Source organism: Rattus rattus, chromosome 12 (genome assembly GCF_011064425.1).
Source record: "Rattus rattus isolate New Zealand chromosome 12, Rrattus_CSIRO_v1, whole genome shotgun sequence".
NCBI classification, from domain to species: domain Eukaryota; kingdom Metazoa; phylum Chordata; class Mammalia; order Rodentia; family Muridae; genus Rattus; species Rattus rattus.
The window spans coordinates 69,993,742-70,130,276 of record NC_046165.1 but is presented as its reverse complement, the minus strand read 5'-3'; the positions used below and the strand labels follow the sequence as shown (position 1 = coordinate 70,130,276).

Below are 136,535 nucleotides of genomic sequence, written 5' to 3'. Positions count from 1 at the left end.
ATAACAACCGTCTCAGCTCTTCTTGTACTCACGACCAGGGGCTCATGTTATCCTCAAAGGCTCCCATCTTTGGTGAGATTTTTTTTCCTTGGGCTTGCAAGATGTCTCAGCAGCAAAGACGCCCGCTGCCAGGCCTGAGTGCTTGAGTTGAATGCCATCAGTTTGGTTCCCGGGTCGCACATGATGGAGAGAACTGACTCCAGAAAGTTGTCCTCTGACCACCACACTGTCCATAGCATGAGCCCATTCATACGCATACTTATGCACCCAGGCGCACACTCAAAAAAGGTCATTTAAAAAAAAAATGTCGGGGCTGGAGAGATGGCTCAGTGGTTAAGAGCACTGACTGCTCTTCCAGAGGTCCTGAGTTCAAATCCTAGCAACCACATGGTGGTTCACAACCATCTGTAATGAGATCTGGTGTGTCTGAAGACAGCTACAGTGTACACATATACATTAAATAAATAAATCTTTAAAAACAAAATGTCCTAGCAGAGTGTAGTGACACACACCTTTCATCCCAGTGTGTATTGTTGTCTATATGCTGGTGAGGGCAGGCACAAGATAAGGCAAGGTCTGTGATTGGGCAGGGAAAAGGTAAGGCAGGCACAGAGTTTTGGAGAGGGGAGAGAGAGGAGAAGGTGGAAGAAGAACCAAAATGGAGGCAGAGAAGAACAGCCCAGATCTGTGTGGCCTTAAAGGGCCACAGGTAGTTATGAATATTTCATAAGGAATAGATTTTTATAGGACAATTTGTCTTATCTAGGTGGGCAGTTTATATCAATATTAATTGGTTCAGAGTTATTGTATGGATGTTTTATGGGGTGAGAATTTACTGATATAAATCTGATTGATAAATTATAAGCTTTTAGAGTTTTGATTTTACCAGGATACTGGGGGTTTTGACTATAACCACAGGGGGCGGATGCTGGGAATGAGTCTGCAGCAAGAGAGGCGGTCTTTGTATGGGGCTGGGGTGGCCGCGACCATGGCAGTCTTGGAAACTGGATGGTCACTGATGGGGCTAGTCACTGAGGCGGAGAGACGGAGAGTAGCCAGCGGCAGCATGGGATGGAAATTGGAAACATAGCGAGTCGGGTTGAGATGATTTGCTGATTAAGATGAAAATACCCCCGCAGATGCTGCGTGGCCCACCAGAGCTGGCACTATGGTGTATCTTTTTTTTTTTAATATTTACTACAACATCCCAGCACTCAGGAGGTGGAAGCAGGCAGATCTCTGTGATTTTGAGGCCAGGCTGGTCTACAGAGTACATTTCATGACAGCCAGGGCTGAAACACAAAGAAACCCTATCTTGAAAGAACAAACAAAACGAAATTAAAGTTAAAAAAAAAAAAAGTCCTCCTTTTGAATGGCTGAGGTACTGGCTGACCAGGGGGACAATTAGCCTATGGAGTTCCAGAGTCTCTCCCTTAACAGATCTCTTGCAAAGCATTGAGAAGCCCAGCAATGTGTTAACATGGTGGTAAGTCGTTGTAACATTTGGAAATATACCTAGTGGAAAGGCAAACTTGCTAAGATTGATGTGCCCTTCCTTTCTTAATTCTCCCTCCATCAAACTTCCCCCTTTGTCCATTGGCAATGACTGCCATGGACATCTTGAGATTGGCTGAGCTAGGAAAACATTAGTTGGGGCTTAGTAGGGTACTTATGTGATTTTTCAGTTATGCCTATTAAAAACTTATTATCCCATGGCAGACACCGTTTCTGGACTGAATGTCCTTCCTATTCCATGGTAAAACAGCAGTGGGCAACTTCAGTGCCTCACAGTGCAGGATCTGGAGATCTTGGAGGCGGTGATTAATATCTTAAACTCTAACACGATCTAACCTGACTGTAGTCCTTACAGGGAGATTCTGACATGGCTGTGACTGTATAGGGAAACCATGTGAAGGTCCAGTGACACGGTGGCACACAGCTGTAATCCCAGCACTCTGAGTGGCAGAGGCAGAGTGATCACATTCAAGGCCAAGTCCAGGGGCAGCGAGCGTGGGGGTGGAGGAGACTAAGATAAGGAAATAGCTCAGAATGAAATTATTATCTTCATCTTGGGCTTCTGGTCTCCGCTCAGTAATAGCGTACTTGCCTAGCAATTGCAAGGCTCTAGGTGGGAGCCCCAGCACTGAAAACAGAACCCGGACAAAAACTAATTACATGAAAAGAAAAAAAAAAAGGTAGGGGTTGGGGATTTAGCTCAGTGGTAGAGCACTTGGCCGGAGAGATGGCTCAGAGGTTAAGAGCACTGTCTGCTCTTCCAGAGGTCCTGAGTTCAATTCCCAGCAACCACATGGTGGCTCACAACCACCTATAATCAGGTCTGGTGCCTTCTTCTGGCCTGTAGTTGCATACATGCAGGCAGAAAGCTGTATGATGTATACATAATAAATGTTTAAAAAAAAAAAAAGGTACAAGATGCTTCCTTTCCGCCATTTTGTTCTGCCATCCCTAGTCTAATACCTTACACCAAATATGAAAGAAATGGTCCATTTTCCCGAGTTTGGGGAAAACGCTGTCTGTCTTTTAAGACACATTCTCAGTAGTAGCCAAGGTTCACCTGCCAGGCTAACCTTGCCTCCGGGCAATTCTTCTCCATTGGCCTCCTGAGGGCTAGAATTACCGGTGTGAGCCATTATGCTTGGTCTGAAATTTTTTTATAACATAATCACTGTAACAGGCCCCAGATCTTGGCACAACTGACTCCATGATGGAAATACCATTTAGGCTGTAAGACTCAGCATGGAGATAGCCTCCTGCTAAACAAAAGCAAAACCCAATCCATCGAAGCTGATGAGAGTTCTGGGAAAGTCTCAAGATATACTAACCTTGCTTGTTAGCTTGCTAGTTCCACTTCTGTTCTTGTTAACTGAAGACATGGTTTTTGTGCTTAAAAGCTCACTCTGAGAAAGGATCAGAGCTCTATTGGGACCCTGAGTACCCAGTATTGTCACCAGCTGACTCATAGACTTCCTATTGGCTAAACCCATGTCCGGGCAGTCTTCTCTGGTGGATACTCCACAAGTCACAATGTGTAATTTTTTTAAAATTACCATAACCTGAAAATTAACAGTATGCTAGAAAACTGAAATCCTTTCTTGTTTGTTTTTTCATACAGGGTTTTTCTGTTGCCTTAGCTGTGCTGGAACTCACAGAAGAGCAGGCTGGCCTCGAACTGAAAGATCCAACCACCTCTGCCTCCCCCGTGCTGGATTAGAGACGTGTGCCACCGTGGTTCAGAACCTTATTCTTTGCAGTAAGTATTAGTTACCTGTTCTATGAAAAGGCTGTCAGTGCAGCAGGGTGGGTACAGCGCGATGGGTGCAGGCGCCTGCTGCCTGGCCTGCTGACCTAGGTTTCATTCTAGGGGAACCACACCCTGGAAGAGGGACGCCATTCCAAAAAGTTGCCCTCTGTCTCTATGTGTGGGTCTTGAACACACATAAATAAGCCAGGTATGGTGGTGCGTACCCTTAATCCCATCGTTCAGGAGGCAGAGGTAAGTGGATCTCTGTGAGTTTGAGGACAGCCTGGTCTACATCGTGAGTTCCAGGACAGCTAGGGCTATATAGTAAGACCTCCCATCAAACAAACAACAAAAACGAAAAAGTTCAATCTGATTTTTTTTGTATCCAAACACATAGAAAAAAATTGTTTGCCAGGTAGGTAATTTTTCATCAGCTTTTTAAAAACTGTAACTGATTTGCATTTCCCCAGTCCTTAAACATTCACTTTATGCCCAATCTTGTATTTAAAATTTGTATTTCCGGGCTGCAGAGATGGCTCAGTGGTTAGGAGCACTGATTGCTCTACCAAAGGTCTTGAGTTCAAATCCCAGCAACCACATGGTGGCTCATAACCATCTGTAATGAGATCTGATGCCCTCTTCTGGTGTGTCTGAACTTACAGAACAGTGTACTTACAGATAATAAGTAAATAAGTAAACAAATAAATAAATATTAAAAAAATAAAATTTGTATTTTCTTCTTAAAAGTTGTATACTTTAGGATACAGAAGTCTCACTCGACTGTGTAACCAAATGACCATGTTCGGTTTTGTCCAGTGTTTGGTGTCTCCTCTCCTAAGAAATGCCAGAGGTCAGGGGAGCTCTAAGGCTGAATGGTCACCAGTGCAGGTGTTGGGAATCTGGGATGGATTTGAAACAGGAAAAGCTACCCTAAAGCTCTCTGTGAAAGAAAGAGTTCAGATCAACCCACCATCAAACTAAGATGTCCAAGTTGGGAAAGAGGCTAGGACCACGGAAGCCCTGCACAGCCTCCACCTACCTCTCTCTGGGTGTCTAGTCCTCATGCTGACTCTTCCTTCACATACGTACTTCGCTTTCAAAACGTACTGAGTGGGTGCTGTGCAATGACATCACAGCTCGACTATTATGACGTAATGAGGAGGCCAGTGACTGTGCTCCAACTAGTGTCGGTGTTCTGAGTCTCAGGATCGAAGAAAGCAGGCCACTCAAGGATGTGGTAAGGCCTTGCTGGCCCCAGGGAGATCCAGCCACTGCAGACTGAATCTTGAACAACTGTACAAAGGCGTATTTACTGATTGTTATAGAGAAGTTAGTGTTTGGGTGAAACTGGTTCCTCATACCAAAGCCCCTGACCTGACCTATGTTTAGGGAAGGAAACATCACACCTCTGTGACTTCATGTTTATTGTACGCTGTGTCCAGTACCCAATAAAGTACAGCACTCCAGGTGTGCCTGGAGCTGTGACCAAAGTCATGGAAATGCCATGAAGCTCCTTCAGTCATACAACTCTATCAATCACAGGAAACAACCGCCATTTTCCACAGTAATTCCTTCCAGGTCTACGTCCTTCTAGAAAACAACTATTCATTCTATTATTTACCAGAGATACAATGAAAACCATTCCATGCTAATGTTTACCCTAGACACGATGGTTTTACTTAGAATTACACTACAAACTAGGGCTTCCCTATCAGGTCTGCTGTTCTCATTACCCTGTGGCTGATTCCATTAGTAGATGAAGCATCCCGACCTAAGAGGAAATTAGCTTCTCCCAAGCTGGTCCCTTTAACCACACAGCTCGTGCTGGGTGCCGGGCAGCTAGAGCTTGGCCCTCCAGACTTTCCCACTGTCCAAAATGGTAAAAGGATCTGACTGGAGTGTCTTGGGTCAGGGTTGCCAACCCCTCTGTACCTCTTTCTCACCCAACGTTTACATGGTCCAAGACTCCATTAGGGTTGGGAGGACAGCTCAGCGGGTAAAGGTACTATGTTACATATCGTCATAAAGCCATCACCTTGACACTGGCTAAAGTCATCTGAGAGGACACAACCTCGATTAAGAAAATGCCTCCATGTCAGGTGTACACCTTTGATCCTGGCACTTGGGAGGCGGAGGCAGGTGGATCTCTAAGTTGGAAGCTAGCCTGGTCTACAGAGTGAGTTCCAGGATAGCCAGGATTACACAGAGAAACCCCTTCTCAAAAAACAAAACAAATAGAAAGAAGGAAATAAATAAATAGAATGAAGGAAAGAAAGAGGGAGGAAAAGAGGAAAGAAAATGCTTCCAAAAGTACAAGCCTATAAGGCATTTTCTTAATTAGTGATTGATGGAGGGGACCCAGCCCATGCAGATGGTGCCATCCCTGGGCTGGTGGTCCTGGCGTTGCAGGATTTTTGATCACACTGTGAATCCCAACATTGTGTTGTTTACTGGGAAAAAAAAAATCTGTTTCTAGTTGCAGTGTGGCTCAGCCTTAGTCCATGCCTTTAACCCAAGGGCTTTCTGCTTGAATATGTAAACAGGATTAAATAAAGTCCACCTTAGGTCAAGGGACAGAGCAGGCAATGAGCTGGCAGGAAGTGAACAAAAAAAAAAATCTGAGACTAAAAGAGAGTCAGGAGGACAGAGACACACAGGAAGTAGAAGGGAGGGACATTCTGTTTGAAGAGTTCTTGAGACAGCATATAGAAAGGCCTTTTGAGTTCTTGGCTATGGAGAAAGGTCAGCTGGGTGCTTTCTCTGCCTCATTCCTGAGTCTTCATTGGTAACATCAAACGATTGAAATTTTGTTAAAAAAAAAATAACACCTGGGTTCTATAAAGAAAGCAGGCTGAGCAAGCCAGGAAGCAGCAGCACCTTCTATGGCCTCTGCATCAGCTCCTGCCTCCAGGTCCCTGTCCTGTGTGAGTTCCTGCCCTGACTTCCTTTGATGATGAACAGCAATGTGGAAGTGTAAGCCGAATAAACCCTTTCCTCCCCAACTTACCTTTTAGTCAGTGTTTCACTGCAGCAGTAGAAACCCTAGGAAAGACAGGTACCTGTGGCAAAGCCTAAAGATCTGAGTCCCATGGAGAGATGGCTCAGTGGTTAAGAGCACCGACTGCTCTTCCAGAGGCCCTGAGTTCAATTCCCAGCAACCACATGGTGGCTCACAACTCTCATGCCAGAGGGATCTGATGCCCTCTTCTGGTGTGTGTGAAGACAGTTACAGTGCAGTCCTATACATAAGATAGATAAATAAATCTTTAGGAAAAAAAAAAAAGATCTGAGTCCCATCTGCAGGAAAGGAAAAAAAAAAAAAAAAAGCCAGCTCTTCCAAATCATGCTCTAACTTCTGCCCTCCCAATAAAGAAAAATTATTAAATAGTAACTAGGTATGGTGGCTCAAGCTTGTCATCCAAGATGAAGCAGGATTATGAGTTCAAGGTCAGCCTGGATTACATAGGACCTGGCCAGCCAGAGCTGTAGAACAAAGACTTACAAAAAATAGATAAACAAAAGCAGGAAACGAGGTGGCAAAGGGAATCTTACTCTCGGCTCCCCCTGTTCTTCACCCCAAGAATACTTCTAAATAGCTTCTCCCTGATTCCCTTATTTATTTGAACTTGCTCTGTAGACCAGGCTAGACTTGAACTCACAGAGATGTGCCTGCCTCTGCCTCTGGAGTGCTGGAATTATGGGGTTAAAGACATGCACCACCACCGCCCAGTTCTCCCTGATTAATTTTATTTCCAATATGGTTTTGTACCTGCAGGAGGGCAGATGCATGAGGAAGCTGAAGTGAGGTTCAATACCAACGGGCTTCCAGCTGGCATAGTGCACGGGGCTGCACTGAGGGGCTGGAGAGCAGTCTGGGAAGTTCACAGAACAAACTCATTCTCTTTCCACATTAGCTACCCAGTACTATGTAGTACACATTCTATGGATTTACGAAGATCAGTACTCTTTAACTTTACCCAAGGAAGCTCAAGGCAGACAATAGAAACCTTACCAGTCCCTGGAGAAGAAAGAGAGACAGCAGAGGGAAGGAGGAGGGTAGGAAGAGGATGGAGATAGTACAAGGAAAGGAATTTGTGAGACAGGGTCTATGTAGCTCTGGCTGTCCTAAAACCATGCACATAAGGATGGTCTCAAAACTAGCAGAGATCCACCTGGCTCTGCTTCCTGAATGTTGGGATTAACGCTCTGCCAGCTCAGAAGGAATTTTTTATTAACCTTTGCCCTTGCCATAACACTCACAGGTAGTGAGATTTGGCGGTCGGGAGGCCCAAGTGTTAAGCCCAATCTTTGAGGTACGCTGACACGTTATCATGCTGCTGAGACGGTCACTTCCTATTTCTGGTCTTGTGTTCTCTGAAAGGGAACCTGAACCCTGGGATCTCTAGAGACAAGGCTTTCGTGTTTCTGATTGTGTGTGCGTGGCAAGCGTCCAGAGGAGCTCCAGCACAAGCCAGAAACAAGAATGTGGGAATGAAGCCGGAGGTTCAAGAGCTAGGGCTCCTTATGAAGGAAATGGACGACATTCTTAAAGAAGAAAGTCTGGCATGGTAGAAATCCTAGCTCTTGGAAGAATGAGGCAGGAGTGTTACAAGTCTGAGACCAGGCTGGGCTATGCAGCTGGACCGTGTCTCAAGAGTCAAAATATCGAAAAGGAGAAGATGGGAGAATCAAAGAGCTGGGTGGAGGGTTTCAAGACAGGCAGCTGTAGGATACTTTCTTTCTTTTTTTTTTTTTAAACATTTACTTATTTATTATGTATACATCATACAGCTTTCTGCCTGCATGTATGCAACTACAGGCCAGAAGAGGGCACCAGACCTGATTATAGGGGGTTGTGAGCCACCATGTGGTTGCTGGGAGTTGAACTCAGGACCTCTGGAAGAGCAGTCAGTGCTCTTAACCTCTGAGCCATCTCTCCAGCCCCGTAGGATACTTTCTAAGGACTAGAGAAAGGGTATTCCTGTTGGAGTTCAAGGATAGTAGTATTCTCTCGGGACACTTTCCAACACATGGGAACCATAGAAAAAGCCTCCACCACAGTGCCTTATGCAGGACTACTACAGTTAATTAGAGCAAGCAAATACTATATCCCATGTGTGGTTGGACTAAGGCAGCAAGGGGTTGGAGCGAGAGTCGGTGGCTACAGCTCTCTGTGGGCATACTCTCTTTGCTTACTGGCACTGTTGAAAGAAAGAAAGAAAAGAAAGAAAGAAAGAAAGAAAGAAGAAAGAAAGAAAGAAAGAAAGAAAGAAAGAAAGAAAGAAAGAAAGAAAGAAAGAAAGAAAGAAAGAAAGAAAGAAAGAAAGAAAGAAAGAAAGAAAGAAAGAAAGGAAGAAAGAAAGAAAGGAAGAAAGAAAGAGAGGGGAGGGAGGGAGGGAGGGAGGAGGGAGGGAGGGGAGGAGGGTACCAGAAGAAAGGGAGTCTTACTTGATTTGTGGGTGGTAGGGTTTACAATTCTGCTACTCTAGGCTAGATCAAGATAAGAAAAGGGAGGTTTGTTTTTTTGTTTTGTTTTGTTTTTTTGTTTTAAGAGACAGGGTCTCACTATGTAGCGCTGGAACTTGCTCTGTAGACCAGGCTGCTCTCAAACTTAAGAGATCTGTTGCCTTTGCCCCTCTCCCCCTTTTTTGTCTGGTGATTAAAGGTGTGATCATCACAGCTGGTGAAAGAGGGAGAATCTTGGGGTTGGGGATTTAGCTCAGTGGTAGAGTGCTTGCCTAGGAAGCACAAGGCCCTGGGTTCGGTCCTCAGCTCCGAAAAAAAGAACAAAAAAAAAAAAAAGAAAAGGAGAATCTTAAATTCATGTGCCAGGAAAGTGATATCCCTGTAGGAAATATCTTTTGGGAATCTCAAAAGGACTAGGTACACAAACACCGCTCAAGATGGGACACACAGCAGCCCTTCCCTATTTGACAAGGCTCTCGGTTCACTGGTATTGTTAGTTCAGGCCCAACCCTGGGGACTAGAGAAACATCACCTTGTCCTCAAGTGCTTCATTAAACAGTGAATTGGGCAGTGGTGGTGCACCTTTAATCCCAGCACTCGGGAGGCAGAGGCAGGCAGATCTCTGAGTTTGAGGCCAGCCTGTCTATAGAGTGAGTTCCAGGAGAGCCAGGGCTATACCAAAAAACCCTGTCTGGAAAAAAACAAAAAACAAAACAACAAACAAAAAACCCCAAACAAACTCTAAGACTCCTGACAGCTGAGGATAGGGGTATGAACGAGCCATGGTGCCTCTTACAGAGGAAGCTCAGGATGACCTATGGTTCCCTAGCCCAAGCTCACACTCACCAACCTGGGGCTACCAGGGGCCCCAGGGAGGAAGCCCAGCAAAGACCACCTAGCAGTCACCCTACGTTTGGAATTGTTCTCAAGGAGACATCAAATAATCTACCTGGGCAAGAGTAATGGAGAGGGTGGGAGGGAGGGAAGGAGGTACACCCAAAGGCATGGGGTTGGCCAGAGCCAGGACAGAAGCCCCTGGATGGAAACCTGGCATTTGAGTAGGTTCCCACATCTCTAGCAGGCAGGTGGGATACTGCCTTGCTGACCCTGCAGAGCTGGAACGCTGGCACAAGTCTGGGGCCCTTGGAGGACAGGAAGGAACAGCATAATGAGGAAGTGTGGTCTTTCCCCACCGTACATGATAGATATATAGCAAAGTTTTTAATTTTGTTCTTCAAGGAAAAAATACAAATCACCACGGTTACACACAGACTGTGGGACTTCCTGGGCTCACAATCCTACAACCCTGAAACCCTGAACAAATTACTGGGCTTAGACTTATTTCTATAACAGGGATAATGCTCACGTCACGGTGCCACTTTAGACATGCACGTAAAACATTTAGCACGCAGAAGTTAAATGGGAGCTGTTACTATTGTTAATATGACGTAACAATAACACACACATATTAAGGATGATGTCAGAACACCTGAACCTCAACCCGGTCTTCCCTGGGCTCCGGGTCGAAGACTAGAGAGTGAATTGTTTTGGGAGTTTCCAAGACAATTCTTCCCTTTACTTTGCTGAACCTGAAGGTGGTCCAACCGTCTTCTTCACAAGGGAAGATGATGCTTAAATGGGCATTTATCTGAGGCATGACCAGAGGGGCGAAGGAACAAGCCTCGAACTGAATTGTGAATGTGTGTGTAGGCACCTGGCAGAGAAGAGGGGAAGTGAGAAACTGTTCGAGATGCTGGTAATGGGAAGGGGTGTGGGAAGCCAGTTGCCTGGGAGGTCCTCGTTCAACTGTATGCAGCATTAGGAGTCCTTCTCCCTTTAGAGAGGTGTCTGAGCAAAGTGGGTCAGCAATGGCCTTAGGAGAGAAGCTACAGGTCCTGTCCACCTCAGGGGAAAGGGGGTGTCCAGCAGAGACCAACATGGCTAAAGAGAGGAAATAAAGGGAAGTGTCTACATGGTCAAAGAATCAAGTGGTGAGAAGTGAGAAAGGCAAGAGAAGGAAGAAAGCAGCAAACCCGACTGCCCCCTCAGGAAGGACATGAGGTGATGAGGTGACAATGGCTAATCACAGAAGACTCCAGGTTTCCCATTTCATTGGCTCAGGGTACGGCTCAGTCCGACACTTCCTGGTGCCACTTCCTTCTCAGATGGGTTCTCACTCTTGTTTTCTATTTCTTATAAGCACAATCCTTTATCCTCCAGAGGTCCAACACTGTTTCACTCTGGGGCTTCCAAGCCACACTTTCCCTACCAGCTGCACTCTTCTCCGATCTCTCTGGAGACCCAGACGGGAAGTCTGTGGAGGCAAGAGTAGAATCCAAAGGGCACAGGGTGAGCTAGCCTGGGAGCTTTGCTGCTTGCTTCGTGGGTCCTGGATCATTTGAACTCTCCTCGTCTGGTCCTGGATCATTTGAACTCTCCTCGTCTGCAGGCACAGGCTCAGAGTGCTGGGTAAGTCTTGTTTCTTCTCCTTCTTTCAATGTTCTGAGAGTCAAATGTAGCCCAGGATAGCTTGGTAGATACGTAGCCCTGGCTGGCCTCAAACTCAAAACAGTCTTCCTATGTGTGCCACCACACCCGGCTTGCTGTGTGGTCTTTAATTGTAGCAATAGGTTGAAAGATGTCGTTTCTAACCTGTACCATGCCATGAATAAACCATAAAATACCAAAAAAGTAACCCTAAGGGCATAGTGGGTCACACCAATGACCACAGCACAGCAGAGGCTAAGGCAGGAGGGTTGCATACTGGGGGCCAGCCTGGCTAGAGACCATGTTGAAAGAGAAAGAGAGGAGGAGGAGGGAGGGAGGGAAGGAGGGGGAGGAGGGGGAGGAGGAAGAGGAGGAAGAGAAGGAAGAGGAGGAAGAGGAGGAGAAGAAAGAGGTAGGCTTAAGAAAGAAAGAAACAAAAGTAGCTTTAAGGAAGAAAGGAGGGGTTGGGGATTTAGCTCAGTGGTAGAGCGCTTGCCTAGCAAGCGCAAGGCCCTGGGTTCGGTCCCCAGCTCCGAAAAAAAGAAAAAAAAGAAAAAAAAAAAAAAAAAAGGAAGAAAGGAAAGAAAGGTAGCTTTGGGGGGGGAGGCCTTAGGGAACCACCTAACTCCACTTTCTCACAGAGGAAACTGGAGCCCAAGACACCTGTTCAATCATACAGATACTCAGTGGTGTCCTCTTTTTAAGAGGCAAAAAGACTAACTCAGTAGAATAAATAAATAAATAAATAAATAAATAGTATGTCCCTTGATATAAAGTGCTTAGAGGTTTTAAGAAGGCACCCAGAAAAGTAAGGCTGGCATTCACTTTCCTGGAAGCCTATGTAAACCCCTTAGATACCTCACTATTTGGCTACAAGGGCTAGGGTGGGAGTTACTTTTGCCACCGTCTTTATTCCTAATGCTTGCCTGGTAGCTGAAGGAACTCAAAGGGTAATCTACCATTGGCCCCGTCAACCCCTGTCCTCGAAGACTGAAGCCATGAACTGTTGAGAGACAAGGGAATCCTATCATACTGCCAGAGGGCAATGGTCAAATTCCTGGGGTTTAAGCAAGGCAATCTCGGCTCAGGTGAAGCTAGGATGGGCAGGACAGAGGGACGTGAGGTGGTAAGGCCAGTAAGAGGGAAGCGATCCGAATGACTTCACTGGGCTGGACTTTATACACCAAGGCTCCTCCTCAGTTCATAAAGCTTTCCAGCCCAAGGAGGCTTCTTGACCTTTCCAGAGATCTTGTGGACCTATCTCGCATTCCTTGAGTTCCTTCCACTTACACCCACCTGGTGCTTTCCACCCCAATCTCTGAGTTTCGCAGGCGGTTTCCAGCCACCTCCGCTTGACTCTGGGACGGCTCTCCACCCATCTGCCAATTGTGGTTCCCTGGTTCCTGGCGCCACAGCCTTCCCCCTTCCCCCACCCCCTCCACGCCTGGATGCCTCCGCTTTTTCCCTGCCGTGGCCTAGTCTCAAATAAAATGGATCCAGCCCTGGGGCTCCGCAGCTCCGGCACCGCCAGGGTGCTCGGGCCCAAGGAGCGCGTAGTCACGGCCGCCGTTGTTGTCCCAGAACTCGCGGCCAGTAACACGGTAGCGAAGGGCGAAGAGCAGGGTGCCGCCGACCGGAGGCGCAGGCAGGCGGAAGGCGAAGCGGTCAGCCCGCGGCGGGGCCGGGGCAGGACCGCGTAGGAGGCGGGCGATTCCCGCAGGCTGCGCCAGCCGTCCGCGCTCCAGCGCACGCTCACGCGCTTCTCGTAGGCCAGGTCCAGCACGCGCGCGCTCCCGGCCACGCCCAGAGGGCCCGCGTCTGCGCGTTCCAGGCAGATGCGCTGCGCCTGCAGCCGGGCGGCGAAGCCTGGCTCTAGGGCTGGCTCCAGGGCGATTCGCGCGTCCTAAGGAGAGAGGGCGGGAAGGCAGGTCAGGGCGGGACTCCCGAGAGAGAAGGCTGAGGCCCGGGGGCGGGGCACGGCGGCGCGCCTACCTGGAGGCCGCGGGTGCGCGGCGGGCACGGCGCGAAGTGGCGCAGGGCGTCCCTCTGCAGTTGCACCTGCACGTGGCGGGGCACCCGGGGCGGTTCCCCCGGGCGGAAGCGGCGGACCACAGCCAGCTCTAACCCCAGCGCGTCGGCGAAACGCACTCTCTTGCGAGTGTCAGGGCTGCGGCTGCGGGCTGTCCGCGCCCCACCGCCACCCGCGGGCGCAGAGCGGGCCCTGCGCCCCCGACCCGGAACGTGAGCCCGCGAACGGGCGCCCGGCCGGGTCCCGCCCTCCCCCGGCTCCTCCTCCGACTCCTCCTCGAGGCTGGGCCGCTGGCTGCGGTAGTACGCGCGCTCGGTCAATGCTGCTATAAAGCTCAGGTTGCGGGGGATGTCATTGCGCGGTGGCCGCTCGTGGGACATGTCACCCCTGCGCCCCAGCGGGGCCAGCACACAGTGCCCGGCGCGTCCTCGCTCTCCCGCCGGCTCTATGTCCGATCATAAGGTGCAGGGCTGCTCGGCAGCTGCTGGCTGTGGACTCTCCTTGCTGTCACCCCGCGTACCCGGCCTGCTTGGTTTCCTTGACCATTTTTCCCTTCCTTTGGCGGCCAGTCCCCGGTGTCAGAATATCCGTCCTGCTTGCTTCCAGCTCTCTGCTCTGAGCGTGCGCTCAGCGGCGCTCACCCTTCGGTTCTGCGGGCCTCGCTGACCCGGCCCCCGCCCACAGCCCTCTGACAGGTGGCTGGTATCTATCTTCACTGCTGCACCAGGGGGCGGGGCTGCCTCCATCCTTGGGGTCCCAGATGAGTTACTCCAGTAAAAGAAGGGTTAAAGCAGGAAGGGAAAAAGTAATCTTTCTCTTTTTTTGCACGAGAAAATTAAAAATGCGGAGGGTTTAACTCTCCTTAGAGCTCAGTGTTTTCTTAAACCCAGGCTACAGGTTTGAGACCCAGGCAGGTGGCGATGGATGTAGTGACAGAAAGGGCAGGATTCCCAGATAGTGTCCTAAGTAGAAGACTCAAAAGGATGAGCGGTGGCACACTGGCTGCTGAGAAAAGTAATGAGAACACTTAGCTTCTTGTCCTATGTCCCCCGTTGTTTAGTTGTGTGACCTTGAGAAAGGAATAATTTCTCTTGACCTTGGTTTTCTCGATCATTAAAAAAAAGTATTTCAGATCTCTAACTAATCTTTTTAAGCATGAAGACTTTCCGATTCATGGCAGTTTTTAAACATGGTAGGTGTTCCAGTTACTGAGTCGAGTGCCCAAGAAGGACACAGGACAGGCAATTTTTCATTTTATTTTTGAAAAACACACTAGTGACAATGGCATGTACAAAGTTTGTTAACTTCTCTACTGACTTTTTTTTTTTTTTTTTTACAAAGATCTGTTTCATTTTTTTTTTTTTCCGGAGCTGGGGACCAAACCCAGGGCCTTGCGCTAGGCAAGCGCTTTACCACTGAGCTAAATCCCCAACCCCTCATTTTTAATCATCTGTATGGTGTCAGAGGGTTTATATGCAGGAATGCAGGTACCCACAGAGGTCAAAAGGGGACATCGGATGGCTGCTGCAACTGGCTTTCCAGGTAGATGTGAGCTGGTATAAGTGGGTGCTGAAAATGCATTAGGGCCATCTAGAAGAGTGGTATGTGATCTTAACTGCTGAGCCATCGCTCCTGCTTTCTATGAGTTTTATAATACAGAACACTAGGCATTGTTGTAGTATTTATAATTGCTTCAAATATTACAGATGGGAGAGGGGAAAAAAAATCCTTGCCCAGCGAGTGTCACGTAGTTACCAGCTGTGGAACTCGACCTTGTTGTGGTTTGCCCTGAAGTTATCTGTACTTTGATGCTAATTCCACTGCCCCAAGGACAGCTGCCTAGTCACCTACTCAGGAATCAGGTGACTTCACCAGAACCTCCCCACTGAATTTGTAAAGTACAGGTGAGGGGCAGGTACAGGATAGAAGAAGGCCTGTCATTGGAGGAGAAAGAAGGATGGGCGGGAGGGAAGTTTGAAGGAAGAGGAGGAGATTAGAACAGAAAGGAAGAGACCGGACAGAGGAGAGGGTGAGGAGCCTTGGCATGTGATGTTAAGATTCTGCTCTGTGTATTTACAGGTTGTTATTAATGTTCCTAAGGGATGGATGGTACTGGGCTTTGTATGTTTAAGAGGGCAATTATATCTTACCAATTGGATCTAAGATTATTATGTTGTGTGTTCTTTTATGTGAGGGTTTGAGTGTAGGAAAGTGTGTGGCTGGGATGTGTTTCTGCCAAGATATCTAGCAGATATCTTGGGGCACTGAGGTGCCGGACCAAGCGGGGTAAAAGACAAACTATATGTTTTTTATTCTTATATTTTTACGACAGGACCTCAGCAGCCAAACTCTAGAGCTCACTCTTCTCATCATTTAGTTTTATACAACATTAAAACATAATTGATAATAATGATAATACTGGTATTTTCGTTAAATGATGGCATCTGATATAGAAGTGGACAATGTAGGCTGTAAGTGTATGCACTGCTCCAGGGGACCTGATGCCACTCTCTGGCCTCCAGGGACACCTGGATGCACATGACCATAGCTTCCACTTGGACACACACAAGCACATAATTAAAATTAAAGAAAAATATTTAATGGGCTGGGCATGGAGGTTTGCTTCTTTAATCCCAGGACTTGGGAAGCAGGAACAAGCAGATCTCTAAGACGGAGACCAGCGTGGTTTACAGAGTGAATCCCAGGATAGCTGGGGCTACACTGAGAAATTCCGTCTTGAAAACCCAAAAGAAATAAACAATTAATTAAGTAACTAAATAAATAATAAAACGGGGCCAGGCATAATAGTCGCAGGTGTACACCCTTGATCCCAGCATTCAAGAGGCAGAGGCAAGTGGATCTTTGTGAGTTCAAGTCCAGCCCTGGTCCACATGAGTTCCAGTACAGTCATGGCTATGTAGAGAGACCTTGTCTTAGGAAGAATAAGGAGGAAGGAAGAGGAGGAGGAAGAGAAAGAGGAGAAGAAAGAACTGAAAATATTAGAGTACAAATAAAATCTCCAAGTTGATTTATTTGCCATGTTGGGGTTTGAACCCAGGCCCTTATACACGCTGGGCAAACTCTCTTATCACTGAGCTCATCAAGTCTCTACATTTTTAGCTGGATGGCTTAACAAAAGAAGACAACAATGGAAGGGACTCAACTGGGCACGAAGTGTGAGACGTAATGCTGTGTTATTGTTGTACAGTTCATTCCCGTGTGTGTTTTCACAGCAGCGTTAAACACGGTGTTACCTAGGACTCACTTTAAAAACAATGTTGAGTTGCGTTTCATACTTCACACGTTTGTAAAATGCACAGACATGCTGTGTGTCTTAAGCTGTAAAATAATTTGTGAGTATTGGTGGTCGCTTAGGACAGCCAGTGGAAGAAAACCACTACAGGGGGGACCACCTCTGTGGCACTGAACCCCAACAACCTCCTAGAAGCTCTTTGTTGTTGTTCTTGGTTTTGGTTTTGGTTTGGTTTTCTGAGATAGGGTTTTTGTGTATAGCCTTGGCTGTCCTGACACTCATTCTGTAGACTAGGCCTCGAACTCAGAGATCCACCTCCTTCTGCCTCCCAAGTGTTGAGACTAAATACATGTTCACACCACTACACTCAGTTTAAAAGCCTCTTTTTATTGTTATACAAAGGGACCTTTAACAAGTCAATTTCCTCATACCAGAACTTCTTATCTGATCTTCTCGAAAGACCCATTACCTAAGCAATTCTTAGCCGTGCAAACCAGGAGAGCTCTGGGAAACATTTAAAGGAATGACCCCATAAAATCTCAGATAACCATCACTGACAAAAGGCTACTTCAAAACTCAGGTGCCATCACTCCAGATTCCTGCAGTTTGGCTAAAATTCTGGAACAATGATTGTACTCTGATTAATATTACAGCCAGGCAGCCTAAGGGATTCTCCTTGCTCTGGTAAAAGAACAAGGCATTGAAGTAAAATCAAGGAGGTTCCCCACTAGTTTATGGCCTGGAGGTTTTGGCAAAGACTTTACTGCCTTGTCTACAGCTAGAACTACCATGTTTGGCTTTGCATGGTGGGGCTGGGAAGATCTTTGAGGTGTATAGTTTTGGACTAAATATAAGATTCTGACATTGACCTTCTAGCTGCTTACATTAACACCGAATCTTTCTTCCAACTCACTTTTTAAAATAGTTTTTTGTTGTTGTTGGTTTTTTTTTTTTTTTTTTTTGAGACAAGTTTTCTCTGGGTAAAAGCCCTGGCTGTCCTGGACTCACTTTGTAGACAAGGTTGTCTTCAAACTCAGAAATCCATCAGCCTCTGCCTCCTGAGTGCTGGGGTTGAAGGAGTATGCCGCCATGCCTGGCATAAGTCTTTATTTCTTCAACAGCAATTGCAGTCTTCTCTAAACCTCTGACTGGAACTGCTCAGAGATTGGCAGGAGGTGTCAAATGATTCATTTAGTTGACATGTGCTGTTGACTTATTTGGCCAAGAAAACACAAATGTGAATAAACCCCAGCCCTGGCTGCCAAAGAGCTTAAAACTAATAGGTCAGATGGAAATATATTAGTGTCTCTTAAGACCAGTAATAAAAACAAGTTCAGTGTGGGCTTCACTCCTTTAATCCCTGCAGTAATCAGGAGGTGCACAAGCGTCATCAGAGTCATCTTCATCTAGGGCAGCCTGGACCCCACTGCAAAATAAGGTTCCCACCCCCACAAGAGTATTTATTTCTGGTAAATGTCTTAGACTAAACCATATTGCAAATGAAAACCTTTAACTAGATTTTTTTAAAACATCAATTATTAGATACTAATTTATTGTTTTATTTAATGATTTACTTTTTTTTTTTTCCCAGAGCTGGGTACTGAACCCAGGGCCTTGCGCTTGCTAGGCAAGCGCTCTACCACTGAGCTAAATCCCCAACCTTAACTAGATTGTTAAGGCCTATTCTGATATTACCGAAGCCATTTTGAATAAAACTTCCATTTTGTTAGCTGCCAAATGGTTTAGGTCCCCAAGACCTCCCTGGGTAACTGACATCTTGTTTGGCAAGTTGAGACATAAATGCTGGGCAAGTCACCCGTCACAGTTGACTAAGCCCACCAATGGGAGCAGGATAAGTGTACCACAAAGCCGTGTTCCTAAGGAAGTCCCCTATCCCTAAATCCCGAGTGCTGGGATAATTTGGCACACATGTTTGTGCATTTCAGGCTTAAAAGCTCAGTAGGTTAGGACGACAGTCTCAGCTCCCAAGCCTGATCAATCAGTCCAGAGGTGTGTTTTCAATAAACTATCCCTGCTTGATTGAAATCTCTGTGCATGTGGTTTGTGGGCGATTCCTGTACCCCAACAATCTGTCTCTAAAAACAAATGGGGGCGTCTTGCTGGTGGCATCTAGAATGATCAGTCTAAGAACAACGGAGAAATGAGGGTAGGTGGAATGATAGAACCGTACAGGAGTGGAACAGGCTGTCTGCTCAGAGTGGAGAATTGAGCGGGAACTCAGAATTGCTGTGGATTCCATAAGAACAGTGCTGACTGCCAACGTGAAGAGATCGTTTTTTGAGGCAATACATTGTCAAAGTTTGAAGTTACAGGTCAGACTGATTTAGATCTAAGTCCTAGCTTCTCCTTGATATGTGGATTTGGGTAAATGGCTTAATCTCCCCAAATCTCAGCTTCTCTTTTTTCATGGAATAAGGATTAAGCAGCCTAAGGAATGAGGTAAGAATGAAAATTAAAAATTATACATGTAAGAAAAGTTCTGTGACTCACACCCACAATACCACCAGTCTGGACAGCTGGCATAGACAGATTGTGAGTTCAAGGTCGGACTGACCTACAAGGGACACACACACACACACACACACACACACACACACACACACACACACGAGAGAGAGAGAGAGAGAGAGAGAGAGAGAGAGAGAGAGAGAATGAGCACAGCCAATTCCCACAATGTATTGCTACTATGATCATTGTGGCTTCTCTGGTGACCACAGAAATGGGAACAACAAGGTTTAGTGAGAGAAGCAAGGGGAAGCAACGAGAAAGAACTGAAGGAAAGAAGTGTAATTGGGTTGCCTCTTTCTGGCCTTAGCTGGAGTTCCAGAGCCAGGGTCAGGGGAGAGGTGGGAGGATCAGCATGCTGCTGAGTGCCCTCCGGTGGATCTGCTGCTCAGAAAGCTTCTTGCCCTGGAAACTTGCTCTACAGAAAGATATTAGATATTATCATGTGCTGGGCAGTGGTGTCTTATGCCTTTAATCCCATAATATCTGAGGCAGAGGTGGGCAGATCTCTGTGAGTTCCAGGACAGCCAGAGCTACACAGAAAGAAACCATGTCTCAAAATACACACACACACACACACACACACACACACATTTTATACATACATATTATGCACATATAAATAGATATGTGTATATATCTTTTATAGTATATATACACATATGTATATGGAATATATAAAATATTTACATAAACTACTGATAAATATTCTTTATACTTATATTGATACATTTATTATACATATTTTATATTTATACTTATAAATATTATATTTTTACATGTATATATAGAAAGCATATACTTATATAGACATGTGTATGAATATATATAATCTATGTATTTTTTAATATATTCATATGTAAGTTAAAGATATATTTAATCTGTAAAACAATTATTAACTTTAACATTGGTAACCTGTATTTAGGAAGAGTGTGTATGATTAGTAAACTTGTATCAATTTGTGCCTTTTATTGTTTGATTTTATTTTTAAATAATAAGAATGAACTCACGTGGTGGGTAAAAAATGAAAAGAAAATAAATCTGATTACAAAAGATGAAGATTGCCTGTGGACACTGTAAATGAAGGCCTGTCACCTGATACCTAGTCGAAACTCCAGCCCAGGAAGAGCCCACTGCATTAAAGGTGCTGAGGGGAAGTATTTTTGTGTTTGGTGTCCCACAAGGGCAAGGCATTGTTCCCAGTTTTATGGGAACTGCTCTTCTTTTCCTAGGCACGCAGTCCAAAGCTGGAAAGTTCAACAAGTGCATGAACAGAAGAGACCTTCTGGAAATGCTGAATTTGCACTGAGCTGCTGAGGCCCGGTGTGTTTCTCTGGGTAAGCTGCGAGCTTAGCCGGCAGCCGGCACAGGTCACTGTGGCCTCTGAACAGCTCTTCAATGGCCCTCTCTTCCTGGAGTTGTGGCTCTTCCCAGCCCAGCCTCCCAGCCCCGCCCCTCTCTCTGGACGCATCTCTGTGTCCCATCATCACCCGGCGCCGGGCCCTCCCTCCTTGCCCTCCCCTCCTCCCTCCTTCCTTCCCTTCCTCCCTCTCTCCCTCCCTCCCTCCCTCCCTCCCAGCTCCTCCACCAGGAAACAACCGGATTCCCGATCCCGACCGAGGCCTCCTTCCTGACTCGTGAGATTTCCTAACCTGGCTGTTGGGCGGGGTTGAAAAACCAGCTAAGCTTGGGGAGGAGCTGGGCCTTTAGGCTGCTCTTGGGGGAGCCGGGAGTAGAGATGGTGTCGGCAGGAAGCCCGTGGTCCCGGGTTTCCCGAGAGGGCAGTCATTAAACATGGAATCGGCCCCACAGCTGGCTAAGCGTTGGAGGTAGGGGCTCAGTCCCAGGCGCTGCAGTTCCAGTTCTTTCCGGGCCAGATCCCCGGCCTTTTCCACCTAGTTCTCTCTCCCTCCCCTTTTCAGGGCTCCACTCTCGCCGGGAGGATGAAAGGCCTCAGCTGGGGGCTCCCTGCCACCAGCACTGGGTCGTAAGAGCTGCCATCCAGGCTGGGTAAGTGTCCTCTTCCTTTCTGCCCCATTACAGCCCTTGGCTTTTCCCATCTTCCTATTCAGCCCCTGTCTCCTCCCTATCTTGTGCCTCTGCCAACATCTTCACATCATGCTCCTGGGGAGGTCTTTAGCCTCTTCCTGTAGTCAAAAAGGTGTGTGCGCGTGTGTGTGTGTGTGTGTGTGTGTGTGTGTGTGTGTGTGCGCGCGCGTGTGTGCGTGTGTGCGCGTGTGTGTGCGCGCAGAGGTGTCATACAGCTGGTGGTGTCGTATGAAAGGAATCTGAAGTAGTCTAAAAATAAGATTTCCTGTTGCACACTTAATTTGACATGTTATACGTGGCCAGCTGCTTATGCTCTGAAACCTCCCCAAGACTTAAATCCTTTGCTCTTGCTTGTCCCTGCCCAGTGGCCTCTGAGCATTTCACCTATCTCAGGAGCTTGATCAAATAGGAAATGTCCCTTCTTGGTCTCTGTCAATATTTTTCATATATTTATGTCAGTCTGTCATCCTTGCCCCTTTCAGCCGCCCGGATGGCGACCCCAGCCTCAACCCCAGACACACGGGCTCTAGTGGCTGACTTTGTAGGCTATAAGCTGAGGCAGAAGGGTTATGTGTGTGGAGCTGGCCCTGGGGAAGGCCCAGCAGCCGACCCGCTGCACCAAGCCATGCGGGCAGCTGGAGACGAGTTTGAGACCCGCTTCCGGCGCACCTTCTCTGACCTGGCCGCTCAGCTACACGTGACCCCAGGCTCAGCCCAGCAACGCTTCACCCAGGTTTCCGACGAACTTTTCCAAGGGGGCCCCAACTGGGGCCGTCTTGTGGCATTCTTTGTCTTTGGGGCTGCCCTGTGTGCTGAGAGTGTCAACAAAGAAATGGAACCATTGGTGGGACAAGTGCAGGATTGGATGGTGACCTACCTGGAGACACGCTTGGCTGACTGGATCCACAGCAGTGGGGGCTGGGTAAGAAGCTTCTCGATTGCTGCTCTCCCATACCTCTGCGAAGTTGGTCTTCATGGGAAAATGGGGCCTCTGGTGGGGGAGTGGGGGTTGTGCTGGGAAGGGCAGAGTTCCCCTATTTAAGTGGAATCAGACGAGAGCATCAAGCTAACTGTACTCCAGGGATGTCATGCAGTAGTCGCTGGATGGGCTTCAGGGTCCCGAGAAGACCGAATGTAGAGTTTTATAAACGGAGAGCCTTCAGGGAAAAGTTGTGTTACCCCCCGACAAGTACATAGCATGGGTGGTGGGGTTGGTCAGACACGGGTCATGGCTAGGCAAGCCTTTGCAAAGGATGCCAGTTCTGAACGGAACTTAAGGGATGCCATGGAAGGGATGCGGCGCACTTCATACAGACAGTGCAGAGGAGCCCAGGAGGGGCTTCCGTGGGGCTCGTGGGCAGTAGAGCTTTGGTGGAGCAGCTGGGTGTGGGGGCAGTGCTCACAGAGGATGGAACTGGAACTCTTCCTTCCTTCTTCTCTCCACTATCCTCTCCTGATATCCCTCTCTCCTTCTTTCTCTACTTCCCTTCTCTCCCACAGGCGGAGTTCACAGCTCTATACGGGGACGGGGCCCTGGAGGAGGCACGGCGTCTGCGGGAGGGGAACTGGGCATCAGTGAGGACAGTGCTGACGGGGGCTGTGGCACTGGGGGCCCTGGTAACTGTAGGGGCCTTTTTTGCTAGCAAGTGAGAAAGTCTAGGGTCAGGTGGGGCTAGGTGTGGCTAGGGGCCAGGAGAGCTGGAACAATAGAGAATGCCCTTGGAAGAAACTGGATGGTCACGGAACAGAGGAAGGCAGAGGAAGGTAGTGTTTGTGGGAGCCAAGCACGCCAGGCAGGTGGCAGGAAGGAGGAGCTGGAAACACTAAGGAATGTTTCAAGGCCAGGAACCCAGAGGGTGGAGTCATCCCACGGCTTGCAGGGAGGTGGGAGGAATCCTGCCTATATCGTGGGCACACAAACTACCTGGATCAGGGCTTGTGGTTCCAAGGAAGGTGAGCTCACTTAAAAGATCGGTGTCTCCACTAGATGAATGGGATTTAGGGAACCTAGAACTCACCTCCCTTTGGAATGGAAGCTTGGTGGTCGGGTGACTGGATGAAATGGCTGTGGCTGTGGGCTGCATGGGCACACCTGTGCATGGGCACACCTGTGCATGGGCACATGCAGGCATGCTCATGTGCATGCTGGGCTGTTTGTTGACTCTGGTGATGGGGTACTTAGAGAAAACATTCCTTCTTGCTGTGGCAAGAACAAGGGCCAGTTCACTGCCCTTCTCCCCTCTGCCCCTTCCCTAGACCTTAGGCCTCCAGGCTGGAGGAGGAACACTGTATCTAGACTAGGGCTCTGGCACTGCTGAAAGTTGACAGGGCTTTGGAGAGAAGAGTTCTGCAGCTGGCCTTGTTCTTCACCATCCCCCTTCTGTGCATCTGTGCACCCCGGCTGACAAAGGGCAAGGCTGTGGAGCCTGGGTGGATAGGAGCTCTGGTACTTGGGCTTGCCTGTCGCCTTTCCCTCAAGGGAGGCACCTGGGTACCTAGAGTGTTGCCTGTTTCTAGGACCTCTTTATCCAGCTGAGACTCTAAATTGGGGCACTAATTTTCCTTTAGAAGATACGGATATGAATGCCGATCTAGAATTCAGTTTAGCTCCTGAGCTGTCTCAGCGAGACTGCCGATGCCTAGAGAGGACCATTCCCACTCTGAGTCCCTTGGGAGTGATGGGGACAGGTACTCCTTGCCTGGCCTATTCTGTGTGGTGGGTTTTGGTGCTGCTGTATCAGGGGCCAGGTGTATGGGTTCTAGAGTACCTGCCACGACTTCAACACGTTTTCTTTTGAAGCCATCCATGCTCTTTGCATAGGTTGTGTTGTCAGTACTTGAGTCTCTGAAGATGTCGGTCACGTTAGAACTCACAGTCCAGTCCTCTAGAACAAACCCAGACCATAGCTTTTTCTTTCGAGGGAGGAATCATTCACTCCAAACGCATGCCCTGAGCCAGACCTCACTGCTGCACTTTCCAAGGTGCTAACATTGCTGCTCTTTGACGCCAACTTCGTTCGCAGTGCTCTAGAACCCTACCTGCCTATCCTGAGCACTGACCAGCTTGGCTAGGCCACAGCTGACTCGCCTCTTCACTTGGTCCTAGAATGTGGCATCGTATCGTGCTTGCTAGAATGTGGGACCAAATTGGCCTCAGGTGTTTAGTCCAGACTTTTGCTTCTGAGAGAAGGTTGCACTTTTTGATAGTGTCTGTGGGGGATGCGGGAGGCTGCATGTGCCAGTTGGTGTATTTTGAGGGTGATGATCTAAGAAACTCAGAGCTGTCTCTGGCAAGCAGTTGGAGTGGGAGGCTCTGACTTGCTCAGGACAAACTAGGCCAGTGGTTTTCAAACTGCTTGGCAGAGCCCCGAAGTGTCCTAGGGGTTGCCTCAGGAGTCCTTAGGGAGATGAGGGAGTGGAGGGCTGGGCAGTTTGCCCTCAAACAGAACAGCTCCCCTTGTAGCTGTCTTATGTATCGGGGTTCAGGGTAAGATTTTATTTGTGGTAAGGGCTTTGCTGCTGAAAAAAGTTAGAAAACCACTGACTAGACCATCAGCTCCATTTGGAGTCTGTGCTCCTCCGAGTTCCGGGAAGACTCTCTGCTCTACCCTTCCCACGGGACACCTACCCGAGTTAGCATTCCTGGGGGCCTTTAGCAAACAGGAGCAGTGGGAACCAGGGTCGGGTTACCAACACCCTCTGCTGCTGAGCCTCCAGACAGGTGGAAGGAGAGGCCGTTATGGGAAGCTAAAGGGTTGGTCTTGGTCTGGATTCCCAGAAGCTTAGCTTAGATGGGACCACAGTGGGGAGTTGTGACCTGTTCTGCCCTTCGTTTTGAGGGCCAGTGGAAACCCAGAGACTCTTCTGTCAGGGAAAACCAGGGACTGTCTTTCAGAGCCATATAGTTCCTTGGGATCAGCTCTTGGCTAAGAGGGCTGAGTATGGCTCCCAACTTTTAAATCCATTTCATTTTTTTAAATGAGGGAAATGGATCTAATTTTTCAGATATTAAGTAGGTGGAGAGGATGTTCTTGCTCTCCAAAACCCAAAGGGATAAATAGGGACTTTGCTTAGGCCAAGGCAAGAGCGGAAGTGGGGCGAGTCAGTCCTGCAGTTGTCAATCCTACTCCCCACTTCACTAGGGCATACATATACTATTTTACTTTTTTAAAATCATAAACGGCAGGAGAACAGATTTGGTTAGTTTAGAAGAAGAGAAAAAGCTCTATAAATATAAATATATATTCCTGTATTTTTATTTAATAATTTATAAATGCCAAGTTCATTTGACTTTTATTTTTGTGTAATATGTAATGGTCGTATTAAAAATAAACAAATAAAGCCCAGAAATTTAATGAGAAGTACCGAACAGGGTTTTGTGACTTCTGTACTGTACAGCCTGGGTTTTAGAACTCTCCTTAAGCCAGTCATTTCTTAGGACCATGACCTTACTAAGGGAAATAATTTCAATTTAGGCATTTGGGAAAGAAAGTATTGAGGTTAAAAAAAAAAAAATCCACACCCACCCCACCCCTGGCCAAATACCCAAAGCTAAGAACTCTATACCAACTCCAGCCTCAAGAAGGGATAGGCACATGTGCTATATTTGGGGCCCTCTACACACAACAACCCCTCCTCAAATATCCTGGCTCGGTTTGGTGGCAAACAATTGCCATCCCAGTCATCAGGTAGAGATAGGAAGGTGGGCCATGGGCCACCCGGGTGTACAGTAAGGTCAAGGCCAGCTAAGGCTCGGCGAGACCTTGTCTCTAAGCAGATTAATAGAAAGCAAAAGGATAATTAATGCATGGAGGCTGTTCTTAAGCAATATTCTCAAATACAAAAGCTAGGCTGTGAACTCAGCTATGAGTTTTTGGCGGTCAAAGCAGTCTGGAAACATTAAGATTCACAGCTGAATTGTTACTCAGAAGGCAGACTTTTCTGGAAAGATACTTAGTGACAGAATTGGTGGCAAATAGAGTAATTTATATCTCTGTCCTTTTAGAGATACCAAGTGGGGATCCAGAAGGTCTTAGGTTTGCTTATCAGACTCATCATAATTTAGGCCAATATGTTCCTTTATAATGGTCTGATTACTGAGTTTTAGACTGTCCAAAGGGAAGACGACTGCTTTCTTTATATAGTTCTGTGTAGATGCAGCTCACCCAGATGGCACTTTTAATAAAAGTTGGGCAACCCTTAGTTACGTTTCTGACCCTGTGGGGGTAGAGAGGCTGGGGTAGTTCTGGAAAATCTCTTGCACTTCAGGAGCAAGGACGTTAAGTGTAGATCTGGCTGGGGCTACCTATAGGCAGCTAGCTCCACGCCAGCCTGGCTGCAAGCTAAGACTCACCGTCAGGAGAAAGAACAAACCCGAAACCCTGCCGTTTCTTGCATATGGTGGATTATAGATACTCTTCATCAGGTTTTTGTTTGCTTTTTCTTTCATTTTTTGAAATAGGATCAGGCTCAGTGTCGACATTCCAGGTATGTGCCACCAGATCTGGCTGAATTCTTTGAAAATTTAAAAAACACCCTTAAATGTGGTTATGGGGAATAACCCTAAAATAATAATAAATAACTAATCAATAACCAATAGATAATAAAAACACAGCCCAAAGCTGGATGCGGTGTGGCCCATTTATAATCCCAGCCTTTGGGAGTCAGAGGCAGGAGTAGTAGTTCAGTATCCAGTGTGGCTGATAGGAGACCCTGCTCAACACACACACAGACACACAGGGACACACACACACACACACACGGACACACACATGGACACACGGACACACGGACACACGGACACATGGACACAACAGGAATTTTGACCAGAAAGCATAATCTAATGGACGATGTGGCTGCTTCACTCATCACTCATCTCTAGAGAACATTAAATATTCTCGGCGTATTTCACATAGTTCTAGGCTCCCAGGCAAAGAGTGGGAGGACACATCTCCGCTCGCATGTTGCCCTTCCACTCCAGTAGGGAATCAAACAATAAGTAAATCTCATAAATATGTTAGAAGGTAGTAAATACTATGGGGACAGATGCATGGTGACCCATACCTTTCACCCTAGTGTTAGGGAGGCAGCTGCCAGGCAGCTCTGCAAGTTCAAGGCCAACCTGGGCTACATGTGAGATACTCCCCCACACACACCTGAAGGTATTATTTTTAAATAAAAGGAACAAGGATAGGAATATGTAGATGCTCTGATTTTAAATCAAATGGGCAGGGAAACCCTCATGTCTAAGATGACAGGTAAAACGGTGAATTATGGTATAGCTGAAGATACCTATTAGCACTGTTTTCCTATAAAACTTCTATACGTTAGAAACTAGTGTGTGACGGTGTGAAGAATCACACTTTACATGTGTGAGCCTCCCTACTTAAACGAAGACTTCAGCGAGAGCAGATGAAGATACCACTTGTGGTTTTGTCTGGTAAGGTGGGTTTTGTTCTTTCTGCTGTCAGCATTTTCTGATTTCTGTGGGGTAATGAATATGAGCATCTGATGGAGCAACTGAGAGCAAGTTTTTCAGATAAAAAGTTATTAAAAAGGCAGCCAACCAAGTTCAGGGATGGGCATTTATACTTGCAGTCTCAACATGAGAGGGATGGGAGGAGACACTGAAAGTTGGGGGTTGATCTTTCTACGCAGTGAGTTCTAGGCCAGCCAGGGCTACCTAGGCAGACCTTTTATTAAAGATTAGCCACTCAGTGGGCTAGAGAGATGATTGATTCAGTCATGGATGGTGGAAAGGGTATACTGAGTCTGGTAAGTTGTCCTCTTACCTCACACAAGTGCCCTGACTCATGTTCCCTTCAAATAAGTGTAAAAAGAAAAAAAAAAATTAAGGTTAGAAAATCAGTTGAGCTAGAGAAATGGCTATTGGTCAAGAGCACTTGCTTCTCTAATTAGAGGAGTAGGGTTCAGATCCTAGGATCTGTGTCAGGTAGTTCAACCCCACCTGAAACTCCAGCTCCAGGAGATTATAAACACCTTCTGGTTTCTGTGGGCACCAGAACATAGACCCATACATACATAAAACGTTTTAAAAGTTAGCCAGTCAAAACTGAAATTAAGCAGCCCGGTAGAAGCCCCTTCCACCTTTCAATGCTATCTCACTTCTGTACCAGGTCTGATCTGGTTAATGCAAGCTAGGTCAGACCACATCAGAAGATACCAGGATCTTTCTAAAATACACCAAAGGCTGGACAGATAGCATTAATGAGTGCTTGCTGCTCTCACAGAGGACCTGGTTCACATCTTAGCACACATAGAATACCTTGCAACTACCTGTACTCCAGTTCCAGGGGATCTGACACCCTCTGGCTTTTGTGGGCTCCTGCATGTAAGTGCTACACATAAACTCACACAAGCATACATACACATACAAATAAAAGTAGTAAGTCTTTAAAAATAGCATAAGGCTTCAAGTCTTTGCCATCACTGTCCAGTAGAATATGATGCAAGTCACAAAAAGAGTTTTACATTTTTCTAGGAGCCTCATTAAAAATGTAAGAGAGTGCCTTTAATCCTGCATTAGGAAGACAGGAGTGGGATATCCCTGTGTAACTATGCAGCTCACTGTCCTTATATACACTATATAGACCAGGCTGGCCTTGAACCCAAAGAGGTTCACCTGCTTCTGGGCCCAGCCCTTTTTTTTTTTTGAGACAGGGTCTTATGCAGCCCAGGCTAGCCTCAACTTTCCTATATAAATGAGGTTGGCCTTGAACTCCTGATGCTTCTGCTCCCCCCCCCCCAAGTGCTAGGAATTCAGGAGTATCTTGTTATTACATCTAGCTCTGTAGGGTATTTTGTTTTTAAAGATTTTAAAAATGTATATGTGTGTGGGAGAGAATATGCGTGTGTTTGTTAGTGCCCATGGAGGCCAGAAGGTGTTGAATTCAGTAGAGCTGAAGTTACAGGTGGAGTGAGCTTGTGGGTGCTGAGAACTGAACTCAGTTCTCAGTAAGAGTACCAAGAACTGTGGTTTTTGAGACAAGGTTTCTCTGTGGCCTGGCTGTCCTCAAACTCACAGAGATCTACCTGCCTCTCTCTCTCCTGGGGCTGGGATTAAAGGTGTATAGCTCTGGCTACTCACTGTGCAGACTGGCCTGGAATTCCTGGCTATTGTTTTCCTGCTTCAGCTTCTCAAGTGCTAAGATTACACATGTGTATAACAATGCTGAAAAAATATAACCTCAGGAAGGTGAGGCAGGGGGATCTCAGGTTTGAGGCCAGACTACATAATAATACAGCTCAGTCTCCGGAAGGGAAAAAAAAAAGCCCAGCAATGGTGGTGCACAAGCCTTTTTGTTTTGTTTTGTTTAATAATTTTTAATGTTTTTTAAGATTTATTATATATACAATGTGGCTGTCTTCAGACACACCAGAAGAGGGCATCAGATCTCATTACAGATGGTTATGAGCCGCTATGTAGTTGTTGGGAATTGAACTCAGAACCTCTGAAAGGGCAGTCAGTGCTCTTAACCACTGAACCATCTCTCCAGCCCAAACAAGCCTTTAATCCGAGCACTTGGGAGACAGAGGCAGGCAGATCTTTGAGTTTGAGGCCAGGCTGGTCTACAGAGGGAGTTCAGGGAAAGCCAGGACTACACAGAGATCCTGTTTCAAACAACAAAATTAAAACAAAAAGATTTAGGGGAATGTGGTTTTTTTTTGTTTGTTTGTTTTTGTTTTCTTTTTTGGTTCTTTTTTTTCGGAGCTGGGGACCGAACCCAGGACCTTGTGCTTCCTAGGCAAGCGCTCTACCACTGAGCTAAATCCCCAACCCTGGGAATGTGGTTTTATATAGGGTATTCATTTAGTAGATGGACGTGCCAGCACACACCTTTAATCCCAGAGTTTAGGAGGTAGAGGTAGGCGGGTCTCTGTGAGATTAGTCAGCCTCGACTATATAAATTGAGCTTCAGGCCAGCCAGAGTCAGTTAGTGAGGTCCTGCCTCAACAACACTGTTGTTGCACAAAGGCATTTGGTTCTTACATTTCCCTTCATTACCTTGCTTAAGTTGGGTGCCAGCAAACCCTTCAAAATTTGAATTGGTTAGAATCAGTGTGAGAGACCTTTCTTTGGAACTCATTTAGTGCCTGACTTCGGTGATCAACTTTAATTGGGATGAATCCCCAGCAACAGTTTGACTCTGCTTCCAGCTCCCAAACTCCTGAGGTAAGGAATGCGGCAGTGGGGTAATGAGCCATGCTTCATTCTGACTGTTTTGCTTAAACGTATTCCTTTTTGCCCCACTCCCCTTTTGCAACCAAGTTAACCTTTTTGGTTGTGCTTGTATGAATCTACTCCCCAGACTTGTAGTTTGGTCTGTCTACAAAAAGTCCTCTTGCAGATTTAGCACTACTGTTCTTTATTTCTATAAATGTGTGAAATTTCTACTGGGGTGTGGCTATCGTACGCTCTTCTCCAGAGCCAGCTCTCATGGTTACTTGAAGGTGCAGAGCTGTCTTGAGCACCTACATGGAGAATTCCTCTGGGGTCTTCAAAGGGGTTTGGAAGCTAGGAAACTGGACCTAAAAGTTGTAGTCCTCCAATAATCACACATGTGTACTCTGCTAAGTGTATAACCATGTATGTATCCAAATATAAACAGGACTTGAGCCCTGGTCTGCAGGCACTCCACCTAGTTAGGAAGCAGCACAGAATCGCAAAGTGTGCAGTGGAAATAGGCCCACTTGTCTCAAGATAGAATGGGAATGCTGGTGGAAGGCATTCTCACTGAGGTCTGGTTTAGGAGAAACTCCACAGATAGAGAGACTAAATCTTTGAACCTCAGGTAAAACCGGGGAATGAGAGAAGTATGGAGACACTTGCAAACTAGCCCCAAGGCTACAGTAAGAAATTTTGACACTTCAGCTGGCCAGGAAAAAGAGGGTGCTGTACAAGTTAGGCAAGAAAACAGGCTAAGTCTAAGCAAGGGTTAGAGTCTAAAACAATCACCTCTGCAGAACAATGGGACAACTCCAAGTCTGAGTGAAGATTAGTGAGGTTTGTTGATTTTTTTTTTTAAATACTATTCTTTAGGCTACTTCTCTATGTAGTGCTGGATGTCCTTGAACTCACTCTGTAGAGTAGTCTGGTTTTGAACTCACAGAAATACGATTGCCTCCGCTTTCGGGGCGCTGGTATTAAAGGCATACGCCACCACACTCAGTCCAGGAATTCCCTATCGTTAAGTCAGGCAACCCTTTCGGGAGCAAGGTTCACCTGTCGCACAGCGGGTGTCAGCCCGTCGAATCCCATAAGCCAATCGGCATCCAAGAATGGGCCACTTCGGTGAGGCGTTTGGAAGATTGGTCCTTTCCACTTCACCAGTCAGGGGCCAATTGCCAAGCATCCTCCATGTTGTGGACCCGCCCATGGGCGGAGGATGAGCGGGAAGTCGTCACAGTGCAGGCTTATTGTTACCTAAGGACTCGACAGGAGGTGGGGTGTGTTGATTGACAGGCATATTTCACCTACCGGGTTCAGAGATTTTGGCACGGTGGCCCGCCTTAGAGGTGGGGTCGTGTGTGATTGCCAAGTAGAATTCCCCAATAGTATTCGAGCTCGAGGTAACGGGCAGGCTGACTGACTAATGAATCCTCGACGTGGCCAGCTCAGTTCTCCAATCGCCGAGCGGCGGGCCCCAGTCTGAGCGGCGATGGCGGCGGCGGCGGCGGCGGCAGCAGCAGCGGGGGCTGCGGGCGGTCGGGGCTCCGGGCCGGGCGGCGGCGCCATCTTGTGCCCAGGGCCGGTGGGGAGGCCGGGGAGGGGGACCCGGGGGGCGCAGGGGACTACGGGAACGGCCTGGAGTCTGAGGAGCTGGAGCCTGGGGAGCTGCTGCCAGAGCCCGAGCCCGAAGAGGAGCCGCCCCGGCCCCGCGCCCCTCCGGGAGCTCCGGGTCCTGGGCCCGGCTCGGGAGCCCCCGGCAGTCAGGAGGAAGAGGAAGAGCCGGGACTGGTTGAGACCGACCCCGGGGACGGCGCCATTGAGGACCCGGTGAGGGGAGGAGGCCGAGCGTGCGGGCCGGGTCATGGGAGGCCCAGAGCACGGGCAGGAGGCAGGCAGGCGGGGGGTGGGGTTGGGCGGGGAATAACGTGGCTGGTGGCGGGCCGAGGCCGTTCGTGAGCGGTCTGATGGGGCATCATGGGCGCCTAGGATGGCTCTAGAGAAGGTAAATTAATGGGCTCTTTTTATTTTTCGGCGTGTTTTTTAAAAAATTGATTTTCTATTTCAATCACGACCCTCGCACGAGGCGAGGGAAATGGCCGAGCATGGCTGTGGCCAGGCCCAGACAAAATGAACGGCACAGCCCCTGCGTCTGTGGTTAACTGCATGCCCTGCTCATTCATTGTAGGAGCTAGAAGCGATCAAAGCTCGAGTCAGGGAGATGGAGGAAGAGGCTGAGAAGCTAAAGGAGCTACAAAACGAGGTAGAGAAACAGATGAATATGAGTCCACCCCCAGGCAATGGTGAGTAAATGGCCTCTTGCACATACAGTCGGGGTCTTTGGTTGATAGGGTGGTGGGGGAAGACTGCAGCGGGGCATTAGAGGCTCGGGATCTTGAAGCCGCTCATCTGAGCAGATTTTCTGGGCAGGTGCTGTGGTCATAGTCCATTATGTGTTCTACTGACCTTTGTTAGACGCAGGCTGTTTTGGTGGTGATAGTGTTGTGCCTTCCTTTGTCTCATTTATAAGTGTGTTTCTCTTTGTTCTTAGTTTGTCTGTACTCTTGTGGCGATTACCGGCTAGCATTTGACCTTCAAGTCTTAACACTTTTCAGTGAGAGACCCTTTATTGGGATTTATAAGGTGACTGATGGCTGTGAGGAGTTCTTTTAAAATGTCAGGTTTCGGTACATTCAGTTTTGTTCACTCCGAGAGGCATTTCAGCCAAAGCTGGATAGAGAGTCGACTGGAGAAACAAAATCTTAATACCCTTTTCTTTGGTTTTTAAGAGGTAGTTTCTCTAATGTCTAGTAAGACCTACTATGTGCCGGGCACTGTTGTAGGCAGTAGTTGGTATAGCAGAACAGGCCCACATCTTAACCTGATGGTGGAGTGTCTATGAATTGACCCAAGCAGGAAATGTGCTTGCTTAAAGTAATTTTTTTTCCCCTCTAAAAGCTGGCCCAGTGATCATGTCTCTTGAGGAGAAGATGGAGGCTGATGCCCGTTCCATCTACGTTGGCAATGTATGTATTAAGGAAAGTTCTGATTTGGGTTTGGGGGTATTGTTTCTATTGCTTTGTTAGTACTTCCCCATACCTGTGATGTGTCCCTTTCCTCAGGTGGACTATGGTGCGACAGCAGAAGAGCTGGAGGCCCATTTTCACGGCTGCGGTTCAGTCAACCGGGTGACTATCCTCTGTGACAAATTTAGTGGCCATCCCAAAGGGTAAGGAGGGGGATAGCTTGATCACTTTAAAAAATACATACCACTTTAGTACCACTACCACCATTCTCTGAGCTGGGACTCGAACCCAGGACTTTGAACATGCTGAGTGTGTGATGTTGATCTACTCCAGAAGTGTTAACTGTTTTTAAATGTTCTATTTATGTGGTTGGTTGGTTTTTGTTTTGTTTTCGAGTCAGGGTTTTTCTGTTTAACCCTGGCTATACTGGAATTAGCTCTATAGACCAGGCTAGCCTCAAACTCTTATCTGCCTCTGCCTCTCCAGTGCTGAGATTAGGCTTTAGGCTTATATCACCATAACTGGCCTAACTTATATTTCCCAAAGAATAGTAATTGCTTGTTAAAACAAGTAGGTTTTGCCTGTTAAGTGTCTCTAACATATCAGCAGTTGTATAGTAAGTGTTTTCAGAGAACAGGTAGTAAACTAAAGACTGGGCAGGGGTGAGATTGTAAACTGGGGGGGGGCAGCATTTAGTCAGCACCAGCGATTTGTGTATGACTGTATGGAAATCTGGGTCTTGTTTTTTCTTTTTAATTTTGGTGGTGCTGGAGACTGAACCTTTGGACTCAGGATGTTTGCTATGCAAGCCCTCCTACTGAGGCGTATCACACTCACACCAGGCTGGTCTTAGCAACTCTGTAGCGAAGGCCGTATGGACAGACCATAAAACTAGATTCTCCTGCCTCAGCCTATTTAGTAGCTGGGATTATAAACTGTTCCATACTACTAATACTCGGAAGTTTTTATAAATACCATTTAAATAATTATTTTAAAGTGTTAACATTATATTCCAGTTAACTGTATTTACAAGTTGGGTTTAACCTGTAAGCTATTTGAAAAGTCTGATAAAATGGCGAAATTATTCTTTCCAGGTTTGCATATATAGAGTTCTCAGACAAAGAGTCAGTGAGGACGTCCCTGGCCTTAGATGAGTCCCTGTTTAGAGGAAGACAAATCAAGGTAAGCCTAGGGCCCTGGCTACTATCCATTCTGTACAGATTCTCCGGCTTGACTCCAAGGCTTTCTGTTCTCTGTCCTTTTCAGGTGATTCCCAAGCGAACCAACAGACCAGGCATCAGCACAACAGACCGGGGCTTCCCGCGTGCCCGATACCGCGCCCGGACTACCAATTACAACAGCTCCCGATCTCGATTCTACAGTGGTTTTAACAGCAGGCCCCGGGGTCGAATCTACAGGTCAGGATAGATGGGCTGCTCCTCTTCCCCGCCTCCCATGAGCCCTTAGGCTTACGTTCTTTCCTGATCTGAGGACCCTTACTCCCATGTCCTCCCTTTGGTTCCAGGGACTTGGTCCTGCTTGTGCAGAGTAAGGAAGTAGTTGCAGGCCAGTTGTGCATTTTCTTGAGTAGGAGTTGATGAGGGTCAATTTGTTGTGAGGTGTTTGTTCCCTTGGCCTTTTGGGGAATTGGTGGCAGTGAAAGTGTTTACACTGAGAGTTGTAAGGCCTCAGGGTAGGAAAAGTAGCTTGGAGTTTGTTACTTTTCCCATGCTTGGAAGGATCCAGCTCCGGGCGGGTCCTCCCACAGCCATATTCCCAAGGTTAGCTGTCTGATGGGGCTTGGTGGCTCCCGCAGTGTGACTGCTCTATTCCTTCTGTCCTTGCATTTGAATTGCACAGTAAGATAAAGCCTGCTTTCCTACCAGATAGGGCCTGGGTGCTGTGGAACACTGGGCAAACAATGGATCCTTTTTCTTGTCCTCAGTATCTTAGATGTATTTCCTTGCCCCTTTCCCACCTCAAGGCCCCCCAGTTTGCCAGTTGTGTTATTCCTGGATTGAGGCCTCGATTTTGAGGTGCTCCCTTCAGTCACTGGGGCAGTTGCGGGCCCAAGGGGAGGGTCTTGCACTGAACTCTCTAGTAACCCTGTTAACACCTAACTCTCCTTCTTTCTTCCAGGGGCCGGGCTAGAGCGACATCATGGTATTCCCCTTACTAAAAAAAGTGTGTATTAGGAGGAGAGAGAGGAAAAAAAGAGGAAAGAAGGAAAAAAAAGAATTAAAAAAAAAAAAAGAAAAACAGAAGATGACCTTGATGGAAAAAAAATATTTAAAAAAAAAAAAAAAGATATACTGTGGAAGGGGGGAGAATCCCATAACTAACTGTGAGGAGGGACCTGCTTTGGGGAGTAGGGGAAGGCCCAGGGAGTGGGGCAGGGGCTACATATTCCCTCTGGGGATTCGCCATGGACACATCTCAACTGTGCAAGCTGCTCCCTGTTTCCCTGCTCCCCTTCATCCTCTTTGGGCCTGCTCCAGGGTAGGTGGGCACGGGTGGTAGGAGGGCTTTTTTTTACCCAGGGCTCTGGAAGGACACCAAACTGTTCGGCTTGTTTCCTTCCCTCGTCTCTCCCTGCCTTTTGCAGCCCCTGCCTTCCTGCTCCTGTCCTACCAGGTCTCCGCCCACCCTACCCTCCTTCCTCCGGCTCCCTGCCCCTCCAGTTTGCCTGGTGATCTATTTTGTTTCCTTTTGTGTTTCTTTTTCTGTTTGAGTGTCTTTCTTTGCAGGTTTCTGTAGCCGGAAGATCTCGCTCCCAGCGGCTCCAGTGTAAATTCCCCTCTCCCTGGGGAATGCACTACTTTGTTTTGGGGAGTTTGGGGGTGTTTTTGTTTTTCAGGTGTTTTTGTTTTGTTTTTTTTTTTTTCCTTTACCTTTTTTTTTCCCTTTTATTTGGAGGGAATGGGAGGAAGTGGGAACAGGGTGGTGGGGGTGGCTTTTGTTTTTATTTTTTTAACTCATTTCCAGGGGATGGGAATTTTTTTTTTAAATAATGTGTCATGAATAAAGTTGTTTATGAAAAAAGTGTTTGGCCCTTTGGATGTGTATTCATTACATGCCAGTTCTCTTAGGATGGTTTTAGTTTAGGGGGTGGTGCTGGTGTTTTAGAGGGGGTTACATTTGTAAATTAAGGTAGAAGTTACGACTAGCTGTAATGTATTCAGTTGAGGATGATTGGTCCTTTTTCATGAGTAAAGAACACCTTCAAGAGTGGCCCTTGCAGTACACAGGCAGGCGGATCTGAGTCTGAGGCCAGTCCGGTCTGCATGGTTACAGAGCAGCCAGGGCTACTGAAAGGCAACTGAAACCGTTGGGATGAGTGCAAATGCACCATGTCACCGTGTCATACTTCTAGATTGGGGTCTTACTAACTCTTGTGTCTCAAGATGGACTCAAGAAATGCAAAACAAGGACAACTAAAGCTCCCTCTCTGAGCCAGACTTTCTGTCACACAGCTTTAATCTTAGCATTCCTGAGGTGAAAGTAGATCTCGAGTTAGAAATCAGACCTTGTCTACAAAATTGCAGGCCAGAGTGGGTTACAGTTTTATATTGTAAGGTCAGACTGAAATCTTGGGTACTATATTCTCTAATGTAGGACTTGTGTTGTTAAGAAGAGGTTTTGTTGATTTTATTAGTGAGTTCTGCCTATGTGTGTAGCATAACATATTTGCACTACCTGTGGAGGCCAAAAAGGGATGAGAGAACTCCTAGAACTGGTAAGGCCTGGAAAACAAACCTGGGTACTCTGGAAGAGCAGTCACTGCTTAACCACTGAACCATCACTCTTAACCCAAGATGTACTCTAGCCTCAGGTTATCCACTCTGCTATTGTTAGTTCTGATGAGTTGGTCTACATGCTTTTCAGAACTTGAGCTGTAGCCTGCATTCATGAAGCCCTAATGCCTCTCATGTTTTTTGCAAGAGTGTTAACCACCAGTGTATTTAGCATTTAGTCATTGTATACCTCTTGTTTAAATCCCCCTTTTTTTTTTCCGGAGCTGAGGACCGAACCCAGGGCCTTGCTCTTGCACAGGCAAGTGCTCTACCACTGAGCTAAATCCCCAACCCCTTAAGTCCCTTTCTTGAAATAAAGTTGAAATATATGACCTCTGGATACTTCTGCAGAGTCTGGTAAAGGACGCAGTCTACAGTTCAGTATTAGAATAGGAGCTTGAGTGTGATGGTAGACATGGGACTAACCCCATGCAATTGCTCATAGATTGCTATGGATTGCTCATAGATCTGGGCTAGAGTATGACTTTCAGTCTTTTGGTTTTTGTTTTAAGTTGTTAGAAGACAGGAGGCATATGTCAGGAGGACTAGGCTCTGGAAATCAAATCCTTGTCATGCCGTGGTGTAGGCCTTTACCCACTGGCTATTTGGTTTGGTCGTCAAAAGTCACAAAGTGAAGCCAGACATGGTGATGCTGCATTTGGGAGGCAGAGATTTCTCTAAATTGGAAGGCAGCCTGGTCTACATAGTTTCAGGACAGTCAGAGCTACCTGAGACCCATGAGACCCTGTCTAAAAAAAAAAAAAAACCAACCCAAAACAACAACAACAAACCAAACCAAAACCCAAGGCTGTGAATTGCTCAACTTGTTACAAATAAATACTGGTCTAGTCTCACTTATCCACTAGGGGGCACAAAAGGGTTAGTTCTGAAAGATTCCCTAGCCATTGTTTTGAGACAAAGTCTGGAGGGCCAGGACCTGATCAGTATGGAGAACAGACTGGCCTGGGACTCTAAGAGATGTGCCTACTTCTACCTCTGATTGCTGCATTTTAAGGTATGTCCCGCCACTCCCAGGACAAATTAGTTTTTTTGAACTGCTTTGGATGTTTCATTTTGAAATAGTTTAACTATGTAGCCCAGGCTGGTCTGGAGCTCAGATTCTCCTGTCTCTACCTTCCAAGTGCTGGGATTTAACATGTGCACCACCATACCTGGCAGATGAGTGGTTTTTGACCCTCTATGATCTTAATTCTTTTACATCTATCCTATTCTACCATGTTCTTTTCTCCGTTCTTTTCATGTTCGATTTACACGGATTCTCTAGCCTGCTATGGCTAGCCTAACGTATCTGTGGAAATCGTGAACATAGTGTAACTAAGGAGGGGTAAAAATAGTGATGAAAAAGCCACAATATAGGGGTTGGGCATTTAGCTCAGTGGTAGAGCGCTTGCCTAGCAAGCGCAAGGCCCTGGGTTCGGTCCCCAGCTCCGAAAAAAAGAAAAAAGAAAAGCCACACTTTTGAGAGCTGGGGTCTGAGTGAGAGAGATTGGAAAGAGGAAAGGGAAGGGAAATGATGGAAGTGTATTTAATTTTAAAAAAAAAAACCCATTGGCCTTTCTTGAAAGTGTAACCAGGTACCACAGCCACAAAGCTTGAGTTTTTGGTCAGGAACAGCAAAGGTCCTCTCTGAAACAGTTGTACTCACCTGCACAGTTGCCGTGTTTCCCACTACACTGCAAGCTCCCCGAGTGCACACAGTGTGCCTGCCATTTTAATATGTGCCTAAACGCCAGTTCATGTTATGGGTGCCTCTTGTCCTGGGCAAGGCTGTCAAAACAGTAATGTTCCCTTCCCCTGAACCCCCTGAATCTCCTGGTTTCTATTTCCTTTCCTGCACTTTAGAGGCAGAAGCACAGAAAGAAAATTGTCATCCTTGGACAAACCTGGTTTTGGAAACTTATTCCTGTTCATCAATCCTGGTTAACTGAAGAACAGGAGGAGGCGTTCTGTTGTAGAGAAAATGTACATGAAGAAAAAAGGTTGTTTTGTTTTGGTTTTTTTTTTTTGCGAATATTTTTCCTTTTTTTGTTTATGTATTCGTCTGTTTTGTTATGTTTTTTTTTTGTTTGTTTTTCAAGACATAGTTTCTCCATGTAACCCTGGAGTTACAGGCTGTCCTGGAGTTCACTCTGTAGGCCAGGCTGGCCTACAACTCAGGTAGACCTGCCTGGCTCGCCTCCTGAGTGTTGGGACTAAAGGTATGCCCTAGCCCAGCTGGATTTGGAGAGTTGCTTTGTTTTTGAGACAGTGTCACAGCATGTATCTGTGACTGTCCTGGGACTCACTAAACAGACCAGGCTGGCGTCAAACTCCCAGAGATCCACCTGCCTCTTCTTCCTGAGTGCCCTACCATGCCCAGGTACGCTTTTTTCTAATACCTATCAGGGTGGAGAAGTCCTGTCTTCTAGAACTGCTGGGTTGTCCTGGCTTATCTTCCGTCAATCACTGCCTCACCATAAACACTAAGTCAAGTCACCAAATCTGCTGGGCATGGTGATATACGACTTGGATTCCAGCTCTCAGAAGGCAAAGACAGGAGGATCTCTGTGAGTTTAAGGCTAGCCTGGTCTACATAATAAATTCCAGGATAGCTGGAGCTACATCAGAAAGAAAAAAAAAAGAGAGAGAGAGAATCAGCTCATGACATTCTCATGCCGTTTCCCTTTCTAAGCTTATCGACAAGCACTTACTCAAGCAAGGACTTACCGAGCATTTCCCAAATGTGGGTTCTGTCAAAGATGTGATGATTGAAATAGAAAAATAGAGTCATCCTGTAAGGAGACCTTACTGAGGATGGTGTCAGTGTGTCATACCTCTGTTTTGTATGCCACCAAAAACTTCAAAAAAAAAAAATCCCTAAGCTTAATTTGCTCTCATGTTTAGTCCGGGGATGGGGTCGCTCATGCAGTAGTCAGGATGACTTGCAGGACTAAGCTTCTCTTCTGGTACCTTGTGGGTCGTAGCGGCTGGGTTCAGGCGGACACAGTCAGGCACACTTTCACCCACTGAGTCAGAACTGGGAAATCAGTCTCTGTTGCTTACAGCCATGCTCACTGTGAGTTCTAGCTGCTGGGGTGAAAGGTTCGGGCCATCGTATCTGACTTTAGAAGTGTAACTCTTTTTTTTTTTAAATTGTTATGAGGGGGTACACACATGTCGTGGCTCAGGTCGGCAACCCTGTGGAGAGAGTCCTGTCCTACCTTTATGTGGGGTGCAAGGATGGAATTCAAGTAGCCAGGCCTGTGAAGCAAACACTTTTACCCTTTCAACCATATTCCTGGCCCTAAAAGTGCAATTTTTTTTAACCATGTATAAGTGTTCTACCTGCATGCAGAATATTTATTTATTATATGTGTCTACACTGTCGCTGTCTTCAGACACACCAGAAGAGGGCATCAGATCCCGTTACAGATGGCTGTGAGCCACCATGTGGTTGCTGGGATTTGAACTCAGGACCTCTGGAAGAGCAGTCAGTGCTCTTAACCACTGAGCCAACTCTCCAGCTGGGAGATGACTCTTTTCAAAATGAGGTCTCACTAACTATGTAAGCCCAGCTAGCAAGGAACTTGCTGTGTAGTCCAAGCTGGCTTCAAACTCACAGAGATTGGCCTGTCTCAGCCTCCCAAGTGCCATAGTAAAAAGCTGTCTTCATCATGGAGCTTCTCCTGTCTGTCTCTAATAGAGGTAGAACCTACTGTGGTCTGAATTTGGTAGCTCCGGATTTCTATATTGAAGCCTATTCCCAGGGGTGAGGCTCTCTGGGAGCTGGGTAAGCCACAGGGTCCCGCTTTTACAAAAGTGATTGGTGCTCTTCTCCAAAGATAACAGTTTTCTTGCACTTTCTACCATGCGGGATGCAGCAAGATATCACCTCTGACCTCCACACCAAACTGGCCAACACCTGAGCTTACTCTCCTCAGAACAAGAGGGAAGCATTTTCATGCACGTTGTTGTGTGATGCTTTCTCTCTGAAGTCACCGACACTTATATCCGTGTCTGCATTTTCTAAACAGATCGTAATTATTTGCCTTAAGAGTTTTCACACAGTGAACAAGACGAGGAGCTTGGGCTCCTCCCAAACCCGAAGCCAAACCAGACACTGGTAGCTAATTCTTGTAAAAAAGTTGGTTACATGGTGACCGGACAAGGTTGGCTTGAGAAGGGGAAATGTGTACTTCATGTCCTTTTATAGCTCTTTAAAGAATAGTTTTAAAGACTAACATTGTGTCGAGAGACAGGGGTGAGCCATGATGCAAATGTGGCGACTGAAGGACAACTTGTTAGAGTTGGTTCTTCTTTCCCACGTTGTGGGTCCTGGTGATGGAACCTAGGTTGTCAGACCTAGTGGCAAGCACTGTCACATCCTGAGCTATTTTGTTGGCCGACTTCATACAACTTTTTATTTATTTTTATTTCACATGCTTTGGTGTTTTGTCTGCTTGTATGTCTGGGTGAGGGTGTCAGATCTACTGGAACTGGAGTTACAGACAGTTGTGAGCTGTCCCATGGGAGCTAGGAATCGAACCCGGGTCCTCTGGAAAACCAGCCAGTGCTCTTAACTGCTAAGCCATCTCTCCAGCCTCAGACCCGTTTTTAAAGTTAGAAATGTACCCTTTATATCCTTTTGATTTTTTCTCTCAATAATTCATTATGACTCTTAGTTGAAAATCTAAAGCATTTATACTTTCTCACCTGGCACTTATAGTATTTCCTTTCTTGAGCTGGATATGGTTGGTGCCTATCTATAATCCCAGCGCCTGGGAGGCTGAGGCAGGAAGGTCACTGTGAGTTCAAACCCAGCCTGAACTAATTCCAGGCCATCTGGGCTAAGTAGTGGACCTACCTCAAAACCCAGCCCATTCCTGTCTGTGGTGCAGGAAGAAAGAGAACTGCAGGTCCTCACATCTGACTATTCCACTGGCCAGTCCACACAACCTTCAATACACTGCCTTTCCAAACTATAGTCTTGCAACCTCTTCATGGAAAAAGTCACTTTTCCATAGGGTGAGACTCCAATAAGGCCTTATGGTTGGTGATGATGTCAGTTGTTTGGGCTAACACACATAACCTGTCCCCACTGGGCTAGAAATTAGGGTGACTGCACCTCCCTGTGACTCCTACCTCTCTCTTGTTCACCTTTACAGCCTCCCACACGACAGCTGTGGGAGCTTTCCAGTTGGTTTTCGTTTTCCTCCTCAACCTTTCTTTGGTGGCTCTATAGTGAGGCTTTCCTCTGGTCTGTCCCTTAGCCAGAACTGGTGGTAAATCCCCATGGATCACAGCACCCAGGAGGCCAAGGCTGGAGCACTGTGACTTTGAAGTCAACCTGGGACACAAAGAAACTCCATTAAAAAAAAAAAACAAACAAGCAAACAAACAAACAAACAAAAAAAAAAAAAAAAAAAAAACCCGGGGCTGGAGAGATGGCTCAGTGGTTAAGAGCACTGACTGCTCTTTCAGATGCCCTGAGTTCAAATCCCAGCAACCACATGGTGGCTCACAACCATCTGTAATGAGATCTGATGCCCTCTTCTGGTGTGGATGAAGACAGTTTACTTACATATAAATAAATAAATCTTTAAAAAAAAAAAAACCCAAATAAAACCCCAAAAATAAATAAAAATAAAACAGCTAAGCATGGTGATGGTGGCCATGGCTTTAATCCCCTTCCACTTGGGAGGCAGAGGCAGGCGGATCTCCGTGAGTCTACAAAGTGAGTTTCAGGACCAGCAGGGCTGTTACACTGAGAAACCTTCAAAAAAGTAAAAAAGTAAAATAAAAAGAAAAATAAACAAAATTAAAAACCTAGACCAAGCGCCATCTTATCTGGCGTCTTGTTGGTTGTTACCTCTGGGGGGAAAACCACAGCTCTGTCTCCTTTCACCCGAAGCTAAGCTAACACTAGAGTCCCTCGGCTCCATGTGCACTGCTCTGTAGCGTCCGTGCTTATATTCTAGTATCACAGATCTAACCGAAAGAGGCCTGGCTTAGAAGCGTGGTCCTGCCGCCGGATGGCAAACCCCCTCCACTTCTCCCCTTCACACTGTTTCTGTAACGTGATGGAGCACGAATGAAAAATGGCTCCTTATCGAGGGATGGTGAGGACCAAATAAGGATGCTCCCATGAGGTCTCCGGGAACTCTCTTTGGAGCCTGGTAGCATGGTGTTATTGAGCGTGTGGCCTCAGACATGAACTGGCAAAGGGGAACCCCAGTGCTGAGGAGAGCTAAATACCAACCTCTTCTTTCTAGAAGAGTCTGGCCTCACTTCCATTTTCCTAAAAAGTCCTCTCTCAGAACCATCCCAAGATAAGACCTCGCCTTTTCCAACCTCCAGGAATCTGCTCTGCCCGGGGAATTGGCTTGAGCCAGGCACACTGAGGAAGGAGTCTACTTGAAGCCTTCTTGTCTGTGAAGGTGCCTCACTTCCTCCCAGCAGTCGTCTAGCCTGGGCTACATGGCGAGTTCAAGGCTAACCTGGGCTACATAGAAAGCTCCCATCTCCAAAGTAAAACAGTCTTTTGTACTCCTGACCACAAATTTCTTCCTTCTTATTCCTCCTGTGGAGTCTCTGTTGACTTGATTTTTTTTTGGACAGGACTTCATGTGCTCCAGGCCAGTTCCTTTAGCTTTTGATCCTCCGGCCTCCACGTCCTGAGTGCTGAGATTCAGGGCATACGCCCCACACGTGCAGAGAACCAAACCTCAGGTTAGCGTGTGCTAAGAAAGCACTCCAGCCACTGGGCTGCAGCCTCCCTCTGCTCCTTCCCAGGGGTGCAAAAGGGACTCCGTTTCTCACTGTTAAGGGAGTCCCCAGTCTGAGGGGAGGGGACTAGAGTGCGGAGACAGCTCTGGCTGCTTTTCCTTTCTTCCTTTTCCTTTTTCCTTCTGTTTTTGGTGGTTTCGATTGTTTCTTTTGACAGGGTCTCACTCAGTAGCTCTGGCTGGCCTGGAATTCACTATGTAGCCTCCAACTAGAGATCCTCCTGCTTCTGCCCCACGACTGGGCTTAAAGGTATGTATGTGCCACTGGACCTACCAGAGCTCCAACTCTGTCTCGGCTCTAACAGGGCCTCTCTCGTGTTGTAACCCCGGACAAGTTACGAAGTCCTCGAGCACAGTTAATGGTCGACAGCCACTGCTCATTTTCAAACACCCAGCCCTGCCCTAATTGCGATTTTCTTTCCTTTTTCATGTCCCTTGGTATTAGGAGTGGAACAGTGTGTTACTTAAGCTAGCCAATCACATGCCTGCTACAGAGGACCTGCACGGGGCTTTCCGGAAGGCACCCTACTGGAGTTCCTGCAGAGGCCTGCCCGTGCTATACACACTTGCTTCTCCACACTGAGCTCCCACTTTAACCTGTTCCACATTTGATACATTCCCCTTTTAAGTACACCACTGCCAATGAAAGAGATTATAGCTCAGTGGTAGGGCGCTTGCCCTAGCGAGCACAAGACCCTAGGTTGGTCTCAGCTCCAAAAAAAAAAAAAAAAAAAAGAGATTATCTTATCTTCTTTCTTTCTTTTTTTTTTTTTTTCGGAGCTGGGACCGAACCAGGGCCTTTGTGCTCAGGGCAAATGCTCTACCACTGAGCTAAACCCCAACCAGATTATCTTATCTTAATGCACACGCTCATTATAGGTATACGCATGTGGGTGCTTTTGGAGGGTGTGAGATTCCTGGAGCTAGAGGTACAGGCAGTTGTGAGCAGACGCACATGGGTGCTGGGAACCAAACTCGGGGCCTCTGGAAGATCAGCAAGCACTCTTTGCCACTGAACCATCTCTCTAGCAACTAAAGTTAATTCTGATAGCTCCCGACAACACAACCTTAATTGCTCCAAACACCTACCTTGCAGTTGTAAGAATAAAGAGAGACAAAGCGTGAAGCACCTAGCAGGGTCCTGGCCCAGAGCAGGCAGTGAGTGACATTTCAGGGCAGGGCACAGTGAGAAAGGCGATGTTGCTACTGGCTTCCTCCACAGAGGAAGGCCTTTCCCCAAGACATAAAAGGACAACAAAAGGGAGGGAAACCCAGGCTATGATATGCTCATTTATTCAAAATGTCTTTTATTGAAACAGAATGAAGAGCGAGAAAGAGCGAGGTCTGGGAAAATGTCTTTGGGCACAGGATGGAGCCCAGACCTAATGGTTATAGCGAGATGCTATCCCCGTCCTGACTCTTGCTGATGAAGTGAACAGAAAGCAGCGGGGAGGAGAGGGGGTTGGGAATGGCACTCTGAGCTCTCCTAGATGGCGTGAGGCGCCTTGGAGCCTTTTGTATGTACAGGGTGGCCTTGCCTCTCCGTCTATCTTGCTAGCCAGCCCTCTGTCACCTTTCTAAATGGCCAGCCTCCCACCAGGCTCAGAGGCTGCTTAGAGGGCAGGATTAGGAGTGGCTAGCAGGGGGACATGGTCACAGCGGTTAGGAGGTGGCTGCCTCAGCAGGGAAGGCCGACGGCACAGTTCCCCATCCCGGAGTACCTCTGGCAGAAGCTTGCGCTTGGTCTCTGGCAGCAGCATGATGCTAAGGATGCACAGGAGGGCACAGGCCGCCAGTACCACATGCTGCAGGAAAGCTCCATGGCCCATGTGGAGGCGCTGAGCTGGACAGCTCAGCCCCCCGAGCGCCCCAAGTGCCATGATCAGGCCCAGGCCACGGCCCCTGAGAGACGGGGAGAAGGCACTGAGCCTATAGCTGTGAGCCTCACCTCAGCTCTACCCCCGACAGCTTCCTTTCTGCACCCTTCATCTCTACCTCAGCCAAAGTTCTCAAGGCCTGGCTGGCCCTTCTTCCCCTGCCCTCCCCCCTCTCCTTACCGGACAGTGGTGGGGATGACTTCAGCAGCAAGGAGGGTACTGAGGATAGCAGAAGCTTGGGAGGAGAAGAGTCCGAGGACCGAGAAGGTTGTGATGGCAGCATCGTTCAGATCTGGGGACCAAAAGGTCTATGAATGGAGGTGGGGAGCTCACGCCCAGCCTAGTCTCCCATATTAATCTCTCGGGTCTCAAACCCTCTGTTTCAGGCTCCTTGGGCTCTGGTGCATCAGTAACGGAATGGACAAATTTACACAACTGGGCAGCAGTCTGGGGAGGGTCTAAGTCTTGGAAGGCCCATGCCTTTCCGAGACACCTCTGTTGAGAGTCCCTTACTGGGCCCACAAGGTGGAAAAAGAGAAGATGCTCACAATCCCACAGGCCCAGCAAGACCAGGGATGCGATCCCCGTGAGAGTCATTGAGAGAAGCAGGATGCCCCGACGGCCGAAACGGTCCACGGTCACCCCCAGGAAGACGCAGGCCAGGGCTGCTGTGCCGCTGGCCAGAAGAGAGCACAAGTAGAAGTCTGATGGGCTCCCTCCTCCTCCCACAGGCTGGTAGCAGTGGCGAATGGCATGGGCGATAAAGCTGTGCAACAGGTCGGGGAATCAAAGAACAGCGTCTGAACCCCAATCCGCAGCCTCCCCCCCCCCCGCTTCATCCTCTGCAGGCTTTCAAGGGGCTCCCCGCTCCCAACCAGCCCCTATCCCAGCTACTGGCCTGGCCCTCAGTTCAGACAGCCAGGCTCACTTGGTGAAGCCCAGGATAAGCAGATTTTTCCAGATGTTTCGGTAGTTGAGGAGGGACGCGAAGGAAAAGGTGGACGTTGTGGGGAGAGGACAGGTATTCTCCAGCTCTTTGGGGGGGAAAGAGAGGAGCCGTTAGAAACAGCTGAGACCGAGTGGGCTCCCACATCGAGGTGGAGACCCTGGACGGGGCACAGCTACAACCACACTGAAGTCATCACAGATGGGGACCCCATGCTTCTCACCCTGCAGGGCTTCCTGGGCCTCTTCTCCCAGCATCTGTCCATGGGGCCGGTTTCGCTCAGCCAGGATCCTCAGCACAGACTGGGCTTCCTCAATCTGCCGTTTCACTATCAGCCACCGTGCGGACTCCAGAAACAGACCGGGCCAGCTACGGGCAGGGTGGTAGAGTGGATTGTAAAACCCTTTCTCTGGATGAAGGGACGGGAAGCTACCACCTCTGAGGGACCGGGCGGTTGGTGGTGAGGAGTGGTTTCTGGACTATGGGCTATGCTGGAGATAAAGATGGCGAGAACCAGGCCAGAGGTAAAGGGTGATACTGACCCATAAAACAGGAAGAGGATGCAAGGAGCGGTGATCATTCGCTGCAGGAACCGCCAGTCCTTAGAGACAAGGGCCAGGCCCAGGAACAGGAAGTGCCCTCCCACCCCTACCAACTCCCCTGCCAGGGCCACCCGAAGCCTCTGGGTTGGGTCGCACAGCTCCAGGCCTGGAGATACAGATGAAGGGAGGAGAGCCAGGGAATAAGGAGGAGTGAGAGAGAAGAGGAGAGGGAGGGGAGGAAAGGACAGAAAGCAAAGTCAGGCCCCAGCAGAGGCTGCAGCCATCTCCTACCGCAGACTGACCTCTGGGTGGCAAGGAGGAGGAGCCTACACCTACTCCTCCTCAAACCTAGCTAGACTTCAGGCTCAGAGCCGCCTGGGCGCTCAAGATTCTTGGTTTGCAAGTCTTCTTATATTCCGTCTCTTATTTGACCTTCATGTTGACCCTTGTCCAAGGTCACACAAGCTTCTCAGGATTTCACTTAGGATGGGGTTTGAGACAAGGTCTCACACAGTAGCCCAGGTCACATTTGGACTCACAACCTTCCTGCCACAGTCTCCCAAGTACTGGCAGTACAGTACGCTGCCACATATAGTCAATATTTCAGTTTGTTTGTTTTTTTTTCTTTTCTTTTCTTTTTTTCGGAGCTGGGGACCAAACCCAGGGCGGCCTTGTGCTTGCTAGGCAAGCGCTCTACCACTGAGCTAAATCCCCAACCCCCAATATTTCAGTTTTTAAACCGAGGCTCTATTCCCTGACAAAAGTAAGGCCAGGCCAGGATTTTAAAGATTACAGCCAGTGGGAGGACAACGGTGTGAGAAGGAAACAGCAGGACCCCCTGCCTGGATCCTTTAAAAGGCCTGGGCAGGAAGACAACTGAGAAACTGGACAGCTGAAATCTGGGACCCAGGGGTGGTGGGAATGACCTATGACCTGCAGATGCAGAAAGGTGGGCACGAGAGCCAAGGCAGAGTTCTCTGGCAGGGGCCACTTACGCATCAGGTAGACACCAAGGTCAACGCCAGCCAGCAGGAAGCCCAGGAGGAATCGAAGAGTCATTATGCCCGTGGAGGAGCCTGCAGCAGCTCCTCCTACTCCACAGGGGCCCACAAGCCCCAAGGTCAGCAGTACAATCCCACGACGGCCAAACCTGGAAAGTAGGGAGGGCTGCTGGCCACCCGGACTCCCTGACAGAAGAGGTACTAGATGGAGCCTAGCTGCCTCCTTCAGAGCTGAGATGAGGATGAGATGCAGGGAGCAGGAATTGTATGGAAGCCAGAAAACATGGCAGAGTGGATGTGGTGGTGCACACCTTTGATCCCAGCCCTTGGGAGGCAGAGGCAGGCGGATTTGTATGACTTCAAAGCCACCCTCAGAAGTTCCAGGGCAGCCAAGACTACTACACATATAGACCTTATATAAAACTGAAAGGAGAGGAAGAGAAAGAGAGAAAGAGAAACAGTGAAGGGGGCTATGCATACGTTATGTCCACTACTGGGCAATGGGCTCTAGCTATCGTTTGTCATGACTCTTGAGGACAGGGCTATCTGTCAGAGATTAGGACTTTTAACCTTGGGTGTGAGATCAACAAGAGGGGAGGAGAATGAGATCCTGCTTAGGGGGCTTGGGGCCTTCATCCTTGTTGGTAGAAGCTTTCGTGAAAGGGGATAGATCTTGTCTTGTTCAGATCACCGGGATCAGTCAGAGGTGCTGGGTGTCACGGATCTATGCAGGGGGAACACCTGATCCGGGAAGTACCCAGTGGCTACTTGTATATGCAAATACTATTTACTCATCAGCGAAGACACAGCTTTTGTCCTTTGGGGGTAAGGCCACTGTTCATAAAGTTGGGGCTTGGGTAGGCAGTGAGATGAGCCCCTTGGTCAGGAGAGGAGCTGCTGATTCAGGAGACTGGGTCTATTAATCCACGGGACTCGAATACTTATTTTTGGAGAATTGATCTTTAGTGGTGGAACAGTTGAAGGTCTTAGTGTAGGTTGGTGGGTGCCAATGGGGACAACTAGGTTAATGTATGAGAAGAGACACCTCGGATAGGGAGATGCCACGGGCTATGATGGCTGTTGGAAGCTGATGATGGTCACTGATCTCAAGCCAGCAAGGACAGGGCTACTAAGCTACTCATTGCTGGGAGGTGAGGAATGGTCCCTGGGGGATGAACACAGACAAAGTCATGGTGCTTGGTTAAGGCTATTTTTCATGACGATGAGCTGATTTGATTAATGTGGTTAAGGCTTCTGACTGTGACTAAATTATCCGTCACTGAGAATGAGGCCACTATTCCATAGGAAAGAGGCTTCTGAGGCTTGTGGGTAGGCTACCTCTCTGCGGGTTTAGGGCCACCGGCCCACGGGTGTATGTGGTTATTAAGCAGTGAAGATGGCTACTGGTTTTCAGGAACCTGACCACTATTTAAGTATTAACTTACGAATCACTCAGGCAGGACTGCAGACCACATGTGGTGGTCCTGGTTTTCAGAAGCAGAGGCGATAAGGATCTGGATCTATCCAGAGGGCTAATAGTTAGCAGGATGAACCCCCTGCTCTTTAGATGAGATCCCACTGATACGTGGAAGTGGGAGTTTGGGTCCAAGAGGATCTGAAAGCTCTGGCCAGCCATGGAGATAGAACTGTTGGTTTGTGAGGCTCTCCCCAAGTCGGAGATCCACGGGGCAGAGGCAGGAAGTGTTACTTCAGAGTGTATCTAGCAGAGATAACTGACAACTGTAGGGGATGGGGCCCTGGTCAGAGATGGGGTCGTCCGTTCGTGAACTTGACTTATCGGTCAATGGGAATGGAGCTGGTTATATTTTGGAATTAACATTTAAGTTTTAGTAATGTGGCCCCCGAGACGAGTCAGCTATTAGCCAGTGAAGATTGAATCTAGGATAGTAAGGGCACCGAGAGGGAGATGGAACATGAAATGTTTGGGCCTAAGAATCGCTTGTTAACTTTTGAGATGAAGCCACTGTCTGATGGCTACAGATCTTCTGAGAGTGACTGGAGTAATAGGTCACGAGTGTGAGGTCATTTCCTTGTGAGGAAGTGGGTATAGAAGGTGTATTTCTTGATGGGGGACGAAACAGTAGTTACACAGGAGTCCAGAGGAGACTGCCGAGTGTAGACAACGGAACCATCCGTGTCCTCTTGCAAACCCAGCTGCTTGGGCTAGCTCTGTCAGCAATCCCTCTTTTCTATCAGCCCTACCCCCCCACAACATCCTCACCTGTCCGCGGGGTAACCGAGGAACAGGTAGCCGGAGGCAAAGCCCAAGATGAAGAGGATCTGCTCCAGGATCACCTGCCAGCCCAGGTCACACACCAGATCCCACTGGGGACGTGAGAGTGGTGCAGTCGCATGAGGCCGGGTCCTCGCTGCCCTGGCCCGCTCCCACTCCAGGTCCCGCCCGGCCGCCTCACCTGGCCGATGGCATTGGTGGTGAGCACGGGCAGTCCGTTGTAGTCCCAGTCCTTCAGGCAGTGGTTGAAATCCGGTGGGGCGAAGCCACTGCACGAGGGGTCCGTACTGGTGACGACTCCGCTGGCGGCGCTGGCTGCTAGGGCTGCGCCGGCGACGCTGACGCCGCTGGAGTTGGGGGGCTGCTCCCAGCCCGAAGCGTTGGGGGGCAAGGCGGCGCCGTAGTGGCAGTGCAGCGGGGGCGCCAGCGTGAAGATGGGGTCTGAGGCCATGCCCAGCGCCACGAAGAGCACGGGCAGGCAGCACAGGCCGAGCTGCAGCTGCTGGCCGCCACCCAGGGCCCCCACCTGGGCGAGTAGAGCCTCGAAGCTGAGGGGGCCCGGGGGCGCGGCCAGCGACAGGCTGCTGCCCAGCGCTTCGCCCTCCCCCTCCCGCCGGCGCTCCCGCTCACCCTGCAGCTGCTCGGGGGGGACGGCATCTCCGAGGCTCCCGACCTGCTGCGGCGAGGGGTGGGGGAGAGAAGGTGAGGCGGGGGAGGCCGCGGGCACGCGGGGGCCGCGGGTGGGAGGCGGGGCGCGCGGCGCGGGCGGGGAGAGGTCGCCGGAGGCCCCGGGGCGCAGACACTTACTCCATTGGCGCCGGGGGCGATCTCCACGGTGCTGTCGATTTTGTTGCCGCCCCCGCCATTGGGCTCGGGGGTCCCGGTGGCTACTCGGGGAGCCAGCTTGCCGACCGCTGGGGCCCTGTGGGCCGCGCCGAGAGAATGAGCTGTTGTCTGGCCCAGCTATGTGCAAAGGGCTGGGACGCCGAGGGCCGGGAGACCCCGCTCTGCAGCTCTGCAGCCGCGGGCGCCTCCTCCGTCTCTACGGTCGCTGCGCTGCTTTCCCCTCCCCTTCCTCCAGACTCTCCTCCCCTTCCCACGTCAGCAGAACCTGGGTCCAGACTGTTCGTCAGAGATAAAGGGGGGCCAAGGCCCCCGTGGAAGGAGGGGCTGGGGTCTCCGTCGTTTGTTTTTTGGGGCTGCAGGCCATTGCGGTTTAGAAAAAAGGTGAAGGATATTGCGGGGACAAACGCCTTAGATTCCTCCTTTATTCCAGTTCTTCCCTGTCACTCATTCATCCATCTACTCTCCACCCTTCCACATTAATTTTATCGATAAAATGTATTAAGTGCCTACTGTATCTTAGGCAGTGCGTGAGGCCCGAAGGATTATAGGGTGGACAAAATGCCCTTAGAGGTGGTTTCTAGAGGAGGCAGCCGTGTAATTCAGTAATTGCGGTATGGTTTATGCAGATGGAGGGATCTGTTGGCACCTTGCTTCTGCTCTTCAGCTTCCGTTCTCTTCAGGGGAACAAGTCTGCGTTTCCCCACACCTAACTTGGTTGGATCACCATTTTCCACACGTTTGGCACTGCTGACCACCTCTTCTAAACTTCCTCCCTTGACTGGCAAGTCTCACCTTGTGGCTTTTTTCTTCTGTTCATTTCTCCATGGTCGTCACATGCTCCTCCTCCTCTTCAGTGTTTATACCTTCCCATCTCATACCGTTACCTCCCTGCTGTCTGGATTAGCCACCATCGGCCCAGACAAGATGTACCTGATTCCTATTCCCACCTCTTCTCAGAGTCCCGAGTCAGTGAAGCAACCTCTTGGTAGCCCCACATAAGCGTGAATGTCTCTTAGAGGCCCCAAGAGCACAACCATGCAACACCCTCCCCGTAATCTGGGTGTCTTCTAATGCCATTCTGAGAGAATGGCACCCTCACCATCCACCTACGGTCCGTTGTTTGCTGTGTGCCCTTGGAATGCCTTTTCTCATGCCAAGGCCCTTATAAAACTCTTCCACAGTTCTCCACTCAGCGTGTGCTGTGGGACCCTTAGTTCCAGACTGGTGCTCTGGGTCCACTCTTGCTTCTCTCCATGTTATTTATGGTGCAGATGGAATGATCTTTTTAAAAATTCAGGTGCTTAATTTTTTTAAAATGTATTGCCCTGTAAGTGTATGGTGTGTATGTGTGCATGCCAGGCCGCACTGGTTGACGGTCAGAGGATAACCTGAGCATTCTTTTTTTTTTTTTTTTTTTACTTTTTTTTTTTTTTTTCTTTTTTTTTTTCGAGCTGGGGACCAACCCAGGGCCTTGCACTTGCTAGGGCAAGTGCTCTACCACTGAGCTAAATCCCCAACCCAACCTGAGCATTCTTGTCCTCCATCTTTTCGTCGGTTCTGGAGAAAAGAGTCATTTCCAGACAGGTCTGCACGCTGACCCACCATGCTAGGGTCACAAACGGAGGTCTAATTTCTTACTCAACTGCCTTCAGTGACGTCTCTTACCAAGAAAACTACTCTAGACAATGCACACCTGGGCCTACATGCCTGGTCACATGATGCCGTAGCTACATTCCACCTCTCCACCCACTCTTCATTCCGACCACCTGGCTGGCTCTCTTCATTTTTTCCAGCATCCGAGGGCCTTTGCACAAGCTGGTTCCAAGGCCCAAAGCCTTCTCCTTTAAGGTTCCCACATCCTGTGGCTTTCAGTTCAAGCATCTTTGCCTCAGAGAAGCAACCCTGACCCCACGTGCTATCCAAAGTGTGGCTGATGGACCCACGGCATCCACACCACTTGAGAGGTTGCTAAAAATGCACAAATCTTGGCCTCATCCAGACCCAGGAACCATAATTTTCAACCAGATACCTGGACATATATGGGTATTGAAGTTAGGTATTTTCATGGGTATTCCTCTTAGAGATGTAACGTTTGCTAGGTATTTCATCCTCAACCCCAGGAAAACCCAGCAAGGAGTATCGAGTCTCGGCAATCTTTCACTTCTCCTACAAACGCAACGGAAGCCTGAGCCACAGAATCACAGCTTCATTACTTCCTCTGTTCAGAAAATTTCCAAATACAGTTCTTCTCTACTGCCACTGACCTTGGAACACCCTCCCCCCTGCCCCCACACACCTCGTGTCTTTCAGAATCACTATCTCTTATAGCCTGAGCTCCCTGGGACCAGTTGATCTCCATCCTTCTCTTTATCTTGGAATAATGTTTCTTTAATGTTGTTTGTTTTTTTGAGACATGGTCTCACTATGTTGACCTGTCTCTGTTTCCAAAGTGCTGGGATTAAAGATGTGTGGTTGCCCAATTTAATGATTCTTTTTTCCCCTGGAGCTGGGGACCGAACCCAGGGCCTTGCAGTTGCTAGGCAAGCACTCTACCACTGAGCTAAATCCCCAACCCCGATGATTCTTTAATTTAAGTATTTTCTTGTTTTCAAAAGCCCTGCAAGACCATTTTGATCACTCATACTAAAGCTACAGACAAGAGGGGCTGGCGTGACTTACTCACACACAGAGAACATGACACATCTAATATCTGAACCGAAGACCCAAGTTAAGGGTTCTTTCTGGAAAGCCTATCTGGAAGATAGGAATGACCTTCGATGTACAGGAGTGAATTTGTTGGCCCCCAAATCTGAAAATGTTTTCCCTCAAGTAGGATGAGAAAAATGCTCAAACCTGAAGAGGCAAAAGCCTAGGGGTGCCAAGATCCAAAAATTATGATTAAAACTTGATGTGCCCTGGTGCTACTAAGCCAGGGTCTTGGGGGAACAAAACCAAAGTGGGGGTTACCTTCTTGTGGTTTCCGGCTAGACTGATGGTTACCTTCTTGTGGTTACCGGCTAGTCTGATGGTTACCTTCTTGTGGTTACCTGCTAGACTGATGGTTACTTTCTTGTGGTTACCGGCTAGACTGATAGTTACCTTCTTATGGTTAATGGCTAGACTGAACATCATTTAAGCCATGGGCTGTCTTCTCATCAATGTTCCGAGGACTTCTAACCTGTGGCATTCGTCTAGTCTCGGCTTTTCTAAGTGAGAGGAGTCTGGGGAAAGCGCCCCTGAGGAAGCCTGATCAACCTGCAGCAGCCTTTTGGTTGGCTACAGGTGACCTAGGGGGTGGGAGGAACTGAGGTTAGCTTCGTGGTTGTGGTACCTTTTGAGGCTGTTGTGGTCAAATCCTCCACATTGCACCTATTTAATGACACTGTGTGACAACGAAGTCTGCAAGCACTAGTCACAGAGTCGTCTGGGTTCTTTCGTCCCATGTCAGTTCAGGCATCACCTCCCGGCTTTCCTGACCAAGACTCCTTCTCCAGTTGTTCCCTTCTAGTCTCCTCATATCACCCACTGATTTCCATCACCAGCAACTTATTTAGACAGGGTCTCACAGTGTGACCAGGCTAGCCTTTAACTCACAGATCCAGTCCCACCTGCCTCTGCCTCCCACGTGACAGAATTTAAAGTACGCAGTGTGATACCTGGCTAGCTAGTTTTATTTTGTTTGTTTGTTTTTTGTTTTTTGTTTTTTTTTAGATGCACTCATAGTAACTGACTTGCTGACTATCCCGGGTTTGCTAGAAGTACACTTACTATGTACCCTTTGCAGGAGCTGAGGACAAGGTCTTGAATAGGTCTTTAAGGAGCAAAATCATTCCTCGAAGTGTGGTTCCCACAGGAATGGGGAAGGGCCCCAGGCCTTTCCCCTCAGGCTTTCAAGAAGCAGAGTCAGGAATCATAAGGCAGGTTTTATTGAGGTGCACGCCATGCCTGTGGCCAGCTTTCCTGACTTGTGAGGGGAGAAGCTCTCCAGTGTTTCCCAGGCTCTTAACATTGTCATCTTCAGCCAAGATACAGGAGAGAGGCTCTGTGTGGTGGTGCCAAGTTTCAGGCCACCTGATTTTCTGTGTTCCAGACTCCCAAAGGCAGAAGGCAGTACAGCGACCTCCACCCAGGATGATGAGGAGAATCCAGTCCCTCCCTACCCCAGATGGCCTGATGCCTGCCTGGACAAAGCAAGAAATATTAAATATAAATAATTTATACAAAATGGCTCATACAAAAAGCAGTAGGTATGGGGGAAGAGATGCCTCGGTGGGTGGCTAAAATGAACAAGAGATGAACCTCTAGCCACCCTCAACACGGAGCGCAGGGCTCTGGCAGGCAGGGGAGGGTAAGGCTGGACGAACAGGCCCTCAGGGGAGCAGGCCAGCGAGTAGGGTGGTGAAGCGTAGGGCCTGCCCAGCAAGCTCTGCCACACATCGCGCCATCTCTTGGACTGCAGTGTCAGATGGGTAACCTAAGGCGGCCCCCTTGACAGCGAGCACAGTGGCCCGCAAGGTTTGGGCCAGCACTGTACCTGCAGCCCCCACCTGTGCTCGGAGAGGTGCAGAAGCTGCCAGCCGGCCTAGGGTGTCCCCAACAAATACCAGGCGGTGGGCAGCCACCACCACTCGTTTGCCGTGGGGCACAAAGAGACATGGTGGCTGGTTGGCCTGGGTACTGGACATGAGAGCTGCCACAGCAGTCTGCAGAGCTGAGTAGTGGCTCTGGCATTGCCCCGCATAGAAGTGCAGAAGCTGTAGATCTCCAGTGGACAGGACCAGTGGCTCCTCTGGGGACAGGGCTTCCTGTGGATGGAGAAGAAGGTCATCGAGGGCAAAGTAATCGATGTCACTAACACTCCTGCTGCCCCTCCCTTCCTCCCCCACCCTCTGTTTTTCTTTATTGAGTGCAATCCCTGTATCTTTTCTCAGCATCAAAGAACGTAGACAGAGACAGCAATAAAGTGCCCAGAGCTGATTCCAGAAAGATCTAAATTCGAATAATCCCAGGCAACTTCAGAGAAGTCTCTGAACTTCCTTGGATCCTTATCTCAGAGTAGCCTAGTGCTAGGGGATGGGGCTCTTCATTTCAGACCTGCCTAGTGTGTGTACGGTTTAGACTTGCTTCCCAGCGCCAAGAAAACAAATTGCAGTAAGCTAAGCAAGCCAGGGAGCGTAGCTCTATACTGCCCGATGTGAGCTCTATACTGCCCGATGTGAGCTCTATACTGCCCGACGTGAGCACAATGCAAGTCGTTTCATATGTATCTTTAATTAGCCACATAAAAAAGTAGAAAATGTAGCCGGGCAGCGGTGGTGTACACCTCTAATCCCAGTACTCGGGAGGCAGAGGCAGGAGGATATCTTGAGTTCGAGGCCAGCATGGTTTATAGAGTGAGTTCCAGGACAGCCAGGGTTACACAGAGAAACCCTGTCTCCAGAAACAACAACAACAACAACAACAACAACAACAACAACAACAACAACAAATCCTAAAATTGTTATCTACATTCAAATTTTAAGAACTCAGAGCATCCGTATGTAATCAATCCATACCAACTCCTCAAAATCAGATCTGAGCTGGGCAGAATCGATTGCTCACACCTGTAACTCCGAACTCTGGCTCTGGAGAGCGTGAGATAGGAGGAGGCTTGCTTTGAGTTCAAAGTCAGTTGATGCTACACAGTGAGATTCTGCCTGACAATAGCAATGAAAGTAACCCTAATATTCTATCTCATTTGGCCTCTGTCCACTGAACCATCCCACCAGACTCGTGATATATATCTCATTTAACTCAGACTAGCCATGTTCCGGGTGCTCAAAAGCCACGAGATACCTGTATTAATAGTGCAGGTCTGGCCTGTATTTCCGAAAGCTACTGTAAACACTGGAATACAATGTCGAATTGGCTTAGCACAGCATACTGCATTCAGTATAAGCACCATGAGGACATTACCTGTGACCGTGACGGCCCAGGCAGCCTTCCTAGCACAGGATCCAGCACTCGGACAGTACCTGACGAATGGGGGCTACTTGGGAAATACCTAAGGAATGGGGGAGACTATATTATGTCCCTCTGGCCTCTGGCTAAGATCTGGTATGGTGGAAACTGCCTCACTTTGGAGGTCCAGAAAGATTGGAGGTCCAGTTGCTATAGAACCCCAGGTTAATCGCTGGTGGAGACCAGCTTAGGAGCCAGTCTCTTAGGAATCCAGAAATTCACTGCTGGAGAGAAGTCACCTGGCCAGCTTTGATCCATTGCCCAGAAATTCTTTCAGCTCTCCTGGTTACCCAACTTCCTTTCAGCACAGTCTTTCCTGTCTTCCTGAATTCCCAATAGACTCTTCTATGTTCCAGCACCTCCTGTTGACTCCCAGCTCCTCTCTGCTCTGTCCTTGCTTCCCGTGCATTTAGCCCTGCCCACCCTATCTCACCGATGGCTTGGTATACCCACTCCCCAAGTTCTAGTCCCACCCCTCCAGGTTTACCTTCTGTTCCTCCAGTCCCCTCTCCAGCAGTTCAGGATCCGCTGGGAAAGCGTTATCCAGGGGTCTAGAACCCTGAGCTTTATCCACACCCTGCAGAGGGATCACTCGTCAGTGTTAGGGAAGGGAGCTGAATACAGGCCCCTGTTGCCTCTGGCACAGTCCATCAGGAAAGTGTTCCCAGCATCAGAGTCCTTGCCCTGCAGGGGACAGCTATTCACTGGCATGCGGGATTAGGGCATGTGGCATTCACTCAAGTGCTGTGGGCTAGTGCTGGAGACCCAAGCAACTGGGCAGGAGGCCAGGAGAAAGGGACAGAGATAGGGAGACCCTTCTGGTGGGGTTGCCCAGGATCTCACCTTCAGATGCACATAGTCATATTCCTCGGCCATTGGGATGCCTTCATATTCATTGTGAGGGCCTGCTGAATCACTGTCTACCTCCCTGCACTCTGGATCTCCCTCCGGTTTGAGGCCCCCATAACCGGGCAGGCAGGGCGGGGGAGGGGGCAGAGGCCTGTCCTGGATACTGCCCTTTCGGCCTGCGGCAGGAGAAGGAGCTGGAGAAGGAGCAGGAGCCTCAGAGACCGGGAGGGCAGGCAGAGGGCGGCGGGACAGGCTCTCAGTGGATGGTAGTCTGGGCCTGTGTTGGGGTGGAGAGCTTCTGGTCAGAAGCTGGGCCACAGTGTCCGGGTCGGCAGAGGAAGAAGCTGCTGGGGGCTCTGGTGACGGTGGCTCTGGCCCCAGCAGAGGCACATCGTAGATGCCTTCATCTGCATCCCGGCTTTCTCCATTTGCCAGTAATTCTTCAGGTGCTTCGTACAGGTTGAGCAGGGCTGAGGCCCGCTTCAGGTTGGAAGGGGCAGCGTAAAGGGGAGGCCCTGGCTCCCGGCCCCCTTCCCACTCCAGGTCAGGCTCCATCTCTGCAGGTGACTTCAGGGCCAGAGGCACATCGTAGGGAGCTTCATCCTCTCCAGGGGGCTGTGGGACAACTGGGGTCGCAGGACAGGAAAAGGAGGCTGGGGAATCATAGGGGCAGTTGGAGGGAGCCCGGAGGATGTTGGGAGGCACATCATAGACCTGGTGGGAGGGATCAGCATTAGCCTTCAGCTCAGCGGTAGACTACCCAAGAATTCTGGCCCTCACCCAACGTACGTACACAGAAGTCTCACCTCTCCCACGTCTCTGGGGGCAGTCAGCTGTATCCCATTGACTCTGGGGACCTTGTAGATGGAGTCGGAAGAGGGCGAACAGGATCTAGCTGGAAGTCCTGAGGCAGAGCAGGGTCGAGCTGGTGGTGGTATCACATACACCTAGGGGATGAAAAGGTGGGTGTGTCAGTGGAAGTCACTGAAACAGATACACAACTTCAGGAGCTTAGAGACTTTCTAGCTTCCTCCCTCCACACGCCCTCTGCTGAGCTTAGAAGCAGGTGGCAGAAAGACTTCCACCAGTGAAAGGTCAAGGGTCAAGATCGATAGGCCCGGATGAGAGGCTCTACTTCTTACCTCCTGCTCCTCACAGCCGTGCTCTGGGGTGGGGCATGATGAGCCCGGTTGGGTGGGAGGTGCTGGGCAGAGGCTAGGCTTGGGTGCTGGGCTAGCAGGAAGGAGCTTCACTCTGTTAGCAGGGACAATACCCTGCTGGCCATGCAGGGAGCAAAGGCACCAACCATCGAGTCCACCAGCGCCCTCCCTCTGCAGTACCCGTAGAACATCCCCTCGGCGGAAGGACAGCTCCTGGGGGGACTCAGCCGTGTTGTCGTACAGTGCCCGGGCGAGCTGGGCCTGGTGGGAGAGGTTAGGGGAGAACAGTTCTCACACTCGGATCAGGTCCTGTGGACACTAGACCAGCCTCCCCTTCCAGTCAAGCTAAAAAGTCTCCCTCCTGACTCAGCTGCTCCTGATTAGGCTCTGCCTTGCCAGCGTCATGGAGGGCACAGTCCTCCTCTTTTCTATCTTGGTGCCTTTGCATTTATATCTCCTCTATGCCGGGTACTCTTTCCTGAGTCCATCTTACTGATCCTTTTACATCCCTCAGTTCTGAGAAAAATGTCTCCTCAAAGGAGGAGGCTTCTCTTTACTCTCTTCCCCATCTCACTCTGTGCCTGGATCCTCCACTCACTGTTTCCTTCAAAACACCTTCTATTACTCAGGTTTTGTTATTATCGAGGTCTGCTCTCACACTATGAACCTCGTAAGAACAAGGGCTGCTGTACTCCATGACCCCTCCAATAGGGTCCCACTCAGAACTGGTCCTCAATACACATTTGTTAAAGAATTTCTTTAAAGCACACGAAGAGGGTCTTGCTAGCGTCTCCCATAGACTTCCATGCTCCCTCTGTCCTCCAGTGATTACTCCCCCGAGGAAAAGGTTAGAGTAAGTAACTACAGAGACCCATTTTTCTGAAGGAGCCTGGAAGACATTTAGACCAAGTGTTAAGGCACTTGAGGAAGAAAACAGTTAGAAGCTGTTGCTCTGTTCTTAGCCTGAGCCAATACAGCACTACCGGAAGAGGCTGTGGGAGCATGGAGAAGAGAAATGTGTAAATACCATAGGACGTGCGTTCAGAGCAGAGCTGGGAGTGACAGTTCGTGCTTGTAACCCCAGCAGCTGGGAGAGCTGAAGCATGAGAACTGCTTTGAAGGTCTGAAGCCAGCCCGCAGACCTGTCTAGACAAGAACCTAAGCTTTTCCCCCATTGAGGGCATGAGCTTAGGTACCGAGTCATAAACATAAAGTATCCAGAGACTCTTAAGTCTTTACACCAATTCTAATTCTCAGAATCTCCATTGCAGAAGAAAACTGGGGCACGGGTTTAGGCTTGGTCCAGTGGCATGGCTGACATGGCCAGAAGAGCACACTTTGATGTCAGAGCTTGTACTCTTCTCAAGGGTGCTCCCTATCGCCCTTCTGAATCCACTGTGGCTTACTTTTACACCATTGTGTGTGTGTGTGTGTGTGTGTGTGTGTGTGTGTGTGTGTGTGTGCGCGCGCCACAGTGCACAGGTAGAGGCTAACTTGCAGGAATCGGTTCTCCCCTTCTACCATGTGAGTTTGGGGCCTTAAACTTGGTCCTCAGACTTGGCAACAAGCACTTTTACCTGCTAAAGCCCGTCCTTTTCTTTTCGCTTAAAATTTCATGTTATTAGCACAGTAGTAGCGAGCGAGTGATAGTGACTCCGAGGTGAGTAAGGTGTTTACATGGGCTCCTGTATTCAACCTCCCTCGGATCTCACTCCTCTCGGTGTTCCTGTTCCACAAAGTCCTTTGGGAGAATTAAGCTAACTCCATTCAGAGCACACTCAGCTTCAGTTAGCAATCCCTAAATGACTACCTGCCAGTAGGATCGCAGGCAGTGCGGCTCACCCAGAAACACTGGAGAGCAGCCAGTTAGACACTGCTGGCCAGGTAGCCATGTGGACTAATTAAATCTGCAGTCAGGGACTCAGCGTTTAAAAAGTGGATACTATTCTTCCAGAGGACCCAACCAACTTTGGTTCTCAGCAGTCACAACACAGGACTTGCGACTGCCTGTATCTAGTTCCAGGGGTCCAACGCCTCTAGCTCACGTGAGCACCTGCACTCTTATGTACAGACCCCTCACAGATACATGCATATGTAAAGTAAGCAAGTATAAAATATTTGGTTAAACTGAGTCTGGTGGTAGAGGCCTATATCTCAGCAGCTTGGGAAGCCAAAGCAGGAGGATTGAAAGTTTGAGGTCTGGGTGGAGAGATGGCTCAGCGGTTAAGAGCACTGACTGGTCTTCCAGAGGTCCTGAGTTCACTTCCCAGCAACCACATGGTGGCTCACAACCATCTGTAATGGGATCTGATGCCCTCTTCTGGTGTGTCTGTAGACAGCTACAGTGTACTTATATATAATAAATAAAATAAATCTTAAAAACATAATTAAGTTTGAGGCCAGCCTGGGCAACTTATAAGATCCTATCTCAATATGAAAAAGATTGGGGTACTGGGGAGGTAACTCAGTTGGTAGAGTGGTTATCTTAGCATCCAAAACGATTCTAGAGTCTGTCTTTAGCCACTGGGATGGTGGAAGGTATCCTGTTATCCCTGCACTTCTGAAGGCAGAAGGATCAGGGTTGGGCTATATAAAACTTTGCTTCAAAAAACAAAACAAAACAAAAGACAGAGAAAGGCCGGGAATCTGAGTACGTGACAGTGTAGCTCAGTGGTGGAACGCTTGCCTAGGATGTTTTGAGACATCAGGTTCAACCTCTGTACTATAAAAAGCATCATCGTCATCAAATAACCAACCGAATGTCCAGCTGCAGCAGGATGCTGCTGGACTGGAAGGGAGGAAGAAGCTCCACTCACGCCCAGAGATGCTGTTCCTCTGGGACCGTTTTGTGCGAGGAAGCAAGTTGTGCAACCCTTGCGCTCCTTTCTTCTCCTCCCAAGCAACCAACTACCCTTCCTCCCTCCCTTCTTCAAGATGCTGGGGTCAGGGGCTGGAGAGATGGCTCAGCGGTTAAGAGCACCAACTGCTCTTCCAGAGGTCCTGAGTTCAATTCCCAGCAACCACATGGTGGCTCACAACCATCTGTAAAGAGATCTGATGCCCTCTTCTGGTGTGTCTGAAGACAGCGACAGTGTACTTATATACAATAAATAAATAAATCTTTAAAAAAAAAGAAGATGCTGGGGTCAAACTCAGGTCCCTTTGCAGCCAGGCAAACGTCGCCCTACATGCCTGGCCTTCGTCACACCATTTCTGATTATCACGAGACGTCTAAAAGCAGCACATCTACAAGAAGAAAGCATGCTAAACAGACAATACAGATCACTGGCTGGCTCTGTACTCCACATATGTGCACGTGCACAGGGAGGCCAGTGGTTGTTGGTGAGATCTTCCTTACTCATGCTCCATTGTTTTCCCTTTGAGAGACTCTCAACCTTGAGCTCACTGACTTAGCTAGCAGAGCTGGACGAGCCTCTGGAATCCTCGTTTCTCCCCCCACACCCATTGCTGGGTGAGTACACTGCACGTGGCTCTTTATGTGGGTGCTGGGGGTCAAACTCAGATCCTTAAGTTATGCAGCAAGCGCTTTACCAACCGAGCCATGTCCCCAACCCCTGCATCTTTCCTTCTGATTGAAAACTAGAAATTAGTATTCTGGATCTAGCCAATGATCAAAGACAAAGTTGTAAGTGCAGGCGGACTTGAGGCTGAGTCCCTTTCTTGCTTGGATGGCTTTAAGGAGATTTTAAACATCTCTGTACTGTAGTTTTCTCCACTGTAGAGTTTCCTTATCTACAACCGAACACCTATTGTTGAATGATAACCCGTCCTTTTAAGCTGCGTGAGACAGTGCATCAAAAGATTGTGACAAAGTTTAGTGCAGGGGCCAGGTGTGTAAACTGTAACTATTACTATTGTTATGATCCTGTGAGTTTCATTAGCATAAATACCCCTCACCCAAATACCTCTGGACTTCAAAAGTGGCAGTAACACCAGGATCCTGACAGCAGCTTTGGCACTCCCAAAGGTTCTGCCAGCAGAGGACTAAAAGGTTCTGTCTAAGGAATGGAAAACAGATCCACCCTCAAGGTGTGCTGTGGCTCTGGGCTTTTCTTTGACTTTTGTAACTTTTCTTCCCATAGACAGAGTCCAGGAAAGCAGGGGGCAGCCTGGCTTTCCCCTGGGAATCCCCAGCAAGGGCTGGGGAAGCTGAGAAGGAATGGATTTGCTCTACAGACTCCAAGACAGAAAGTAGAGGTGCGGCTGTACGGCCCCTCCCAGTATTAGGTTTGAATTTTATCCAATGGGGCCATGCTTTGCGCTTTGCCTAAACCCAGGCCAGAGCTGCTGATAGGATGATGGATACTGGGTGTGATCACTCCTGCTTTACCTCCTCCTAGGGGCCCAGCTGACTTGTGAGGCAATGGCTGACTTATTCGGGGTGGCAGGGTGCCACTGCACTTTCTGGTAGGCCTCCTCCCACAATTCCAACAAGCCAACTGTCCCTGTCTTTTGTCCCCAGTCACCAGAAAGTGACCCGAGGCGGGCTGACATCATCTCTCCTCCTCTGTATTATTTTCCCCTGCCTGTTCACGTGCCTGTGTCTCCATTTCCCCCAATCCTTTAGAGTTGGGCTTCCTTGGCCTTCCATTTTCCTTGGGCTTCCTGGTCTTTGTCAGAAAACTCCTTTTGCGTACCTCCCAATTACAAGCCCCTGCCAACCCCCAGTGGGCATCTGTTTCCACCCAGCAAGAGCAGATAGGATGGGGTTACACTCCGCCCTCGCCCTCCCCCCCCCCCCCATTTATCCACAGCCACTATAAAGAAAGAAACTAGAGAGAGAGGAGGAGGGGCCAACCCAGAACCAGAAGGCACACGGGGCGAGGACTGAGACGGAGAAAGGAACAAAAGAGAGAGGGCACAGCTTGTGGGAGAGGAGATCAGAGTGGGTAGAAATAAACGCGACAGTAAAGCAGGTTGGAGGTCTCAGCCTGGCAAACCTCCTTTCCCTGGTGAACTCACCGACGTGGCAATGGCCATGGCTCTGGCCTCCAGGGTCGCCTGCTTCAGGCTAGGCTCAGTTTCTCTGACCTCAGCGATGGCTGCCCCACACCATGGTTCCCGGCCTCCAAGCCAGAAGGTCACCCCAAGCTGTAGCGCTTGAGGAGATGCCTCCCCCAAAGTTGGAGGAAGAGAAAGAAAACCCACAAAACTTTCCAAATAGGAGGCAGCTTGGCCAAGCAGGAGGAGGAGTAGGGCGGGCCTGGGCGTCGCTGCGGGACCTCATCCAAGGGGCGCGCTCTAAACTGTCCCCAGGGTCTTTCGGGGCTGCAGGCCCCCACAGCTGCTGCCTCAAGTCGCAGAGGCCTCCTGAACACACATGGGGTAAAGCTCACTTCCCAGCCTAAGAGACAGGAGCTGTGGCTGCTTTCGACGCCTCTCCAGGCAGCTCAGGCTAACCCCGAGGGCTGGGAGAAGCCGCCTGAGTGGTTAAGCTGGACGAGCGACTCTAGGGGCCAACCCTCCCCCAGCGGCGCAGAGCCGTGCTCCCAGGGCTGTGGTCGTGGCAGCCGGGGCACTGCGGCGGGACCCGCGGGGAAGGAGGAGGAGCGACAACTGAACCGAGTGTCGCCAAACTCGCTCAAGTCAGCGTAAAGGCCGGCGCCAAAGGCCTAAGAGCGCGTGGCGGTGAAGCTGGGCCGTCTGCCCAGGCCCCCGCCGAGGCGGGCTCTCCCCGCCACACTGCTCAGCACAGCCGGGTCTTGGAGGTGGCCGCGAGGCACCTCTGGGTCTCAGCGCTCAAGGGCGCGCACCACCCTCTGCCCCGGGCACCCCACTGACCCAAGTCCCGGTTCACACACCCTGGACCCGGCCCTCGGCGAGTCCCAAAGCTTGGGGGAGCTCCAGGTGTATTGGGGAACGAAGAAAAAGGCCACAGAGCAAAGGGAACAGAGAAGGGGAGGGGCAGTCCTATGGGCTCGCCTAGGGTCGAGGTGGGGACACTGAAGGTTAGAAAAGGTCCGGGGTCGCGCGTGGCCCCTGCTCACCCCTTACACTCGGCGCCCCTTTCCCTCCCCTGCCCGAGCTCCGGCTCCCCGCAGCAAGCTCTTTCCCCTCCCCTCGGGCCCACTCCTCTCGCGAGGGGCTCAGTCCAGGGGATTAAGAGAAGGGGGAGGAGGAAGGGGGAAGGAGAAGCTGCAGAGAAAGGGGACGATCCTTCCCGAGGCGGTGTTGAGTTTCAGCTCCCCACCCTAGGGCCAAACTGCGCGCCCCAGCCCGGCCCCTCTCCCCCGAACCTTCCTCCTCGGGACCGCGCGGCAGACCGCGGGGTGGTCTGGTCTGCGCGCTCTGGGGAGCTCCGCTCTGGCCGCCACGCCCCCGCTCTCCCCCGCCAGCCCCACGCCTCTCCCTGCCTCCCTTTCATTAGCCCCACATCTGTCTTTCCCGAGGGAGGGGACGCGCTGCTTCCGCCGCTCCAGGGTCCTGGAGGTTTCACCACGCTGACTTTGCAGGGGGCAGCGGGAGTGAGCCGGGGAGATCCAGAGGGTCACTGGCTTGGAGTCTGGTGTTGAACAAAGATTCTGGCCCTTGGGAGACAGCGAGAAGCCTTAGCGTCTAACTCCAGATCCCAGGCTGGCCGATTGCACCGCCTTTTCGCCTCCTTTGCCAGTCCGGGCCTGTCTCTCTTTTAAGGCTTGGCCCTCGCTGCTCCTGGAGCAGTTGGAGGAGAGACCGTGGGCAGAGAGGACAGAACTCTTTCAGAGGGACCGGAATCGGGAGTTTTAGCTGAACCCCAGCTCTTTGCTTTCTATACTCTTCCTGCCGGCCTTTCTACAGTCGCTCTCTTCTCTGGCCTTTACTTCGAGAAGGTGTACATCAGAGCTTCTCAGAGGGAGATCTGTCTTTTTCAAATTGTTTTTGGACATGGGAGGGCGGTATTTAGAAAGCAAGCTGCCAAATAGAGGTGGAAAGCTGTAATGTTTTCTCAGTGTTTAACAAATGAACACTTAAAAGCACAAAATAGCGAGCTTAGTCCTACCTAGCCTCTTTAGGAGAGAACATATGAAATCTTACTTCAGGACCTTCGTGGACTGGAGGCTTTGAGACCACTGTTCCTCCACCGCAGTGTTCTACAGGTTTCACTGCATTTTCCAGAACCACCTGGACAGTGTTTACTGCCTGCTTACCTAGAACCCTCTGCCGAGAGGAGAGCTGGCACCTAAGGGGTGGCTCAGTGAGAGTTTCTGGATGAACACAGGGTGAATGGTGCTGCCTCTGAGCAGTAATGCTGGAGGGCAGACCTCATGCCTTGGCTGGAAACCTTCAACATACTCAGACTCCATTAGAACGAAAGGGAATTTTAAGGCGTCTAGATCCATCTGGAGTGAGAGTTCTGTCCCAGTTTCAGTTTGGCTGGAGGTGGTCGCTAGGGGAGCCTTTTCTATCCTCTAGACTCTGGTCCTAGAGGAGAGGATCTGACAGCCTTGGCACTGCTAGGGACTGACTCTACCTAGAGTCACCGAACACAAAACAAAGGTAAGCAGGACACCTTGGTCCCGAAACATAGACACTCTGACAGACACAGAAATAGATGCAGACCAGAAGAAGCTAAGCAGAAGGATGCCATAGGTCCAGGCAGGGGTGCAGTTTGAGAGATGGGTGGGGAATCCCAGAGCTTGGGAGATGACTTTAGATAGGGCAGCTTCTGTCTTGGGAGCGAATCCTGGCTTATCTGTTACCTTGGTCAAGTCAGAGGCCATCTCACAGGTTTAATTCCTCCCGGGAAACAGTCGGCTTTGGCGAGGAGAATAAAGAAGGAAAGTGCCCCTTCTTCCTCTAACAGTGCTTTCATAGAAACCGGATGTTCTTAGCTGAGGGAGCGGGAACCTTTCCTGGATCCATAAGCCCTTACTTCTGCCCTCTCCTTTAAGGTTGCAAGTACTCAGGTATTCAGACAAGGAAGAGATCCAGCCTCAGCGTCCGTCCATGCAGTTGGAGAAAACTCAGACTGGGAAGGGGTGATGCCTTGCATAGACAGCAGCCTCGTGTGGTCCTGCACCGTGGTTTGGCTTGGCCACGTTCAAAGAGTAGCAAAGAAGGAAGTCTTTTCTGTCTCCCCAGACTCCTTCTTCCCCGTCTTTCCTCTTCCCAGCAACTTTCCAACTGTCTTCTCTCTCCTTGTCCCACCCACATCTTCCTCCTCATTGCATCTCAGTCTCCTTGTCACCCCTGGCTTTCCATTCACGTTGTCCTATTTGCTTCTGAAATGTGTCAGAGCCTCCGGATCCATGCCATCATCATGCCAGAAAGGCCTTCCCCGCTAATGTCGGGAGAGCCTTCTCATGTTCTTCCCTGTGCTTTCCACTGTAGTTGGAAGGCCTCGTTCTGATCGTTTCTCACCTGTCCCCTAAATTGTAAGCCTAGGGAGGAAGAGGCCCGTTTCTCTTGTCTTCCTCTTCATTCCTAGCACTTAGAATGTCACTGTCTGCTGTGCAGTGGATGCTCAGTAGATATTTGGTGAGCGGATGAATGAACATAGGGCAACATTGGGTTAGCCTTGGAAGGCAACATTGGGTTAGCCTTGGAAAGGTGCCGTCCCTGGGTCTTTGCACTCTTCATCTGATAACCCCATGTGTTTCCCAGATCAAACTGGGTTCTCCTTGAAGGTAGTCTCCTGAGCTTGTTTTCTCAGTACTTAGCAATCGCGATAAATAATTCAAGTGCTGGAGAGATGGCTCCGTGGTTAAGAGCACATACTGCTCTTCTTGAGGACCCGAGTTCAATTCCCAGCCCCTACATCAGGTGACCTGCCTGTAATCCCAGCTCCAGGTGGGTCTCTCTGTGGGCACTTGAATCCATGTACTCCCCTACACAATACACATAACTTAACGAAATAAAAATAAACCTTTAAAAATAATTTGTATCCAGGGCTATCAGCACCTACAAATCGGAATGCGGGAACACTATGCTAGAGGTCCCCATCTTTGCCGTTGCTGGGTCTCTCAGAAAAGTTTGATGGGGATGCCCCATTGCCAAGAGCAGCTTCTGCTTACCATTTTCAATATTTTAATAACCCGAGTCCTGGTTTCTTATAAGGCAAATAGGAATGAACTCAATCCTGTGAATGTTGCACCATTTTAGGACCTTAGGTCCAGAGTAACTAAACCTTGTGGCCCCTCTAAGATCACTCACTGTAGGGACACACACACACACACACACACACACACACACACACACACACACACACACTATACCACATATACTCCTACCAACAAGGAATCAGGAGGCAAAGGAGCATCAAAGGACATGAACAGAAAACCTCAATGCAGCAGGCCCAGGCTTGAGCACCCTTTTGAGGGACAGTTGTATTTGAACCCCCTGTGAGCCCCAAGAGCTTTCCTGAGCATGAAGTAGAAGAGAGCTACCACATTTCTCTGTCTCTTTCTGGGCAGGTGCTGACCTCTTTTCCCAGAGGCATGGGGTAGGAATTCCAGCCCAGTTTGGCTGCCAGGCAAGTAGAGACATGTTGGGAGGGTACTCCTAATGTCAGATGTTGGGCCAACCTTTCTTTGCTCCCGCCCCCAGCATTCTCCCCATTACCACCCCCACACCCCTCAAGGATTCCCTGGAAGCTGAAATGACTCAGGGATTCCAAAAGTAGTCACCCAGGAGGAAACCCTCTGGAAAATGTTTCTCATGACAGGGAGTCACCCTAAGGTGTCCCACAAAGCTTCTACCGAGATAAGGCCAGAGGCTGAGCAAGCAGGGTTGGGTGGGGGCCTGTGGTTCAGAGAATAGGTTCATGGGTCAGCCTGGTCATCATGGTATGGGGAAAGCCAACCCTGGGGAAGACTAATTGAAGGGATCTTCCTTCCAGAGGCTTCCTCTGGCCTGAGGTACAGAGGCAGAGAGAAACTCCAAATGCCTCATATGAAGAACAATGTCCCCATTGCCCAGACCAGTTTCATTCTGCAGTGTCAACAGTTGAGATAAAAAGCTTGGATCATTTCCCCTTGCCTAGAATACCCGTTCTGCACTGGCCAAGGTCGGCTTCCTAGGGAGACCTATAGGGATCCTTCTCTTAGAAACAGCAATGCCCTCTAAAGGACCCTGCTTTGGGCTTGGGGTTGCTAAGGAACACCACAAGCTACCTGAGGCCATGTGCCAGACAAAAGGCTGAACAGGAAGCTGGAACAATGGATCCCAGCCAGTAGGGCTGGATGCCAAAGAGGACAGGAATGCCCTGTGGTCCTTGGGCAGGTGCAAATGAAACACGTTCAGCCCAAATCCAGGGGAACAGGAACACATTTTCTCTGGGGGCTCCCCTTCCATCCACAGCCACCTGAGGCTTGGCTCATACTAGGAGGTTAGGTTTGGAGTTACTGAGGGCTGGACTGGAAAGCCAGCTCAGATGCTTTCTCACTGCGGAACCTTGAGTAGATGATTACATCCTGTTGGGTCTCGCTTTCCTCATCTCCAACATGAGGATTTTAGTGTTCACATCATGATTTTATTGTCAGGATAGTAAGATGCTGTGTCTAAGGCTCAGCACCAAGTCTGGCATGCTCAAGTGCACAGGAGCAAGACCAGCAGTGCACAAAGGGAGATGGTATCCAGGAGCACTGGGGCAAGGGTGGGAGCACTGGGGCAAGGGCACTGGGGCAAGGGTGGGAGCACTGGGGCAAGGGTGGGAGCACTGGGGTAAGGGTGGGAGCACTGGGGAAGGGGGGGAGCACTGGGCAAGGGTGGGAGCACTGGGCAAAGGGGGGGGAGCACTGGGGCAAGGGGTGGGAGCACTGGGCAAGGGTGGGAGCACTGGGGCAAGGGGTGGGAGCACTGGGCAAAGGTGGGAGCACTGGGGCAAGGGTGGGAGCACTGGGGCAAGGGGTGGGAGCACTGGGGTAAAGGGTGGGAGCACTGGAGCAAGGGGTGGGAGCACTGGGCAAGGGTGGGAGCATTGGGCACTGGGCAAGGGTGGGAGCACTGGGGCAAGGGTGGGAGCACTGGGGGTGGGAGCACTGGGCAAGGGTGGGAGCACTGGGGCAAGGATGGGAGCACTGGGGTAAGGGTGGGAGCACTGGGTAAGGGTGGGAGCACTGGGCAAGGGTGGGAGCACTGGGGAAGGGTGGGAGCACTGGGGCAGGGGGTGGGAGCACTGGGTAAGGGTGGGAGCACTGGGCAAGGGTGGGAGCACTGGGGCAAGGGTGGGAGCACTGGGGGAAGGGGGGGAGCACTGGGCAAGGGTGGGAGCACTGGGGAAAGGGGGGGAGCATTGGGCAAGGGTGGGAGCACTGAGTAAGGGTGGGAGCACTGAGTAAGGGTGGGAGCACTGGGGTAAGGGTGGGAGCACTGGGCAAGGGTGGGAGCATTGGGCAAAGGTGGGAGCACTGGGGCAAGGGGTGGGAGCACTGGGGGGGGTGGGAGCACTGGGGTAAGGGGTGGGAGCAGGGGTGGGAGCACTGGGTAAGGGTGGGAGCACTGGGACAAGGGTGGGAGCACTGGGGCAAGGGTGGGAGCACTGGGTAAGGGTGGGAGCACTGGGGTAAGGGTGGGAGCACTGGGCAAAGGTGGGAGCACTGGGACAAGGGTGGGTATGGAATCAGCTAAAGATATTCCTGGCCTTATTACTCTTCCCAAGTGTACTAACCCTGGCCACCAATGGTTTCTCCTCAACGCCTCCCACTGTTCTGGGCCCCTAAGATTCACCCAAAGCAACTTCTTCCAACTTTTTGAGAATGCCCTCTGTTGTCATGACACCGCTGCCCGCTGCTTCCAAGACTGTTTTGTCCCACAGCATCTGAAAGAGCGGTCCTCTATGGTATGCATTATTCCTGGCTCCCTTTGTTTACTTTTTGATCCCTTGGTTACTTCAGGAGTATTTTCTGAGGGAAAGCACATGCAAATCAGCACGCATTATTCTAGAGACAGTGTGTATGAGTGTGTTGGGGTGGGGCAGAAGGTCCCTGGACAGACAGAGAGAGGCCCGGAAGAAGCACACTGGCTGGTCTCTGCACAGTCTTCCCCAGCAGGCTGGACCTTGATTGGCCTGTGTCTTTGGAATCTGTCTGGAGAATACACACCCCTACCTGGCCAATAGGGCCCCATGAGAGTGCAGAGGCTGAGTGGGCCCCCTATGGCTTGAGAGTGGCAGCTATCCTTGCTGTGAGCCTTGTCCCTGGGGCCCTGTGAACAGGGGTGAGACCTCCTGCTGGGTCTTAGGTACCACAGTGTCCTCTTCTCCATGCTCCACTCTCTCATTTGTGCAGTGCAGACAATCACCACAGATTCTTCCATCACCCTTGCCCGCCTCGCCAGAAAACTCCTTCAGGCACATCCTGGTAGCATTGCAGGGTGAGGGCTGCATCCCCATCCCAGGAAGAGGTCAGGGAAAGTCTGGGGACAGGGATGGGAACAGGGTGACAATGTGAGAAGGCAAAGGAAAATGGGGGGGGCAGTAATGGACAGTGACGAGAACTCATACTCAGAAGGGCTAGAGTCAGAGGACAGAGTGGGTTGGTGGCGGAAGAAGCTGAAAAGAAGAAGACGGGCGGTTGGAGACATCTTACAAGAAGAGGGAGGGCTGGAGGTCAGATTCTAGGCGGGAGTGGCTGAAGTCTTGGGAATGGCGCCCCTGGAAAGGAGCCTACATGGCATCTTTAATTTGAGGTAGCAAACATCAGGGAGATTCTCATCATTCCAATCCACAGAGACAGAGACAGAATTGCAGAGTGCTATTACCACGACCCCCGCCCGGAAAGTGCAAGGAACAAAGTTTGCCCAATCAGCTGCCAGGCTGATAATGATGACCATTATAACTTCCATGAGGGTAGCATTTAAACAGCTTTTGGGAACACTTCCAGGGTTGGGTTTTTGTTGTTGTTGTTTTTTTTTTTTTTGGTTTTTTTTTTTTTTTTTTTTTTTTTTTTAGTCTCAAGTCACTCCCTCTAAAAGATAGTGGAAATAAATTTGAATAAACAAAACAGGTTTGCTGAAAATAAAACCAGGGCACCTCAGCCGCTCCAGTCAGCCTGCTTCTAGAAGGCCTGTCAGGCAGGGCAGTACCTGTGACTGGTGAGCAGTGTCCGGCATGTACCAGGTGAGTGGCCCTGATGTCTGGCTGAGAAAGGAGTAGACACGGTACTGAGTGTATAGGAAGGCTAGGCTTCCAGGCTTCTGGTCTCAGGGGGTGGGAGGACGGGGCTTGTATAGGATGGTGACCTGAGAATAGCCTTCTCATTGGCTTTTGCTCACAGGCTGTTGCATTCTTGGCAATGATCGTGGGAACCCACACCGCCAGTTTGCGGATCCAGGAGGACTGCAGCCACTTACCCAGATGCTGTCCCAGCAAACAACAAGAATTCCCCGAGGAGTGGCTGAAGTGGAACCCTGCACCTGTGTCTCCCCCAGAGTCTCTGAGTCATACCCACCACCCAGAATCCTGCAGGGCCAGCAAGGACGGCCCTCTCAACAGCAGGGCCATCTCTCCTTGGAGCTATGAGTGAGTGTACTTAGTCCCCTCCTGAATGTATTCATGTATCCCCTAGGGGATGTGTGAGGGGCCGGGGGAGTTCCACCCAATTTGACCCACCAGCCTCTTTTAATTAATTAAACAGACCAGAAAGGTTTGGGAGTTACACAGGCCCAAATTTGAGTCTCAGCTCTGCCCTCATGATGTTGGGTGCTGTTTTCAAAGTTCCTTCCTTCTTTCCTCTAGATTATATTCTAGAGGCTAATACATAGGTTAAACATAAGGACATATGTAAAGCCTGCATTTACACTGATTCTGTTTCTTGGTTGGTCTCCACCATAACTCATATTTCCCTAAAGTATCAAGCAGTGGCATGTGACACAGGCACAAAGCACCACTGTGCCAAACGCTGTCCCTCAACTCTTGTGGGGCAGGTGGGAGGCCAGATTCCTGGGCTTGTTCTTTTTAATCAAAACCACGGTTCTCTTAGTCTTTTACACAGTCTTTATGTCTGCCACGATATGAAATGGCCAGACAGAGAAACAATTTACAAGTTAGGGTCTTTCTTAGGTTCTCCAAGCAATGTTTTCATTCCTGTATCTTCACATGGTTTTGCACCCTTGCCCCCTCGGGTGTCTCCCTGGCTTAGCCTTACCATTGAGGGGATATGGGGATATTCCTGGTGTAGGGAACTGGTCAGCTTTAACTGATATCCTGTCTAAGACACCAGTTCATAATGCTTTGGAGAAGTCTCAGAGGCTACATGGGAGATCTGCTTGGGGGCGTGTCTCAGCTACACCTGTCCTCTTCTGGGAAAGGCAGTGATAACCCTTGATAGCCACTTACTTAGCAGACCTTCCACGACATACGCTGTACACAGCACTGGTCCCACCCACAAAGCTGTTTCTCAGAAATAAAAGGAATGGTGTCAAGAAGGTTGGTGAATGGGCTGGAGAGATGGCTCAGTGGTTAAGAGCACTGACTGCTCTTCCAGAGGTCCTGAGTTCAAATCCCAGCAACCACATGGTGGCTCACAACCATCTGTAATCAGATCTGATGCCCTCTTCTGGTGTGAAGACAGCTATGGTATACTCATATAATAAAAAATCTTAAAAAAAAAAAAAAAAAGAAGGTTGGTGAAAGGTTACAGAGCCCCATCTCTTGAAGATTCAATGTTCTTCATACATGAGAGGAGTTGGCAAGAGGTCTACAAAAAGAAGCCATTTAGTTTTCCCCAAGCTTACTGGATTGCAGAAGCTTTTGTTTTTCAGACAGACAGACAGACAGAAGACAAATAATAACCACAAAATTCCAAGGTATTTATTTTGGAATCTACTTTGCAAAATGCTTGCAGCAGTTGAACCCCAGTTTCCCAGGGAAATGGGAAATGGGAAATTCTACCATATTGGGTGTTCCTGCTGGGCTACTGGATACAATACTTTTTAAATAGCTTCTTTCTAGTTTTTTTTTTTTTTTTTTGTTTTTTTTTTTTTTGGTGGTTGTTGTTTGTTGTTGTTGCCACAAACCTTTTCTGCTTTTCTGAATTGTTAAGAGAAAAAAATCTTTCCCATGACCTAAATGTGCTTGTAACACCTGCTTGGGCAATGGCTGGAAGGTGGACATGAAGCAGCCCTACCTGGGGAGTGGGTAACTCCCCAGGAAACACTTGAGAAACAAAAGGAAACACTTGGTGTTCGTTACGTATTCTTTTATATGTGCCTGTCGACTGTGGGGCTCAGGTCAGCCTCAAACTCATGGGAGTCTTTGCCTCAGCCTCTCGAGTGCTGAGATCACAGGCCTGCACCACCATACCTGCCTCACGGCTGTTTTTTGATCTTGTAATAGTTGTACTTTGGATAAACACCGTAAGGTGGAATACCTTACAAGGAGCCCTCATCATATCAGACGGGTGCAGTGCTGGTCTGGTGGAGGCTGGCAGAACATGCTTCGCCTCTCTCTGTTCTGTAAGAAGCTGTCATGGCTATAGCCTGGCACTGAGGGCCACTAGGAAAGCCACCTTTTTGTCGCCTACCTGTATTCATAGTGGGAGGAAATAAATCTCACAGAGGAAGGGGTAGCATTCAAAGTTACATGGTATCAGGTGCCAGATTTAAGAAGTTGAGTCCCCACCCACACCATTCCCTCCCTCCAGCTTCTCCGCCCTATCTGCCCCTTGTTTCTGGCCTGTCCCTCCATGACTGATCAGCTCTGTCCCCACAGGTTGGACAGGGACTTGAATCGGGTCCCCCAGGATCTGTACCATGCTCGATGCCTGTGCCCACACTGCGTCAGCCTACAGACAGGATCCCACATGGACCCAATGGGCAACTCAGTACCACTCTACCACAACCAGACGGTCTTCTACCGGCGGCCATGCCACGGCGAGCAAGGTGCCCACGGCCGTTACTGCTTGGAGCGCAGGCTCTACCGAGTCTCCTTGGCGTGTGTGTGTGTGCGGCCCCGTATGATGGCTTAGTCCTGCTTGCCACCTGCCTGAGGCTGATCCCTTGTTGGGAGAATGGGCCAGGTGTCCCTTGCCAAAGTGGGGCAGGGTACCTGGATGTGAAGCCCTTCTAAAGCCCTACCTGAAGCAGCAGGATCCTAGGACAAGATGGAGGACTTGGGGAGAAACTCTGACTTTTGCACTTTTTAAAAGCACTTTTGGGAAGGACCCCTGGAAGCCATATTCCCGGTTCTTCCTTTCCTCTGAACCCCCCAGCCCAGCACTGGCACTTTCTTCACCCTGCCCCTCTTGCCTGCCATTGCATTTGTGAACGCCGACTCTGCTCACGGCCAGGTGCTTTGAAGCAGACGGCACTGAGGTGAAAGTTGTTATTGAACGGGAAGAGATTTGTCCAAATAAATGTCTGTGTTTTAAAATGGTTTTAATTTGTCTTTGGCATCTGTGGGGCTCGAGCATCCCTCGTAGTCCTCAGCCGGGTCCTTTCTCCTCTCTAGCTCTCTTTCCACTCTGCAACTCTCCCTACTTCCCTGGGTGTCCATTACATCCACCCCTCCCCTTCCCTGGTCCATCCCTGAACACAAGAGTGGGGGCTCAGACAGCTCAACATGGAGGAGAGACAGAAGCCCATTGAGGCACTGCAGTAGGCACACAGCGCCCCCTTGTCTCCCCAACAATCCTCCTTTGTCCTCTGGTTCTGGCTGTTGCAGCTCGGTCCAGCTGGGTACTGCCTGGGCTGGGCTCCAGTTCCCACCTCCCTTAAAGGAAAAGAGAGAAAGGCTTAGCCAAATAAGAGGGTTAAGGTTATGGGAGGGGGCATAAACGTCTTCAGGCTTTGGTTGCTGGGAGCTCCTTGCTCTGCCTGTCTCTCTCCTATCCCCCCCAAATCCCCCAACTCCTCAGGTTTCTTTCCCTTGTCTTCCTCTCCATGTCCTTCTTTCCTTCTTCAGGGTGGGTTAGGCCAGAGGAAGAGGAGGGTTAACCACCTCTCTCTCTCTCACCCCTCCCCATGCTTCCTAGGGGCCCTGCAGGCCAGTCTGGGCAGCTGGGTGAAGCCCATCTGGGCAAACTTGCCCTGGGGACTGCCTTTCCCCAGAGTCCTACAGCAGACCCCAGCTTCACTTTCAGGCTCCTGTCTGCTTCTCTAACCACATTTCTGTTTCCCTTCCTGGGCTGCTGGGAATCTGGTGAGGGAGAGGCCGTGTCCCGTGAGCCTCACAGAGATGTTCAGTGTTTGGGATCGTCAGGAGCGGCCCCCAGAGGAAGGAACAGCTGCAGGACTCCAGGGCTTCGGAGTGGACAAGACCTTCCTGTCTTCCCTCAAAGGCATCCTGCTGGAAACTGAGCTGGTAACAGCTGTCTCCCCAAGCTTGTGCCCCCATCTCTCCCATCCCAGCTCCCTGGCACAGCTCTGTGCTGGCCTCCTGTGCTCACCATTTCACCGCCCCCCCCAACCCCTAGGTTTTCTGTCTTTCCGCTCTCAGGCCTACCTTCTGCAACTCTTAGCTTTCAAATGGCTGCTTCTCTGTCTGAGAGAGCTACGGAGTGCATCATTCACCGCCAGACGGAAGTTAGATGGAAAGATACCTTTCTAGGATACCAAGGGAATGAGCCACGGGTGGGGGTAGGAGGAGGACGGACAGGAAGAAGGTCAGTCTGTCTCCCTCCAGCTTCTAGGAGGGCTGCTTCTCGGCACGTCTAGGTTTAAGTACCCAAAAGGGTAGATTTCCTGCAGCCACACTTTATCTGTCAAGTCGTGGCCCAAGTCTCAGGCTTTCCCTGGTTTCTGAGCAAGAGCACCGGGCCAGCACCGGGCCAGCACCGGGCCTCTTTCTCTTCTGCCATCCCATATGCAGCAAGCTCCTGCCTTCTAAGCCTCTCTCAGCATGGCATCTGCTCTCGTCATCTGACTTTCAGCCACCAGGAGTAGGGACAGCTTTGTGGGGCAAAGGTGCTGTGGGTTGGTGTGTACGTTGTGTTCTGTGCCCCCCGGGGACTCCTCTGGGGCTGTGCAGATTGGCTGAACTGATGGAGTTGCTGGGATTCCTGGAATAGCAGGAGTGGGAGAACCGGAGATGCCCTTGATGGTCCCTGACACCTGGGATGAGTCACTTCTTTGTCTTCCTTGAGAACTCTTCCTTCTCAGTGAGGCTGGCTAGAAGTCCCAGCCGAGAAGAGGGGCTCCCAACCGCAGCCAAACCATGGCCGGCCTATGCATGCGTCTCCTCAGAAAGCTCCTCCTACTTGGTCCCCACAGGCCCTGACCTTCATAATCTTCATTTGCTTCACGGCCTCCATCTCTGCCTACATGGCTGCAGCGTTGCTAGAGTTCTTCATCACACTGGCCTTCCTCTTCCTCTACGCCACCCAGTGCTACCAGCGCTTCGATAGGCTTAACTGGCCTTGTCTGGTGAGGAACACTGCCTGCCTCTCTCACCCCATCCTGGTCTCCTCCTTCTCTCTGATGGCCCTGTTTTCCTGCGGCTCCCCTTCATTCCCACAGCTGAGCTGTCCTTTGACTCCTGTTGTGTTCTGCGCTCAAATGTGAGCTTTGGACACCCATGGGAGTTCCCTTGTCAAGGAGGATGTATAGACCTTCGAGGCCTGTTCTCCCACACATAAAAGGCCTAGCCCAGTCCTGCTGCGTGTGGCGTGTTTACTGGTCTCCCCTTTGCCTCCTGGCCGATCTAGATTTATCTGCTTCCGTCCTCTGTGTAGGGTTCTAAGCTCACTCCCTTGAAAGTACTTGACATGTGTCTGGGGACATCCAGGGCAGAAATTCAATCTCTGAGGACCAGACAGGAGAAGACGACTAGTTTGGGAGACCTTCGGGTAATGAATCCTTCCAGCATCCTCCAACCCTTCCTCCCTCTCCCTCTGGCTCCCCAGGACTTCCTCCGGTGTCTCAGCGCCATCATCATCTTCCTGGTGGTCTCCTTTGCAGCTGTGACCTCGAGGGAGGGAGCTGCCATTGCTGCTTTTGTGAGTTCATTCCTACAGTGCTCTCCAGTACCCAGGACTTGTGGTTGGTACGGGCACACTTCCCGTGCCCCCAAACAAAGCCTGTGTCTGCTCACATATTATTCTCTCACCTCTGGGCACCATTCCCCACTCCCCTAGTCTGATGGCCTCCGCTGTCCCCCGCCCCCCATCCCTTTCCACAGGTTTTTGGCATCATCCTGGTCTCTGTCTTTGCCTATGATGCGTTCAAGATCTACCGAACTGAGCTGATGCCCAGGACCACAGAGGGTGAGTGTCTGCGCCCTGAGAGAGGAGACGCCCCTGCCTCTTGTCCCAGATACTGCATACATGGTTTCCCTGCCTGGCTGCCTCTCCACAGGGGACCAGCAATGATTCCGGGGTTACCTCGCTCTCACGACCAGACACAAGGAACCATAGAGCCCATCTGTGTCGTCTTTGAATTCACTGAACCCCGAGTGCCCACCATCTACTCCACGTCTTCAGAGATGTGCGCTTGAGAAATCCCAGGGATCTGTGGGAAGTGGTGAAGTTCTGGGGGTCGGGGCAGGTTGCAATGCCTCCAAGTCACTCCCAAATTAAAAAAAAAAAAAATCAAATCCTAGTGGTGGGTCTTCTTCTTCCTTAGAACTTATTCAGACTAGGAAGCCTAAGAGGTATTCATGGAACCGTGCTCCAGAGAGCCGAGATCTCTCTGTGGCTCGAGGGAGCACGGGTAAGATGGAGGATTCCGAAGACGTACTTCGAAGGAAAAAACGTTTGCACCTCAGCCTGACACATTGGAGGACTGTGAGATTACCAAAATGCTGCGCCAGGCTCTTCGCGAGTGAGGTGTTTAGGTCTTCCTGACCCAAGCAACTGCCTAGCGCACCTGTTAGGCAGGGGCTCCCGGCCTTTTCTGGGGTTTGTGTAGAGCTCCCCCTTGTGGTATGGGGAGGGTTGGGCAGCAGACCGTAGTGGAGAGGACGGTCAAAGGTCTTTACCAGCACTTGGAAGAAAAGTCCTTAAGTATGAGCTGGTCCCGTGCCCGCATTCTATGTGAAAGAAACTGGGGCTTGGTTAGCGGAAGTGACTTCCTTGTGGCAAAGCTGAATCTAGAACATCTTGGCCTTGAAACAATAGTTTTGAGTCCTTTGGAAGCTCTGAAAACAAGGGGACCATCCCTTTGCCAGTGGACACCTCCCCCCAAAACCCCGTTCCTCTCTTGCCACATTCTCAGAACACATTTGCTGAGTGTTTCCTGTCTGCAGAGCCTAGGCTCAACCCAGAGATTTAGAGGTAACAGTTGGGCCTGAAAGGGCAAACCAACTTGGGAAGGAGTTTAAGACGGGAGTTGCCTGGTCCGTGATAGTCCAGTCCAGATGGTACCTCTCCACCTGCCTGGAGGAACCATCATGGTTCATCTACGTGGTTCCATTCCAGCTGACTTCCTGCCCCCTCTCTAATGCTTTACCCTTCTCCTGAAATGCCTTTCCTCCTTTAGGGTGGGCTTTTCATTCGAGGGCTCTGGCCCCAATCCCTGACTGTTCCCTGGATCTTGAACTTGGGGAATGTACCATTCTTTCCCGGATGGTTATATTTCCCTTAAGTGGATTTTTCCTGCCTCCTATTTCCTGTCTCCTCTCTCTGTGTTCTGTTACCTCATCAGGCCTGGCAGTCAGTCAGTCCAGGGAAGGAGTCTACTGGACTTCGGGTTTCCCTGGACTCTGTTCACGGTTCTCGGGCTTTCTGCATAGTCTGTGCTTGAGTCTAGATGACTGTCCTTGGTCAGGAGGATGGAGGTAGGATGAGCACAGTCTCAGAGGAGAGACGGAAAGGCTGGGCTGAGGAAGTGGGGAGGAGACTGTAGGTTTGAAAGGGCAAAAAAAGGGGTCTGGAGAACCTTGTCCAAATGCCCAGAGGACAGCAAGGCTTGCTGTCCAGCAGGAGATCTCAGCAGGAGATCTCAGCTCCAGCCCCGAGAAACTGTGTGTCTTGTCATCCAAGGAGGAGGGGGAAGAGGAGGAGGAGGGGGAGGAGGAGGAGGAGGGGAGAGAGAGAGAAACAGAGAGATGGAGAGACAGAGACAGACAGAAACAGAGAGAGAGAGAGAGAGAGAGAGAGAGAGAGAGAGAGAGAGAGAGAGAGAGAGAGAGGACTTGTGTCTAACTGTGGGTCTGAACATGTACCTATGTATGTCCGTGTGAAGGGATACAAAGTGAGGACTGGGGGTTGGGGATTTAGCTCAGTGGTAGAGCACTTGCCTAGCAAGCTCAAGGCCCTGGGTTCAGTCCCCAGCTCTGAAAAAAAGAAAAGAAAAAAAAAGCCCAAAGTGAGGACTCTCCCCATTTGGTCCATACCATAATGATTTGGGCTTGGAGTCACCTGGTCCCTGAGTCCTGGAATGCCCTTCTGGTGAGGCCTGACTCACAGATGTAGGACAGATGTTGGGGTGGGAAGATGTACCCTGTGGACTCCATCTAAGGAGCTGAGTGGAGTGGGGTCTCAGCTGTTTCCTGAGTGTCCCACAGCTGTTCCTGTGCATCCATCCCCAGCAGTGCAGAGCCTTTTTGGGTATCAGTGGGAGACCATCTTGGAGAAAGCACAAGGCCCGGGGCAACTTTAGTTTCTGCCAACTAAGAGGGTGAGCTGTGGAAGGCTGGCTTCCACTCAGCACCAAACTTCTATCCCCCTGTGTCTGACTTGGCTCAACCTTTCAGTGTCTTTGGTCTTTATACGATTTGAGGGTTTGTTGTTTTCTTGTTTATGTTTTTTTGCTTTTTTTTAAAGATTTATTTATTTCATGTATTTGAGCACACTGTCACTGTCTTCAGACACACCAGAAGAGGGCACCAGATCCCATTACAGATGGTTGTGAGCCACCATGCGGTTGCTGGGAATTGAACTCAGGACCTCTGGAAGAGCAGTCAGTGCTCTTACCCGCTGAGCCATCTCTTCAGCCCGTTTTCTTGTTTTTTAGGTGGTGGACTCACATTACCCAGGGTGGCTTTGAACTTGCTTTCTTGTCTCTTGCCTCCACCTCCCACATGAGGCTTGGCCATCCATTATACCTGGGTTTGTTTCTCCCACTTTTGAAAATGTTCCCTTTCTTTACTTGGGCAACGACCAAGTAGAGCTGGGACTAACGGCGCTGTCTGAGACAAGACACTTCTCTCACTTCTCTCTTGGTCTCCACAGACATGGGGTGCTTCGGATCCTACAGCTCTGACAGTCTCTGCTGTGGCCACCTTCCTCCTGGGCCACCAAAATTCCCACCCCAGATAGATAATTAATAGGAAGGACAGAGGGTAAGGCAGAGTCAAGCATTCATATTTATTGTGGGATAGCAACAGCGAGGCTCTTTCTGCTGGACAGGTTATTCCTCATCGTGCATTTTCTGCTGAGAAAGAAATAAGAGGTGTGAGGCCGGGGCTGGGGATTTAGCTCAGTGGTAGGGTGCTTGCCTAGGAAGCGCAAGGCCCTGGGTTCGATCCCCAGCTCCAAAAAAAAAGAACCAAAAAAAAAAAAAAAAAAAAAAAGAGGTGTGAGGCCAACGGGCAAGATAGACTGGGGAGGAATCTCTAGGGATTTCAGTGGCTCTAGGAAGGTGCCCTTGGAAAGGGAGGAGTTAAACCTCAGGAGTCTTGAAGTCCCATGATGGCGGTGCTCGTAGTTTAGAACACAGATCTGGGGCCGTTTGGAGTGGGAGAGTGGATTCTCAGGTTATAGGTGTCTGCAGGACCCTCAGGTTGTATGCATTGCCTATTTTATGTCTAAATACACATGGGACACACATGTAGCTGTTCAGAGCATGACGCCTGCAGGTGTGTCCTGGTGAGAGCATGACTGGTAATTCGAGGGTGGGAACCCACCTTGGCGCCAATGTCACGGCTCTTGGCCCGCAGCTTGTTGACCTGGGACTCGGCGATGTCCGCCCTCTCCTCTGCCTCATCCAGCTCGTGCTGCACCTTGCGGAACTTGGACAGGTTGGTGTTGGCCTGTTCCTCCTAGGAGCAGATAAACGGGATGGAAGATTGGGGTGAGAACTCTGGAATGGGCTCTCAGGTTCTCATGGTCCATGTCCCTGAGCCACTTCTCACCCGGTTCCTGCAACAGCCCTCCCAGGGATGTCCTGCTTGGCACCCTCCTCAAACGTGGTCAGTGTGTAAGATCTGTCACCGCCACCCACTGTGTATGAGTACACTGTAGCTGCCTTCAGACACACCAGAAGAGGGCATCAGATCTCATTACAGATGGTTGTGAGCCACCATGTGGTTGCTGGGATTTGAACTCAGGACCTCAGGAAGAGCAGTCAGTGCTCTTAACCACTGAACCATCTCTCCAGCCCCCGCAGCTCCAACTCTTGGCCCTTCGCTGTCCTGCATCTCCATGCTCTCCCTGGTCTTATGGTATGTGGACTGTAAGCAACTAGTGGACAGATACAGAGCAGGAACAGCTCTGGTCTTTGGGACTCAGGGTGGTAGATACAGTTCTGGTCATAGGTGCAGCATACATGGTTAGGGCAGACCCTTGTCTCAGCCCCACCGTGGTGGACGCTAACTGGCTCTCCCTAGCAGGTGTGTGGATACAAGATGGAGAGAGAACTCTGAACTCACCGCCTCCTCGGCCTGGCGCTTGTAGGCCTTCACCTTCAACTGCAGCTTGTCCACCAGGTCCTGCAGCCGCACCAAGTTCTTCTTGTCTTCCTCTGTCTGAAGGTGGGGGGGAGGGAGGGAGAAGCCAGTTTTGGGGAGAGGAGTAACTGTGGTCATCAACCCCTCCTCCCTTACTCTATTCCTCTCCCCAGGCCTCAGCTGCCTCTCCCTCAAGGGGTTGCTGTCTCTCTTTGTAGGCCAAAGGGATTTTTCAGTCAGGAACTTACAAATTAATGAGTATCCGGGTGCTGGAAGTGAGGGGAGGTTCTCAGAGCCACAGGAAAATGTTACTTGTTTGTTTGTCTGTCTATTTTATTTGCATTGGCATTTTGCCTGCCTGTATATCTGTGTGAGGGTGTCTGACCTTGGGATTACAGCTGCGAGCTGCCGTGTGGGTGCTGGGAAGCAGTGAGTGCTCTTAACCCCTGAGTCATTTCTTCAACCTCTTACTGTGGTCATATGGAGACATAGGGGTAAATAGAGTTTCCCTGGCAGTAACACGGGCCCTTTCAGCCAGTGGTTCAAAGTGACCAGAAGAGGAATAGCAATGAAATAGAATAGGTGGTGTTATCACCACCTAGATTATTCTAACTAACATAACCCAATATTCTGGCACATTCTCCTGAGCCAGAATTTGGGCAGCAGGGTCTGTGGCTCCAATGGCTGTGGTCATTCCTGTCTCTGGGTCATGTTCTAGGACGCCATTGCTCCTTTGTCCACATAGGTCTGCAATATCTACCCTATGCCTCTATCCCCTTCTTAAGTGGACCAATTCGCCCATCTCCTTAGGCTTCTCTTCGAAGATACTGAGAATAGCAGGTCAATGGCCAACCTCAGCTATGTAGGTGGCATTCTCAGACGCTGAGACAGTGCCCTAAGGCCTAGGCATCCTGTCAGAGGAACTGCAGCTGGCGTCTAAAGGTGCTGGTGTGGAGTGGTGCCTGGCACTAGCGAGCATAGCACAGCACAGCAGAGCCCTGCTTGAACCCATGGGTGGGCTCGTAATGCCATCGCTCCATCCCCATCTGCCCCGTCCAACCTGGTAGGTGAGCTCCTTGATGCGCCGCTCGCTCTTCCTCATGCCCTTCACCGACTCCGCATTGCGCTTCTGCTCAGCCTCCAGCTCATTCTCCAGCTCCCGGACCCGGGCCTCCAGCTTCTGCAGCTGCTTCTTGCCACCCTTGAGGGCGATCTGCTCTGCCTCGTCCAGCCGGTGCTGCAGGTCCTTGATGGTCTGCTCCATGTTCTTCTTCATGCGCTCCAGGTGGGCGCTGGTGTCCTGCTCCTTCTTCAGCTCCTCGGCCATCATGGCGGCCTGTGCACGGGAGAGGAGGGCATGCGGTCTGCTCAGGTCCTCGTGGGCTCACCGCCCAGGCTAGGGAGATGCTGGTCTGGAGTGGGTAGGCAGGGTAGGGGACTCACATCTGTGATGGCCTTCTTGGCCTTCTCCTCTGCGTTCCTACACTCCTGCACCGCCTCCTCCACCTCTGACTGGAGCTGGGTCAGGTCTGCGTCCATCTTCTTCTTCTGGTTGATGAGGCTGGTGTTCTGGGTATGATATAAAGAATACCAAATGCGCACCTTATTGCTTAGTTCCATGTTTTTGTTCAGAGAAAATTAAAAGAGGTCATTGCAAAAGGAGGAGGAGGAGGAAGAGAAGAAGGAAGAGGAGGAGGAGGAAAAGGACAAGGGGGAGGAAGAGGAAGAGGGAAGAGGAGGGGGGAGGAAGAGGAGGAGGAGAGGAGGAGGGGAGAGGAGGAGGAAGGGAGGAGGAGGAGGGAGAGGGGAGGGAGAGGAGGAGGGAGGGAGGAGGGGAGGAGGAGGGAGGGAGGGAGGAGGGAGAGGAGGATGGAGGGAGGAGGGAGAGGAGGAGGGGGGAGAGAGGGAGAAGAGGAGAAAGAAGGAGAGGAGGGGGGGGGAGGAGGAGGAGAAGGGGGAGGAGGAGGGAGAGGAGGAGGAAGAAGAAGAGGAGGAGGGAGAGGAGGAGGAGGGAGGAGGAGAAGAGGGAGGAGGAGGGAGGGAGGAGAGGAGGGAGGAGGGGAGGGAGAGGGGAGGAGGGAGGGAGAGGAGGAGGAGGAGGAGGGAGGAGGAGGAGGAGGGAGGGAGGAGGGAGAGGGGAGGGAGGGAGAGGGAGAGGGAGGAGGGAGAGGGAGGAGGGAGGGAGAGAGGGGAGGGAGGGAGGAGGGAGGGGGAGGAGGAGGGAGGAGGAGGGAAGAGGAGGGAGGAGGGGAGAGGGAGAGGGGAGGAGAGGAAGAGGAGGAAGAGGAGGAGGGAGGGAGGAGGAGAGGAGAGAAGAGAGGAGGAGGAGGGAGGAAGGGAGGGAGAGAGAGGAGGAGGAGGAGGGAGGGAGAGGAGGAAGGGAGGGAGGGAGGAGGGAGAGGAGGGAGAGGAGGAGGAGGAGGGGAAGAGGGAGGAGGGAGGAGGGAGGAGGGAGGAGGAGGGAGGGAGGAGGAGAGGAGGAGAGGGGAGGAGGAGGGAGGAGGAGGGAGGAGGAGGAAGGAGGAGGGAGAGGGAGGAGGGAGAAGGGAGAGGGAGGAGGAAGGAGGAGGAGGGAGGAAGAGGGAGGAGGAGGGGAAGAGGAGGAGGAGGGAGGAGGAGGAGGAAGGAGGAGGAGGAAGAGGAGGAGGAGGAGGAGGAGGAGGAGGAGGAGGAGGAGGAGGAGGAGGAGGCGTCTAAGGCTGGGGAGGCGGCTCAGGCAGAGAACCACCTGCCCCTGGAGCATGAGGATCTGACTGAGATCTCCTGAAGTCACGTGAAAGCTGGTATCATGGCGCACACCAGTAGCCCGGTGCCCGCAGCTCAGACACAGACGTCTGGAGCTCACTGGCCAGCCCACCCAGTGAGACACTGTACCTCAGAAGACAAGACGGAGAGTGACCGAGGAGGACGCCCAGGGTCAACCTCTGGCCTCCTCACACGTGCCCACATACGTGCACACACATGAACATAACACCAATAAAATATTAAACAAGCCTGGCTTCCGCTATTCCTCACTCTCCCTTTCCTTCTGAGAGTGGATATAGTCCAGAAAACGACTCAGCACTGGAGAAAGACCCCGAACAGCTCAAGGTCTGGAGTTCTACCCTTGCGTGCTTAGGAATACATTTGTATGTAGGGCCAGGGCAGTATCCCGAAGAAAATGGGAAGATTTCAAAGAATAACTGGAAATGACTATAATCTGAGAAAAGTGTCTTTGACTGAAGTAGAGGGCACAGTCACTGGATGGTGTCATTCACACAGAAGCTAAATTATGGAACAAAACCACACAAGGCACTGCAAAAGTTTGGCACAAACACTCATCTGGAGTAGAACTGGATACAATGGGAGTGTGGAAAGCAGTGTCCTCCCCACAGTTTGCCTGGCAAGAAGATGTAGTTCTGCTTCTTAAAAATGGCTCTCTCTCTCTCCTCTTCCTCTATCTCTGTGTGCATATGTGTGTGCATATATGTGTGTTCATGATGTGTGCATATGTGTGTATATATGTATATGTGTGTACATGTTTATGTATGCATGTGTGCATGTGTGTATATATGTGTATGTGTGTATGTGCATGTGTATATATGTGTGTGTACATGTTTATGTATGCATGTGTGCATGTGTGTATATATGTGTATGTGTGTGTACATGTTTATGTAGGAGTGTGTGCATGTGTGTATATATGTGTACATGTTTATGTATCAGTATGTGCATCTGTGTATATATGTGTGTGTACATGTTTATGTATGCATGTGTGCATGTGTGTATATATGTGTGTGTGTGTACATGTTTGTATGTATCATGTTTATGTATCAGTATGTGCATCTGTGTATATATGTGTGTGTACATGTTTATGTATCAGTGTGTGCATGTGTGTATGCATATTCCTGCATATGTATGAGTATGTGCATGTGCATGTATGTGTGTGTACATGGGTAAGAGTGTGTGGGTCACTATGTACATGTGAGTACAGGTGCCCACAGAGACCACAAGTCTCAGATCTTCTGAAACAGGAGTAGGGGATTGTGAGCCACCTGACTTAGGTGCTGGGGATGGAATTTTTTGGATCCTGCGAAAGAACAGTCAACACATTTAACTGCAGAGCCATCTCTCCAGCCCCAGTTCCGCATCTTTGAACTCCCAAACTCCTGTCTTTACAAATTAAGTTGGAGGCTGTCTTGTCGATCAGGGTGTCAGATGACAAAATGCAGTCCATGGCTCCCAGATTCGTGACTCACAGGTACCACCATCCAGCCGTGACATACTGAGCTTCTAAGTCTGTTCTTCTTGCTCGAGATAATGGTTCTCCCAGCTGCTACTAGCAGATGAGAGCTGACTCAAGCAGTGAGATGCTTGGCAATGCTGCTTGACTTGCTCTAGAATTATCCTGGGCCCGGACTCTCAGTGGGTTTCTGCGCAGGGTCCCTAACTCCCTCACCTGGGAGTGCAGCAGCTGCACCCGCTCGCTGGTCTCGATCAGCTCCTGCTCTGCCAGCTTCCGAGACCGCTCCGTCTGCTCCACCACGGCCCGCAGCTCCTCCAGCTCCGCCTGCAGCAGGGTGTTGCGCCGCTCTACGATGGCGATGTTCTCCTTCAGGTCGTCATTGGCGCGGACTGCGTCATCCAGCTGGAGCTGGGTGTCCTGTGAGGAAAGTATGACGATACAGGGCCTAGACCGCGTGCCAACAGACCTTCCATTTTGGGTCCGGCACACCTCACCCGATCCCACCCAACAGCCTTTTGTCATCAGGAAGATAAACGCCTGTCACATTACCTACTCTCTTGTCCAGAGTGCACTGTTCCTCACGCCTACAAAGCCACGAGGTAGGTAGTTCCCACTTTCTCATATTTATGTTAGCCCAGTTATTCCCTGTCCGCTACTATCTCCTTTTCAAGCGTTAACCAGGCCCAGCCCTCTTAGCTTCCGAGATCAGACAAGACTGTGTATATTCAGAGAGGCGTGGTTGTGGACCTTTTCATCTTTCTGGCACTGTACGTACTCCGACTCACCACCGTCTAGACGCCCGGATCCTGTTACCTTCAAGTGGGCTTGGGCGTTCTTCAAGTGCTTCTGGGCCTCTGAGGCTATTCTATTGGCCTGACTGAGCTGGATCTCCATCTCGTTGAGGTCGCCCTCCATCTTCTTCTTCACCCGCAGGGCCTCGTTGCGGCTGCGCGTCTCGGCATCCAGGGAGGTCTGCAGGGAGTCCACCACCCGCAGGTGGTTGCGCTTGGCCTGCTCCATCTCCTCGTCCTTCTCTGCCAGCTTCCTTTCGATCTCGGCCTTGATCTGGTTGAACTCCAGCTGGGCTCGGAGGATCTTGCCCTCCTCGTGCTCCAGGGAGGCCTGGGAAGGGGAGAGGAGTCAGAGGTGGGTAATCAAGGCTGAATTGGGTTGGGTGTGAGGAACGAGGGAGGGGATGAGAGACTTTAACCGGGACTGACTGTGGCCTAGGAAGGAGCTGTAGTGATAGGTCCTGTATTCACACGGCTGTGGGAGAGAAAGTGCTGAACCTCCAGGGTCTTCTGACTCCTGGATCTTCCTCTGTGAAGGAAAGGGTTCAGATTTCTCTTATATCTTTGGTTGAGAGCCTAGCCTTTAATAGCTGAGCCAGCTCTCCAGCCTGAATTAGAACTCAGTCGTCAGGCCTTGGGACTAACACAGCAGGAGTTCCTGAGCCACACAATTTAAAAAAAAAAAAAAGTCACAGAAAAGGTTGAAGTTTCTATAATCCTAATCTGGGGTTCCTAGAAATGTGCAGCAGTTTTGGCTGATACACAAGTGCTCGGTTGTGATCTCACTTAATCTTTATAATAATCATACGCACAATCATAGCTCAGACATCAATCCCATCTTACAGATGAGGACAGCAAGGCAAGGGAGGGTCTCAAGTCAGGTCATTTGACCCTGGAGCCTGTGTTCCTACCTACTGGTTTGAGCTGTTATTATGATAAACCTGATTCCAACCGGGAAGCAAGCCTACTGTCCTAAAAACCAGACTGTGGCATTGTCCAGTGTGAAGGCCTTAGCTTTGGAGACAGTCATGGTCCCTGGGTACATGACCTCCTACTAAGAATGGGGGCCAATAGATTTGTGTCTTGGGGCCGGGGTGACTTCTGTAAGGTGAAATAGAGTAGGACAGACTGGAGGGTACAGAGAGAGTTAGGCCCTTACCTCAGCCTCCTCCAGGGCCGACTGCAGTTCCATCTTTTCCACCTCCAGCTGTTTGCGGATCTTCTCCAGCTCGTGCACATTTTTACCCCCTTCTCCCAGCTGTTCAGTCAGGTCTGAGATCTCCTCTGAGGATCAGAGAACCAGAAGGATCAATACGCCTTGTCCCGCCTCCCTTTCCCCGCAGCCCTTCCCTGCCCCTCAGCTCGCCCACCCTGGAGGTTCTTGTTCTCCCGCTTGAAGGTCTCCAGGTGCTCCAGAGACTCCTCATAGGCATTCTTGAGCTTGAAGAGCTCTGTGCTCAGGGAGCGCGCCTCCTTCTGGGAAGACTCCAGCTCTGACTGGGACTCCTCATACTTCTGCTTCCACTCAGCCAGGATCTGTGGGGACAGAGCACCCTGTGTCCAGAGCTGCCCCAGGCCCCTCTCCTGACTCAGCCCTGCTCCCCTGCCTCTAAGGAGCACGCTCTGGCCTTGAGCTGGCACTGACCCCACTGCACAGCGTCTGCAGCCCCACCGTGGGCCCACCTTGTCGAAGTTCCTCTGCTTCTTGTCCAGGGCCGCGGCGGCCGCATTGGAGCGCTCCACGTCCACCATCAGGTCCTCGATCTCATTTTGCAGCCTGTGCTTGGTCTTCTCCAGCGAGGAGCACTTGGCGTTGACGGCCTCCACTGCCTCCTCGGCGTCCTGAAGCCTCTGAGCCAGCTTCTTCCTGCAGCAGGGGAAAGCGTGTGACTGTACTTGCAGCCACGAGGCCGTGAGATGATGCCCTTCTTCCTAGTGCTGATGAGAAAGACCCAGCTTCTCCCCACGGCTTCCTAAGACGATGTAACCCCGGCCTAGAGGAGGTGAGGTCTGTTGGTACCTAGAACAGTCTTCCACCATGGTCTGCTCAGACTCCCCCATGCACATAGCACATGGGTGTGGCAGCGCGGCCCCGCCCCTTCCCCCAAGCCCAGGCTGAGTGACGATAGCTCCTCTGACCAACAAGCTTTTTGCTCGTCTTATACGTGAGAGTCAGGTATAACCCGGGCCAAAAGCTCACCCGTCAAAGGAAGTAAGCAAGGGTCAGCCAGGCGTTACAGGTTGCAAGACTCAGGCTTTTATCAAGCACCTCCATGGCTCACCAGGTCTCCCCGTGCTCTGTTCTTCCACCCCATAGGTCTTTCCTGCATCTACTCTGCCTGTTTCTGCAGCAGATGCTCTGCACTGTTCTCCTTGCAAATGCAGGGGGTGTTGGGGATTTAGCTCAGTGGTTGAGCGCTTGCCTAGCAAGCGCAAAGCCCTGGGTTTGGTCCCCAGCTCCGAAAAAAAAATAAAAAAGAAAAAAAAATGCAGGGGCAGTCACAGTGGACTCACTTGGCTTCCTCCAGCTCCTCTGTCCTCTGTATGGCGTCCGTCTCATACTTGGTCCTCCACTGGGCCACCTCTGAGTTGGCCTTGGACAGGACGCGCTGCAGCTCGGCCTTGGCTTCCATTTCTTCTTCGTACTGTTCCCGCAGCAGGTCGCAGTCGTGCCGGGCTGACTGCAGAGCGTGGGCCAGAGCATTCTTGGCCTGGGAAGAGGTGGGCATCGAGAAGATTGGAGCAAACCCAGACCTCCAGTCTCTAGATTCTAATGTCTGTTTTCTTCAGTCGAGACCCAGACTCATCCACATGAGACGATTTTCATTTGCCTACCTCTCTCCCTTACAGATAAGGAGTCATTAAATGACCAGGAGGGCAGGAAGATGGGTTAATAGGTTATGTCTCACATCCAGGTGTGCTTCTGGTGGTAACTGTGCCCAGGGATGCCACCAAGCCTGTCCCACTGGGCCTCACCTTGCCTTCCTCCTCCAGCTGCCTCTTGAGGTCCTCCATCTGCTGGGTATAGGAGAGCTTGCCCCGGGTCAGCTGGGAAATCAATGCCTCCTTTTCTTCCAGTTGCCTAGCCAGCTCGCCTGGAGGTAGAATGAAGGTTTCTTGGGGCATGGAAGGGGGAAACCAAAGCTACTCGGGGCAGGCGAGGGGATGGTCAGGGGCACCCACTGTTCTCTGTCTGCAGCTTGGCTCGCTGTGTGGTGAAGTCATTGAGGGAGCGCTGGGCTTCTTCCAACTTCACCCGGTATTCATTGGCCTGGTCCTCCAGTGTCCGGGACACTTTCTCCAGGTTTGCCTTCAGGCATTAACGAGCAGATGGAAGGTGAATGTGGGACGAGCCAGGACTGGCAGGGAAGAGGGGTGTGTGGACCCCGACCAGAAGAAGGGAAAGAGGGCAAGGATGGGGGAGCGCTCAGAGGACAGGCAAGAGGGTGGCATAGAGTAGAAAGGACTCAGTCTGAAGAAGGAAATGCATTAAAGAAAGATTAGTAGATAAATGTGGGTGAAGGCTACGGAGAGGCAGGGTAGACAGGAGGTGAAGGCCAAAGGGCACTAAAGGGAATGGCAAGAGATGGCACGGCTGTGAGGGGAAGTGGGGCTGCTGAGAAGGCCCACCTTGGCCTTGATGATCTGCTCCATGTTGGAGGTGACGTCATCCAGCTCCAGCTTGAACTCGCTCTTCTCTTTCTCCAGCTTCTGCTTCACCCGCTGCAGGTTGTCTATCTGCTCGCCCAGCTCGGCCACGCTGTCCGCGTGCTTCTTGCGCAGGGCCGCGGCCGTGGCCTCATGCTGCAGCGTGGCCTCCTCCAGGTCCCGCCGCATCTTCTGGAACTCGGCCTCGCGCTTCTTGTTCATCTCTATCTGCACAGATGTGGCCCCACCGGCTTCCTCCAGCCTCTCACTGATCTCCTCCAGCTCCCGGGACAGGTCTGAGCGCAGCTTCTCCACCTTGGCCCGGGCTGTGCGCTCGGCCTCCAGCTCCTCCTCCAGCTCCTCGATGCGTGCCTAGTCAGGGACACAGAGGTTCAGACCTGCTTCCTGGACCCTCCATTGAGGCCCCTGCTCCAGGGCTCTAAAAGGCTCCCAGATCCCTAGCATTGGTTTTCAGCCTCTAGGTATAGCTAGCAATGCCTGGAGACGTTTTAAACTGTGTGGAGAATGCCATAGTAGCTGTACGTGGATGAAGCAAGGTGTGCTGACTCTAGAAGAGACTGACCGCCATTAGGAAATTGGCCGAGGCCAAAGTTTAGAAGATTTTTCAAAAACATCTGAGACTCAGTTTGAGCATCTGTAGCCTAAGTGTTGGGCATTTGTGCTTGGAGTGCGATCCTGAGACCTCCTGAGATTATGAACCTCAAAGAGCCCACGGTTTCACCTGACTCTGCTCCACTAACTATAAGGCAAGGAAACAAGCACTCGTTTTTACTAACGCTTGCAGCAAAGCTGCCTCGAGAGTAATCAAATACTATCTGAGCTAACCATGAAGTCTACTCAACTGTATTCCCCACGCTTCACGGCTTCCTTGGTTATGCTCCAGCTCAGACTGTAGCTTGATTGCTCCTTTCCAAGGCAGGCTGTGTAACAACAAGTCGCCCTCTTCTTCATACCCCTACCTCATTGTTGTGGCCTTAGTCTTGGTCCTGACTAAATCTGGAGCATGCTCATCTGCCATTTTGGTCTTTGGTCTCTACAGGGGAGATTTGTGGGATTCTACTTTTTGGCACAATGGGCAACTTTACCATAGAGCAGATCCTGGGGTAGGAAAGAGGGGACCTATACTTCTACTCGGAGAAGGTAGGGCTTGAAACACAGACCCTACACAGAAGAAGGAGGTGTTATAGCCTAGTGCCAAGACTCGGTGAGAATAACAACATTATTATATCCTGGGGGCCAAAGAACTTGCCCAGATTTGTGGCAGAAGACCCGGGGGATGGCTCAGTATTCTGGGTTCAATAAAAAGAAAAGGTGTACCCAAGAAGATGGGAAAACAAACCACACATGAGCGCAGGTAAGCCTCAGTTTACAGCCTTCCTGCCATCGTCCAGGTGAGATCAGTGTGAGGGAGGCTACGTGACTTACTCCAGGGAGTGGGAGTTATCTGTATTCAGGAATGCCTGTGGTTCTCAGCCTGTGTGAGAGGGCGGGCTTAGCACCCAAGAACTGTGAACAGAGAAGCTCCTGGGAAGAGGGTTCGCCTCAACCCTGTGCTGAGAGAGAAGAGAGGGTTGGAGGAGAACTGAGCCCTCTCAGTTGTTCCACAACAGAAAGTCCAACAGGCAGAGAGCATCTTGGGGAAAAGAAGCCCTATGAGTAGGCATGATTCTCCCCCAAAACAGCTTTGCTAAGAAGATGACATAGTCTTGCCCAACCATGGGAAGGCTAGCATTCCCGTATTAGGAGTGCTTGGGTCCTGGGCTGCCTGGAGTCCCGGGCATTGTCTAGAACCTCAAACACCCTCACAGCCTCCGGCTCTGAGCTCCCTTCTGCCACCCTGGGAAGTAGTCACCTGGTTTTCCTTCAGTTTCTTCTGCAGCTGAAGGGCCAGGGCCTGCTCATCCTCTATTTTACTGTTCTGCTGACTGATGTCGAACTCTTTCCTGGAGTAGAAGGGACGCGTAAGTGATGGTCGTCCTTCCTCTGGGCCTGCCTTTATCACTCTATGCCAGAACCAGCCCCCCAAAACCTGGCCCAGACAGCAATGGGGTAGAGCCTTGACTGCCCTCACTTTCAATGTGCCCAGGGAAGTGAAGCCAGTAGAAGTACAGCATTCAGTGCCATGGCTACCAGGCCAGAAACACCCCTTGTCACCCCTCCTGGCCCCGCCCACCACAGAGCATACTTCTTGAGCTTTTCCTCCAGCTGAAGTTTGTCATTCTCCAGGTCCATGATGCTCTCCTGGGTCAGCTTCAGGTCACCCTCCAGCTTCCGCTTTGCTCTCTCCAGGTCCATGCGCACCTTCTTCTCCTGCTCCAGGGACCCCTCCAGCTGGCAGAGAGAATTAAATGAATAAGGTGCTGGAAAGACTGGGATTCACAGTGTGGGCCTTAGTCTTGTCCTGACTGAATGTCCATGGGGGTTGGTACTCAGAGATTTGCCTGACGAGGAATCACAGAGAGCGGAGAAGCTCCCCGGGTCGTAGGACTTAGATGCAGAGGGGGGGATTCCTCACCTACAGGCATTGGCTATGAAGTCCTGATCTGAGAGGGGTGGAGCATACTCTCACCACTTACGTCATCCACCTGCTGCTCCAGCTTGACTTTAGACTTGGTCAGTGTGTTGACCTTGTCCTCCTCAGCCTGAAGGTCATCTAGGGCTTGCTGATGGGCCTCTTGAAGAGCTTTCTTCTCCTTGGTCAGCTTGGCAATGATCTCGTCCAGCCCAGCCATCTCCTCTGTCAGGTTTTTAACCTGCCAAGAAAGAATAAACATCAATAAATAAGTCCACATAGCTTTTGAGGATCCAAGGGTGCCATTGTGCAGACACCTATAAAGGCGCTACCAACTATGCCCATACTCTGGTCTGGAAATCTTCTAGAGACCTGGGCTGAAGCAGAGGGAGCCGGCCTCACCTTGTTCTCTGTTGCGTGCTTTTCCTTCTCCACCTTGGCCAGCGTCAGCTCCAGGTCATCGATATCCTTCTTGAGCTCTGAGCACTCGTCCTCCAGCTTGCGCTTCTTGGCAGTGAGCTCGGCGTTCATCTCCTCCTCATCCTCCAGCCTCTCGGTCATCTCCTTCACCTTGGCCTCCAGCTGGATCTTGTTCTTGATCAGCTGGTCGCAGCGCTCCTCGGCATCTGCCAGGTTGTCTTGTTCCTGGGGGCGAGGGACAGGAGTCAATGATCAAAGAGATTAAAGAGAGGGAAGATGCAGGGTCTGGCAAAGGGCTGGAGCTTCCAGAGTCCCAGACTCTGGGGATGAGATGGGCAAAGGATCCAGGAGACAGGAAAGGAGAGAGACGAGAGAGTCATCTGGCCTCACCGCCTGCACTTGGAGCTGCAGGTCATTCTTCTCCTGCAGCAGGGACACCATCTTCTCCTCCAGCTCCTTGCGGCGAGACTCAGACTTCTCTAGCGCATCTTTGACTCGCCCGAACTCCTCCTTCATGTTGGCCATCTCCTTCTCTGTCTCTGCACTCTTCAGCAGCGGCTTGATCTTGAAGTAGAGCTTCATCCACGGCCAATTCTTGACCCCCATGAAGGCGCGGATGTTCCACTGGATAACCAGCAGGGCATCCCTGACAGGAAAGAGTGGAATCGGAAAGAACTCTAGAAAGGGGTCTCCTCAGTCATGGGACCAGTTGCGCTGGCCTCCTCTGTCTGAGCAAGTTTCTAGGTGCAAGGGACAAGGGGCATTGTAGCCTCACTCCCATGACTTCAACAAAAGCGTGGTACGAATTCCCCTACTGGGACAGCAACAGTAATGGAAGCCACTGAGAGGTCTACTGTGTTCAACGTTCAGGATACCTTCAAATACAGACTATGTAGCATCTTACATCTCAAAATGCCTGTGAGATATATACATACATATATAAATATATATATAGATAGATTGATACATATTCATATATATAATGAAATTTCAAAACAGAATAACTGCTCAGGAACCCCCAGCTGAGCAAGAGAGGAACATTCAACCACTGAGCTGGAAGTGGGCTCCTCTCTTCACCTTCCCTGGCCTCTACTAGAAGCAGCTACCACTATCCAACTTGGTTTCCATTTTCATACTTTAAAAAAAATTATTCTTTTTGGCTGGGTGTGGTAGTGCACATTTTTTTATGCCAGCACTCAGCACTCAGGAGCAAAAGCAGGTGCATCGCCGTGGTTCAAGGTCAGCCTGGTCTACCTGGTGAGTTCCAAGCCAGGCCTGCCTGGATACGTAGTAAGACACCTATCTCAGTTTTTCTTTTTTTATTTAAATTTGTGCGTGTGGTGTATGCAGGCACACACATGTGAGTATACATGTCCACATGTGCCTAGCAACCAGAGGAGAACATTAGGTGTTTCCTTCTGTCCTTCTCTGCCACAAGGCGCTGAACCTGGGGCTTGCGTTTCTGTTAGGCTGATAGCAGCAAGCTCTACCGACCCTGCTCTCTCTGCCCCATGGGGCTGGGGTCTTGTAGCCACACCTGGCTCTTCATGTGGCTGGAGAAGTAGCACAAGAGCTCATGTTTGCAGCATAAACACCTACCTGAGCCATCTCCTCAGTTCCTGATTTTTCTTGCTCCTTCCAAAAAAAGTGTTTTAAACAATGTACAAAGGTCACTTTAAACAATGCACTTCTGTTTTCCTGATTTCCGAGCTTCATAGATGAATGGCGTGTCGTACTGTATGTCTGCTTGTATGAATTGCTTTTATTCCCTTAGTGACCGGCTTTTAAAGGTCAAGTGTATTATACTATGTTCCTGTAGTGTAGCCGTTTTCAAGGTTACATAGTATTTCACCAAATGGCTGGAATACTATTTAGCCACTCCCTTTTATATGGAAACTGAGGTTGTTTCTAGGTCCCTGCTCTTAAGAGTAAGGCTTCCATGAAGATTGATTTTTTTTTTCTTTTCTTTTGTCTCCTGGTGTACACGTGAAGGGGTTTCTCTGTGACACTGTATCCAGGAACGGAATGGGAAGTATGTGGTGATAAAAAGTCAAGACATGGGAGCAGAGGGAATTGGTTAGGAATGAGAAGGGGCCAGCAGGAGTGGGGGGGGGACAACGAGGTGAGTATGATCACTGAGTCTTGTATGCACGGATGAATTCGTCAAAAACCTGACAAAACTAAAAGTATGTGATAGCTCAACTTCAAAGAAGAGAGCAGGGTTAGCCGGAGGGCTCAGCAGGCAAAGGCCCTCACTGTCAAGCATCAGAGCCAGAATCTAGTCCCTGTGATTGAACACAGTAGGAGCAGAGATCTGGGCCTGCGCGGTGTCCTCTGACCTCCACATGCACCACGCCTCATGCATGGACACATGTGCATGCATGCCACGGACACATACACACACACAAGGAGCAAACACATGAGGTAATTTCAAAGAGAGACAGAGAGAGAGAGAGAGAGAGAGAGAGAGAGAGAGAGAGAGAGAGAGAGAGAATAAGAGCCTTTGAGGTGGCTCAGCAGGGAGAAGGTGTCTGACGGCCTCAGTATATCTCTGGGACCCACATAGTAGAGCAACCACAAACAGCCCAAAAAAAAAAAAAAAAAAAAAAGTCAGCTGTGGCAGCATGGGCCTTTAAGCTCAGCATTCTGGAGACAAAAGAGGCAGATCTCTGAGTTTGAGGCCAGCCTGGTCTACAGAGTGAGTTCAAGAACAACCAGGACTACACAGAGAAACCCTGTCTCACTCACTCACTCACTCACTCACTCACTCACTCACTCACTCACTCACTCACTCATTCACTCAATATAGAGAGAGAACCAAATCTGTGGGCTGTCCTCTGACCTTCATATATGTGACATGGCATTACCCCAATAAATAAATAAGTCTAATATAAAAAAAAAAAAACAACCAAAAAACCTGGGGCTGGAGATATGGCTCAGCGATTAAGAGCACTGACTGCTCTTCCAGAGGTCCTGAGTTCAATTGCCAGCCACCACATGGTGGCTCACAACCATCTGTAATGGGATCTGATGCCCTCTTCTAGTGTGTCTGAAGACAGCTACAGTGTACTTATATACAATAAATAAATCTTTAAAAAAAATCAACCTAAGTACATTAAAAAGAGAATAAAATGCTTTCTGAAATCCTATACTAAGTTACACATCTGTAACAATAGGCCAGCCTTCTTAATTCATTTGGTGTTTTAAAGTGTCATGGAGCCCTTCAAAAATGGTTCAAAATGAAATCTACTGCGGTAGACTCACTTGTCCACATCACAGCAAGCAGTGGAGCCCGGATCTGAATCCAGATGCTTGTAACTACCAGGCACTGCTAGCCCTCTCTCATCTGACACTTTCCCTCTGGCTAGCCTCACCTGCGCTCCACCATCTTCTTGAACTCAATGCGCATGAGCTGGCCTCGGGCTTGAGCCTGGATTCTGGTGATGATGCGGCTCAGCCTCTCATCTCGCATCTCCTCCAGCAGCCCCAGCAGCCCCGCCTTGAAGAACACCTGAGGGGAAGTGGGTAGACTCAGGGCAGAGCCTCAACCAAGGGTGACCAAGGTAGAGGAGGGTGGGGGGAGGTCCAATAAGCTCCCCGGGACCTATCACCTGTGCGGTCCAGGTCTGACTGTGGGCGTGGAAAAGGAGAGGGGCGGAGCCTGTGCGAGTCTGCCTCCTGGTCTCAGCTCTTATCACTCACCATGGCTACCTGCTACACAGCTGTTATGTAGAGCTCTAGACTCACCTTGGTGTGACCAAACTTGTACTGGTTGTGGTCAATGTCCAGGGAGCCCAGCAGCTTCTCAGCTCCTTTCCTGCTGTCAATGAATTGGCCCTCAGGGATGGCTGCTGGGTTCAGGATTCGATACCTGGGGAGGGAAGTTCTCAGAGTCATTTGCATTCTGAGTGGATCTGCTCTGCCTATAGCATTCCAGGGCCACCATAGACTCCAGCTCCCACAAAGGCCGCCCATCCCTGGCTCCTGGAGCCCTGGGGCTCCCCTTACCTCTGCCGGAAGTCCCCATAAAGAATGCGGTTGGGGAAGCCCTTCCTACAGATGCGGATACCCTCCAGCACTCCGTTGCATCGCAGCTGGTGCATGACCAGGGGGTTGTCCATCACCCCTGGGGCAGCAGGGGAGACGGAGGTCAGCCTCTGAATAAGTAGGTGCCAGGTAGCACCCCTGACTAAAGCCTTCCCTGTACTCACCTGGAGCCTTCCGCTCATTGGGGATGATGCAGCGCACAAAGTGAGGGTGGGTGGTCCTCAGGTTTGTCATCAGCTTGTTCAGATTTTCCTGGGTAAGAGAAGAGTGGAGAGACAGAGGCCATGTGAACCTTCGCTTGGGTTTCTGAGTCCGGGATTGCAGATACTCCATCACCAGAACCATCAAAAGAGAGCAGGCAAGCTCACGGTGTTATGAACATATAACTCTTTCTGTCCCATGCACAGAGCATCAGGGTAGAGTGTTGCAGCCCAGAGGCTCTGACCTTACCCACTACAGGTATTGTGGAATCTCTGGGCCCTTCTTACCCGGTGGAGAGCAGACACCGTCTGGAAGGATGAGCCTTTCTTCTTGCCTCCTTTGCCTTTCCCGCTGTCACCTAATAACACGAGGAGGCCAAAGAACAAGACCCTAAGAACACAGCACCCCCAGGCAGGGCCAGGGCTCTGCTCTTCGGGGGCTGTGTGACTTTGGGCAAACAATTTTCCAAGTCTATTTTCCATGAGGGTGGAAATAACTACGTCTAAAAGCTGGGACGGGTGCTGGCTTAGAGGCAGCCTCTAAGATAACCCACCTGCAGGGGTGAGAACGCTACCAGCGCCCCGGTCTTCTATCTTCTAACGCCACTGCCATCACGTGCTCCCGGTTATCTACTCTTTTTATACTTCACCCTCATCATCTCCAACCATGCCCATTTTCTCCCTTCTCTGAACTGAAGGCTCATCTGCCCTGTCCTTTGTTCAGTAGTCTTGCCAACCTGTATTAAAAACTCCTGTATGCATGTTTCTGTGCTGGGCATCTGTTGGTAAAATGTGTGCCTCCCTTCCTGACCTAGACAGACACGTGTGCATGCACATACCCATGACACTAGGTAGGGAAAGGTACAGGGGGGTGCAGACGGACTGTGTTGGGATCCCTTGTTCCCTGTGGACCCAGCGCCTGTGGAAATCCCCCAGCCCACTGTAAGGCTGTCCCTTACCGGTATCAGCAGAAGCGTAGGTGGAGAAGAGTGTGGCCATGAGTTTGAGGGAGGACTTCTGGTACAGCCCCACCACCGTCTCGTTGAGAGGGTCCTTGTTCTTCTCCAGCCAGCCCAAGATGTTGTAGTCCACGGTGCCAGCATAGTGGACCAGAGAGAAGTGAGCTTCCTGCTTCCCCTTGACATTGCGAGGCTTCTGGAAGTTGTTGGACTTGCCCAGGTGGTTGTCATACAGCTTGGCCTTGAAGGTCATGTCCGTGGCCTTGGGGAACATGCACTCCTCCTCCAGGATGGACATGATGCCCATGGGCTGACAGCATAGAGCAAGGAGAGAGAGGATGACTGATTACACTCCCAGTTTCCTGGGTCTGGGGAGCAGCTTGACATTCTGGGGATTGGTTTCCTGAGGGAGGAAGGGATGGGATGACTATTTCCGGTTGGCAGAGAAGGGAGCTCAGGTGATGGAGACAGGGCTCACCTTCTCGATGAGGTCGATGCAGGCCTGCAGGTCCATGCCGAAGTCAATGAACTCCCATTCGATGCCTTCCTTCTTGTACTCCTCCTGCTCCAGCACGAACATGTGGTGGTTGAAGAACTGTTGCAGCTTCTCATTGGTGAAGTTGATGCACAGCTGCTCAAAGCTGTTGAACTGCAGGGGTGAGGTAGCCACTCAGGCAGGCAGGCTGACTGAGGGTCTGAGTGGCCAGCATGGTGGGTCAGCCTAGGACTGTGCCACACCCCTGTCCGAGCCCTGCACAGGCATGGCTGGTCTCCCAGGTCATGGCAGGGAAGGGAGGGCCTCTCCCGAGGGCAGGGACAGTGATTGGCTCTATCCAGACCCCCCAACCCCCGTGCCTGGCCCATGGCTGGCCCTCCACACGTGACTGAAGCTCTGAGTGGGTGGGTGAGGAACAAGTGGTGTCCCAGGCCAGGGTCCCAGACTCACATCAAAGATCTCAAAGCCGGCGATGTCCAGGACACCTATGAAGTACTGGCGTGGCTGCTTGGTCTCCAGGGTCGCGTTGATGCGTGTCACCATCCAGTTGAACATCTTCTCGTACACTGACTTGGCCAGTGCCCCGATGGAGTAGTACACTTGCTGTACACTCTGCCCCTTGGTGACATACTCGTTACCCACCTTCACCCGAGGGTGACACAGACCCTTGAGCAGGTCGGCTGAGTTCAGCCCCATGAGGTAGGCAGATTTGTCAGCATCTGGTCGGCAAGGAGAGCGGAAGCACCTTCAATACCTCCATTCCTAATCCCAGCTAACTTCTGATTAGTGCAGGACTGCTTGCCATGTTCCTGTTCCACCCCATCCTCCATCCCATCTCTATCCCACAAGCCTCAGTTCCCCAAGTCATACAGGGCCTGGGTTAGGATCTGGCTGAAGAGCAGGCCCGGGAGCAGGGCTTGGCCCTGGGTGAAGATGCTGACCACTGCTTCTCATTTTCTCCCAGTTTCCTCCATCTTTCTGTATTGTAGCCCAGGAAACATTACTGCCAACCTAATTCCTTAAGCCTTGTTGAAAGAGCTCAGCACAAGAGACCCAGTCCCTAGTGACTTCTGTACTGGAGGTCAGTGGGCCTCCTGAGCTCCTGCAACACCTAGGGCTTCCTCAACAGTGCACCTCCCTCACACCTTCTGTGCCGTCTGGCTCTGCCTGCTCCTCCCGCTGCTTCTGCTTGAACTTCATGTTCCCATAGTGCATGATGGCGCCTGTCAGCTTGTAGACACCGGCCTTCTCCTCTGCTGTGAAGCCCAGCACATCAAAGGCGCTCTGGGACAGAGGGAGAGGATGAGTAGAGGGTGGTCCGGGAGCTCTCCAGAACCGCCAAGGGCATCTCCAGGCTCCTCACTTACATCAGTGGCCAAAAGCTCCTCGGAGTCATCAATGGAGGCCACAGACACCTCTCCCTGAGAGACGAAGGCATAGTCGTACGGGTTGTTGGTAACCAGCAGCATGTCTGTGTCAAGCATGGAGGGTAGGGCAGGAGGTAGAGAAAGGGAAGGAGGGGAGAATGGGGAAAGAGCAGAGGGAGATAGGACAGGGAGGAGATAGAGAAGAGGATGGTCACTGAAGGCCAAAGCAGTAAAGGCCCAAGGGTCCCCAGGAAAGAAGCCCCAAGGCCCCATGAAGAAGGAGGAACGTGGAGTGGGAAAAGGAGAAGCATGTGAAGAGAAAGGGGGAGGGGAGAAAACATGGCAGGGAAGAGAGGGAAGACACAAAATGAGGAGCAGGTACTTGACAGGGCATGGAGAGGTGCAGACCAGCTAGGGTGAGGGAGGAGGAAGAGTGGATCAGAGGGAAGAGGGAACAAGGAGGTTGGACAGAGCCAGGGGAGGAACAGCATGGGCAGTGGTCAGGTCAGGTTACCCAGCAGCTCCGGCTTCTTGTTGGACAGGATCTGGTAGAAGATATGGTAGTTCCTCTCAGCCTTCAGCTGGAAGATCACCCGGGACTTCTCCAGAAGGTCTGAGGAATGGAGACAGGAGGAGGGCAGGTGAGAGAAGACAGGTGAGTTAGCAAAAGAACAGGGATTGGGTCAAGAGGCTCCCACATCCATGAAACCCAGGAAGAGGCTAGTTTCAGTAAAGATTATTAAAGCCATGAGGTGGGCAGAGATCTAGGCAGAAGAGGGAATGAGGAGATGGGGCTGCCCGAGGGGAGGGCAGCAAGATGGTGGCACTCACAGGTCTCTATGTCTGCAGAGGCCAGCTTTCCTGTGGCTCCAAAGTGGATCCTGATGAACTTCCCCTGTGGGTAGACCAAACAGAGTGAAGGCACTGGCCAGAAGTATGGAATCAAAATGTGGACTTTAGCCCAACCCAAAGTGTCCTAGAGTGATGGCTCTAGAATGTAAAAGGCCTATTTGGTATCACAGCTTAGTATCGGTAAAACTAAGAAAAGGCTGCTCACACCCAGATATCAGCGAGAAGCTGAGGGGAAAACAGTGACCAGGCTTAGTCTGTGTCAGAGGCCTCTGGTTTGTGGCTCTCACCCCATCCCCTCAGTGCTCTGTTAGGTAGATGTCCTTACCCCTGTTTCATAAGGGAAGGACTTGGGTGACTCTCTCAGTCTGTAGAAATTCAGGCCTTTGGCCCCAGAACATATGGAAATGTTGGTAAGTTCTCAAATATGACCCAAATCAGCTCTGTCCATATCTGTGGGCAGTTTGATTTCTTTCCAGGGTTCCCAGAACTCAAGAAGCCAGAGTCAGGAGGGTTTTCTCTCTCTCTCTCTCTCTCTCTCTCTCTCTCTCTCTCTCTCTCTCTCTCTCTCTCTCTGTGTGTGTGTGTGTGTGTGTGTGTATGTTTGTCGGTATATAATCAACAAAGTATATCAACTCTTGGCAAAATAGAACTCCCATTTTCTTGATAAGTTTGGATGAGGTCATTTATCTGTCTCTCTGTCTGTCTCTGTGTCTGTCTCTGTCTCTCTGTCTCTCTCTGTCTGTCTCTCTGTCTCTGTCTCTCTCTGTCTTCTGTCTCTTGCCCTCTCTGTCTCTGTCTCTCTCCCCATCTCTCTCTCTGTCTCTGTCTCTGTCTGTCTCTGTCCCATTCTCTCTCTCTCTCTGTGTGTGTGTGTGTGTGTGTGTGTGTGTGTGTGTGTGTGTGTGTGTGTGTGTGTGTGGTCCAGGGTCACTCACAAAGCGGGAGGAGTTGTCATTCCGGACAGTCTTGGCATTGCCAAAGGCCTCCAGAGCAGGATTAGCCTGGATAATCTGGTCCTCCAGGGTGCCCTGTGAAAGGAGCAGAAATTAGGGGGGGTTCATCTTCCATTCACCTCTAGATGGTTTTGGTTGGCGGAAGCCTAAACTGATTCTCATGGGTAGGGTGAAGCTGGATGTACAGCTAGGAAGTCCTCAGGCCCCACAGAGGTCTCAGAACATGTGTGTCCGTCAGGAGGATCTTCTGCACTGACCCTCCCAAGTCCTGCTCTTCTCCCTGCGTCTCCTCGGCTGAGCCTGTGACCCATGCTCACCTTGTTTGCATTAGGATTGTCCTTCTTACTACGGTCCCCTATAGCTGCGATGCTGGCAAAGTACTGGATGACACGCTTCGTGTTGACAGTCTTCCCCGCTCCGGATTCTCCACTGGAGGCAACAAGGGACAGTCAGAGCCCTCGAATTCCACTATTGTTCATACCAAGTGCTCCACACCTGTCCTTTCCTAGCCTAGGTCACCAGAGTCCAACACAAAAAGAGCCCAGTCCCCTCCCACCATATCCTTGCAGTTATGGCCTTAAGACTCTCCTGCCCAACTGTACCCAGGGGGTCAGCCTGGCCATCCCCACCCGAACCCCCTGTGGAGGATTAGAGCTTGCTCACGTGATGAGGATGGACTGGTTCTCCCGATCTGGAGGAGAGAAGAGAGAGGCAATGGGTTGAGGGATGAGAGTCCAGCTGAGAATTCAGGTTGAGGGGACCCAGGTCGGAGCACCAGGCTTACCTGTCAGCATGTACTGATAGGCGTTGTCAGAGATGGAGAAGATGTGGGGTGGAGCCTCGCTCCTCTTCTTGCCCCGGTAGGCAGCTACCACTTCTGCATTGTACACTGGCAGCCACTTATAGGGGTTGACGGTGACGCAGAAGAGGCCTGAGTAGGTCTGGAGTAGAAGACAGGGCCAACATGTAAGGGGAGACTAAGACTGGCAGTGGTGGCAGTCAGAGTCACTCCTGGCCACTTGAACTGGTTCCCTTCATTTTGCTAGGATGAATCAGGCAGGCATGGTGAGAAGACACTAGGACTTTGGAAAGCTTTTTTACCCCCTCCTTTTGGGTCCCCTGGCCTGTGAAGGCCTCTACCGAGTCCCCGCAGGGTGTAGCAGCCACTCACATAGATCATCCAGGCCGCATAGCGCTCCTTGAGATTGTAGAGCACAGCCGGCTCGTGCAGGAAGGTCAGCATGGCCATGTCCTCGATCTTGTCGAACTTGGGAGGGTTCTGCTGCATCACCTGGTCCTCCTTCACAGTCACCGTCTGGAGAAGGAGAGTGGGTGATAGGATGGGCGACCACCTTCCCATGGTTCTTGTCAGATCTCGTTTACCAACCTTGTGCTCTTATCCCCTCCCTGCTTGGCCTCACTCCCCTAGTTCTTGGCTAACAAAGGTTTCAGCTTCCTGCCCCTAAGTCCCCACTAGACTCAGATCCCAGGTAATTTTCCTGCCCAAGCTCCAGAGATGTTCTAGGGTTCCTTTCTCCTGCCAGCTCCTGATCCTGTCCAGTGATCATCTCTTTTCTGCCCCTATGAGTTAAACATACAAAGGGAAAGCTAGAGACTAGCAGTTCTAAAATCCACGTGCCCTGTGCCGTGCCTCTGTTGCCCTAGGAAAGCCTTTTCCCCCAGTGGGACAAGCAGCAAACCCCAACTCTGTACTCCTTATCTGTCAAAATCGGGGGTTGATTGGCATCCGTTTCCTATGTCTTGATGCCAACAGGGATGCAAGTGCTTTTTTTTTTTTTTTTTTAAACAGTGGAAGAGGTGGTGACTCTTAACAGTTAAACGTTGTGCCTTCATAGTGACCAGAGCTCGCTGAACTGGGATAGATTATAATTCCTGTGGGTCGTGGCTATCAGTCACATCCTGGGGGAAGCATCATCCAGGCAGCAAATCTGCGAGTCACACAGCTCTGAGCCCTACTGGCGAGCAGGGGGTTAATTCTCATGGCCAGGCTGTGTACCTAGTGAACAAGGGTTCCTTCCTGTGTATATCGCTGGCCTCAGGAATCAGCTTTTGGTTCAAAAGCTTCTGCCCTTTTTGTTCATCTGGGTCTGAGTTTGCTTTTGGTTTAGGAGAAGAGAATTTGAGAAAGTGAACTCTTGGGGGGAAACTGAGGCACAGGCAGGAGGGATAGAAAGTGCTAGAAAGGGCGTCTGCCTTTAGTGCTGTGGTGGTGCCTTCATCTAAAGACCTCTCTGGGCTGGGGATTTAGCTCAGTGGTAGAGCGCTTACCTAGGAAGCGCAAGGCCCTGGGTTCGGTCCCCAGCTCCGGAAAAAAAAAAATAAATAAATAAAAAAATAAAGACCTCTCTGAGGAGGAAGGCAGTGTCCTTCTGGCAGTAGAGCGTCCCTTGGGTAACCCCTGGTGCACCCGCTTAGGTCTCCCTGAAAAGGTTCTGGTCCCGGGGTTTTCAAGGGAACATATCTTGGCATCCCCACCTCTCCTCAGGCTCCTCAGCTCCCACTACAGGAGGTTTTGCTCCAACCCCTTTCTCCAAGCCGCCCGCCCTCCCCTGTCTTGCCATCATTGCACGTACCTTGCCGTTTTCCGTTTCGGCAGTGACCTTGCCCCCTTCCCGGGACACGATCTTGGCCTTGACATACTCCTCCTTGTCATCAGGCACGAAGCACTCTGTGCGGATGTCAAAGGGCCGGGTCTGGGCCTCTAGGCGCTCCTTCTCTGACTTGCGGAGGTATGGGGCTGCCGCCCCGAAGTCAGCCATCTGGGCATCCGTCATCCTGTCACTCTTAAACTCTTATGGGGGCGATAGGAGGGATATGTCATTCCTGGTGTGTCCTACCTTCTGTGTGAAGTCCTATTCCACCACTTCCCTGCCTCTACTATGCCATAGCCTATGGCTTTCCCGTCAGGACTCCGTGGAAAGTGCCTGCTTCCCCATCACAAAGAGTCCTCCTTTCCTTGCAGAAACTCGAAGTCATCTGAAGGAGGCTGTCTGCAAGACTTGGTCTATGTGGGGTAAGGGTGACTGAAGTTTGCTAAGAGTGCCAGGTTGCTGAGCAGAGGGCGGGTGCTGGAAGTCTGGCTTCTGGGAAAATCATGATCTGCTGTCTACAGGGGAAACTGGGGGCATTCTCACCTGGTTAATCTTTTCACAGAGAATTTGGACCACAGCTGGAATGAGGCACCACAGAGGTGCAGCTGGACGGAGAGAAGAGCAGGCAGGGAAAGGAGTAGCAGAAGCTGAGAGACGGACCAGAGATTCCGACTAGGACGGAACAGGACAAGACAGGGAGTGAGGTAGGTAAGACAGCACCCAGAGGATTAAAGCTATGGCTCACTGGGAGATTGCTTACTTGACGTGTATGAAACCCTGGGTTTGATTCCCAGAATTCTGACACAGAAAGAAAGGAAGGATAAAAATGAGGGGGGGGGAGGCAGTGGAGTGAGAAACACGTGGAAAGGAGAACACACAAGAAGGCAAAGCAGAGGCAGTAGAGACAGATGGAGTAGACAGCACAGGGCACATCTTTCTGACCACTAAGAGCCAAGATTAATCAAGACAAGGGAGGGAGGAGGCAGTGGAAGGGAAGGGGCATCCAGTAGAAACATCCTGCCACTGAGAACTTCCCAGGCTGGTGGGAGGAGCCCCGCTTCCAGGGAAGACACTTTCCTCCTAGGTAAGGACAGGTCTGGTGCGGTTGGAGAGCCCCCACCCTAAACTCCTTCTTACCTGGGATGGAGAAATCTCGGTCTGACAGCTCTCAGCGCTCCAGCCCCTTTATAGCTCATTCCACGTGCCTGCTGCCTAAATTTGGAGTCATCTGCTGGGACCCTCCCTCCCACTTCCCTCCTGTCCTGGCTCCTCCTCCTTTGATCCCTTGGCTCTGGAGGTGACAGGAGGACAGCAGCCCTGAGGTTTGCCCATGAAAGGTCTGCTGCCCTCGCCCCTCTGGCTGCAGGGCCTTTTTTTAGTCCTTGGGCACATTCCTCCTCCCCAAAGGGCCGATGGGCAGATAGAGGAGAGACAGGACCGTCTCACACCACCTCCCCTACCCACATGGCCCTTACCTTAGTTATTTTTAATCTGAAGGCTGAGTTGAACACACTGGGTAAGGGTCACCTTCTCTTACAGGCCTAATATTTGTCCCCTGTCTCCAACACACAAGCTCCCATTGCAGCCTCCCCCCTTCCCTCCTTTACACCCTAGCTATCTGCACAGCTTCAGGCTGAGGGGTGCCTCCTACTCTCTCAGACCTGGAGTTCCACAGTGCTGGCTCCCCAGGGACCAAGTCATGATGTCCAGGGAGGGCATTCATTTTGCAGGTGCATGACTCAGTTTCCCTTTGATAGTAAGAGAATTCTACACCTCAGCTCCTCTCTTTACTGTGTACAGATACTGTCTATTGTCTCTGTTGCCCCTATCTCTAGACAGGTGTCCTCCAAAGACCTTGCTACTTTGGCTTAGGGACATATATAAAGTCTACATTCTACTTTCAATGTTCCCTGACATGCAGGCTATCATCCAATTTCTTTAAACCATGGGAGGGTCTTGCTGACTTACACACAAACCTGCAGTCTGGTAATTTCACATACAGAACTGAACAGCTGCACATCCATGCCCACTCTCAGTCAGACACACACATGCATTCACATGCACATGCACACACACACAGACTTTACACATTAACTCCAGATTTCCTTTCTTGCTTCTACACATACTAATGCATATATCATGCACAATTACGTTTGGACATCTAGGTTCTTACCCTCCCTCTGCAACCCTCCACTCCTGACGGGAGGTGGGAAGGGGGAAGGCCAGAGGTGTTAATCCTGGTGCTGATGGAGAAGGGGTGTAAGTGGGGGGTTGCTCTCTTCCGCCTCTCTAGGCTGCCAGAGGATGCAGGTGCTACTCGGGATGCCTAGCAGGCCCAGAGATTTACACCAGTTGGCCCCAGTCTCCAGATTCCATGGATAGGGCCTCTGCAGACTGACCCCTTCCCGAGTGCCCTTCTCTAACCCTCCTGAGGCCTTATACTCACGCATGCCCTCCTTTGTGGCACCATCAAGTACCCAAGGCCCAACGGCAACCCCTGTCCTCCAGGGCTGCTGTTTTTTCAGAGGTTGTAGGTGTTGGGTCTTTAGCGGGTCATGCATGTTATAACTAAGTAGACATTGTGTTCAGGAGACAAAGCCAGACTCCCCTGCTCTGACTTTCCCTACACCCTCACACCCAGGAACGCTCTCCCTGCTCCCAGCTCTCCCCCATCTACTGTCACCTCTCTCAATATAGCTCTAGAGTGTGGAGGTGGGTAGGACACACAGCGGTCAGTGCTTCTGAGTACAGCACTCTCGGTGATGTGGTGTCTCCCCAAGGTTGCCAGCCCCCTAGGATACTTCACTTCCCTTATGGTGGGTGGGTGCAGGAGCATACAGTTCTCTCCAGGGGTCTTAGATCTTGTACGCGGTACTCTTGAAGGGACCTGCTTCAACCTTGCGTTCCCATCTGCTGGCGCCTATGCCAAATGGTTGCTCTCCGAGGATGAAGGCCACCTGTCTGCAGCTGTGTCCCCGGAGGTCACTTGAGGCTCCTGTGTGCAAGCTGCAAGGTTAGCCCATGGCCTAATATGTCACTGCCTGGTTCTCAAGCTCTTGAGGGCATGATAAGGCACTGAGAACATTGGGTCAGCCTGGGTCAGGTCCAAGCGACAAAAACCAGGCTTTGTCCTCAGGGAACCTAGTATGCTACTCAGGCCAAACTTGGTATAGGTAGTGGGGGCTCATGGGGGATGGTGGGCACAGAGTTTCCATTGCCTCCTATGGAAGATACAAGGAAGGAGTTAAATCAGTTCTGGGCTCTGCCCTCTTGTGTGGCCTGGTTTGCCCTCTCCTTCATTTCCTCGGTCCCCTTGTCTCCCCCGCTCTCACATACTCTTCTCAGCCGCCTCCCAAACCAGCCCTGCAGTCTGATGAACATTCTAGAGTAAGTGGACTCAGATGGACGCTCTGGTCACAGGTGAGAGGCACCATCCCTTTGTTACCTGGATCCCCCGTCTCTGTCTGTTCCTGTGCTTACCTTCAGTTCCCTGTCTCTAAATCAGCCCTAGCCTCTGCTGTTCCGGCGCTCATATCGGAATCTCACAGAGCACTCAACCTGGCTTGTCCTTGTCTTATTCCTCTACTCTCTCCAGCTTCCCTTCTCCCTGACTTTCATGACTTCCATCTAAAGGTAGCCTGGGTTTTTCCCTTTACAGTATCACCTCCAGCGCTTCCAGAGTCTCAGTCCCATCTCTCTCCTCACCCATTCTGAGCATCATCCTTATTTGAGGCTCTACCGCTAGTCCTTGACCCTCTGTGTTGTGCACCGGCTAGCTGCCTTTGCCGCTCCTTTATCTCTTGCTCTTTTAGGCTCTGGTCCACACATCTCCTTCCACTGTGATCCTCTTTAGACTCTACGGATCTCTCCACTGCTGCTCAGGTCTGTTCCAGGAAGAGGAATGGGCTTAGGGGAGGGAGAGGGCATAAAGAGGAGACCTGGGGACCTGGGCTCTTCCTGTGGCCTCCTTATGCAGGAGCAGACTTGATTTAATGCACACTGATTTCACGCAAAAAGGACCTTGTATTCAGGGAGCATCGCACGACTGTCCATGAAGACATATCTGTGTAGAGTAACACAATGTAAGCTAGGAACTGCCAAGTGTGTCAAGCTTCAGGATCGAGAATGTGAAAATGGCCACATACAGTTCTCTGTGTCTGCTATTCCTGAGTTGCAATGAGCAGTACCCAGGGATGTAGAGTCGGACACAGAGGCATCTTAATTAATGGAGGAAGTCCACCCTAATGATCTGGCCATCTCTTCCTCTTCTATTTTCTTTGTTCAAGCTATGCATTGGTTTCCCATCTCTTCTGACTGCATCTGATTGGGCCGTTCCGTCTTCCTTTCTTATTTCATTCTCTGTTCTCCCTCACCTGCTGTTTTTGCTATTGGCAACCCCTCATCCTCACACAGGGCCCATGCTTTAGTTGCCTAACTCAGTCTGGCCCTGCACAGCGGGTCTGTGGGTGGGGTTGAGGGGAGATTTAGCCCAGAGCAGGACAAGGTTCAAAGAGATGTCTTCAAATCCCATCGTCCTTCAGACCCACATTCCTATACCTACCCTCAGCAGCCCAGCTGTGGCAGAATACCCAAGGAACTGGCTTTGCTTAGCTGGAGCTCACTTTTTTTTCCTACCTCCAGACCCTCCAGTGATTTAGTGTCCCCCCTAACAAAATCTGGTTCCCCTGTTGCCTGCTTTCTCTTGAGATGGTTTGCCACATATAGAGCCAAACTCCATCTTCCAGCTACTGCAGAGGTAAAAGACCCTGCAAATGGAAGTCATGGTGGGGAAATGAAGAAGAAATGAATGCCATAGACTGGGGGTTGGGTCCTGGGAAGATGGGGAAGAAGAAAGGTAGGCTAAGGTTGCTAACCTCCTGGCTAAGTGGAAGGGACAAGGGTCACTGTGGATAGCTGTGTTTGGAACGCCATGTGACTACATCTGTCGTCCTGTGTCCTCTCAGAGACCTGCCTGGGATGGGTTCTAAGGGGACGTTACCACATCTGCCAAGGGGGTCATACCTCTGCAGACTGAAAAGTCACTGGCCAGTTCCTACACTCCAGGCTTTCTCCCGTGGTCAGCTCTGCGTATTATCAGTGTAGGATACTGATTAGAACTGGCATGTAGGTGTGTGGTAGATGGGCTCAGAGCTCCAGGTGAGTTCAGAGGCTTCTCTAAATCCTGTTTCAACCGGACAGGCACTGGGCCTGGGGAAGTCGCAAAGGAAGTATCACTTCTTGCTATGTTTGGCTGGAGGAGGATCTATGAGCCAGCGCTGTACTGGGAAGGCTCAGAACTTCACAGAGTCCTGGGGAGTAGCCTTTGCCACTTCCCCTCCTTCTTTCAAGCCCCACCTCCCCACCCTAGAGCCCCAGGGACCGAGGTCAGTGAAGAAGAGTCTAGAGACAGGATTTTGGCTTGAAGGAAAATCGCTTTATTGTGTTTCTGCCTAAGGTGCTGTTTCAAAGGCTCCAGATCTCAGGGCTTCACAGGCATCCTCAGGGTTGGGTAGCACAAGATCTACTCCTCATTCAGGCCCTTTTGAAATAAAACAAAGTCAAAATTAGCTCTGGGGAGGCCAGCATTGTAGGGCCAGCACATGGAAACTGAAGTTGAGACTAGGGCACCTGGTAGGTGGAGACCCTTGTGTGACCTTGAGGGATCCCCTCTATAGGCAGGGATATGTTTCCAGGAGTCAGTGCTGAAGGAGAAAGTTCTGGAAATAAGGGTTCTTGAGTAGGCTGGATGGAAGATATCTCTGAGATTAGTGGAGCCCTTGGGATATTCTTTACATGTTTGAGTTTCAAAGATAGGAGACAGAATGAAATGGGAAATAGACAGGGTAGCTGGAGGGAACTGGATCTAATGGGTTTGCACAAAATGGGGCTGTATAGGGTTTCTGACTCCTCTTGATCTGGGGTTCGCAGAATCACTGCAAACAAGGTCACAGAGAACCTTAGATGTGACTGGGAACTCAATCATCCTTAGCCTTTGGGGCCTTGTGGTTCATCAAGGAACTTAATGAAACAGTGCTGCCTGAGGGGACAGAGAGGTTACGCCTGCTGTGGGAGGTGACAAGTGAGGTCCAGGGGAGGAACCCACCTTGGCGCCAATGTCACGGCTCTTGGCCCGCAGCTTGTTGACCTGGGACTCGGCGATGTCCGCCCTCTCCTCTGCCTCATCCAGCTCGTGCTGCACCTTGCGGAACTTGGACAGGTTGGTGTTGGCCTGTTCCTCCTAGGAGCAGATAAACGGGATGGGTAAGAAGGGTCTCTTAGCCTTCCAGTCTGGGGGACTGGCACCCTACATCCCTCCTCCTGGCTTCAACCCCAGCAGGATTACTTACCGCCTCCTCAGCCTGGCGCTTGTAGGCCTTCACCTTTAACTGCAGCTTGTCTACCAGGTCCTGCAGTCGCAGTAGGTTCTTCCTGTCTTCCTCTGTCTGGAGGGCAGAGGAGGGAAGAAGGTGAGAGTACACTGACCTAGGGGGCAGCACCCCACTCTGGCTTCTCTTGTCTTCTCCATTCTCACTGCTGCATTCTGACTCAATGCTTGCTCTCTGGTCTTCACAGAATATTTGAACTTGCTTATAATTTCTCATTCAAGAAGCATCTTTTTTGAGACATGGACTCTATGTAGCCAAGGCTAGCCTCAAACACATGATGCTCCTGCCTCAGCTTCCTGAGTATTGGGATCATAGGCTGGTACCACTACTCATTTGGAATGTGATTGTTTGAAATTGCTCTATAAAGAGAGAACCCAATAAGCCAATGGGATGGGTGCCTGAAACTGCGGTGACTTTGTACACTGTCCTAGGGAGCAGGATCCTGAAGGCCCCGGAATGCCACGGAGCATAAACCCGCTGGCTCTGGGCCCAGCATGGACTGGGAGTGACTCTGGGGCTGTGAGCATGATGGAATTTCCTGGGCTGCAGTGGGCTGACACGAACTTAATCTAGGCTAAGGACAAAGTGTGCTCAGAGGGTGTACATGCTAGACAGAAAGACAGACAAGCTCTAATGGAGCACTACGGAAAGCTGGGTTTATGCTGCCCTGGGTGCCTGAAACGTTTTGAGACTTATTTGATTGGCTGTGGTGTCTTTGGTAGCAGACCTGGCTATAAATTTTCTGCTGGAGAAGGGTATTGCTGCTTGAAGCCGTGCCTGTCTAAGGCATATCTCTGGTGGATGGGCTGAGGGTACATGTCAAGTGGAACACACAGGCTATGAAGCTCAGTCATGGTCTTCTGGGCCAGGGGATAAGAGTTGGCCATGACTGGGCAGGATATGAAACTCAGTCATGGTCTTCTGGGCCAGGGGACAAGATTTGGCCATGACTGGGCAGGCTATGAAACTCAGTCATGCTCTTCTGGGCCAGGGGACAAGAGTTGGCTATGACTGGGCAGAGTGGAAGGACATCCAGGGTATGCACGCCAACTCTGGCTAGGGAAAGGTAGCAACATCTCTCTGTTCCCCTTGGTTGTTGGTCACCGTGGCTCTAGGCTGTGTAGGAGCTGTGATTGTGGCACTGCCCAACCTGGTAGGTGAGCTCCTTGATGCGCCGCTCGCTCTTCCTCATGCCCTTCACCGACTCTGCATTGCGCTTCTGCTCAGCCTCCAGCTCATTCTCCAGCTCCCGGACCCGGGCCTCCAGCTTCTGCAGCTGCTTCTTGCCACCCTTGAGGGCGATCTGCTCTGCCTCGTCCAGCCGGTGCTGCAGGTCCTGATGGTCTGCTCCATGTTCTTCTTCATGCGCCCAGGTGGGCGCTGGTGTCCTGCTCCTTCTTCAGCTCCTCGCCATCATGGCGCCTGTGCACGGAGAGGAGGGCATGCGTCTGCTCAGGTCCTCATGGGCTCACCGCCCAGGCTAGGGAGATGCTGGTCTGGAGTGGGTAGGCAGGGTAGGGGACTCACATCTGTGATGGCCTTCTTGGCCTTCTCCTCTGCGTTCCTACACTCCTGCACCGCCTCCTCCACCTCTGTCTGGAGCTGGGAGAGGTCTGCGTCCATCTTCTTCTTCTGGTTGATGAGGCTGGTGTTCTGGGAAGAGAGTGGCAGAACAGGAAAGACGCTGGACGTCTCTGAGGAGCTCCTTCCCGTCTGTCATTGAGCTCAGGAATGTACAGGGTCCCTAACTCCCTCACCTGGGAGTGCAGCAGCTGCACCCGCTCGCTGGTCTCGATCAGCTCCTGCTCTGCCAGCTTCCGAGACCGCTCTGTCTGCTCCACCACGGCCCGCAGCTCCTCCAGCTCCGCCTGCAGCAGGTTGTTGCGCCGCTCTACGATGGCGATGTTCTCCTTCAGGTCGTCATTGGCGCGGACTGCGTCATCCAGCTGGATTTGAGTGTCCTGAGGACCAGAAAAATGAGTGTGAGCTTCAAAGCCGGCTGTGGCGCCTTCATGAGGTTGTCACACAGAATTGAATGTGGGTGAAAAGTCCGTTGTGGTGGCTCAGGGTTGGCCTGTCAGCCATCTCTACAAGGATGGCGTGACGAGAGAGAGCCAGTGTCCCTACTATCTAATTAGCCTTGATAGAAGCCAGCCCTTCCCTGGGTGAGGTGACCTTCTGTTTCCAGAAGTCTCCGAGTACCTTCAGCAAACTCTGGAGGCTCTTCACTTGTTTCTGGGCCTCAGCAGCCATGCGGTTGGCATGACTGAGCTGGATCTCCATCTCGTTGAGGTCGCCCTCCATCTTCTTCTTCACCCGCAGGGCCTCGTTGCGGCTGCGCGTCTCGGCATCCAGGGAGGTCTGCAGGGAGTCCACCACCCGCAGGTGGTTGCGCTTGGCCTGCTCCATCTCCTCGTCCTTCTCTGCCAGCTTCCTTTCGATCTCGGCCTTGATCTGGTTGAACTCCAGCTGGGCTCGGAGGATCTTGCCCTCCTCGTGCTCCAGGGAGGCCTGGGAAGGAAGCGGGAGGAAAGGTTTTGCAGGCTTAGAGTCGGAGACCAGGAGGGAAGCAAGGGTGAAAACCATGCTACAGAGAGCATTCGGGAATGGTATATAAATGGCTCAGTCAGGGGTGCAGAGGAAGGAAAGGAGAGAGTGTGCACAAGAAATTATGAAAGCAAGATGAAGGAAAGGGGATGCAGACTCCCAGGGGGGTGGAGGGAGCCAGCTTTGAAGACAAAGAGGAAAATGAGGTGTGTTGCCAAGGAAACAGAGGCAATCAAGCACACAGTGTAAAAAATCTCAGGCAGGCAGAGGTGGAAAGGGGAATGAGCTGAAAGAGGAGCCCCTCCAAAGTACAGTAAATAAGATGTTTGCACGAATGAACTTGGGTGACCTTGAGCTCATCGGACATTGACAAATGTTTGCTGGGTGCCTGCTATGTCCAGCACCACCCTAGACCCTGGCAATGGACCATTGAGGAGGGATTCCGGCAAAGGGAAGATGGGAACAGGGACCAAAGTCTAGATCCCAGTCCCTACTGAGCCCCGCGCCCTCTGGCAAGCCCACCTCAGCCTCTTCCAGGGCCGACTGCAGCTCCAGCTTCTCAGCCTCCAGTTGCTTTCGGATCTTCTCCAGCTCGTGGATGCTCTTCCCAGTTGAGCCCAGCTGTTCAGTCAGGTCTGAGATCTCCTCTGAGGATCAGAGAACCAGAAAGATCAATACGCCTTGTCCCGCCTCCCTTTCCCCGCGGCCCTTCCCTGCCCCTCAGCTCGCCCACCCTGGAGGTTCTTGTTCTCCCGCTTGAAGGTCTCCAGGTGCTCCAGAGACTCCTCATAGGCATTCTTGAGCTTGAAGAGCTCTGTGCTCAGGGAGCGCGCCTCCTTCTGGGAAGACTCCAGCTCTGACTGGGACTCCTCATACTTCTGCTTCCACTCAGCCAGGATCTGTGGGGACAGAGCACCCTGTGTCCAGAGCTGCCCCAGGCCCCTCTCCTGACTCAGCCCTGCTCCCCTGCCTCTAAGGAGCACGCTCTGGCCTTGAGCTGGCACTGCCCCCCCTGCTGGTGTGCACAGCATCCGCAGCCCCACCGTGGGCCCACCTTGTCAAAGTTCCTCTGCTTCTTGTCCAGGGCTGCGGCGGCCGCATTGGAGCGCTCCACGTCCACCATCAGGTCCTCGATCTCATTCTGCAGCCTGTGCTTGGTCTTCTCCAGCGAGGAGCACTTGGCGTTGACGGCCTCCACTGCCTCTTCGGCGTCCTGAAGCCTCTGAGCCAGCTTCTTCCTGCAGCAGGGGAAGTAGGGAGGGTGGCCGGGAAGAGAGGGATGGGGAGAATGGGGGAGGTAGGTTTGGACAAGAGGAAAACATGTGACTTTCAAAAGACTATCCTCGACCACCTAGAAGCACTCAGAAAAGCCTAAGGTCAGGCTTCAGAGGCTGGGCACTTAGCAGGCAAATCTCAGTAGCTGGGAATGGAGACATAAAGCACCTATGAGGGCCATGAGCCTGATCCTTCTTGGCTGGATCAGCCCCGTTCCCTATAGCACCGTACCCCAGGTGGGTGCACTCAGCCCTCAGACAAACCTTTTGTTCGTCTTATATTCGGATGAGAAACATAACGCGAGCAAAAAGCTTCCCTGAGAGGAGCAGGAGGTGGGGGTGCCTAAGAGTCCCCTATGTGTGGACTACTGAGCATCAGATCGGGTTGCAAAGGAGCCTCAGCCAGAGCTGGGTACCCAGGACTCACTTGGCTTCCTCCAGCTCCTCCGTCCTCTGTATGGCGTCCGTCTCATACTTGGTCCTCCACTGGGCCACCTCTGAGTTGGCCTTGGACAGGACGCGCTGCAGCTCTGCCTTGGCTTCTGTTTCCTCCTCATACTGTTCCCTCAGCAGGTCACAATCATGCCGGGCTGACTGCAGTGCGTGGGCCAGGGCATTCTTGGCCTAGGAAGAGGTGGGCATCGAGGAAGTGGATCAGCTTTTTCCTCTGCCATCCCTTTACCCCAGTCCCAGCATGCTCCCTTGGCCACTTCTACCTCCAGCTCTCCAGTGAACCTGGTGTGGTTTGCTGAGCAAGGAGGACCCTACACAATGAAGCAGTGCGGCACTGTTTACAACGCTCTTGTGCCCACTGCCCGAGGCTCCTTGCAGCAGATTTGCTCCCCCAGTGCAGTTACAGGTGCAAACAGAGACACCAGGAAGTTTTCCTTATATCACCACACTATAAGAGGTAGTTTTGGGGGTTTGTACATGTGTAGGGAGCCCTGAAGTCAGCCATGGGTATCATTTCACAGACACTGTCTACCATATTTTTTGAGACAAAGTCTGTCGTTGAGATTTAAGGATCACCACCTTGGCTGGGCTGGCTGCCAGTCAGTCAGTCCAAGAGATCTTCCTGTGTAGTGATAATTTTAGAATTTTGGCTTCTTAAAAGAACACAGAAATATTAGAATGTGTGTTTGTTTTAATCCCAGGTGTGGGGCTGTGGAGCTACTTCAGACTGTCCACAGCAGCTGACTGTGATTTGCCTCGTGCTCTGGCAGGGGTGTGATTCTGCCAGCTGCAGATACTTTCTTCAACTGTGTGATGTTTGGAGTTCTGGGGACTTTTTAGAGGGTATAGGGCTAGGGCCCTGAGAGTTGGGGAGCTGTTGTTTGTGGTTTCTTAAGTAGTCATGTGCAAAGAAGAAGAGGAGGAGGAGGAGGAAGAGGAAGAAGAGGAGGAGAGGAAGAGAGGAGGAAGAAGAGGAGGAGGAAGAGGAAGAGGAGGAAGAGGAGGAAGAGGAAGAGGAGGAGGAGGAAGAAGAGGAAGAGGAGGGGGAGGAGGAAGAGGAAGAGGAAGAAGAGGAGGGAGAAAGAGGAGGAGGAGGAAGAAGAGGAAGAGGGGGAGGAGGAAGAAGAGGAAGAGGAGGAGGAAGAGGAGGAGGAGGAAGAGGAGGAAGAAGAAGAAGAGGAGGAGGAGGAGGAGGAGAAGAAGAAGAAGAAATAATAATTAGAGATCCCGATGGTGAAAATCAAACTTGCCCCAATCAACTCAAACTCAACACCCTTAATCAGCAGGAAGTAGTTGCTCCCTTTCCAGCTTCTGACTTTATTCAGGGATCTCTTTCCTTTCCTTTCTATCCTTTTTTCTCTCTTATTCGGTGTTAGAGGGTTGGAAGGGTGGAAGAGAAGGGTAGGAGGAAAAAGAATCCACAAAGTAGTAAAGACAAGCTATACGCCTGTCTCTGCCATCTCAGTGCTGGGATCACAAGTGTTGGAAATTGAGCCCAAACACCATCATGCTCCTGTGGCAAGCACTTCACTGACTGAGCTATGTCCCTAGCCATGGCCCTGTGAGTTTTAAGAACTCATGGTCTCATCTCTTTACCGTAAACTCAGTACTGTGCTAGGGATAGGCTCCGGCTTTCTTTCTCCAGGCTTCAGGTTGCTCTCATAATTCTAGGACCCTTTTGTGTAGCCCCTCCACCCCGTATCTGCACCCAAGAAGGCCAAAACACATCTCAGACCAGTGGTTCTCAACCTTCCTAATGCTGTGACCTTTAATCCAGTTCTTCATATTGTGGTGACCCTCAATCATAAAATTATTTTCATTGCTACTTCATAGCTATAATTTACTGCTGTTCTAAATTCTTAATGTAAATGTCTGATATGCATTGTATCGAATATGCAACCCCAAAAAAGTTGCAACCCAGAGGTTGAGAACCACTACCTTGGACACTTCTCTGCCTCCTTACCCTCCCAACCCCATCCCTGAACAGCAGTAGGAGGGCAAAGGGTCTCTGCCAGCCTGAGGAACAGAATTTAAAAGATACCTTGTAAAGGCTGGATTATTACTTCTTTTTTACAGTTTGTAGAGAATTTGGACCAGACAAGCCTCACTCTTAGAGAAGAAAGAGATGCAGACAGAATCCAAGGCCTATTGGTGCATTCTCTGCTTGGGCCAGGCCCTGAGTTCAGGCCTTACCTTGACCTCCTCCTCCAGCTGCCTCTTGAGGTCCTCCAGCTGCTGGGTATACGTGAGCTTGCCTCGGGTCAGCTGAGAGATCAGAGCCTCCTTCTCATCCAGCTGTCTGGACAGCTCCCCTGGGGAGGCATCAAGGTACCTTCAGCCCCTCTCCACCCTCAACCCTGCCCCTAATCCTTAGGCTCCCTTCTCTGGAGAGGCTGTGGGCATGTGAGGAGCGAGTACGCCCAAGGCCAGGATGCTAAGGAGGTTGGGGCTCACGGAGCTCCAGCCCTGGACTCACCATTCTCTGTCTGCAGCTTGGCCCGCTGGCTGGTGAGGTCATTGACAGAACGCTGTGTCTCCTCAGCCTTGCTCCGGTGTTCATTCATCTGGTCTTCCAGGGTCCGGCACATCTTCTCCAGGTTGGCCTGAGAGAGGAAGGAGTTACAGAGTAGGTGCGGGAAGGAACTAAAATGGAGTAAGGATTGCAATGAAAGAGAAAACCATGGACGGTAAGGGAGCACCCAGATGAGCCGTCAAGGAAGAAAGAGGATCGACACCGGAAGCAGAGGGATCAGAGGAGGGAGCTGCTGAAAAGACCCACCTTGGCCTTGATGATCTGCTCCATGTTGGAGGTGACGTCATCCAGCTCTAGCTTGAACTCGCTCTTCTCTTTCTCCAGCTTCTGCTTCACCCGCTGCAGGTTGTCTATCTGCTCGCCCAGCTCAGAGACGCTGTCCGCGTGCTTCTTGCGCAGGGCCGCGGCTGTGGCCTCATGCTGCAGCGTGGCCTCCTCCAGGTCCCGCCGCATCTTCTGGAACTCGGCCTCGCGCTTCTTGTTCATCTCTATCTGCACAGATGTGGCCCCACCGGCTTCCTCCAGCCTCTCACTGATCTCCTCCAGCTCCCGGGACAGATCTGAGCGCAGCTTCTCCACCTTGGCCCGGGCTGTGCGCTCGGCCTCCAGCTCCTCCTCCAGCTCCTCGATGCGTGCCTAGTCAGGGACACAGAGGTTCAGACCTGCTTCCTGGACCCTCCATTGAGGCCCCGTTCTGGGGCTCTAAAAGACCCCTGGCCTATGAGAACAGCAAGTAAGTTTAATGTATTACTGGAAAAGTGTCTTGAACAGCCCAGTCGGCTTTCTTTTAGACTTGAGCACTGCACATTCTCTTTATTAGAAGGAAGCAGATCTCTTAGAGAAGGACAAAAACAAACACCTAATCTGTGCTCATGGGTTTTTGAGAGCAGTTTACTGGGGGAAAGTAGCAAACGTGTAACTCAGAAAACCACATCTGTTTGAGAAAATAGCTGAAGACCTAATTCAATGCCTGCTACGGAGGAAAGAACCATAAAGACTGAAGGGACCTTTAAAGTCACCAGGTGACAGAGTGGGCATGGAGAGGTCAGCAGTGGAGTTCCGTGATCTCTTGACTAGACAGACTGAGACAAGAAACCAGGAGTTCTGCCGTCCTAGACACCCCCCTCCCCGCCCCCAAGGTCTCTTCCTGGGTCTTCCTTGGATCATATAAGCCCCAATTGGGGGGCTCCCCGTAGGAAGCCTTGTTCATTGTATCTCCTTTCACAGGTACACAGTTCTGTCATGCACCAGTATCATACCCTGGAGGGGGATCCAGGGAAGCTGAGAGCCAGCCCAGGACACCACACTCAACTAGAGCCCCTGGCCTTACCTGAAGCTCTTTGAGCTTCTTCTGCAGCTGGCTGCCCAGGGCCTGCTCATCCTCAATCCTGGCGTTGAGTGCATTTAACTCAAAGTCCTTCCTGTAAGGAAGAGAGAGCGACGGGTAGCAGGCCAGGAAGGCACTTGGAGTAGCCACCAGAAAGAAGGTCAGAGATTATAAAACCAATGGAGTACAGGCAAAAAAAATACTTTAGAGAGTGATTTAGGATGTCTGAAGGAAGGGTAACACCTGCTGTCTGTCAGGTTCAAGTCCAGTAAAAATACAATGAAAAACCCTGTATCAGGGCAGCATAGTGGGGCTCTGTGGGGCTTTCTCCTCTTTTTTTACAAAAAAATGGGGGTGGTGGTTATTTATGTATTTAATATATGTGGGTACACTGTTGCTGTGTTCAGACACACCAGAGGAGGGCACCAGATCTCATTACAGATGGTTGTGAGCCACCATGTGGTTGCTGGGAATTGAACTCGGGACCTCTGGAAGAGCAGCCAGTGCTCTTAACCACTGAGCCAACTCTCCAGCCTAGGCTTCCCCTTCTTATTCCAAGTATTCTCCTCTGTGAAGTAATGAGACTATTGCAAAGGCCTTTTTCTTTTTTTCTTTTTTTCTTTCTCTTTGGTGCTGTGGTCTTTAACTTGTCACTGTTAGCTTAGGTGACTCAGTCACCTCTTTTTTTTTTTTTTTTTTTAATTGGTGTGTATTCACTGTGCATGGCGCTGGGCTTCATAAAGATGGTGTCTCACACCTAGATCACGTGCCTGGAGCATGCTCACTTCCCTTCCACTCCCTAACCTTCTTGAGCCTTAGCTCTCTCTGTGATAAAATAGGATGGCAGACACCATCTTTGTAAGTACTCTGAGAGGCTGCTGAGGAGGGCAGGTGAGAGAACTGTGCTTCCAGAAGAAGCAAGATCGGTTCTCAGCACTCACACCGTGCAGCTCGCAACTGCCTGATAGGCCCGCTCTAGGGGCGTCTGGTGCCCTCTTCTGACTTCTGTGAGCGATGCACTCACATGTGAGCGCACTAAAACACACACACACACACACACACACACACACACATGCACAAACACAATTAAAAATAAAATATAAGAAAAGGAAGGTGGAAAAACCATTAGGACCATATGTGATCTATGTGATCCATTCATTCATTCAACAAACTCTGTGCCTACGGAAGTGTAAAGACTCCTATGCAAATACAAGTTGAAGTGCTATAAGATTCTCAAATATCAAAATACATTTTTGCAGCTCACTCTTCAAGTCTGTGTGTGCACCTTTGGGAAGGATTTGCAATAAAGATTGGAACTAGAATCTACCTAGAAAAAGAAATGACCCAACCCCTACATTTTTTTGAACAGCAGAGCGATTCCTTTGAAATTATGGGCAGCCTCTCCTCCTATCTGACCAAGTGCTCACAAAGGAAGCAAGCTTTTATTTTCGCCTCTCCCTGGGGTCTAGCAGGGACAAGGTGCTTGAGAGATCCAAGTGAGACTCCTTGCTAGGGAGGACCTTGGGATCTGATGTGCGGGTTAGGGAGGCTCTGCCCTCAGTTTGAGCATCCATTGCCTCTTAGGATGGCCCCTTGCCTGGGTCAGCCTATACTGTGGTGGGTGAGCTGAGCTGGGCTGGATAAATGGCCCCGGCAGTATGGAACACGGTACTTTTTGAGTCGCTCATCCAACTGCTGCTTGTCGTTCTCCAGGTCCATGATGCTCTCCTGGGTCAGCTTCAGGTCACCCTCCAGCTTCCGCTTTGCTCGCTCCAAGTCCATGCGCACCTTCTTCTCCTGCTCCAGGGAACCCTCCAGCTGGCAGAGAGAAGAGCCAGCTATGAACCACAAGGTAGGACATGCTAGCCTGAGTTTTGTTCGTCTCTATTTTGGAAATCCTTAGAGAATCCAGGACTTTGGACACTTCCCTAGAAAGGACCGATGTTTCCAGGGAACCATGAGAATGTCTAGACTGAAAGGTTTGCTCAGTGGATTATTTTGTGAATGAATGAATGTGGGAGAAGATTCCAAGGCCATAATCATTCATTCAGCATCCTGTAAGTACCTATGGGTTCCAGGCTCTGTGCAGGGTACTGGAGAAAAAACTGAGTAAACTCAAGTGCCCATCTGGGGGGAGCTCTTAGTCCTGCGACTGAGACAGATACTGAGTTATTAGAGCAGAATGGTAAGGCAGTCAACGGACATATACACATTTGAGGGAACAATTGTCATTCAGGACCAGACTCTGCAAAGATCCTCCTCAAAGAGTCTAACATTTTACCAAAGAGAAACAATGTTCTTCTGAGATAATCCTCTAAACCCTATAGTCAAAGATAGAACTATGCGCGTTTAAAATTTTAACTTTAATAAAAAGCCAGCTCAGGCCGGGCATTGTGGCGCATGCCTTAAATCCCAGCACTCAGGAGGCAGAGGCAGGAGGATCTCTGTGAGTTTGAGGCCAGTGTCATCTACAGAAAGAGTTCCAGGACAGTCAGGGCTACACAGAAAAACTCTGTCTAGAAAACACACAAAACAAAACAAAACAAAACAAAACAAAACAAAACAGCTACCCCTGTTCTTGAGCATAACAGTGAGATTGCATACATTTCTTTGAAGTCGATAACCCTCATGCTTCCTATCCCCCTGTTTTATTCTGGGAGGATGTCAATAGACTGAAGACTTTCCAGTACCCCAACCCCCATACCCAAACACACCTGTTCACACATACCTCTCGACACAGAGAGACATGCTACATCTAAGCCCATTATACCCATCTGCTTACATCATCCACTTGCTGCTCCAGCTTGACCTTGGCCTTGGTCAGTGTGTTGACCTTGTCCTCCTCAGCCTGAAGGTCATCTAGGGCTTGCTGATGGGCCTCTTGTAGAGCCTTCTTCTCCTTGGTCAGCTTGACAATGATCTCGTCCAGCCCAGCCATCTCCTCTGTCAGGTTTTTCACCTGCCGAACACAAATCCCACATTCCCTTTAAGTCAAAGGACACCATCCTGGGGACCCCCTAGAGGAACCTCCATGCTACCATATGGAACATGCTGTGCTTTGGAACCTGAGGGAGCCGGCCTCACCTTGTTCTCCGTTGCATGCTTTTCCTTCTCCACCTTGGCCAGCGTCAGCTCCAGGTCATCAATATCTCTCTTGAGCTCTGAGCACTCGTCCTCCAGCTTGCGCTTCTTGGCAGTGAGCTCGGCGTTCATCTCCTCCTCGTCCTCCAGCCTCTCGGTCATCTCCTTCACCTTGGCCTCCAGCTGGATCTTGTTCTTGATCAGCTGGTCGCAGCGCTCCTCGGCATCTGCCAGGTTGTCTTGTTCCTGGGGGCGAGGGACAGGAAGGGAGGCTGGTCAGAGAGGACGGGCCCTTGTCCTCACAAGTGGAGGAGAGAGGTACAATGGCCTGATGGGAGAGGGACCCTGGCTTATTCTCAGCTGAGAAGAACCCAGGAGGCTAAGGAGGCAGGTTTGGGATGGTCTGGCTTGGGAGCAGTAGGGAGAGGAGCAGAGGAGCGAACTCAAAGTCTTCACGTGGCCTTTTTCTCTAGTCTCCTCGATTTAAGGAAATGCATTTGCTGATGTTACACTCTGTGAATTTTAACCTATGAGATGAGGTGGCTCCTGTTTAAAATGAAGAAATTTAGGCTCGAAGATGAGTTATAGTTCCCCTAGGAGGATTTATCTCTCTCTCGCTGTCTCTCTGTCTTTCTCTGTCTCTCTGTCTCTCTCTGTGTCTCTGTGTCTCTGTCTCTCTCTGTGTCTCTGTGTCTCTGTCTCTCTCTGTCTCTCTGTCTCTCTCTGCCTTTCTCTGTCTCTCTCTGTCTCTGTGTCTCTGTCTTTCTCTGTCTCTCTGTGTCTCTGTCTCTCTCTGTGTCTCTGTGTCTCTGTGTCTCTGTGTCTCTGTGTCTCTGTCTGTCTCTCTCTTTCTGTCTCTCTCTGTGTCTCTCTGTCTTTCTCTGTCTCTCTGTCTCTGTCTTTCTGTGTCTCTCTCTGTTTCTCTCTGTGTCTCTGTCTCTCTCTGTCTCTCTCTCTGTCTCTGTATCCTGCCGTGTGTGTGTGTGTGTGTGTGTGTGTGTGTGTGTGTGTGTGTGTGTACATGTATATTTTTGAGACAGGATCTCTTACAGTCCAAGTTGGCCTTGCTGCATTCACTCTATAACCAAAGCTAACCTTGAACTCCTGATTCTCCTGCCTCTACCTCCCAATTCCTGGGATAACAGGGGTGTGCCACCATATATGCCTAAGCCTGTGTATTTAAAAGGGGATTCTTTTTTTTATCTTTTCTCCTTCTGAAGAGATCTTTGAACGTGTGCTACCAGATTCTCCAGTCTGTGAGTGACAGGGTTGTACACCCTTACATAGAGAGAGGTGTGTGATTGTGGGGAGCATGACCGAAGCACAGGGGAGGAGCTAACAATGGCTATGTGGCCTCACCGCCTGCACTTGGAGCTGCAGGTCATTCTTCTCCTGCAGCAGGGACACCATCTTCTCCTCCAGCTCCTTGCGGCGAGCCTCAGACTTCTCTAGTGCATCTTTGACTCGCCCGAACTCCTCCTTCATGTTGGCCATCTCCTTCTCTGTCTCCGCGCTCTTCAGCAGCGGCTTGATCTTGAAGTAGAGCTTCATCCACGGCCAATTCTTGACCCCCATGAAGGCACGAATGTTCCACTGGATAATCAGCAGGGAGTCTCTGCAGGCACGAGGCAAAGAGTGGGATGGAGCTTCCCCTGTTCCTTCCCATCTGAGGGCCTTCTTCCTAGATAAATCCACTCTTCCTTCCTTTACCTCACCCTCTCTGAGGTCCTCAAAAGCTAAGGACCAGCTTGTGTTCCTAAGATTCCCCCCCCCCATGACTCCTTCCTGCTGGGCTCACTGAAGTCTTTCTCTGGACACTGTCACTGAATGAGCCTGAACCTCAGGAGGGCTGGCGATCCCCTTTAAGGACCTCTCACCTGCGCTCCAGCAGCTTCTTGAACTCCATTCTGGAAAGCACACCTCGGGACTGGGCCTGGATTCTGGTGATGATGCGGCTCAGCCTCTCATCTCGCATCTCCTCCAGCAGCCCCAGCAGCCCCGCCTTGAAGAACACCTGAGGGCAAGTGGGTAGAATCCGACTCAGGGCAGAGCCTCAACCAAGGGTGACCAAGGTAGAGGAGGGTGGGGGGAGGTCCAATAAGCTCCCCGGGACCTATCACCTGTGCGGTCCAGGTCTGACTGTGGGTGTGGAAAAGGAGAGGGGCGGAGCCTGTGCGAGTCTGCCTCCTGGTCTCAGCTCTTATCACTCACCATGGCTACCTGCTCTACAGCCATTGGGTAGAGCTCTAGACTCACCTTGGTGTGACCAAACTTGTACTGGTTGTGGTCAATGTCCAGGGAGCCCAGCAGCTTCTCAGCCCCTTTCCGGCTATCAATGAATTGCCCCTCAGGGATGGCTGCTGGGTTCAGAATTCGATACCTGGGGAGGGAAGTTCTCAGAGTCATTTGCATTCTGCATGGGTCTGCTCTGCCTATAGCATTCCAGGGCCACCATAGACCCCCACTCCCACAAAGGCAGCCCATCCCTGGCTCCTGGAGCCCTGGGGCCCTCCTTACCTCTGCCGGAAGTCCCCATAAAGAATGCGGTTGGGGAAGCCCTTCCTACAGATGCGGATACCCTCCAGCACTCCGTTGCATCGCAGCTGGTGCATGACCAGGGGGTTGTCCATCACCCCTGGGGCAGTAGGGAAGAGAGAGATGATTGGGGAGAGTGTTGGACTAATAGCAATCCTCTCAGTTCTCATTCAGGCTCTGAAACATATCTGCTTACTTCAGCAAGTCAGTCAGACAATGCCAATTCTCCATCTGTCTCATTTCCTCCTTAGCCCCACTCCTAATAGCAATCAAAATAATCTCATCTATTATTTTACATAATTTATACTTATTATCATGAGTGGTTTCAGGACAGATGTATCTCTTATTCTATGTGAATGGGCTAAGAGATTGAATGCCGTGCAGGTCACAGAGCTAACTGAAATCTAAGCCAGGCTCTGAACTTGTCTTTCTTGATACTTTGTTTCCAATGTTTAAAAACAGATAGACATTCCTTAGATGTCTCACTGAGGGCTAGAAGTCACTCAGGAGGTGATATCCAGAGAAGTGCCTTACATATTACTCTGAGGCACATTGCTAACATAGGGTAACGCTGGGAGGGGTGGTCTGGGCGTAGAATGTGACTCGGAAATCACCATGACTTGGAGATTACTCAAGGTCCTGTCTCTGAGACAGTGGGTGTTCAGGGTGGGATAGCGCAAGTTCGTGGGCTCACCTGGAGACTTCGTCTCATTGGGGATGATGCAGCGTACAAAGTGAGGGTGTGTGGAGCGCAGGTTTGTCATAAGTTTGTTCAGATTTTCCTGTGGCAGAAAAAGAGGACAAAATAAAGAGCATGGAAGCAGGAAATGAAGATGAGGGAAAGAAAGGAGAGAATACGGGAAGTGAGGAGACGAAAGGATGCTGGAGAAGGTGCAGGCGAAGGGAGAGGTTGATGAAGGTGAGAAGTGAAGAGGGGTGAGATGAGGTCAGGAGAGGAAGAAAGACAGGAGCATGCAAAGGGCTAGGGTTGAACCCAGAAGAACTGGTATTGGGAGGAGCTGGGGCTGAGGCACCAGAATGAATGGGAAGCCACGGTAGGCTGGAGCTGGGCACACGCTCACCCTGTGCAGTGCGGACACGGTCTGAAAGGATGAGCCTTTCTTTGCTTTGCCTTTGCCCTTGTCTACAGCTGTGGGAAAGGAAGCCAAGGAAAGGGCAATTAGTGGGCATGTAAAGAGGCAGGGACCTATAGCCTCTCCTCACATTTTGTCTTTCTTGGCCACCAGACCAGGGTTTTCAGTATGGCGGCTTCAGTGAATCCACCCAGGTCTATCTCGCTGAGTCTATTCCGTACAACTCCGGGCGTACCGTGAAAGGGAAGTGGTGAAATTTGCAGGCGATGTGCCTCAGAACTGTGGCGTAAACCTTAGAGTGCTAATGCCCGGGATACTCACGTGCATCAGCTCCAGCATAGTTGGCAAACAGATTACTTAGGAGCTTGAGGGAGGACTTCTGGTACAGCCCCACCACCGTCTCGTTGAGAGGGTCCTTGTTCTTCTGTAGCCAGCCCAGGATATTGTAGTCCACGGTGCCAGCATAGTGGATGAGAGAGAAGTGGGCTTCCTGCTTCCCCTTGATATTACGAGGCTTCTGGAAGTTGTTAGACTTGCCCAGGTGGTTGTCATACAACTTGGCCTTGAAGGTCATGTCCGTGGCCTTGGGGAACATGCACTCCTCCTCCAGGATGGACATGATGCCCATGGGCTAAGAGTGTAGGGAGAGAACCATTGAGTAAGCTTCACTTGGTAAGATACTCTTCTGTAGGTCAGTATTTACTCAGACATGCCTATAGGGTGCGAAGAGACCAGGCTTGGCTCAAGGTAGCAGCTGTCTACTGTTTGACACCTGTCAAGCTTTCCTCAAGTGGGGATTTTTGTTGATGTCAGAGGGGCTTTTGGTGGCTGCTTCTGATGTCTCTATCATACCCCACCACCCAGATCCCTGATATGCTGAGTTTAAAAATAGGTACACTAGTCAAGTGGTGGTGGCATGTGCCTTTAATCCCAATACTCAGGAGGCAGAGGCAGGCGGACCTCTGAGTTCAAGGCCATCCTGGACTAGACAGTCAGTTCCAGGACAGCCAGGGCTACACAGAGAAACCTTGTCTTGAAAAACGGAAATCCAAAAACAAAACAAAAAAATACTCTTATAACCCCCCATACTGCTGTCACATTTCCTGGTCCTTGATGCGTGTAACCCAGAACCAGTGGTGGGAAGACCAGCTTCCTAGATGCCCATCTTTCATGCATCCAGTCTTAAGACCTTGAGAGCAGAACTGTCAGGACTCTTGCCGTGGATATTCGGAACAACACAGAACTCTGGGAAATAGAGTCCCCCTTCTGATACGTAGACTGAACTCCTCAGCAGGGAGATGAGCCATCACTTTCTCTGGAATTCTGAAGTGTGTTCGTGCAAGGTGTAGGAGGAAAGCTCAGGTGGTGGAGACAGGGCTCACCTTCTCGATGAGGTCGATGCAGGCCTGCAGGTCCATGCCAAAGTCGATAAACGTCCACTCGATGCCTTCCTTCTTGTACTCCTCCTGCTCCAGCACGAACATGTGGTGGTTGAAGAACTGCTGCAGCTTCTCATTGGTGAAGTTGATGCACAGCTGCTCAAAGCTGTTGAACTGCAGGGGTGAGGTAGCCAGTCAGGCAGGCAGGCTGACTGAGGGTCTGAGTGGCCAGCATGGTGGGTCAGCCTAGGACTGTGCCACACCCCTGTCCGAGCCCTGCACAGGCATGGCTGGTCTCCCAGGTCATGGCAGGGAAGGGAGGGCTTCTCCTGAGGGCAGGGACAGTGATTGGCTCTATCCAGACCCCCGAACCCCCGTGCCTGGCCCATGGCTGGCCCTCCACACGTGACTGAAGCTCTGAGTGGGTGGGTGAGGAACAAGTGGTGTCCCAGGCCAGGGACCCAGACTCACATCAAAGATCTCAAAGCCGGCGATGTCCAGGACACCTATGAAGTACTGGCGTGGCTGCTTGGTCTCCAGGGTTGCGTTGATGCGTGTCACCATCCAGTTGAACATCTTCTCGTACACTGACTTGGCCAGTGCTCCGATGGCATATGCCACCTACAGGGGAGAAAGCCAGATGAGGCGTGCTCTTGGGAAGGATGAATTTGAAAGCTCACATTCTACCATGGTGTGGTCTCTCCACCATTCATTCATCTTCCAAAGACAACCCACCTGCTGGACATTCTGCCCCTTGGTGACATACTCGTTGCCCACTTTGACTCGAGGGTGGCACAGCCCCTTGAGCAGGTCAGCCGAGTTCAGTCCCATGAGGTAGGCTGACTTGTCAGCCTCTGGAAGGAAAGGGTAGGTAGTGACGTTAGTACAGGGATACACGTTCTACGTGGCCCTTGGTGACTCCATGGGGTTCCTTGCTTCTCACCTTCCGTGCCGTCTGGCTCTGCCTGCTCCTCCCTCTGCTTCTGTTTGAACTTCATGTTTCCAAAGTGCATGATGGCGCCTGTCAGCTTGTAAATGGAGTTCTTCTCTTCTGGAGTGAAGCCCAGCACATCAAAGGCGCTCTGTAAGCAGCCCCCATATCAGTGAATCCCGGAAAAGAAAGTGTGACCAGTTAATGAGACCCTCATACGCTGGTAGAGAGAACTTGAATTTGTCTTCCTCCTCCCTGTAAAGTATGAGATTCCCACAAGCAGAGAGGGACTCCGAAACAAAGACAGACAATAAGAAGATTGGGGCCCTGCCTCGTGACCATCCACTGTCGGTGGTCATGGCTGTTCTCCGTAGCTGCTGTGCGCTCCCCACCAATGTTCCCAGCCCTTCCCTGCCTCAATTTTCATATCCGTGCGTATCTCTCCTCTACCCAACAGCTCACTTCGGGCCACCAGGATCTGCAGGGCTCTCCTTCCTGTTTCTCGAGTGGTGTTGATATTGTTGTCTGCCTTTCCTGTCTCTCTGCCCATGGTTCTCTGCACACCGTGGTTTGACAACACCAAACAGTAGCTACTCTCCTGCTTCATAGCATGTGTCTTAGCGTTGTACCCTGTTCACAGGGTGCGTTCTAGCTCTCTAGGAGGGTTGTACAACACCTCGTGGCTGAGTGCTCACAAACTTACATCGGTGGCCATGAGCTCTTCAGAGTCATCTATTGAGGCCACAGTCGTCTCTCCCTGGGAGATGAACGCATAATCGTAGGGGTTGTTGGTGATCAGCAGCATGTCTAAGAATGGAAAGAATGTGGTTCGGATGTGCACAAGCCCTGGCTATCCTGGGGGCTGCTGGCTATAGCAGACAGACCAAGGGAGAGGCTCAGATAGAGCTAGACTTGACCCCCAAGATTGAATCTAGCAGTATCATAAGGCCCAAGGCACACTGCCAGAACCCAGCCTTAAGCAGAGAGGACCAGGTTGCCATGGAAATATCTGGTCTCGGTCTGACTCACCTAGAAGCTCAGGCTTTTTATTAGACAGGATTTGGTAGAAAATGTGATAATCTCTTTCTGCTTTCAGCTGGAAAATAACCCTGGATTTTTCCAGAAGGTCTGTGAACCAAGCAGATAGAAGGAGAGGAATGAGAGGTTAGAATGCAGGTACAAAGAAGTAAAGGGGAAGGGGTGGGAACCACAGCGAGCAAAGAACAGAGGGAAAGACCAGTGCATGGCTGCAGGGGTAATACATGAAGAGTGGAGGCAGAGACCCAGAAAGAAAGAAAGCATCTTAGAGAGAAACCCCCTCCCCCCAAAGAATCATGCACTGATAGCGGACGGAGGAAAAGCCAGAGAAAGCCTCAGCTGATGTAGAGACAGAAGGAAGATATGCATACTGCGGGAAGAGATTGAGACGAGGCCGTACAACCAGGATGGGCTCGGCCCAAATAAGCCCCGGCAAATTCGTGGAACTTACAGGTCTCTATGTCCGCAGATGCCAACTTTCCTGTTGCCCCAAAATGGATTCGAATGAATTTCCCCTGAAGCGATGGATGGAAGGAAGAGAGTAGCAATGAGCCTGGGAAAGGCTCCCATTGGAGGCCATCCCTCAACCAGCCCAAGTCCCGAGTTCAAGGTGGGGTATCACTCACAAAGCGGGAGGAGTTGTCATTCCGAACTGTCTTGGCGTTGCCAAAGGCCTCCAGAGCGGGGTTGGCTTGGATGATTTGATCTTCCAAGGTGCCCTGAAAGAGGTCAAGAAGGATGGGGGTGAAGGCTGCCTACTCTTTTTCTGTAATGCAGGCCCTTAGGTGACAGCAGGCCTACCTTGCCTGGGGTCTGGTCCTTCTTGCTGCGGTCCCCAATGGCAGCAATAACAGCAAAATATTGGATGACCCTCTTGGTGTTGACAGTCTTACCAGCTCCGGATTCTCCGCTGTTGTGACAAGCAAAGGCTTATTAGGCAGTAAAGACACTGGTTAAGACCAAGGAGTGAGGAGGGAGCACATCTTCTAGTGGAGAGAAGGTGCTGATCAGGAAGTCGTTAGAGATCGGCACATAGGACCAGGTTAGCAAGCAGGAAGACGATGATGCCACAGAAGACGAGGGGTCAATCAGAGGAGAGGGTTGTTTGGGAAGAGTAAGTGGGGAGGAGAGAAAAGGCTTCTGAAAGGAAAGATAAGGGAAATGATGAGGGGGGGGACACCTGGGCTTCTCCAAATGAGCTTAGGCATGAATGAAGAGTTAGAGGACAATGGTCGAGGAAGCAAGAAGGGAAAACAAGAGAAAGGTGGAAAGGGAGAGAGGCACAAAGAAAGGAGTTGGAGCAAAGATCAGAGAAGGAAGAGATGGGCATGGTGGAGAGGAAGGGGCCATAGGTTCATGCAAAGGAGTCTGCCCCCACAACCCCCCGGGAGGTCTGGGATCAGGGATTCTAGAGCTATGCTCACGTGATGAGGATGGACTGGTTCTCCCGATCTGGAAGAGAGAAGAGGAGAGGCAATGGGTTGAGGGATGAGAGTCCAGGTGAGAATTCAGGTTGAGGAGACCCAGGTCGGAGCACCAGGCTTACCTGTCAGCATGTACTGATAGGCGTTGTCAGAGATGGAGAAGATGTGGGGTGGAGCCTCGCTCCTCTTCTTGCCCCGGTAGGCAGCTACCACTTCTGCATTGTACACTGGCAGCCATTTATAGGGGTTGACGGTGACACAGAAGAGGCCTGAATAGGTCTGGGGGGTTAAGGAAGAAGCAGTAAGGGGTGGTTGTCAGAATTCGAGAAAGACCCCAGGAGACGAAGGAAGCAAAACTCGGAGTCGTTCCGGTTATAACTGAGCCAAAGGGATGGGAGCTGGTGTAGATGCCCTGCTTCCTGGTAGGGGGCTTGGCTTCACGACACTGCTACTGCCCATGAAGCTCTAGGTTCTGGCGGATGGACTGCTGTACTCACGTAGATCATCCAGGAAGCGTAGCGCTCCTTGAGATTGTAGAGCACAGCCGGCTCGTGCAGGAAGGTCAGCATGGCCATGTCCTCGATCTTGTCGAACTTGGGAGGGTTCTGCTGCATCACCTGGTCCTCCTTAACAGTCACCGTCTGTAAACAGCCCATGCAGGCCCTCATGTCAACTCGTGTCTGCCCTGTTTTCTCAGCATGAAGGCAGTAAGGCAAGGTATGGAGTAGAGGAGATGGTGTATATAGCTGAGACGGGACTGGGATTAGATGTTGGGAGTAAGGAGTCTTTTGGGAGAATTTGGACCCCCATCCTACCCAAAGGACCGAAAGCTTGGGGGCCTCAGGTGTGCAAGCATGTCCCCTCTCTGGGCACCCCGGGTGTGGGGCTCTCTTACGTAGCCTTCCACACCAGTACCCACACCTACCTTGCCATTCTCTGTCTCAGCGGTGACTTTGCCACCCTCTCGAGACACGATCTTGGCCTTGACAAACTCTTCTTTGTCATCAGGCACAAAAACATCTTTCTTGAGGTCAAAGGGCCTGGTCTGCGCCTCCAGCCGCTCCTTCTCAGACTTTCGCAGGAAGGGGGCTGCGGCCCCAAATGCAGCCATCTCTGCATCCGCCATGACTGAGCCTGGGGGGAGGAGCAGCTGTTACCTGTACGCCGCCTTCCCCCACCTTGGGGCAGCTCCCAAATCTGGTACCGTGCTGAGCACTCAGGAGCTAACTCTGCCTCAAGCTTACCCCTAAACCAGAGAGCAGCCTGGCAACTGCCAGGCAGAGGGGACAGCTTTATTTTTATTCAATTGGGGCACTCTTTGGGTGTATCTTGACTTTCTTGGAGGGACAGGACTCTGCACCAATCTCCTCCTGTCAACAGACCCTGACCGTCACTGGCCGTGAGTACAGAGCTTCTGAAAACCAGGCCATTGTCTCTAAGCAGGCAGGAATGAGCGTTCCAGGCTTTGGGCTTTGGGTTTGGGGCTGCTATGTTCAGTTTTCCCAGATCTCCCAACATTTAGACTTCAGCTTTTCTCACCTTGGATTCCCAAATGTGTCTAGGGATAAAGAGGTAGGCCCAGGCCTGTGGAAGAACCAGAGAGAGGGGAGAGACTGTGTCAGGGCAGGCTGTGGCCCAGGCTGGCTCTGTTCCTCAGCACATGGAAGAGTGACTCCAGCGCTGGTCAGCCTTTCTGGTCACTGCCATCCTTGCTTTTCAAGGTCTATTTCCTTTCTCCCAAAGACTAACAACTTTCAGTGTCTCCGACCACAGTCCTCCTCCCTTAGGGGCTGTTCTATCCTTCCTCGCTGAGGCTTCCTTTCTTTGAGCCACGTACGAGACAACAGCGGTCATGTTTGTCCAGACAACTCCTGTTTTCTGTTTCACTCCGCGGTTGCCCCTTGGACACATGAAGAAGTCAAGGCTCTTAAAGCCTTACTTTTCTCAGAGGATAAGACAAGGGGCAGAGTCCAGACTTCAGACTCAAGTCTCAGGATTCCAACGACCCTCTAACTACCCTTGCACACCCCAGGGTCCCCTGCACACGCTCTGATGAACACGCATGCCCGCTGCTTGTACACACGCTTGACAAGAACATAAACTCCCTTCCATCCTCAGCACGCATGCTCCCACAGTGTTTGTATACAACAGCCCAGCACAAAGGAAGGCTCCCGTGGCTTCTTCAGAATACGAAGACCAGAGCCCCAGCCCCCGCATGTCTGAGAGATGCTGCTTCAGAGACCACACGCAGGGTCATATCATACAGAGTAATAATTCCTCCGTGTACAGTCAGACACTTCCACAAACATGGACAGGTTCTAGTATTTGTATTCTTTTTTTTTTTTTCTTTTTTTCGGAGCTGGGGACCGAACCCAGGGCCTTGCGGTTGCTAGGCAAGCGCTCTACCACTGAGCCAAATCCCCAACCCCATGGACAGGTTCTAGTATCCACGGAACTGGCTTCCTGAAGAATTATTCTCCTCCATTCTGTCCTTCTCCCCCCAAAATGCTTATAGCCAGGCATGATATATCTTATATGATAGAATATATACTGATTCTTACATTTAAGACATGGATGCTTGTATTTGCATCGTCTTTGCACACACATGCATACACACGTGCACACACTAGCACACACACACACACACACACACACACACACTGCTATTGCATTCTGGGCCATACATATAGATATACCCCCCCAAACACTTGGGCTCCCACATTCCTATGGCACAAGCATGCATATGTAGACCTGCAGGGAGTGTTCAATAATAACCTGGTACTACGTGAAGCCCTGCCAGAAGCCTGCAGTCCTACAGGAATCACTTCCTGAACCTGGAGCCCCTTATCCCAGAGGAAGGCCTCCAGCTCCCACTCCTACCTGAGGGCAGCAAGTAAAGAAACGGCAGGAGAATGCTCAGAGCCAGACCTGGTCTCAGGGGCTGTATATATGGGGCAGCAGGGTGCCCCATGCCCCACCTGCACCCAGTCCCTAGCCAGATTTAGAAAGGGCTGTTGTCACTAAAAGCATTCCCCCTGACTCTCCCCCCTTCCCTTGTCCAAACAGTACTCCCCCCTCCTCCCCCAGCTAGGAAACAATTGGAAGTGGGCGTCATTGTTGTGGTATGGCATGTTCAGGGTCTGAGTTCCAGGGGGTGGGGTGGCTCAAAGTGAAGCAAAAATATCCCTTACATTCCACAGCTCACTAGAGGGTGTGCTGACCACGACCACCATGACCTCAAGCAGGCAGGGCCCTGGCTGGCCTGCAAGAGGGCCCTGCTGACCCTGGCATTGCTACCCCTCAGAAGTCTTGCCCCCAGTGCTAGCCTGGTCCTGTTTCCAGTGTCCTCCCCACTCTCCTGGCTTGAGTCCTGCATCTGACTGAGTTGGAAAGGGGTTGGGTCAGAGCCGCAGAGAGGGGCAGGGCAGAGTTGGGGGTATGGCCCTGGTATGGTGGTTGGATTGGAGCAAAAGGAAGGTAGGTTCCTGTTAGGACCAGGGAGTTCAGACACAGGAACTCAGGCGCTGCTTTCCTAGGGCCAGCAGCAATGTGTCTCTGGGACCATTGAGCTTCAGAGCCAGGCAGATCTTTAGTGATCCATCTAAGTGCTTTGCTTTATGGTGGTGGGGATGCTTCCCCTAAGTTTACACAGCGTCAGGGGAGGAGCAAAAGTCAAAGTGGGGAGCCTCAGCAGACAGGAAGTTGATCCCAGTCAGGGCAGAGGGCTAGGGATTCCAAGGAAGCCATGCTAAAGCTGTTTGTGGAGGACCAGTTGCCTAACGGTCCTACTTTCCTACTTTAGAGCCCTTTCTTGTTTTCCTAGCGCGGCCCTGCAGATTTGAGAGGCACAAGGCCTGAGCCTCCCAAGACTGTAGCTAATATGGCTACGGTTGCCTGGTCCACCTGGCCTCAGCGTAGACATGGATGCAATGTTTGCTCTTACAAGTGGAGAGAGGACAGGACAGAAAAGCTCTTCCCTTTCCCTGCAGGCCCTGGGAGCAACGCTGGCACCCAGCCCTGTTCTTGTTCCCGCACGCACAGGCTATGGAAGCTTCACTGCGCGGTGTCTAGGCAACAGATTCACGGTTTAGTTCGAAATCCCCTTTCTTCCCAAACACAGCTCAGAGCGCATGCGGATTAATCCGGTTGATTAGATGTCAGTTTGAAGGAGAGAGGCAAGCCTGGGGGGATGGGGTGCAAAGCAGGTACATTTTAAAGGTGGGCTGGGCACAGCAGGGAAGGGAGATTCCAGGAAGGGCTTTTGTGGGGTTTCTTGGTAACCAAAGCACGGGGTAAGGATGCTGAGCAGCTGTATGGGCTGTGCTGTGCGGGGCGGGGGTGCGGTGGCGTGCGGGGGTGGGGGCGCAGACTGTAGGGGCTGCATCCCTCAGGCATGCAGTCGCAGTTCCTGAGGGGCTGATCTTGGTGCTAACACGTCCAGGAAAGCAAATTCTGGGGGCCTTTTCCAGACCCCACCAGGTATTAACATATCAGCCTCACTAGGAGGAACCTCCAGGGCCAAAGGAAGGCAAAAGCTCGTTCACGCTCTTCTAGCTTTCTGAACACAGGAAGATGCCTTCCCGCCATGCTCAGGGATAGGGCTCAGGCACAG

General features: G+C 50.7%; 9 protein-coding genes and 2 long non-coding RNA genes across 15 annotated transcripts; 6 read left to right on the top strand and 5 right to left on the bottom strand.

The window, feature by feature from the left end:
- Window positions 1-12,643: 12,643 nt before the first annotated feature.
- Window positions 12,644-13,879, bottom strand: Ppp1r3e (protein phosphatase 1 regulatory subunit 3E). The gene is given in 3 exon segments (XM_032918207.1): window positions 12,644-12,911; window positions 12,914-13,118; window positions 13,208-13,879. Coding segments are annotated over 3 exon segments (837 nt in total). The 5' UTR covers window positions 13,625-13,879; the 3' UTR covers window positions 12,644-12,696.
- Window positions 13,880-20,553: 6,674 nt separating this feature from the next.
- Window positions 20,554-25,441, top strand: LOC116913126 (bcl-2-like protein 2). Of its 3 annotated transcripts, none has more exons than XM_032917287.1 (4): window positions 20,554-20,660; window positions 20,946-21,033; window positions 21,555-21,994; window positions 22,573-25,441. In XM_032917287.1, the coding sequence occupies exons 3-4, from the start codon at window positions 21,563-21,565 to the stop codon at window positions 22,720-22,722; spliced, it is 582 nt and encodes a 193-aa protein (XP_032773178.1). In that variant the 5' UTR covers window positions 20,554-20,660; window positions 20,946-21,033; window positions 21,555-21,562; the 3' UTR covers window positions 22,723-25,441. The 3 variants fall into 3 exon arrangements, with proteins under 3 accessions (XP_032773178.1, XP_032773177.1, XP_032773176.1); XM_032917286.1 differs by having other exon boundaries at window positions 20,621-20,852; XM_032917285.1 differs by lacking the exons at window positions 20,554-20,660; window positions 20,946-21,033 and having other exon boundaries at window positions 21,538-21,994.
- A 6,295-nt stretch (window positions 25,442-31,736) lies between these two features.
- Window positions 31,737-35,538, top strand: Pabpn1 (poly(A) binding protein nuclear 1). The gene is given in 8 exon segments (XM_032917284.1): window positions 31,737-31,815; window positions 31,818-32,089; window positions 32,448-32,562; window positions 33,218-33,285; window positions 33,382-33,488; window positions 34,380-34,467; window positions 34,552-34,703; window positions 35,425-35,538. Coding segments are annotated over 8 exon segments (906 nt in total). The 5' UTR covers window positions 31,737-31,751; the 3' UTR covers window positions 35,465-35,538.
- A 9,603-nt stretch (window positions 35,539-45,141) lies between these two features.
- Slc22a17 (solute carrier family 22 member 17) lies at window positions 45,142-52,161 on the bottom strand. Of its 2 annotated transcripts, none has more exons than XM_032917730.1 (10): window positions 51,292-52,161; window positions 50,666-51,160; window positions 50,473-50,576; window positions 48,225-48,379; window positions 47,230-47,395; window positions 46,911-47,056; window positions 46,670-46,775; window positions 46,290-46,507; window positions 45,922-46,033; window positions 45,142-45,766 (listed from the first exon to the last, which is right to left on the bottom strand). In XM_032917730.1, the coding sequence occupies exons 2-10, from the start codon at window positions 50,933-50,935 to the stop codon at window positions 45,478-45,480; spliced, it is 1,566 nt and encodes a 521-aa protein (XP_032773621.1). In that variant the 5' UTR covers window positions 50,936-51,160; window positions 51,292-52,161; the 3' UTR covers window positions 45,142-45,477. The 2 variants fall into 2 exon arrangements, with proteins under 2 accessions (XP_032773621.1, XP_032773622.1); XM_032917731.1 differs by having other exon boundaries at window positions 50,666-51,157.
- A 2,907-nt stretch (window positions 52,162-55,068) lies between these two features.
- Efs (embryonal Fyn-associated substrate) lies at window positions 55,069-65,327 on the bottom strand. The gene is made up of 6 exons (XM_032918085.1): window positions 64,323-65,327; window positions 59,322-59,600; window positions 58,986-59,126; window positions 58,174-58,893; window positions 57,818-57,907; window positions 55,069-56,135 (listed from the first exon to the last, which is right to left on the bottom strand). The coding sequence occupies exons 1-6, from the start codon at window positions 64,338-64,340 to the stop codon at window positions 55,701-55,703; spliced, it is 1,683 nt and encodes a 560-aa protein (XP_032773976.1). The 5' UTR covers window positions 64,341-65,327; the 3' UTR covers window positions 55,069-55,700.
- Window positions 65,328-72,387: 7,060 nt separating this feature from the next.
- Window positions 72,388-75,439, top strand: Il25 (interleukin 25). Its single transcript, XM_032917396.1, has 3 exons — window positions 72,388-72,396; window positions 72,554-72,798; window positions 74,989-75,439. The coding sequence occupies exons 1-3, from the start codon at window positions 72,388-72,390 to the stop codon at window positions 75,242-75,244; spliced, it is 510 nt and encodes a 169-aa protein (XP_032773287.1). The 3' UTR covers window positions 75,245-75,439.
- A 533-nt stretch (window positions 75,440-75,972) lies between these two features.
- Cmtm5 (CKLF like MARVEL transmembrane domain containing 5) lies at window positions 75,973-78,708 on the top strand. Its single transcript, XM_032917395.1, has 4 exons — window positions 75,973-76,578; window positions 77,487-77,639; window positions 78,119-78,211; window positions 78,394-78,708. The coding sequence occupies exons 1-4, from the start codon at window positions 76,453-76,455 to the stop codon at window positions 78,706-78,708; spliced, it is 687 nt and encodes a 228-aa protein (XP_032773286.1). The 5' UTR covers window positions 75,973-76,452.
- Window positions 78,709-81,166: 2,458 nt separating this feature from the next.
- On the top strand, window positions 81,167-82,381 carry LOC116914012. The gene is made up of 3 exons (XR_004389650.1): window positions 81,167-81,605; window positions 81,730-82,173; window positions 82,304-82,381. It is a non-coding gene; the product is annotated as an uncharacterized LOC116914012 (long non-coding RNA).
- LOC116914010 (myosin-6) lies at window positions 81,499-106,484 on the bottom strand. 2 transcript variants are annotated; one of them, XM_032918281.1, is made up of 38 exons: window positions 106,465-106,484; window positions 105,904-106,121; window positions 104,481-104,624; window positions 104,094-104,250; window positions 103,973-104,000; window positions 103,627-103,738; window positions 103,292-103,384; window positions 102,336-102,399; window positions 102,019-102,117; window positions 101,505-101,608; window positions 101,283-101,421; window positions 100,588-100,856; window positions 100,120-100,290; window positions 99,642-99,951; window positions 98,971-99,041; window positions 98,647-98,734; window positions 98,444-98,561; window positions 98,183-98,306; window positions 97,810-97,946; window positions 94,826-95,081; window positions 94,418-94,660; window positions 94,080-94,256; window positions 93,689-93,834; window positions 93,356-93,446; window positions 91,465-91,854; window positions 91,018-91,144; window positions 90,811-90,929; window positions 90,349-90,545; window positions 89,518-89,701; window positions 89,205-89,370; window positions 88,994-89,118; window positions 87,857-88,165; window positions 87,257-87,460; window positions 84,265-84,390; window positions 83,882-84,157; window positions 82,804-82,899; window positions 82,060-82,194; window positions 81,499-81,587 (listed from the first exon to the last, which is right to left on the bottom strand). In XM_032918281.1, exons 2-38 carry the CDS (start codon window positions 106,102-106,104, stop codon window positions 81,564-81,566), a joined length of 5,820 nt encoding a protein of 1,939 aa, XP_032774172.1. In that variant the 5' UTR covers window positions 106,105-106,121; window positions 106,465-106,484; the 3' UTR covers window positions 81,499-81,563. The 2 variants fall into 2 exon arrangements, with proteins under 2 accessions (XP_032774172.1, XP_032774173.1); XM_032918282.1 differs by lacking the exon at window positions 106,465-106,484 and having other exon boundaries at window positions 81,499-81,584; window positions 105,904-106,104.
- Window positions 90,610-91,995, top strand: LOC116914013. Its single transcript, XR_004389651.1, has 3 exons — window positions 90,610-90,935; window positions 91,034-91,171; window positions 91,543-91,995. It is a non-coding gene; the product is annotated as an uncharacterized LOC116914013 (long non-coding RNA).
- A 4,849-nt stretch (window positions 106,485-111,333) lies between the features above and the next one.
- Window positions 111,334-133,049, bottom strand: LOC116914011 (myosin-7-like). Its single transcript, XM_032918284.1, is given in 40 exon segments — window positions 111,334-111,460; window positions 112,025-112,159; window positions 112,269-112,364; window positions 113,458-113,645; window positions 113,648-113,677; window positions 113,680-113,720; window positions 113,824-113,960; window positions 114,065-114,268; window positions 114,510-114,818; window positions 115,377-115,501; window positions 115,588-115,753; window positions 115,909-116,092; window positions 116,556-116,752; window positions 118,775-118,893; window positions 119,058-119,184; window positions 119,361-119,750; window positions 120,445-120,535; window positions 122,114-122,259; window positions 123,224-123,400; window positions 123,526-123,768; window positions 124,882-125,137; window positions 125,400-125,536; window positions 125,779-125,902; window positions 126,040-126,157; window positions 126,752-126,839; window positions 127,140-127,207; window positions 127,473-127,782; window positions 128,534-128,704; window positions 129,002-129,151; window positions 129,266-129,384; window positions 129,474-129,612; window positions 130,165-130,268; window positions 130,491-130,589; window positions 130,951-131,014; window positions 131,126-131,218; window positions 131,301-131,409; window positions 131,924-131,951; window positions 132,046-132,202; window positions 132,421-132,564; window positions 132,849-133,049. Coding segments are annotated over 40 exon segments (5,802 nt in total). The 3' UTR covers window positions 111,334-111,442.
- Between the last annotated feature and the right edge of the window lie 3,486 nt (window positions 133,050-136,535).

What these genes read in the sequence shown, in the direction of transcription:
- Il25 (XM_032917396.1), top strand. An exon ending in ATCTCTCCTTGGAGCTATGA is followed by an intron (nt 72,799 to 74,988) that starts GTGAGTGTACTT and finishes CTGTCCCCACAG; the next exon opens with GTTGGACAGGGACTTGAATC.
- Efs (XM_032918085.1), bottom strand. An exon ending in CCCCCAGAGACGTGGGAGAG is followed by an intron (nt 58,894 to 58,985) that starts GTGAGACTTCTG and finishes CCCTCCCACCAG; the next exon opens with GTCTATGATGTGCCTCCCAA. An exon ending in ATGACTATGTGCATCTGAAG is followed by an intron (nt 57,908 to 58,173) that starts GTGAGATCCTGG and finishes ATCCCTCTGCAG; the next exon opens with GGTGTGGATAAAGCTCAGGG.
- LOC116914010 (XM_032918281.1), bottom strand. Translation starts at nt 106,104, where the DNA reads ATGACGGATGCCCAGATGGCTGACTTCGGGGCGGCAGCCCCATACCTC. An exon ending in CAAGAAGCCGGAGCTGCTGG is followed by an intron (nt 101,609 to 102,018) that starts GTAACCTGACCT and finishes TGCTTGACACAG; the next exon opens with ACATGCTGCTGGTTACCAAC. An exon ending in TCAAGGAGCTCACCTACCAG is followed by an intron (nt 82,900 to 83,881) that starts GTTGGACGGGGC and finishes CCCCACCTTCAG; the next exon opens with ACAGAGGAAGACAAGAAGAA.
- Slc22a17 (XM_032917730.1), bottom strand. Translation starts at nt 50,935, where the DNA reads ATGGCCTCAGACCCCATCTTCACGCTGGCGCCCCCGCTGCACTGCCAC. An exon ending in CCTTGGTGTCTACCTGATGC is followed by an intron (nt 47,396 to 48,224) that starts GTAAGTGGCCCC and finishes CTGTATCTCCAG; the next exon opens with GCCTGGAGCTGTGCGACCCA. An exon ending in ATCCTCTTCCTGTTTTATGG is followed by an intron (nt 47,057 to 47,229) that starts GTCAGTATCACC and finishes CCCTGCCCGTAG; the next exon opens with CTGGCCCGGTCTGTTTCTGG.
- Cmtm5 (XM_032917395.1), top strand. Translation starts at nt 76,453, where the DNA reads ATGTTCAGTGTTTGGGATCGTCAGGAGCGGCCCCCAGAGGAAGGAACA. An exon ending in GGCTTAACTGGCCTTGTCTG is followed by an intron (nt 77,640 to 78,118) that starts GTGAGGAACACT and finishes CTGGCTCCCCAG; the next exon opens with GACTTCCTCCGGTGTCTCAG. An exon ending in GAGCTGCCATTGCTGCTTTT is followed by an intron (nt 78,212 to 78,393) that starts GTGAGTTCATTC and finishes CCCTTTCCACAG; the next exon opens with GTTTTTGGCATCATCCTGGT.
- LOC116913126 (XM_032917287.1), top strand. Translation starts at nt 21,563, where the DNA reads ATGGCGACCCCAGCCTCAACCCCAGACACACGGGCTCTAGTGGCTGAC. An exon ending in TCCACAGCAGTGGGGGCTGG is followed by an intron (nt 21,995 to 22,572) that starts GTAAGAAGCTTC and finishes TCTCTCCCACAG; the next exon opens with GCGGAGTTCACAGCTCTATA.